At 40.2% G+C, this 143,287-nt stretch overlaps 10 protein-coding genes and 1 long non-coding RNA gene across 14 annotated transcripts in view; 5 read left to right on the top strand and 6 right to left on the bottom strand.

Annotated features, from left to right (window-relative positions):
* The window catches only part of LOC144716884 (beta-galactosidase 11-like), a 6,056-nt gene extending 4,222 nt beyond the window's left edge, over window positions 1-1,834 (top strand). Inside the window, exons 16-19 of the mRNA XM_078592150.1 lie at window positions 29-130; window positions 242-387; window positions 514-859; window positions 1,441-1,834. Coding sequence (XP_078448276.1) covers window positions 29-130; window positions 242-387; window positions 514-859; window positions 1,441-1,572 — 726 coding nt within the window. The 3' untranslated portion in view covers window positions 1,573-1,834. The remainder of the gene's footprint in view (window positions 1-28; window positions 131-241; window positions 388-513; window positions 860-1,440) is intronic.
* A 72-nt stretch (window positions 1,835-1,906) lies between these two features.
* KAK (HECT ubiquitin protein ligase family protein KAK) lies at window positions 1,907-9,516 on the bottom strand. The gene is made up of 18 exons (XM_078592149.1): window positions 9,362-9,516; window positions 8,284-9,210; window positions 8,089-8,199; window positions 7,872-7,988; window positions 7,628-7,798; window positions 7,391-7,534; window positions 7,038-7,286; window positions 6,844-6,965; window positions 5,489-6,758; window positions 5,132-5,236; window positions 3,511-5,007; window positions 3,193-3,426; window positions 3,009-3,113; window positions 2,848-2,928; window positions 2,668-2,736; window positions 2,471-2,599; window positions 2,273-2,392; window positions 1,907-2,183 (listed from the first exon to the last, which is right to left on the bottom strand). The coding sequence occupies exons 2-18, from the start codon at window positions 9,160-9,162 to the stop codon at window positions 2,118-2,120; spliced, it is 5,469 nt and encodes a 1,822-aa protein (XP_078448275.1). The 5' UTR covers window positions 9,163-9,210; window positions 9,362-9,516; the 3' UTR covers window positions 1,907-2,117.
* Window positions 9,517-37,648: 28,132 nt separating this feature from the next.
* LOC144716882 (protein kinase STUNTED-like) lies at window positions 37,649-40,248 on the top strand. Its single transcript, XM_078592148.1, has 7 exons — window positions 37,649-37,990; window positions 38,070-38,844; window positions 38,909-39,069; window positions 39,143-39,222; window positions 39,319-39,454; window positions 39,547-39,696; window positions 39,766-40,248. The coding sequence occupies exons 1-7, from the start codon at window positions 37,703-37,705 to the stop codon at window positions 40,006-40,008; spliced, it is 1,833 nt and encodes a 610-aa protein (XP_078448274.1). The 5' UTR covers window positions 37,649-37,702; the 3' UTR covers window positions 40,009-40,248.
* A 20,602-nt stretch (window positions 40,249-60,850) lies between these two features.
* On the bottom strand, window positions 60,851-64,974 carry LOC144716879 (cell number regulator 13-like). 2 transcript variants are annotated; one of them, XR_013585016.1, is made up of 9 exons: window positions 64,775-64,974; window positions 64,244-64,677; window positions 62,616-62,998; window positions 62,459-62,526; window positions 62,304-62,375; window positions 62,086-62,192; window positions 61,655-61,748; window positions 61,422-61,579; window positions 60,851-61,121 (listed from the first exon to the last, which is right to left on the bottom strand). XR_013585016.1 is itself a non-coding variant. In XM_078592145.1 (8 exons), the coding sequence occupies exons 2-8, from the start codon at window positions 64,652-64,654 to the stop codon at window positions 61,527-61,529; spliced, it is 1,188 nt and encodes a 395-aa protein (XP_078448271.1). In that variant the 5' UTR covers window positions 64,655-64,677; window positions 64,775-64,974; the 3' UTR covers window positions 61,239-61,526. The 2 variants fall into 2 exon arrangements, 1 of the variants encoding a protein (XP_078448271.1); XM_078592145.1 differs by lacking the exon at window positions 60,851-61,121 and having other exon boundaries at window positions 61,239-61,579.
* A 97-nt stretch (window positions 64,975-65,071) lies between these two features.
* LOC144716878 (RING/FYVE/PHD zinc finger superfamily protein) lies at window positions 65,072-68,762 on the bottom strand. Of its 2 annotated transcripts, none has more exons than XM_078592144.1 (10): window positions 67,937-68,762; window positions 66,803-66,889; window positions 66,579-66,710; window positions 66,344-66,493; window positions 66,203-66,268; window positions 65,878-65,988; window positions 65,634-65,729; window positions 65,480-65,516; window positions 65,349-65,413; window positions 65,072-65,263 (listed from the first exon to the last, which is right to left on the bottom strand). In XM_078592144.1, exons 1-10 carry the CDS (start codon window positions 68,741-68,743, stop codon window positions 65,186-65,188), a joined length of 1,629 nt encoding a protein of 542 aa, XP_078448270.1. In that variant the 5' UTR covers window positions 68,744-68,762; the 3' UTR covers window positions 65,072-65,185. The 2 variants fall into 2 exon arrangements, with proteins under 2 accessions (XP_078448270.1, XP_078448269.1); XM_078592143.1 differs by having other exon boundaries at window positions 65,493-65,516.
* A 467-nt stretch (window positions 68,763-69,229) lies between these two features.
* On the bottom strand, window positions 69,230-70,159 carry LOC144716880 (SBP (S-ribonuclease binding protein) family protein). The gene is made up of 2 exons (XM_078592146.1): window positions 69,856-70,159; window positions 69,230-69,762 (listed from the first exon to the last, which is right to left on the bottom strand). The coding sequence occupies exons 1-2, from the start codon at window positions 70,003-70,005 to the stop codon at window positions 69,274-69,276; spliced, it is 639 nt and encodes a 212-aa protein (XP_078448272.1). The 5' UTR covers window positions 70,006-70,159; the 3' UTR covers window positions 69,230-69,273.
* Window positions 70,160-70,563: 404 nt separating this feature from the next.
* LOC144716881 (heavy metal-associated isoprenylated plant protein 27-like) lies at window positions 70,564-73,012 on the top strand. Its single transcript, XM_078592147.1, has 2 exons — window positions 70,564-70,765; window positions 72,498-73,012. The coding sequence occupies exons 1-2, from the start codon at window positions 70,673-70,675 to the stop codon at window positions 72,885-72,887; spliced, it is 483 nt and encodes a 160-aa protein (XP_078448273.1). The 5' UTR covers window positions 70,564-70,672; the 3' UTR covers window positions 72,888-73,012.
* Window positions 73,013-90,037: 17,025 nt separating this feature from the next.
* Window positions 90,038-93,284, top strand: LOC144716877 (histone-binding protein MSI1-like). Its single transcript, XM_078592142.1, has 5 exons — window positions 90,038-90,655; window positions 91,036-91,188; window positions 91,311-91,435; window positions 91,506-91,601; window positions 92,972-93,284. The coding sequence occupies exons 1-5, from the start codon at window positions 90,062-90,064 to the stop codon at window positions 93,165-93,167; spliced, it is 1,164 nt and encodes a 387-aa protein (XP_078448268.1). The 5' UTR covers window positions 90,038-90,061; the 3' UTR covers window positions 93,168-93,284.
* A 4,395-nt stretch (window positions 93,285-97,679) lies between these two features.
* Window positions 97,680-100,898, bottom strand: LOC144716876 (Glutathione S-transferase family protein). The gene is made up of 6 exons (XM_078592141.1): window positions 100,420-100,898; window positions 98,902-99,036; window positions 98,723-98,801; window positions 98,283-98,377; window positions 98,022-98,189; window positions 97,680-97,938 (listed from the first exon to the last, which is right to left on the bottom strand). Exons 1-6 carry the CDS (start codon window positions 100,772-100,774, stop codon window positions 97,778-97,780), a joined length of 993 nt encoding a protein of 330 aa, XP_078448267.1. The 5' UTR covers window positions 100,775-100,898; the 3' UTR covers window positions 97,680-97,777.
* A 2,409-nt stretch (window positions 100,899-103,307) lies between these two features.
* On the bottom strand, window positions 103,308-105,754 carry LOC144716875 (uncharacterized). Its single transcript, XM_078592140.1, has 2 exons — window positions 105,493-105,754; window positions 103,308-105,397 (listed from the first exon to the last, which is right to left on the bottom strand). Exons 1-2 carry the CDS (start codon window positions 105,662-105,664, stop codon window positions 103,446-103,448), a joined length of 2,124 nt encoding a protein of 707 aa, XP_078448266.1. The 5' UTR covers window positions 105,665-105,754; the 3' UTR covers window positions 103,308-103,445.
* Window positions 105,755-107,715: 1,961 nt separating this feature from the next.
* Window positions 107,716-109,072, top strand: LOC144715288 (uncharacterized). Of its 2 annotated transcripts, XR_013584570.1 has the most exons (4): window positions 107,716-107,867; window positions 108,334-108,412; window positions 108,594-108,729; window positions 108,813-109,072. It is a non-coding gene; the product is annotated as an uncharacterized LOC144715288 (long non-coding RNA). The 2 variants fall into 2 exon arrangements; XR_013584569.1 differs by having other exon boundaries at window positions 108,334-108,729.
* The last annotated feature ends 34,215 nt before the right edge of the window (window positions 109,073-143,287 follow it).

Below are 143,287 nucleotides of genomic sequence, written 5' to 3'. Positions count from 1 at the left end.
TTTGCACCTGTTTTAACGTCCGCTGAAGGTCGGCATGGTGGGAGAGAAGCTGAGGGTGTACAACCAGCGTGGATCTCACCGGGTTCAGTGGACCAAGGCCAAGAAGAACTCTCCTGTCACATGGTATAAGGTGCGTCAAGAACAGAGTTTTATTTTTTGACGATCTGGGTTCCGTGAAAATTAATATATATTTCGAATGAAAGATGCTGTATTCATATTTTTCGCCCATTTTGATCTTCAGATGTACTTCGACGCGCCTCATGGAAATGACCCAGTGGCCATAGACATGGGAAGCATGGGTAAAGGAATGGTGTGGATCAATGGAGAGAGCATAGGCCGGTACTGGGTCTCTTATCTCTCCCCACTTGGAAAGTCATCCCAATCTATGTGAGAATCGACTTCTTGCTAGCTTCTTACTTCAGAACATAAAATCTAGAAATAAATGAAAGATAACAATAAAAGGCTTCTTCCTGAGACTACCTGAAGAACAAGCCCTGATATTTACTGCACCAGGTATCACGTTCCGCGAGCGTTTTTGAGGCCTAAAGGAAATTTGATGGTGGTATTTGAGGAGACAATGGGGAATCCAGAGGAGATAACTTTCGTCACTGTTAGGAGGGACAACAAGTGCTCGGTTGTCTCTGAGTTCCACCCCGCTCGGGTGACTTCTTGGGCAAGGGAGAACAGCCATGTTCACGCTGTCGTCGAAGATGTGAAGCCCAGGGCTCAGCTCAAGTGCGATGAAGGCAAGGTGGTGAACTCTGTCGTGTTTGCCAGCTTTGGGAACCCGGGTGGTGCTTGCGGAAACCTCACCGTCGGCTCTTGCCACGCTCCGGCCACCAGGAGCGTCGTCGAGAAGGTCCTCTCTCTCTCTCTCGCTCTCTCTCTCTCTCTCTCTCGCTCGCTCTCTCTCTCTCTCTCGCTCGCTCTCTCGCTATTTCGCTCGCTCCGTCGCTCTCTCACTCTCTCTCTCTCTCTTTCTCTCTCTATCTCTCTCTGGCTCGCTCGCTCTCTCGCTATTTCGCTCTCTCTCTCTCTCTCGCTCGCTCGCTCTATCTCTATCTCTCTCTCCCTCTCTCACTCTCGTTCTCTCTCGCGCGCGCTCTCCCTCTCTCTCTATCTCTATCTCTCTCTCCTTCTCTCGCTCTTTCTCCCTCTCTCTGTCTCGCTATCTGGCTCTCTCTCTCTCTCTATCTATCTATCTATCTATCTATCTATCTATCTATCTATCTATCTATCTGTCTATTTCTCTCTCTCTCTCTCTCTTTCTGTCTACGTAAATATCATATCAAAGCCGGAGTTATCTATTATCCATCTCCCAACCATCCATCCGTCTATAAACATCTATCTCTGTTGTCATCTACCTATAAACATCTACACATCTCTCTCGCTCGACGACTTCTCGACTGATTTGAGGTGCGCTGGTGCTGGTTTTGACAGGCGTGCCTGGGAAAGACAACATGCATGCTTCCGGTGAAGGGCGAGGCTTACGGGGCCGACCCAGACTGCCCGGGGACGACGAGCACTCTCGCAGTGCAAGTCAAATGTTCTCGAAGGAACTCCAAACAGTAGCCAATAAGAATAAGAAGAAGACGAAGAAGAAGAAGAAAGACCTATCAAATCCCGACCCCCCACCAAAAAGTTCCCTTTCTTTCGTTGCAAACTGTAACATTCGTCAATTGGAAGAGCCTCGATGCCAGATCGACTCATTTTTCAATTACTCTATTCATTTTTACGGGAATGAGAAGTCTCCATTATTTTACCGGCACCTAAGAAATATTCTGCGATTTATCCAAGTTCACGTTGCTTTTTTATCAATTTAGGATTGGGTTGAACAAACAGTACTGCTTTCTTTTGAAGTAAAACGTAGGACTGCATTTGATTGCATGGTTTGGGACTTTTGAAGTGGTATCAGAGCCTAATAAGTATTATTCAGAAAAAAAAAGGATAAAACATGACTCAAGAGTTGGAGATGGGATCTGCGGGGAAAGATGAAAAAGGAATTTACAGGATCGTCCGCACCGGCCAACAAATGACCCACCAAGAAATAAACGGCCTCCGCAGGCCAACCCACCAAGAAAAATGAACTTTTCAGGCAGGACCTCGCCTGTCCATGTTTAAGACAGATCGAAAGAGCCCTGACCTTCATTGATAGCATAAAGCAGCTTAACTAGCATAATTTCCTGCAGATGGAGGTCAAACACTTAAGAAAATTGATGACCCAGATGAATAATAAAAAAATTTCAAGAACTTTTACTCAAGATAATCGTACCTTAGATGAATAAGGAGGCAGCTTGAGATAGTTGGCGCACGTCATCACGCTGGGCAGGTCATCGTCGGCCGACTCAGAGGCATTGGCACCAGCTGATCCAGCGGCTCCAGAAGAAGGATGCTGGAGAATGGAAGAAAATTCAGAAAAAAAACGAAAATTATACAACTTCTGAGGGATATTGTTCAATCATTGATTTACCTTTCTCACGATAGTCAGCTTCGGGTTAAGCACGGCGAGGCCGCCGGGAGGGAGACGGGGAGCTCCGGTCACGAACTGGCAGAAGGCACGCTGCTGCTCTTGAGTGAACTCTCCCATGATCTCAAGCAGCTGCAGTGGAGAAAATAAGGAAATAAATACAGATAAAAGTCAAACTACAGATAAAACATACTAAGTACATTAAGGATGGGAGGGCTCTTTGCGGTGTAACCGTGATCAAATTTGATGTGATCATGGAGGGTGTCAGCCTGAAACGTTACAAATGAGATGAATTTTAGAAAGGTCTAGAATACTCTAGAATTTGAGCAAATTTAGATCCCAAGTGAGTGGTGAAAAACGTTCGAAGGTTCCTGTATCACCTCCCAGAGTTCCCTGTGACCACACAGCAGATAGTCCAGCTCCTCCGGGGAGAAAATTTGGAGTGATGATATATCAAACACCTGAAAAAATCAGTAGGTCAAATTTTGATCCGATGATATTTTGATGAAATTAGTCAAGGAAATAATTCGGTGCTAATTACTTGGTTGAATCCGGCTCTGAACGCTTCTATTTGGCGGGAGATCCCTGTCTTGACAGTCGCATCAACCACCAAAGAGATGTACTCTTCCAAATTATTAATATCAACCTAAATAATGCAGCAGAAAAAAATTAAGGACAAGTATTATCAGAGACACAATAAAAGGAAAATAATTAGTGTACCCTACCGTCGTATTCTCCTCTCCCTCTTTCAGAACGTAATCCGGATAACCAGGAAGTGTAAAACCAAGGCATAAATCTACAACAGAGGCCCCTCGAAATTTTATTTGTGTGGCCATTTCCTCCTCACTAAGCTGGGCTGAAGACTCCAGGTGCTGTTTCCGGCGGACCAGGAGCTGCATCTCTAGCAGAGTCTTTCCAAGCTCAGGATCAAACGACGATATGTTAAGCAAATCCAACTCCTGCACAAGGAAAGATGAATTTTTTTACCAATATCCTATTGAAACCAGGGTTTAGATTGAACGATTTAAAATCAAGGTTCATACCTGACCCAGAACAAGCTTATAGAAGGCCGTTGAGAGCGGGAGATCCAAGAGACGCCCATCCTGCAGAGCCTTCGCGACAACCCGGCCAATTAAGCGAAAGTAATCGACCACTTTTGAGAAGAGGCTGCCATCAGCACAGTCAACGGAGGATGCCCATGGACGGGGGAACAGACCAAGGGGGGCATCAACAAGATCTTCTGACCTAGCCTCAGAGGAATTCGATCTCCACAAGCCCAGCTTCTTCTTCTGCAGATCATGACTCAGCAGAGTGTAGAACTCGAGCGTGGGGCCCAGCCCAGTGCCGACTTCACCAAAATATTCAACCTCAAGAACAGTCTTTTGGCTCGCGTACATCTCCATGACCTTGGCAGCGGAATCCAGAATATGACTCCTCGAGACTCGAACCTTCTGCCGCTGCAGTCTGCCGATCCTCACCTCTCTCTCGTGGCCAGAGTTGTGCCCATCTGCCCCCCTTTGCTGCTGTAGACGATGAAGGGCACGAGAGAGCCCGAACGCCGTCGAATAGAAGAAGTCCCTCCTCGTCTCAAAGGGGAATAGGAAGGGGCAAGCCCTAGGAAGCTGGTAGCACCATGACGGAAGACTTCCGCTGCAGAGCGCAAGTGCGTCTTGGATCTGCCGAGCAAGCTTAGGGTACAACTTGTTGCTGATGAACTCTACGACAGGGACCTTCGGGCCTGTTACCATGCTGAGTTCACTGAAGTCTGAGATTTCTCCTTGGACAAAAGCATCTGATGCAGCAAGAATCCTTAGGCGCGGGGCAAGCTGGTTCAATCCTTCCAGCACACGAAGTAAAGCCAAGATGTTGTAGGTGCTGTTAGACTTATCCAGGTCACAAGGGAGATCCCCCTCCATAATGCTCTCCAGACTAGATCTGTGGTGTTGCAACTTCGAGTCTGAACTGGAATCCAAAGCTGGGTTATATCTGTTGCCGGAGGACTTTGCTGCCATCTGAGAACTCTGATCATTCTGCCCATCTGCCCTTTGATAGGTTATCGTATAGATGTCGCCCCAGAGCCTGCTGCCATCACCACTGGCAAAGTCAGCATTCATCGATCTCTCATCTTCGTCTTCCTCCAGCACCAGCTGCCGCTGGACGGCCTGGTAGATGGTCAGGTGGCGGTTAAGCGGCTTGCCATTGGACAAGAAAACTAGCTTTGGAGGATCATTGGAGGTGGAGTTAAAAGTAAAGCCTCTGCGATCTCGACCACTGCGAGTGCCTCTACCACTGCCCCCAGAGACAAGCCCCGCGATAGCAGCCGCAGCAAATGACATGGCTCCCCTCGTATTAGCTGAACCACTGCCCCGGAACTCAGCAGGTTCAACAGATTTGGTTGAACCGGATTGACAAGTGGTGCGGGATGAAGGCTCCTGGTTCTCAGATGTTGGGGTAGTCGTGCCATCACCCCCGTCTTCACCCAATTTAACATCGTGAACCTTTTCAGGAGTGCAGTTTGGAAGAGTGTCATCTCTCAGCACCTGGAGTGGCAAAAGAACTTTTGCTCAGGATATATAACAAAAATACATCACGGATGATCAAAATCTAGGGAAAACTGAGCAATTATACAAAGAATATATATTCTTTTTGGGGTGGCCTAGATACCTCTTCATCATCATCATCGTCATCATCAAACTCATCTTCTGACATATCATCGTCATCAAGAACCAAACTGTCATCAATTTCCACAGGGGATATGCCAAGCTCATCCTGCCAATCAAAATACCGTTTTAGAAGTAGATCATCAGAACAGAGTGCCAACACTGTACCAAAGACACAATTTGATGCAAAGATCAAAACAGGGGCAATAATTTGTCCTTTGATTTTAATGCATCAGACAAAATCAGTAGAAAAACACCGCAAAACGAAAAAATTGAAAATCAGAAAAGCGAGGAAAATGCTCAAACATGCCAATTGGGAATGGAAGAATAAAATGAGTAGTCATAGAGAAACAAATTAAACCTCTGAACTGTAATCAGATTCAAGGGGCTTCCTGTGGGCGACTTTCTCTGCAGATGGCTTCTCACGCAACGAGCCCCTGGTTCGAGGACCTTTTGTTCCCTCTGAAGCAGATCTCATAACAGCCTTACCCTTCGCTTTTGATGAACTTGCATTGACCTCTTGAGCACTTTTCTTAGTTGAACCACTTCCCGCCAAGGATCTAGATCGGGTTGAATAGCAAGGGCCAGTTGAAGCAGGCGGGGTTGAAAGCCCAGGAGCATCAGAGCCCCCAGAGGAATACTTATGTCCAGCATCACTTCGCTGGATCCTCGGCCAGAGAAACTCTTCAATGGCAGCTAAACTTGCCAGAGGATCGATGAGAACAACATTTGAAGAGTAATCGCGGACGCTCTTTTCGCCTGGCGCTCTACAGAGCCTTAGCTTGAAGGGCTGAGACAGGGCGCTTAGCCCATATGAAAGCCGCGGGCCTCCGCTAGAAGATCGTGAATGGCTGAGAACCACTGGGAAACGTTCCAGAGATGATAGAGCGCTCTGCAGCTTCTGAACCAATGGCGTCATCAGGAGTTCGCTGCCTACAGCAAGGTTCTGTGGGAGAGCAATGGCAATGAAGGATTTGAATCTTTCTTTGGCTAGCTGTTGAAGCCTCGACAAGTCCGTACCAGACTTCTTTTCTCTTGTAAAGCAGCCGCATAGGTAATTCAACAAGGCTTCAACAACTCCACTCCCGATGAACTCAAACGTTGATACACCATCTGATTTCTGTAGCTCGTTCAGCAGCTCAGTGATTATGGCATTCATTTCTTCCTCTTTGTCGTTAGATCTCACTTCTTCAATGGCAGCGTTCAACCTACCGCAAAGATCTTTCAAGAGAAGGAGCTCACTCGTTAACCCACTGCTAGGGTTTGCGGAGAAATACTTATCCCTGAAGGATTTTGCTTTTGCACTGACAGCTGACCGGAGGGTAGGATTGACTCCAGTAATTTCCGCTTGCCCATTCCCTGAATCTTCAACTGGATTCCCATCCAAACATGGCGCACGACGTCGAGCATGGGATGAAGCACCGTTGGAACCATCCTCGCTGGTGGCAGACTGCACTGGAACCGAGCCCGAAGAATCGGGCAAGATCAGTGAGCTAATGGCATGAACCACGCCTTCTCTCACAAACAATTTTGAGAACGTTTCCGGAAGTTTGTCCATGAGGATCTCCGCAATCTGAAGCGCAGGAATTAACACGTGCGGATCTTTCCACGCTAAGACTCCAGACAAGAAACTACACAAAAATAAACAAATAAATAGGTCAAACCAGATTTTGATATCTCCAGCATAATATGCGGACAAAAGAAAATTTAAGGCACCTGGACACGTTTGTGACGCTTATCAGAGATTGGATCATCTCTGCATCGCTGAAGTACATTAACTTTCCAATTACAGAGAGGCATTTGTGGCGCACTGGCCCGTTAACACTGGATCCATAAACCTGAGATCAACAACAATTAGAAAGTAAGTTCTTTTAAAATCCATTTGTGACAGGAAATTCATAATTGCAGACCTTAATAAGAAGGGGAAGCAAATCGACTCCAAACTGTTGCAATAGTTCTGGCTGATCCTGCAGCAGCTTCTCCCTGGCAGATATTTCAACAGGCGTAGAACTAGAACTATTTAGCTTAGAAGAACTGCTTGCTGATGATCTCCTCATCGTAGAACCTTTTGTAAATACATTGATCGACGAAGGAACTGTTATCATTCCATGAGGCAATGGAGGAAGTAGCGCATCTGCCAGATTCATGATTTCAAATATCTAAAACGCAGAAGATAAAAACAATATCAGTTAATAAAAACGGGAAACCCTAAAAAAGAGGAAAACAAATTGTCGAGAAAAAAATGGGAAAATCATTGCCATACCTGCTCTGGGGGTCTCGTAATGTTGGAAGCCAGACCATACCCTGCAAGAATATCCTTCAAAGTCCCACTAATACTGTGAAGAAGTAAAGTCTTAGCTCCTAATGGCGACCCACTAGCACATGTCGATAGGAGTCGGATCAAACCCTGAAGTAAAATCTCTGCGTTTAGCATCGTACCAAAAAAAACCATCTTTCCCAAAGAAAAAAATATTTCATAATTATTTGTTTTCCTTCTCACCGTGTAAGTTGCCGAACTGAGAGAGGCTTGACCCCCACCAGAATGGCTAGGCGAAATAACAGCGGCCGCTTGTGTAACCAACCCATGATTGCATAATTCGTCCAGTTTTTCTGGACACGAAGCAAATCCCTCTGCAATGCGAGTCAGGCACACAGATGCATGCTCAAGTACCTGCCAGGTTCAAAACACTTACTAATTAAATAAATAAAGCCGAGCTTAAAAGCACAAAAGAAATCATTTCCACCTTAGAATCATGATGGTAAAGGAGATTTGTGAGCAAAGGAACGGCTTCCATCACGTAGTCAGCAGCATCGTACGGTATCTTCTTGCACATATTTGCAGCAGTAGACAAGGCCACCCTCTGAAACGACCCAATCAAGTAATATATAAAAAAATGATTTTTCAACAGAGATAATTCGACATCAACAAAAACCCATTACAAGGATCAGCAATTTCAGCACCTGAACTCCAGTGGAGAAAAAATCAAGATAAGAAAGGACAGCCATCAGAGCCCCGGCACGCAGACACGCGGTCGGGTGTTCCTGAGATATCTTCTTCAGGGCTTGCAAGGACTGGAAACAAATCACCAACTCAGCTCAATCCAAAGAACAAAAGAACATCAAAACCAAGCACAATTCACCAAAAAATCAAGACACCTGTTCGGCTAAGTCCATGTACTCAATGGTGAGAAGTCTAGAGCAGAGGCAAGGAACAGCACCATAATGCACAACAGCAGCACAAGATGATGGCAGCACATCACAGAGATGAGTAATTGCCCTCGCAGCCAGCAGCATAATATCAGGATTAGACTCGTGATTAAGCAGCCCGACGAGCACGGGCACGAAGGTATCAACAGAGAAGGAACCCAAGGAATCCTCAGTTCCAATTGAGAGCATGTCACAGAGCTGGGTCAGAGCCTCCACCTGCCTCCCTTCCTCGCCCTCTGCCCTCAACCCAGACAAGATCTTCTTCAGCCGGCCGCTCTGATGCGAAGATGACGCGCCCGAGATCGCCGAAGACGGGAGGAGATCGTCGAGGCCGGCGCCGAGCTTCCGAAGGAGCCCCTGAAGGGCGCTGCTGGCCGAGGTGAAATTCTGGTGAAGTATCCCGGCGCCGCCGTCGCTGTCGTCATCGCCGCCGCCGTCTCCGTCTCCGTCTCCGCGCCCGCCGGCGTCGATGTTCAATCCTAGAATTCTCTCTGCAACTCTGTCCCTTTCCCTTGCCCTAGAGACATCCTGCTCCTTCTCCTTCCCCTTGTCCGCCGAATCCCTCTCGCGGTCGGCCTGGCGGCCCTTGCCGGAGCCCCGGCGCCGCCCCTCGATCTCTCTGCGACCCGCGGAAGACTCTGTACTGTCCATGGCCCTCACCGCCCCTGAAGAAGCCGAAGATTCCTGAGAGAGCGCGCTCTGCCTGGAACGGGTGATGATGGAGGAGACGAAGGCGGCGGTGCGTTGTCGCTTGGAAGCGCGCGTTAAAGGGGGTTGAGAAGCCGCGGACAAGGAGGCCTCCGCCCGCTTCCGGCCACGCGTTTCCATGCAATAAAGAGAACCCCTTTGCAAGCAACGATCAAGTCCCAAGCATCTCTGCGCGAACGCGACGGTAATCGCAAAGATCAAACAAATTTTCTTCAATCTCGAAACGAAATCGGTATATTTCAGAGAAAAAAAGACGAAATCGGACGGATTTCGAGAAGAGGGATCCAACGCTTCACCCTGAATCGACGGATGAACTCACCGAAGATCGAGAGGAGATCGAGAGGTGTTAGAGATGAGCGGCGCTGTCCGAGGGTTGAAAGGGGCACCGCCTCGCGATGGCGGCGATCATCGACAGAGAACTCCTCAGGAGCCGCTCCCACGTATCGGCGCAGAAGTAGACGAACGGCACGGAGGAATTTATAATCTCCGAAAATTGGTAAAAATAGAAGAAATTATTTAATCAATCGCGGGATTCGAACCGGCGACCTGTATAAAGGGGACGAGTTTGTCACGTGAGACCTCGGCTGGGCCGTTGGATGCGTGATGGACGGCGGGGATCCGTCGCTGAGGCGCTTTTCAAAAAAAATCGCGGGGTATACTGGGCCGTTCGATGCGCGATGGACGGTGGGGATTAGATTTTGGAGGGGGTGACCGATTCATAAGGTGCGTAGATGGTGGGGAGACTGTTTACACAGAAAGTGGAGATTTGGTTTTCTTCTTGAAGTAGAGTTTTTCTTGGAATTTAAATTGAGTCGCAGTTGCATGCAAAAACTTTCCAGAATGTAATTCCTTACTAAGTTGTCCTGGGATAAGTTGCCTTCCGGTTTCTTTTTTTTTTGTTTTAGCCCTTGAATTATAATTACAACAATATCTTGTTTTCGATTAAAGTGGATACTTTGATTGCTGGTTTTGATGTGTCATGATTTATCTTGAAGCAGTAACAAAATGTCAAAGTTGGTTTGGTAATTCATTCTCTACTTCAAATCCTTGTAATGAGCAGGGTGTTTTTCCTCAAAATCTTTTGTTTCTGATTGATATCAAAATGAACTACATTGTTAGATTTGGGTCTTGTGTATCCTTTGGATAATCCTTCATTTTCAGTGCATCTGTCCTAGACGAACAATTTCTGTCCAACGCACTGGTATAATTGTATGGCATACACATATACATGGTTGTTCTGTTCTGTTCGTTTTAAAAGAATAAAAAAATTGCACAAAAGAACTGCACAGGGCCTTGTTCTTTGTTTTGTTCTTTTCTTTTTCAAAAACGAACAAAATTTCATACATTCGCACAAATTTGCACATTCGCACAAAACTAGAACAAAATTCTCACAAAGCGAACAAAAGAACCGCACATGGGTCTGTGCGATGTTCTGTTCGAATTTGTTTTTGTTCTGTTCGGAAAACCGAACATAACAAACAATTCGCACAAATTCGCACAAAAAGAACAGAACAACCATGTCTATATAGATGCCAAGCTCACATTGCACATCTCATTCCAAATTTATGTATACAAGTCTTATTGATATTAACTGTGACAAGATTATACTATGGCAATTAATTATCTTTAAAAAAGTATCATAAATATTCCTATGTCTGGGATATTCGAGAAAGACATTGAAATAGCTAAATATGTATCATTTCTGTATTTCACATGGCTGAAACCACAAGGGCCAAAAGTTGCAGTATAGCCTTGATCTTGTGGTAAGAATCAAGGAGCCTTCACCAGCACATCAGAAGTCATTGGAGTATACTAGAAAAAAATAGTGGGGTTGATCAATGAGAGAGCACATTGTGTCATATTTTCAAAAAACTTTATACCAAGCTGATTTGCTGCCTCCTCATAGAGTATGATGTGTGTGACGTCAGTATCAATCATGCCCAATGAGGGGAAAATCATCGATGTGGATGGAGACATGGATGAGGCTGAGCCTATCTAAGGCTAGTGTGATGCCTCCTGAATCTACACCCAAGAATTGGAAGGGTTTCAATGTCATCATCTTGCTATCCCCTTGGATTTCGTACAAGACATCCATTGCATTGTCCATGCTCATCATTGCCCATGGGTAGACTGCCATGCAGTCGACTCCTACATTCACCAAGTAGTCCTACTTGGACCGATCACAATGGATTGTCGCTATTGACTTGGGGATCGACTTTCCCTTGTGATTATTTATGTTCTTCCAGTGGTTCTTATGGTCATTGACGCATGGGCCAAAATTCAAGGGGGCCAAGTGGCCCTCTCTACACACTAGCCCCTCCTTGCAATTTAACAGACCACTCTGCCCAATGATTCATCGAGCCCTCCATGACGGCATACGCTACCTAAAGGTCATTATAGTGACACTACTCTAGCACAACAAGTGCCTAGGGCTCGAGCCCCCCTATGAAGTGGCGGAGCATAATAATCGTTCGAATAATTATCATATTTACATCAACTCATATAATAGTTATTGATTGGCCCTAGACTTTAATCAACTCCATATAATAATTATGGATTAGGGTTACATATAATAAAACAATTGTCAATACCTTATAACTCACATCCTCAACTATTGTGGCTACAAGATCTCTATGATATGGTAATTGGACATAGAGAAGGGCTTCTCCGGTAATAGCGAGACCGATGCCGAGAAAGGGTGATACCAAGATATATATATATAGAAATATAGTGAGAGTGAGATACAGAGTGAATCATAGAGCAACAAAGAGAGCTAGAGAGTCCCAAAGAGAGAAATTAAAAAGAAGAGAGCAATTGACTAAGTGAAATAAATGATGGATATTATGTGGTCGTCAAACTATTCTGACTTCCACGTCATATCTAAGTTCATCAATCTTAATATTTATTCATGACTATTCTTAAATGATGTTTATAATGAAGTCATAGAATATATGTAATGAATTGGCAAATTATGATAATATCATAATGTAGTGAACAATTTTCATTCAACATGTATTCTATATTCCTATTTTAAACATACTCGAGATGGACATCATCTTATTCTGGAAGAATATCTCTATGTGATCCTACTGATATTATAAATATGAATGATTTGGTGGCCATTAGAGTTAAGACCAAATTGATGGATTGTACGAGCTACTTAAGGAAATATTTCATTGAATTGATACACATTAATCTTTAAATGATATTATACCTAAATTTTAATCAGGTTGATTCATGTTACAAACATACTAGTGGTCTTTATATGTGAGACACAAAAGACGTGTTGTGGATGGACAAATATGTTTTGACTATGAATTATAGTCCCCTAATCAAAGGGATTCAAATAATCCTTAGTTTGCATATATCAGGATGTGCACGAAGACTCTTGAGTGGTCAGGATGGGATCATTTGCACTCAATATAAGATTATATTCATTCAAAGAAGAAGATGCATTAAATTCCTGGCTAGTGTAGTGAAAATATTGGAGTCTCACATCGACAAAAGATTATACATTCATAATAACTGATGATGGCAATGGCTCCATGAAAGATTGTGTTTACTCTATAGCTTCTAGACCACGAGGTGTAACTGGGCACCCCATGGCAGGAAACTTAACCTATCAATTAGGCTAAATTGATCCTTGATTAATTAATTTACACTACAGTGTAGTAAATTTAAATACTTATAATTAAATATCAATAAGTCATTAAATTTATTAACTAGACTACTGAAGGGGCCAAGAGGGCCACACACACAAACTCTATGGATGTTATTGGATCTACTGAAGTTATAAGTACTTTTGTAAAAGTTAAAAATTAAGTATAAATTGAGGGATACCAATTTCTGGTGCCCATTTTGGCAAGATCTGGGCAGCCTTCCCATATCTTCTTCCCTTATATTTCTCCCCCTTCTAGTGGACTGGATGGTGAGAAGATCAACTTGATTTTTATGTATGATTGAAGAAGTTTAAGGGTAGATACATTGTTCAAGTGATCATTTGGATAGGTCTAAAAGATAGACATGTGAACAGCTTCAGGATACTCTATTATTGTGGAAAGTGATAGTAGAATCAGTTCCATCCGAGGTGATGTGATCATCTTTAGTTTTTTTCATTTAATATGATTCAAAATTGATGATTTATGCTTTGCAAATTATTATATCTTCAATCAAGCCCATAAAACCCAATGATGGGGGACCATCGCGCTGATGCCGACACTGACACTAGACGAGCCCCCACTTTGAGCTGCTCGTGCCGACGTACGCGACCCAGGATTCAAGTATTCGTCATGATCTCTCGTAAGTTTTCTTTGTTATTTTTACTTAATTGTAATTTTCAGGACAATTGGATGGGGCCGTCGTTTTGGGCCTCGTCCATATCTCCGTTTCCGTTTTTTGAAATACGTGTAGAGAGGAGGACCACGCGATGGTTTCCTCCTCTAAGGTTGGCCTCTTGGCACCCTTCCTCCCTATATAAGGCGAAGGTATGCCCAAGGGGGAGGTAGAGAGTTTTGAAAGAAATCCACTGTTTGTTTGTTTTTTTTCTTTTCCTGTCGTTTTCTTTCCTTAGAGAGAAACCTAGTGCAATTTCCCATCTAGCGCAACCGTCTCTTCCAGCGCCGCCCCTCCCCATCTCCAGATCAGATCTGGGAGAGGAGCATCGCCAAAGACACTCGTCGTCGCCGGCTGGTTGGCCCACAGATCGCCCTTCGCAAGAGCCCCACCGGCCGTCACTCGGCGGCGTCTCTTGTTCATCCTCACCGATGGCGGATCGCCTGGTCCAGCCGCGTCGGTGCGGAGTCTGTAGCGCGCATTGCCTTGGCTGTGGCTTCCTCATACACCCACGGTCGATCGGGCATTTCTCCGAGCTCGCCCCGACCAACGCGCACCGCGGGCCTTACGTTAAATTCGTAGCTCGCAGCTCTGCGCGACCGGGAACCCCCTTTAGGAGAGTTCATGCAGCTGAGTGCGTTCTCTCCACGACGCCCCGCGTGAGAACGGCTGCCCCACCGTGCCTGGTGCTGCTTGGCCGCGGCTCACGGCGCCTTCGCACACCGCCCACCGATTACTACGCGCGCGGCGCAGCACAACCCTGCAAGCCACTGCCTTCATACGTATTTGTCATACCCTGCAAGCCACTGCCTTCATACATGATAACTCCTATTGAGCAAGATTGCCATACGCTGGTGCTGCCTGCAGCCTCAACACTATCTGCCTAGGCGCCGTTGGTGTCTCTCCATCGGGCGCACTTCATCGCCCCCTGCTACGACACGGGGTTTGGGAATTCTCACGAACGATAGTTGCTACTGGGCGTCCCCTATGGCGTGCCAAAACTGGTTAGTTCCTGCTCTATCCCCTCCCTTTCATTCAGTATTATTGCTTCCTTCAGTACCGGCGCCCCCTATCGTATTCCTCTGCTGATTTTATCGATAAAGTTTGGATAGGATAACCACTGTTGTCGAGGGGTAGGCTTTTCTTTGCGATTGACGATTGGATTGCTGTCGTCGGGGGGAAACTCTGTCGGGCTGTAAAACGCCTCTCTCGTCGTAATAGATCGTGTAGGTTTTGAGGGTCATCTGGAGTCTGTCCTGATCTATTCATCTGTCGGCATTTACTGAATTCTCCACCTTCGTCGGACCGTACTTATAGCTCGGTAGAGTTCTTAAATTTGCATTCATTAGCATTAACAAGATCACCTATCACGCATAGTCGTGACATAATACGTGCCGTCGATCCCCGCTGACAACGTATTACATCACCCAAAAATAAAGAGAGAGAGAGAGAGTATATATGTAAATTTTCATAGAGATATTAAGAGTGCGACATAGAAAGGGAGAGATAAAGTTTGAAAGAGATAGTGGGAGAATGAAGTCAGCCAAGTGGGGGAATAGATAGGTGGCCATTTTTCAGTGCCTTAAGTTTTGACATAAAATAAAAATTCTAAATCAACCAAGTCACCACACAGAAAAGAGAAAATAAATCATGCTCTTACCTGATTGATGGGGACACTATCTGGATAAAAGAACAAAGATAAGATGTGACAATGCACGACTTGCAACAGAAATGTGACTGATCTTCTTATATCTTAGGGATGTGAGAAAACTGTACACCATAACTCGCTTGTCACTGATGATCATGAGTCTTGTCACATATCTGACGTCCTTTTTAGGACCTATTAACCTTGCTATTAAGCTCCTCCACCATTTCAAGGAGGTCGTGCTTGGAATTATGGATTTGATCGACTACATCTAAGATATTTTGTGTAGAATAATTTCATCAAATAAAAAATAGGTCTTAAAATTGAAAAATAGACTAGATCACATCTCATTTGCACAAATTGAATACACCAGTTCTTGGTTCCATAAATGAGCATCTTCAAACCATTAAACTGTCTAATCTCTAGGCACAAAAGTTATCTTTAAAGCATTATATCTCCTTTTCTATCCCTTAACTGTGATGTCAAAAATCTGATTTTCTTATCATGTGATCTCGCCAGAAGCAACACTTGGGAGGAATATGAGAAAAATATGAGGGTGCCAAAAATGGCTCAAATGGGTAATAAATGCGAGTACCCCATCACTTTATAAACCTCTAGACATTTTCACTGGGAATTTTTTGAAAATATTACCAAACATAAAACATATCCTTTAACATCCAAAATTCCTATGTGTGCAACCTTTTTGGCCCATGCATCAACTTAGTCAATAAGTCTTGTTTCCTAATGACCTTTGTTGGCAAAGCTTACTAGATACCTATATCAACTTATGGATCAATTAATAAATTATCTATTTGTTCCATGGGATCTGTAAAGTTAGATGCTTGTTGGATACTAAACTACACCTTGTGGTCTAGTATGTATAAAGAGTATGTTGCCTATCTCATATCACTTTTATTGTCATTGGTAACCTTGCACATATAATCCTTCGTTCGCACAAGACTCTTAAATGACTTAGGGTACAGTTAACCATCAAACCCTAAAATGGCATTCTAGTTGCTACCAATATATGTTGAAATTGATTGATATTATGTGGTCGTTAAGACAATTAAACCACCATGTTGATTTAAGTTCATAGAATAAAATATTACATTCATTATTATTCCAGTGTGATATTTATTATGAAGTCAATGAAAACATGTAATGACACAGTGAATCATGATGAGATCATAATACAGTGATCACTAGTCTTAAAACATGTATTCTAAATATTCCTATTGAAGTGATAGTTGAGATGGATGTTAAATTATTTGGATAGAATAGCACTAACTTATCCTACTTATTCCATAAGTATAGATGATCATGCGCCTATTAGTGCGGTGACACTAAGGACACATAGTGGGTGCTCTTTGTAGAAAGAATTCACTAAATTGTTCTGTATGTATTCCTGAATGGCATTATACCTAAACGTCAGTTAGGTTGATTCATGTCACGGTTGAATAAGTGATCCACTAACATGAGACACCAAGGACACCACGTGAATGGATGGTTACATTTTTATTACGACTTACAAGCCTCTAATCATGTGATTCAAATAAGTCATAGTTCAGGTGTTATAAGAAGCTCACAAAGATGATTGAGTGAACAAAAAAGAACATCCGCTCCTCAGTATTAGAGGAGATTGACTCAAGGAAGATGATGCAACAAATCCCTAGCCAAGGTAGTAAGGATATTGGAGGGGGCGTTCTCCAATGACCCCATGGGATTCAAACAAGTCATTGCTTGGACATAGTATGAAGCCCATGGAGATGATTGAGTGGTCAAGAAGGGATCATCTACCCAAGATCATCTGCCCCTCGGTATTAGAGGAGAGTGACTCAAGGAAGACAACGCAACAAATCCCTAGCCAAGGTAGTAAGGATATTGGAGGGGGAGTTCTCCAATGATCCCCATGGGATTCAAACAAGTCATAGCTTGGACGTAGTAAGAAGCTCACAGAGATGATTAAGTGGTCAAGAGGGGATTATCTGCCCCCCGTATAAGAGGAGATTGACTCAAGGAAGACAATGTAGAAAATCCCTAGTTAGGGTAGTGAGGATATTGGAGAAGACATTCTCCAATGGTCCCTGTTACGCATTAGTGCTAATCGAATGATGGATTAGGGTTTGACAGTAAACCATACCCTGAGTCATTCAAGAGTCTCTTACGGATGATAAATTATACATATACGGTAGCCGATGACTGTAAGATTCCGTGAGAGACTTCAAACACTACTAAGTATTTTCTAGGGCACGAGGAGTAGTTGGACACCTATTGATTGGTTTAAATCAATCCTTAGTCAATTAACCTATATGTTGATTCATAGAAATATATGTAGTCGGCACGCCAATCACACATGTTATATCTTGTTCCAGGTTCACTAATAAAACAAATTCATTATAATGCACTTGATGCTTATAATGAAGTCCATGAATACATGATCGCATTTAGTAAATTATGATCCACGTGTCTCTAATCATGTTGTTCTAAATAGTCTTAGTTATAGTGCACCAAGAAGTTCATGGGGATGATAGAGTGGTCAAGATGGGATTGTCCAACCATGGTATAAGAGGTGATAGCTCAAGAAAGACAATGCGATGAAGTCCTTGGCAAAGGCTATGAAATATCGAAGAAGAGTTCTCTGATGATTTTTGAACACATAAGTACTTACTCAGATGATTGATTTAGGTTTGACAGTTGACCATTCCCTATGTCGTCCATTAGTGTCAAGTGGACGAGAGACTATACGTACATGGTAACCGACAACAAACATGTTCTATGAGTGAGTCGATATACACTCCATTACTCCTTTGTATCTTCTAAAACACGAGGTGTAGCTTGGTACCCCGTGTGTAGACATGGTCGTTTTGTTCGCTTTGTGCGAATTGGAACAAATTGTGAGTTCTGTTCAGATTTTCGAACAGAAAAAAATCAAATTCACACAGCACATCACATAGACCCGTGTGCGGTTCGGTTTGTGCGCATTGTGCGAATTTTGAACACTGCGAATTTTTTTCAGATTGTGCAAATTTTGTTCGAATTGTGTGGATTTTTAACCATTGTACAAATTTTGTTCGACTTGTGCGAATTTGTGAAAATTTTGTTCAAACTGTGGGAATGTGCGAATTTGTGCAAATTGTGCGAATTTTGTTCGAATTGTGTGGATTGTTCGAACATCTGTTCTAATTTTTGCACAAAAAAGAAAAAAACAACGAACAGACCCCTGTGCGGTTCTTTTGTGCAAATTTTTTGTTCATTTGAAAAGAACAGAACAGAACGACCATGTCTACCCGTGTGTTGGAGACTTAATCTATCGATTGGGTTAAATCAGTGTGACATTAATTAATCTATTTTATGAAATAGTTAATTAAATTTGGAAGCCCAATAAAGGTTATTGGGCCATTGGAGTCGTTAATTGGATTGATACATGGGCCTAAAGGGTCACACGCAAATGGTCTTTGGACGTCGCAAGATATATACTTAAGTTTTAGAGTTTTTATGAAAAATACCTACGTAGTATAAATAGAGGAAGGCCCTGAATGAAATAGAGGAAGAGCAATGGTGAATATATTTTACTTAATGGGGTTTTGAGAATTTTTTTTGGAAAATATGAATAGGGAGGGGGCACTCATTTCAAGCATCTAGGCTAGCCGAAATTGAGAGCCCCCCATTCTCCACTCCGCTTTCTTCTCCGATTAGCCAAGTAGAGTGCCTTCATGGTGAGATGATCATCAAGATTTTCAAGGAGAGTTGAAGAAGAAGAGGTGAAGATACAAGGCCAATGTGATCGCGTGAATACTTCTAGAGGGCAGACACGTGAGCAGCTTCGAAACGATCTTAGAATGGGAAAGTCAAGGGTGGAACAACTTCACCAAAAGGTACATTTGATGTATTGTTTTATAGATCGATTGAGAATCTATTCACAGCTTCTGCATCATGGAAATCATGTTTCCATGATTGAACTAAGGCACATAACCCAATAAAAATCATCATAGAGCACCTTCTTTTAAATTACAACTACCCTAGAGAGGGATCTAAATATATCTTAATCCTTGAGTAAATATCCAACACCAAAGGCAGACGATCCCATCTTGACAAAATAATCACCTTTGTAGACTTGTTTCTTAGACAATTTGGAATATTGTGGTTGATATCATAGGTCACAGTCATCCATCCATCAAGCCAATATGGTGTTTCATATCTCAGAACCAATTAATCAATCATGACATGAATCAAGATTAGTTAGGTATAATATCATTGAGGAATTCATATGTTCAATTTAGTGAAATCTTTACACAACGAGCACCCACTATCCGTCCTTATTGATGACACATTGATGGGTGTATGATTGGACATATTCATCATCTAGCTTTCTTGGTGCTCTGGTATTTCCATTGGATAAATTCTAGAATTATTTCCTTCTTGAGAAAGACTAGATATTGTCATTATTTTTAGACATTTTGATGTCCTTCTTGAGTATTTTTAAAAAAATGAATATTTGGAGAATATGTTTAAGGACCAACGATCATTTTATTGTGATTTAATCATAATTCAACTTTTCATTGCTTGTAATTATGGACTTCAATTATAAGCATTGCATGAACATTAAAATAATTACATTTTATTGATTAACATTGGACGCCATGTGTTATGTGGATTAGCTAGTAAACCACATATTTCCATCAAGTCCATCACCTCCTCTTGTAGCTTCTTGTTGCACCCTGAAAACACGATAATTGTACCGATAAGTACGTGCATTTTATATGATTTTATGCATTCAAATATTGACACTATTAAGCCATTAACGTGAATGTTTGAAATATTTTTAAGTTTTATTTTTATACCACTTTATCCCTATGTTAGGCATTTTTAGGTTACCTTGCTTGATCTCTATGTCAAGTGGTTTTATTACTGATGAAAAATTTACAAAACTAAATTAGATGATGATCAATAGTATGCTGCAAGTGATTTCGAGAACTGTTTCTTAAAGAATTGAGCCAAATTGAAGCAAATTTTGTGTCAAACTTCAAAGGTAAAGTTAAAGTGGTGTGGTTTCATAGTAGATCCCTCCCATTTCGCTTTTAATGAGGAGCACAAAATTCAAATGTTGGGGCTTGAGGAATTCAAATTCAACCAATAAGAAAAGAGGAAATAATGATAAGGAGAGAAAATAAAAAATAATATAAGGGCATTTTATCATGGCATATGGATAAATATTATATTCCTCCCTATCCATACCTCATTCTAGATGTGAGCTATTCATGTCTATCTCGTAGGACAAGGCCTGGAATTGTCTTTGCATCATCCACTAGAAAGCTCAATTATTCTTATTTGTCACATAGCACCTAAATTTCCCTCACGGATCATACTATAGATTTTATCACAGCTCTCTTCTCAGATCCAAAATCTTGATTTATGTATCTGGTGATCACTAATGTTCGCTTTCACAAATCTGGTCTGATATCAAATTATTGCCTAGCAAAATTTGCAAGGGCCAAAGTTGTAGTTTAATTGTGTGTTGAATGTGATTTTTACACAAATTCAACAACTCTAACTAGTGTAGCGGAAGCCACTAGACTATGCTAGAAAGTAGTAGTGGGGTTGGGCTTTGAGAGATAACAATGTATCATATTCCTAAGAAAATTTTCAAATGTTGTTGTGCTTAGGAACATGTTGATGTTTCCTATGTATGGGCACATTTCATTACATCAGGTTTGGTGAGAAGGTGACATGTGTCATCTCTCTAGGTCACCTCCCTCAACCCTGCTCCTAGAGTATCAACTTGAATGTTGTTCTGTAGCACTTAATTCCCATTTGAAGTTGTTTCACTAGTGTATAATAAGGAATTCTTAGTACTGCTTCACTTGTGTTTCATAAGGAACTTGTTTCACTTGTGCCCCAGGCGCCCAACGTGCTAGCACTGCACCACTCCTGCATGCTAGTGTTCCCGCATGCACCCGCACACTGTCCCAAACCAATGCCAACATGCTCCCACGTAGGCTGCACGCCACCAGTCGTAGCCGCAATCGCCTGGCTGGCAGTAACCGCCGCCATGCAATTGTCGGCTGCCATGTTCTTGACCCGCGGGCGCTCCGTGTGTTCCACGCACCCTCTGATACTGTATTTGAAGTAGTAGCTAGAATTCCTTATGATACAAGTGAACAAGTTCTTGCTAAAGGCAAAAAAGGTGGTTTGAATGTGGGAGTTGTTTGTGTCTTGACCCCTATCCAATTTTTGGGCCAATTTCCCCCTTTGTACTACCCAAAAATGAGATTCTTGTCAAATCTGTGTTTAGACACAACATTCTTTTTATCTTTTGATGTCTCCGAATGATGAATCTCATTTTTAGGGGTTGGGTGGGTAGAGACTCAGAATTTGAAATTCCCAAAACAGACTATGTAACGTACTTTATGTTGGGTTATGTAGTTTGGTTCATCCATGAAAAACACATTCCATGGATGCGGAAGCATGGTCGATCGATTCTCAATCGATCTATAAAACAAAACGTTGTATTACCTTTTGGGGAACACGTTCCACCCTTGACTTTGTCGTTCCGAGATCGTTCTGAAGCCGTTCACGCGTCCAGCCTCTAGAAGTATCCACGCGATCACTCGGAGCTTGGATCTCCACCTCTTCTTCTTCAGTTCTTCTTGAGAACCTTGAAGATCTCCTCACCATGAAGACACTCTTCCTTGGAAGTGCAAAAGAGAGTGGAGAGGGGAGGGGCTTTCAAATTAAACTTGCATGGGTATCTAAAATGAGACCCCTTTCCCCCTTTATACTTCACTTAAGGTTTTTCTCAAAAATCCTCCAAAGAAAAATATATCCACCAATGTCCTTATGACCTTGTGCGTGTGACCCTCTAGGCCCATGTATCGTTCTAGTTAATAACTTAAATGGCCCAATAACATTTATTGACCAACCTTATTAATTAACTATATCAACATATAGTTTAACTAAATAAGGATCGATTTAACCCAATCGACAAGTTAAGTTTCCAGCCCATGGGGTGGCAAGCTACACCTCGTGCTCTAGAAGATACCGAGTAGTCTCGAACTCTCTCATGGAACCTTTATCGTCATCGGTTTCCGTATATGTATAATCTATCATCTGCGCGAGACTCTCGAACGACTTAGAGCATGGTTTATCGTCAAACTCTAATCCGTCATTCGATTAGTACTGATGCGTAACGGGGATCATTGGAGAACGCCTTCTCCAATATCCTCACTACCCTGGCCAGGGATTTTTTCATGCATCGTCTTCCTCGAGTCAATCTCCTCTTATACCAAGGGTGGATGATCCCGTCTTGACCACTCAATCATCTCCGTAAGCTTCTTACTACATCCAATATGTAACTTATTTGAATCCCATGATTAGAGACTCATATATCATAGTCAAAATGTAGTCATCCGCTTACGAGATGTCCTTGGTGTCTCAGGTCAGTGGATCACTTATACAACCGTGACTTGAATCAACCTAACTGATGTTTAGGTATAATACCATTCAGGGATTCATACGGATCAATTCAGTGAACTCTTTCTCTAAAGAGCACCCACTATCTGTCCTTAGTGTCTCCACACTAATAGCCACAGGATCAGCTATACTTATCGAATAAGTAGGATCAGCTAGTGCTATTCTACCCGGATAATTCGATGTCCATCTCGACTATCCTCGAATAGGAATATTTAGAATACATGTTTAAAGACTAGTGATCACTGTATCATGACCTCATCATAATTCACTTTGTCATTGCATGTATTCATGGACTTCATTATAAACATCACATAGAATAATAATGAATGCAAATAATTTATTCAATGAACTTAAATAATCATGGTAGTGTGATTGGCTTGACGGCCACATAATATCCATCACTTTATCTGTTGGGTTACAGGTGGGGATTTTACCATAGGTTTCTATGAATCTACCCATGTGTGATTACTATTGAATCATACTTCTATTGTGGTGCACCATGCATATGGGGTATTTGGTTCAAGATGCAGTCCTACGCCTTACGGTTCTATTGTTGGGTTCTAGAGGCCTAGATCTAGATGAAGACAAAGATTCCATGCAGCAGAAGACTCATAATGTAATCAGACGGCATTATTAAAACGAAGTACCTTTGCACAGATTACATCTGTGATTTCTTAGATCCATGAGCAAGACGAGTCAAGCTGATCAAGTGTGCATCCTCTAAATGTATCCACGTGGTCCTCGCCACGTTAGATCTCCTCCTTCTCTTGACGAGCCTCGTTCTACCTCCATCATAGTCATTATGTCATCTCGATTACATCGAGAGTGGAGAGGGGGTATGGGGAGAAGGGAGATTAAGGGGAAGGCCCCTGAACAATTTCGGTCTGGGTGAATTTCTTTCAAGGCTTTCCTCTATTTATACTAAGTGGGTATTTTTTACAAAACCTCAAAACTTAAGTGTATCTTCTGACGGCCAAAAGACTATTTGCATTTGACCCATGTACCAGTCTAGTTAATGACTCCAAGGGCCCAATAACCGTTATTGGCCTTCCACATTAATTAACTCTATCATCATATAAATTAATTTACATCAGATCAACTTTACCCAATCGATGGTGGAGTTCTCCAACACGTACGGTGCCATGCTACACCACGTGCTCTAGAAGATACAAAGGAGTGCGTATCAACTCACTCATGGAACATGTTCGTCAGTGGTTACCATGTACGTACAATCCCTCATCCACTTGAGGGATAGTCAATCGTTCGTTAGGGTATGGTCAATTGTCAAACCCTAATTGGTCATCCGAATTAGTACTGATGCATTCAAAAATCATCGGAGAACTCTTCTGTGATATTTCTGATAACATGCATATTTAGTATTTTAATATGATCATATTAAAAAAAATTGCATTAAATTGCTCATATTTGTACGTTATCAAGTTTAAAATGATTAAATCTATCTTTAGAATGATTTTCTAATTTTTTGCATTTTTATGCATTTTTTGAGATTTTTCTAATAATAGATTTTAAAATAATATAATTTTTGGGACGGAATATGATTTTTCTGGAATTTTGCGACATTAAATTTTGAAGGATATGATTTTTATAGGTCAAAATAAATATATTTATATGTATTTTTGGGCTGCACTTTTATAGATTTTAGCCTTTATTATCTCGCGTCGCCACATGTCATTGTTCGATTCATCAAACAATGACAAATCATAGTGATCGCTGATGATTGGCGACAGCCAATAATTTAGCCAGGCAATCCTCGCTTCACGAATTGTGAAGCAATGATTGCATTTAATTCTGACACCTCAAATTTCAAATTTCTCTGGCACAAGGCGATGTGGACCAATAAAAAAGGGATGCATTTTTTTCAGTAAATACTCGTGCAGACCAATGCACAAAATGACAAAAAAAGCTTTTCTCTTTTTTTTCTTTTGCTTCTAATGGAGAGCGATGTGGTCACACGATGGGGTGACACGGGTAGACGTGGTTCGCACGTGTACACATGGCGCGCTTGTATTTGCCCTTAATAAATAAAAACAAAAAAAATTAGAAGAGTGGGACGTGGCATGTGCTGACATGCCGCCAAGTCAGCCTCGAGAATGAATACCTTTTTTGTTGTTTTCTTTTTTTGTCTTTTTGTCCTTTTATAGGTACACCTAGTGACTCCAAAAAGCGCACACGCAGAAGGCCAGGAGACTAGGAATATCAAGTGATGTGACATTTTAACAAAAACAAAGAATAAGGAAGCATCAGGGATGCTCATGAGGAGAGAGAAGGAAATCAAGGGCTAGGATTTTCTCAACTTCAAACGGCCATAACTTTTGATCTACAACTCCGATTGAGCTGAAATTTTCACCAATGCTTCGTCTTCCCCTACTCTTTCTACCCATACTCTGATCTATAAATATAGGCTTAGATCACTATGAAATTAATCTTGAACTTGCTTCCTACTTGTGCGGCCTGATTGAAAGATAGTGAGTTTGAGATCCATCAAGTGTGTTCTTGGTGTCCTGGGTGTGTGGGTAGGGAATGCATGTCCGAGACGTGATGCCCTGGATGTGACGGAATGGATGAAGGAACGTGATGGACAGTGACATGACAAAAGATCCATCACGTCACTGTCTTGTCACGCTTCCCAACATATACAAAAAAATTGCCATGCTTCCCAGCATATACAAATAAACCGTCATGTTTCGTCACGCATTCCTCCTTAGGGTGTCCCATCATGTCCACGTCAGTGTAAGGCCGTCACTGTCACCGGTGAAGTGAAAGAAACCATACATTAAAAAAATCCGCAAGCTGCGAGCTTGCAACGAGCGTTTTTTTGGAAGTTTCACCCTTGTAGAATCTCATTGGCTACTGCACGGTTTGGCTCATTGTCATCGGGAGGGCGTCCCAGCTTCCTCTTTGAGCTGTAAGTTTCAAGATTTCTTCTTGTTTTCTGTCGAGATCTCCTTTGATTCCTCGTCAATTTATCTTGTGATTTTGTTTTTGACGCAATCAGTCGCAAGATTAGGTTCTTGAATAGTATTCCACTGAATAGTGAATCCGAATTTTGCGATTGATTGGTCAGAATAGTGTGTGCTTTCCTTTTTATTCGCATTCGCATCAAGAGTAGCTCCCAAATAGTATTTTGATGAGAACCGAAACTTAATTTTTCCGTATGATTTGGGGTTTTCACTTGTAACTTCTTCATTTCATCTCAGATTGATCTGAAACCTATTTCATTGGATTCAGAAGGCCAAAATCTTTGAAAAAAACCCTAGATCGCAACATATCAATATAACCTATGTTGTAAGGCAAGTTTTTTTAGTCTTCATCTAGTGTTCAAACCAAATGACTCTATGAATTGGTGTTGATGCTTCAGATATAATGGATAAATGTAGGACACATATTTATTTTTCCCAAATAATTATTATTGTGTAATTTATTTATGATTTATAACTTTCAATTTTCTATAGATCTATGACACATAATTGAGTTATATGGCTTGATTTATCTGGTTTTTCGTCATTCCATATTCATGTTTCTTATTGTAGTAAACCATAACTTAGATATTTTTGGAATTGAGTTCAAATTTATTAGTTTTGCTAACATTAGAGTCAATAGATTCTTTTAGTACATTTGATGTACTTTATCTACTTTTTGTGTAAAACCTTATTTCGTTGCTCCTTTCGGTCATACCATAGCAGCTGGTGTCGTATTCTATTTATGCCTTAATTGTAGGATCATTATATGTTGTATTCTATTTGTGCTAATGGATGGCAGATGTTTTAACTGAGGCATATCATTTAGGGCATTGAGGGAAAGGATATTCATGTATTGAATTTTGAATCTCATTATTTGTGTGAGATACTCGACTAAGTATTATAATACTTCATTTGATTAGACATCTCTCTTTAAAGATGTTATCCCATTATATCATTTTTAGTGCACAATATTAACTGATTAACGACATAATAGCGTCATCATCATCTACATGCATTCATCAATTACTTGAATATCATAAGACCACTTGTGGTCAGAGCATATTATTTTTGATTTTTATATTCCAATGATGTTGAGCATCTGGCACCGATCTTCATAATTCACTGCGGATTACTTTACATTCAACTCATAATTTCTTGTTTCCATTCACCTAAAGGATAGTTAGTGCATTATCATTAGAGACATGAAAAGAAAATGCGCTCGTAACAACTGCAATGGAGAATATGATTACTGGAATCATCAAGGCTTTCGCACATCATTACCGCAGTTTGCTTACCTCACGGCTCATGAGAATCAATATCAATTTAATATTGCACAAGGCCCCATCATTAGAGTTATTTTCTTGCAAATGAACTTCCCAATGGGATATTTAATGTGTTAGCTACAGTACTGCATGGTTTGAATAGGGATGACTCTATCTAGGTGTTATTCGCATGCAGGATATAATTTCTGGGTTCTTCATTGAATGAATTTTTTTCGTTGATGGTTGTTTATTTTTCTTATTATGTGATTGTCCATCAACTTTATGTGGCATGACGACACTTTGTAGGTTTTTTGTATATCATCGTGCGGTGCATAATATATGGGTTCTTGATTGAATGAATTTTTGGGTTATCAAAGAACCATCTTCTGTATGTTTGTTGTAGGTTCTAAGCTCATCTTTTGATTACTGAAAGCTCTCTTAAGTTGGACGTACGGAGTCGAGTATAGCCCCCTGTATTCTTACTAGTTGTCATTGTCATTTTTGAGATATCGTCATCGTCATTGATGACGGAGTATCAATCGAGTAATTTCAGTTAGTGTTTCCTTGTTTGATTAAAGTGAATGATTGATCGTCTCATATCCTCACTGTTTTTAAGTTCCAAGAAAATTAATATTTCTTACCTTTTCAATATTTATCATGCTCGAGAAGAGAAATGATTGGCTTGAATCCTCATAATAGTCTGAACATAGTAGAAATGATGAAATCGAGTAGTGCCACCGAGTGGAGAAGAGAGAAGGTGATATCCATAGTAGGTGATATCATGTGCAGAAGTTGTAAATCATTCACCTGGACTTAAGCTTTCTTGGAAAAAGTTTATTATTTTTTCAAAAGGTAGTGTGTTCATAATCCATGAAAAGGTGCCAAGGTTTATCTTATCAGTTCTTTCATGGAGACTTATTCAATGTTTACTTTATGATGTGTCATAGGAACATTTGAATGTAGGTAAATGATATAATTTTTGAATTTGACTAAATTAGCATTTTTATAATGACGCTCAATGCACTGTTATGTACATCTGGCTAAATGTTAATCTTTGAAAATGTGAATGTCATTTATTTAATTCTTTCTTTAGTCAATTTATTCATTTCTACTATTAGTGGAGTGATTAACCGTTTAACTTACATTCCTTGCTATTTTCCTAATGACCTTTTTTAGATGTTGTGGTTTTACTTTCTAGCTAACTGTTTCTAATTTTAGTATGTTTTTAAAATTCAATACCTTATGTTTTTTTTCTTTTTCCAGTCTCTTACTTCATCTTCAGGATGGAAATATTGTGTCATGTAACCATAATAACTACTATTTCTCAACTATTTTAGTTACATGGTGCACTAAAATAATTGTTGATTGTAGTCTTGTTGTCTTAAAAAGTTTTAGGCTGGAATCGGGTATAATTTTCCTCAGGAACGTATTACTCGTGTATGTTTTTCATGGTCGTTACTGCAACTATTTTTTTCACTTTTATTGTTTACGTGACTTTCCAGTAACCCAATTAGTAACTTACTTTTTTCAGTTTTCTAGAGTTGTCATCCTTGCAGATGGGTGGATAGCATTTTCATAGCTTTTCTCCCAATGCATTTCCTGATAAGTGAACATAGCATTTGAAGCAGTTTGGAAGAATACTGGTGCTCCGGGCTGAAGTTCGTTGAGGAAAGTCTTTGGAGAAATGGCTAAAACTACTAAAATCCACTACAAAAATTAGTGAAATTTTAATTATATGGTGCGCTCCATTTTGGCATATGTTTAGTGAAATTCTTTAAAAAAATTCTACCAATCCGGCATATGTTTTGATGTGAACATGCCACGTCGTAATTTTAAATATATACTTAACAAAATTGGCAATATAACCAGGTAAATACCAAATTTAAACTTATATTAATACATAACCGATCCATTGTTCACCCAAGTTTCAAAATTATTTTAATGTTAATTAATGTCGAGATGGGTCCCTGAATTTGTGATAATTTTTCTGGAAATTAATTGATTTTTTTGGAATTTTTCCTCAAAGAAAATAAATTTTAGTGTAAAATGGATATACTTATCAATAAAATAGGATATTACTGTAATTTCTATACTTAGTTGTATAATTGTTAACATTTCGTATGGTTTTTACTAGGGAAAATTTAGAAGACAGAAAATTTGAGGGATATATATCCAATTATTTTTATGCGGCATCAATATTCACTCGCAAAAAAAACCAGGGACTTCTATGCAAATGCCAGAAAATCAAAATATTTCACAATAAAGATTTTTAAATGTATTTTATGACCATTAAAACTATTCAGAAATCACGTCACGGCCGTCATCCGTGACGGCCATTCCATCGCGTCACACGTCCTGGGCACCTCGTGACCGTCACGTCCTCGTCATGCTGACTTTGTCATCTGTCACAGTCACCGTCACGTCACATCATCCGTCACATTTCCGTCACGGTAGTGTGACGTGATGGATGATGCTTGCCGATCCCTAGTGTGGGGAAAGCATTGGAGAAGAGGGGGAGCTTACCGGCACTCGTAAATCAATGTGATCCTGGCAGAACGTAAGGATCTAAGGTAAGTGTCATCACCTTATGTTGGTTCTTTTCCCGACATCGTAGTTCGCTTAATTAAGCTCCTTTGTCATGTTTTCACTCATATTTTACTTCTTTATACTATCTCATCTTGTCTCTCCAAGCTCTCCATCATTCCGTTTTTATTGAATAATCTCAACTACCAACCGCGACATTAAAACTCCTAAAATTGAGATTATCAATTTCACTACCTTGGCCAGGGACTTCATCGCATCGTCTTCCTTGAGTTGTCACCTCTTATATCGAGGGCAGACAATCTTATCTTGACCACTCACTCGTCTTCGTGAATTTCTTGATGTACCCAAACTAAGACTATTTAGAATCCCATGATTAGGAATGTGTAGGTCATAGTCAAAGTACAATTGTTCATCCATAAGACGTCTTTGGTGTCTCAGGTCTAAGGACCACTTACACAACCATGACATGAATCAACCTGATTCATAGTTTGGTATAGTACTATTCAGGGATTTGTACAGATCAATTCAGTGAACTCTTTCTACTAAATAGCACCCACTATCTATCTGTAGTGTCTCCACATTAATGGCTACGGGAATGGCCATGCTCATCATATGAGTGAGGCTAGATAGTGCTATTATATCCAGATACTTCGATGTCCTTCTCACTTATCCGTCAAATAGGAATATTTTGAACACATGCTTAAAGACTAGTGATCTCCGTAGTGTGATCTCATCACTTAGTTCGATCATGTATTCATGGACTTCATTGTAAGCATCTGATACATCCAAATATGGGCGTATGTGTCGTTGTTACTATTTGGATTTAAACAATAAAAGTTATATTCCCTTAACTACTCTATATGAAAAAATATAGCAGGAGTGAGGAGTCGATCCATAGGGAGCAGGAATTAACTAAGTAGAAATTTCAGTTCATTGACTTTTTTTAGGATTTTCAAATAGGTTGTAATATTTATTCTTTAATATTCTAAGCACAAAATAACTATAGCTGAGAAGAACTAACCTAAATAGTTATAATATATCTATAATGGGGAAAATAATATTCAGTGGTTTCTAAGGATTAAATGATAGAAGTTCTAAATTAGAGAAATAGTAAAAACAAGTACATGTACCTCCGTTGGAGTAGTGACGGTGTCCAGCGGCGCAACGACAGCAGATGGGAGCAGGCGCGCGCTTGTCAAGCATGGGCAAACAGCGGTCTACGAGGGGCACTGGGTTGCTCCAAGACTTGCCAAAATTTGGCTAAACCCGGAGCTAAAGGTGAAGGCCGCTCCCGTTGGGCGCTCAGGTGGTAGCGACTATTGAGTGGCAGAGGATGCCTCACTCAAGTCAAGCTGTAGAGCTCCGATTGGGGCGACTTTAGCGTCGTTGGAAAGAAGAGAGACAGACCTCTCCGATTATACTGGTCTCAATCAGAGAATATTTGGGGAGAGAAAAGACAGCTGGAAAAAAGGGTATTTGTTCACTCTCTTGGGATCACACCTAACCAGGGATTATTGAGCTCCAAGGGTGGCTTTCTCACTTTCTGGCTATCTCCGTCCCTCTAGGGGATTCTTCCTCACTAAGCTTTGGGTCAGGATCTTCATAAAAACCTCCAAAAAAACTTTCATAAAAATCAAGACAGTCTTACAAGAGAAGAAGAAAGATATAAGTAGAGGAAGTTAGGTTGATCTTGGCCATTGTATCCTCAAATGGAATGGATGGCCAAATTTACTTTTGGGGCCTTGAATCTAGGTGATCAAGCCCTCCTCCAATCAGCTTTCAGATTCCAAAATAAAAAATAGAAGGGACATCCATCCATTTAATTATTTTGGGCTTCTCTTATTTTCTCCTCTTTCCTTCTATTTTTAGAGCCCAGAACCTTGAATGGGCTTCTTATAGCTCTTGAATGGGCTCCTGTTCTGAGTATGGGCCCATAGTCTTGGGCTTAGGATGGGCCTCTTTTACTGCCCAGAACCTTGCTCCAACTCCACTCCAGCTCCTCATGCTTTCCAGTTGCTATGCATATTCCTAAATCCTACTATACATAAACACTTGAGACATAATTAGATACTTCACCACTTGACTTAGAAATCCAAGTGGGATTAGTTCTAATATTCAATAATTCACTCAAAAGGAGGATTCAGGAATGAATATTGGAGAATCATGATTATTCAGTAATTATGGCATTTCATTCATTTATCTAGCGATATTAGGATAATTAAGCATTCAAATGCTCTTAATTAGATGTGATAACTTAGAATTATCAGCATCACAAGTGCACTATAATGAATATGTTCTATTAATGAACATGGAACGAGATATGAAATGTGTGATTGGCTTGCCGGCCACATATATTTCCATCATCTACCACCGTATGTGTAGGACACAATTAAGGAGCCTAATAACACAAATCATTAGGTTAATAGTGTCAAAATTTACATTTTTTCTTCATTCAAATAATTCATGTGTTATCAATCTTACAATGATTAAATTTATTTTTAAAATTATCTTTTTTTGGATTTATTGTTGTTTTAAAGTATTTTTCGACATTTATGCTTAAAGAATTTATTTTTATGAGTCAAAATATATTGTGTGTGACTTTGTAACATTATATTTAGGAATATATTACCTAGAGAGGCCAAGATCTGTATTTTATACATTTTATGGATTTTATTTTAGTTAAATTGAATTTCCTAAATATTTTCAGTCTTAAGTTATCACTTCACCATGTGTCCCAAATTAAATTTATTGTGATGCCACAATGGCCTATGATAAGCTGACATTTTTCTTATTTTTTATTCCACAGGGTGACATAGGACAATAGAAAAAGTGATTAAAATCACAATATGATTGGTGGGAAAAGGGAGAAATAGATTGACGTGGAATCACAGCCTGCAATGCCAGATCACACAATGACTGCAATATTTTTTATATTTTATTAAGAGAATGATGCATCATCCTGTCCTTTAATAAAAAGGGAAAAAGTTTTTTATTGTGGCCCACAATAACACGTCACCACATCACATGTTATTCAATGCATTGATGCACCTTTATGATTTTCTTTTTTGTGGACTCATGACACTATTAGAGCTGTCGATCACAAAAGCCTAGAAGATTATGCTACTATTAAATAGGAAATAGTAGGTATGTATCAATTGTGAACGGAAAATGTGAAAGTGACAGCGGCCATGATGAGGAGAGAGAAAGATTAATCAAACAGCTAACCATTATTTCTCCAAGTTTAGAACTTAATATCTAACAATCTAGAACGTCGATTGAGCTGAAATTTTGAGGGTAGCTTCATATTTATCCCCTCTATCAAACCATGCCCTCTGATCCATAAATTAAGAATAAATATTTGTAAAAGTCATCCCAAAACTTGCTTCCTACATTTTTGGGTTGACTGAAAGAGAACGTGCTTCTTAGATCCATCAGTCTTATTCTTGGTGTCTCAGGTGTTTGAGAAGAGGCAATAGAGAAGAGGGAAACTTAGATGACTTATCAACAATGTTATGATCCATGCAGAATGTAAGGATCTAGAGTAAGTGTCTTCCCCTTCTACAAGTTACTTTGAACATCATTATTAGCTTATATACATCTCATCATCATGTCTTACCATCACATCACATCTACACACCTTTCTGTCATCTCTCACTCCTTCACATCACCATATCTATTCACTCTACAGGCATCCCACTTACGTGAATCATTATTATCACCAAATCTCTATTTGCATAATTACCATCATTATCATCACGCCCTAATTTATCTAATTTGTTCTTGTACCATCATTCATATATCCATCTCCTATTGGCTATATTCATCTTAATCTGATTGTTAATTATAATATCTTAGCATCACATTTTCCTCACCTCTATACCTTGTATTTTATCATCTTCCCTCATCTCACTCATCACTATTTAAAGACTACAAAATTCTTAATTAAAATTAACTATGGGAACAATGTGTAATCAATATTAGCTAGAGCATCCATGTGAGTATAGGGTATATTTTTATTGATCTAACTCTAAAAATCCAACAACAAATTAAATGACTGGTGTTAGTTTATTAGATGCTCTCTTGGTAACCAATAAATCATGGGTATGATTGGTGCAAAGGTAATAGTTCTTATTTTTACGTATTCTTAGTTTTTCAATCCGGCTATGATAGGGAATTCCATCAAGCAATCGAGTTTGGATCATGTCAATTGAGGCCCTAAAATCTCAGAAATCTGAAGGTTGGAAAGTTGTGTATTCACCATGACCTATGAGTATATAATCATGGGGCTAATAAAAGTCCTTAGTGAGATACAATAAGAACTCCATAAAGAGGGTTATATTATTAAGATGAGATCATATACCATGACCTATGAGTATATAATCATGGGGCTAATAAAAGTCCATAGTGAGATACAATAACATGTCCATATCGAGGGTTATATTATTAAGATGAGATCATATACCATTAATATTAGATGAGACTGTCTGGAGGAAGAAAATATAACGAAGTCATTCCAAGCGATATTTGAAATATATGAACATCGAGTTTTGGATGATTTTCCAAGGTGTCAGTCTTGATTTGGATGATTGATTAGTAATGATATACATGGTAACTAGCTATTGAGAGGTTCCATGAAACCTTTTATATACTTTATAATGAGAGGTGTAGCTTAGCATTTCTTATGTTAGAAGCTTGACCAATCAGTTATGTTGAGTCGATACATGGATAATCTATACATAAGTTAAACTTGAGTAAATAAGTGGGTCAGCTACAAAAGATTTATTTGGTTAATACAACTATTGACAAGACTGGCACATTTTCCTGGAGTATAACACACATAAGGTTCATTAGACATTTGAGGATGTACTTGATGTGGAAGAGTTTTTCATGAAAAAAAATACTAAGTATAGAAGGATATTAAGTCTAAGTGAAATACATCCATGAAAGTTCTCCTTAGATGCATATTCTCTCTCATGATGTGGTTATAATGGTGTGAAAAACCTCATATCTCTAGAAACACAAATCAATTAGAGGACAATCAGATCTAATGTGCAAAGGACCACGTTGATAAGTCTAGAGACCAAGAATGTGTAGCTTGAAGTGATTCATTTGAGTGATCACATCATTTTGGATTCAACACAACACTGTGATAAGATTTTCAAATATTTTATTTTTGTGTTTTCAAAAGTGTGATTTGTTTGAATTACCTTTTTCTGCATGAACCCCATTTTTTAATTTAATTGTGATAGAACCCCAAAACCTCCTATGACCTTCCTGGGTTTGTTCCTAAATTTTAAAGAGTTATGACTACTATGTTGAGTATCTTCTCTTGTACTTTTCTATTCAAATGTAAAAATATTTTCATTGAGGATAGTAATTTATTTTACTAGTTTTTTAATTTACTTTCAAAATTTTGTTACTTTGTAGGAAAACTTAATTGCAAATGTCATTGCGAATTAGTAAATATAAACATAGTGCTTTATGTACTTGACTCTCACAGAGATTTCTACATGCATCAAGCCAGGAAGATTATGACAGGTTAAGATCATTAGGTTGATTGTGGGGCTGAATTTCCTCTCAAAATATTCTCTCACATTATTTATGCTAGCTATGGGCATGTTTCTCAGAAGGTTGAGTGGTGCCACACCACCTTTGATGTAGAAAACCCATGCTATTACATGCCATCATCATCAATCCCAGATACGTGATCCAAAATTATTTTTTTATTAGGATTTGATTTCTGGCTGTTTCTAAATTTACAATATTCTCCTCTAACACCTATAAATAGATCATTCATGTAATGGATCAATTGGTGACTTCCAGAATTGAGTTTTTCTTCTCAAGAATTGCCCTAGCTTCCTCTCTATTACCACCACTGCGAGGGGACCTCCTGTTCACACAATTCATCATTGTCCCAACTACTACATCACATCATGCCAGCCACCATCCTAAAGTTCCATGCCAATAGACCACCCTAGACCATTTGGGGCCGATGCTCCATCCTACTCAGCCTAGTGATGCATCCCCTCTCTCTGCCCTCTAGCACTGACACACCAATATGAGTCAACCCCCCCCCCCATGCCAACCCTTGCCACCTCACTGTCATGTGCTGATCCTCACTGCCACACCATCCTACGCAGATCCTCACTACAGCGCCATACTATGCAACGCCAACACTACACATTACCCTACAGCACAATGCCACCTCTAGGCCATTATGTGCCTCAATTCACTGCGCACTACTGCTGCACCAAACCTCAAAAGGGGAAGACTTCCCCCTTAACCACTCACCAACTGCAAAGTTGGACCCATGTCCAGCCCGTCAAAGCACACATCAGCCATCCCTACCATTGAATTCTTCTTCAGCTCTCCACATCAACCTACCATGTTATGTCAGCGCAGCATGTCCATGGTTCCCTCTTTGGTGATCCTATTATTTCATCAACTGTTTTCCAATATATCTTTGTAATAGATTTTTGAAATAGGTTTCCATATTTACACAGTCAGATGTTCAATAGTTTGGATTTGGAGCTTTGTTTTTACTGTGGTGGTTGTAAGAAAGTACTTCCACCCCTTGACTAAGGAAAGGGGCTGCACCATCTTTATTTTCTCAAGATTTTATATTCTAATCAACTTTGTTGATTTGTGATCTGTTTTATCCAACCCTAGGTTTCCCTTTAGTTTTCCCTGCCCACATCAGTCCTAGTTATCCTGCATCATGGTGAAGAAGTCTCTCAACGGTTTTGTTCCATCTAGGAATAAAGTTTTTTTTGTGATTGATCTCTGACTTGAGTCATTATAAACCATAATTTCAGATACTCCTTGTTGGAAGAAAGCTCTATAATCACCTCACATAGGTTTTTTGTCATCTAATTTTTTTTGTTCCATGACAGCGCCTTTCAATTTTGAGTTCTCTTTTTTTTATCATATAATTTTGTTTCGTTCCGTGACAGCACTTTTCAATTTTGAGTTCTCTCAATTGCATTTACCACTTCAGAGGTCTATCTTATCTTGCTCATTAGTGTGGTTTTTTATGGTTTTCCTTGTTGTCTATAGGAAACAAATAGTTTAAATTTTTAATAGAGTTAAAACCATTTTTATTGTTAAATCATGTGGTGACAGAATAACCTTGGAAAAGTAATGGATTTGTGTACACAATTTCTAATCATATATGTTTTTTTTAGTCTATATAATATTACCTGGCGAAGATGCATTCTGATTTCTTTATACGCCCTAAATTGACATCTTTGTATTGATATTCTAGTCTTAGACCTTGCCTTATGTGAATAACCCATTCTTTTTACACCGTCACATCTCAATTTAGTATCAGACTTATCTGGTCAAAAGAGATACTGACTTCTCCCTCTTGCATTATTAATTAGATCTCAGAAAGATTTTATGGTCTATTTATTTAAACTAGATAGATGGAGCGCCGTTTGAGGAACCTTCAAGAGTCCCACACTTTTCAGGCTCTCAAATAAATTACTTGAAAAGCCAAATAACCCTCAGCAGTCTACCATTCATCTTTATTCCCCTTGTCCTTTCTCATCAGACTCTAACCCTACTGGATGCTCCTCTTGAGGACCTACCCTTTGATAACAGTTCACACCCCCAATTGTACCCTTGTTACCGAACCCGTTCGACTAATATCCAACAAAAGCGCATTCCTTTAAAAGAGAGCACCCCTTTCGGATAGGCCCAGAGAACAATGAAAAACTTAGGAGTTTTATCGGTTTCTCTCTCTTATACGGTTGGTGCTTCTCTTTCATCCTCTTCCTCTCGGGATTCCCTGATCTTCTGATGGTATCTCGCGGGCCCCTATCACCCTTTAATCTTCATACGCTTTTCCTGTTGTCTTTCCGGCAGCCGGGGTTTTACCTTCTGCAAAATTCCTCCCTCATTGACCAAAATTATTTCCTGAGAACTCCTTAGAGAGACCACAGCCGGGGTTTCTCTAGATGGGTATCAATCATTTTCCTAAAGTTATTTTTCAAATCGTGTGGCTGTTCTAAGAAGAAGACTACTGTTTTGAAACTTCAGTTTGCGCCGGCCCATGGATTACACAAGAAAATGAATTTTCTTAGGGACAGGGACCCCATAGCATATGGCACTTACCCAACCACCGGCCCCTCCTGTGACAAGCCTGACCAGCAACCGTGGTTAGTTTAACCGCCCCTCACTCCACAAGAATTAGGACACGTGCAATACGACGAGAGAGAGAAGGGAGGTGTCGATGTGGCGATATCCGACCGGTCCGATAATGCATGCATGATGCATCCCGATGGAGAAATGAACCTAGCGACGGGTTATTAAATTGCCGCCCGTAGAATAAAGTTTTATCGTCAACTGTTTTTTTCTTGCGAGTTGCAGGGGGGATAAATCGGGACGGCGGGTAGACCGGAACGTGGAAGGGTCGGCGATCATGTATGGTGGGGTATACGTTAGATTCCCGAACAAGAGAAAAGTATACCAGATCGGAGGAAGAAAGGGGGAAGATTGAAGGGAGAATGACGGCCGCGGAGGGCGGGAGGACGGTGGTTGTGGGATTGCATATCGGTGGCGATGCCGGCGAGGTACTTGTCTGGGCGCTCAGCGGGACGCTGGTCCGGCCGGGAGACTCCATTCTCGCCGTCCACGTTTCCCGCTACGGCGACGGCGCCGCCCAGCTCTACCGCTTCCTCGCCGATTTCCAGGATCTCGCCAGGCTTTTACGAGTAATCGCCTCAGCCTTCTTCTTCTTCTTCTTCCTCTTCTTCTTCTTATATGCGTTAATGGGTCGCGGCGGTTTTTCAGGTGGATTTAGTAGGACGGGTCGCGAAAGGGAGCTCCATAAGGAAGGCGCTGGCCAAGGAGGCGAAGATCTCCGCCGCCGCCGCCGTGGTTGTCGGTGTCAACGCCATTACTTCCTTCGGCACGGTGTCGGTGGCCAAGTACTTGGCCAAGAAACTTCCACAGGAGACGTCGGTGGTGGCGGTCCGTAATGGGAAGGTATTCTTTGAGAGAGAGACCCCGAAACAGGGCGTCCGGCCAAGGCCGACGGAGCCCAGCCATGGGCCGACCACGGCTCTCGCGAGGTCGCCGGCGGAGAACTCAACCCCCGGCTGGCCTCTACTCGGCAAGGCGTCGTCTATGGCGAATTGCAGGTCTCCCCGGGAGATGACGGTGGTTCAGTGGGTCATGCAACTCCCCGACCGGTCTGGCTCGAGCCCATTGAGCCTCCGTTCCGAGCTCACCTCCGTCCTCGGCAAGAATTCCTCTTCTTGCCGCTGGTTCTCCGACGCCGAGCTCCAAACCTGCACCGACCACTTCTCCTCGGAGAACTTGATCGGGAGGGGAGGCTCCGGAAAGGTCTACAGAGGCTGCCTTCCCGGCGGCGATCGGGTGGCTGTCAAGGTCCCAAACTCCTCGGCAGAGGCGGCGGCGGCGGACTTAGTCGCTGAAGTCGACATCGTCACCTCTTTAAAGCACCCGAATATCGTCTCCATGGTCGGAATCGGCATTAAGGACGACGCCCTCGTCTCCGTCTACAAGCATTTCTCCAGAGGCAGCTTAGAGGAAAACCTCCACGGTGAGAAGAGCCCTTAACTAACAACTTGCCCTCGCAAAAGTCCGTTACTAAAGAGCTGCCGCAGGGAAGAAGAGCGAGCCGCTGCTAACGTGGGAGAGGAGATTCGAGATCGCCGTCGCCGTCGCCGGCGCGCTGCATCACCTCCACAACTCGTCTCCTCGTCCCGTCATCCACAGAGACGTCAAGTCTTCAAATATCCTTCTCTCCGAGGATTTCCATGTCGAGGTAGGTAGTCTTGGGCATAATCTACCCGCCATGGCCGGGCCTTAACCGAGCTCTGGCTCCGCCATTTCTGCAGCTGTCGGACTTCGGGTTGGCTCTGTGGGCACCGACGGGCTCGTCGCAGGCGGTTCAGAACGACGTCGTAGGCACCTTCGGGTTCGTCCCCGGCTCTTCCATTCCTTCTTCTTCCTTCTTCCGTCATATTCCGTCGTCCATTGGCCGTAACCGAGCCTTGCTTGCTTCTTTGGTCAGATATCTTGCGCCGGAGTACTTCATGTACGGGAGGGTGAGCAAGAAGATCGACGTGTACGCGTTCGGAGTCGTCCTTCTCGAGCTGGTGACGGGAAGGAAGCCGATCGGCAGCGATCGGGGCAGTCTCGTCATCTGGGTGAGTTCTGCCGGCCAAAGAGAACGGGTTTTCCGTTTTTTCACCGTCATCGGTCATCCGTTCTGACCTTGGATAGCCATCGTCTTGCTCAGGCGAGCCAGGTGATGCAGGAGGGCGAGCCAGCGGCGCTTCTAGACCCGGCATTGGAGGGGCTTTACGACGAGGACCAGCTTCAAAGAGTGGTCTCGGCGGCAGCGCGCTGCCTGAGGAGATCAGCCCGTCTTCGCCCCCCTATGAGCGAGGTGAGAGAACCGATGAAGAAGCCTTCCTCGTTAACCGCTGTGGAGCTAAGTCTAACTTTCTCGTTGCAGGTTCTGAGGCTGTTGAAAGGAGAGGAAGGCGACGTGGAGACGTGGGAAGGCAGCGCCGGAGAAGAAGCGGAGGAACAAGACGAAGAGGTTTATCCTCCGTCTAGCGTGGCGTCTCACCTTGGGCTGGCGCTGCTCGACGTCGACGACGGCGAGTCCGTCGGCAGCGCCGCCGCTAGCTGCTTCCAAGCGTCGCTAGAGGATTATCTCAAGGGAAGGTGGAGCAGGTCCTCTAGTTTTGACTAGCAACCCCACCCAAGCCTCGCTGGAAGAGCTCTTGTTTGTATTTTTTTCTTCTTTTTTCCAGCTCCCCAGAAGCTCCCCTTGTCCGGGGGTTGCATTCTCGAGGGAGTGCAATAGTGCATCGCCAATCAACTTGATTTGGCGGTTATATGATTTGCTGATAGGGTTGGAGGCCCCCCTAAAAAATTGGGTTGGTTATCTTCATGGAATGGCATTGAGGAATCGTATGGCATTATTGTTACAGACAGAATGTCCTCGCATACGAGTGTATTAGAAAAGACCCATGTTGGTACTTTTTTATTACTCTTCAGTTGTGCGTTATCCGATTCTTGGTTTCCAAGATGACCCGTCTGTGTTTAGTTTCATGTGCTTTATTAGTATTACAATGACAAGTTGCCAAGTGGTTAATTAAGAATCTCACATTCAGTCTTTAAGACAAAAAAGTTAAAAACTATTGGCCGCTGCTTGGATGGTTTTTTTGTATGACAGGAAGCTTGATTTATATGTTGTTGTACTGATGGCCCATAATTGCCAAGATGGATGCATTATTAACGGTGGCCTCCACCAGAAGGTCGGCATATGCACATCTATTGTTAAATCATTATGATCATTTGTCTGTGCATGAATACTAGCCCTGCAATTCTTGCAATGATGTCATCTTCCTCCGAAACAGCCTTTGACTCTCATATCAAATGGATATTTCTATCCCACAGGGGAGGAAAGGGACTTTAGACTTTAGAAGCAAACTCAGGATATTTCAATCCCACAGGTGTTACCAAGTGAGTTTGGATTAAGACTCAGGCGTGAGTTTACAAGTGGAGTAAAAATTGTAGATGTGTTTTGATAAAAGAATCACATCTAGATCTTTGATATTGAATAACCACAATTATAACTTTCAGAGGTGTAACCATTGGCCTGATACAATGACTAATTCACCAACAGGGGTTGGTGCACTAAGAAAAATTTGACCACAGAGTATCATTCAATTTGTCACATTACCATGATGTGATTTTCCATACTTCAGGCTAATATGTGTTAGCAACCATATGGATGGCACATGATAACGTGCACTCATATCATGAATATCTATCATACTTAATGACTATTAATGCAATAAGTACAAATCAATTTTGTGTTATAATTACGTAGTTTATGCACAAACAGAATGTTTGACACTTTCATCTTATTCGAGGTACCTAAGTTAAATGGAACATTTATAAAAACTCTTGAATTTTTCTATAAACTATGAAATATTATTTTTTTAAGCTACATTAGAAATTTTCCATATTCCTTAATCAGAATTTTTTTGATGAAAAGAGGGAATATAAAGGAAAATAGTCAGGAAGGGAGCTCTGTGAATCACTCATGACAAATTGTCTGTTTTAAAATAAATTCATATAACAATTTAAAATAGTCTGAAAAAATTCATATATTACCCTATAATGATCATTTCATAAATTTACATTAAAAATAAAGAAAAAAAAATGATTTCATTCTATAAATATTTTAAATCATTTTATTTTTCTTAAGATGCATATATGATCATTATAACGTAAGGAAAAATATAAATTTAATATTTGATGGAAATATGTCTGATCAGCAAGTCACACACACATTCCATATTCATTCAATATTTATGTGTAGAATATATTTATTCTATTATATTATACTTGGCATGGTCTTGTTGAATTTCTTGAATGCATAATATAATTTTGTGAATTATGATCGTACATACTCATCACATGAGTAGGACTAGTTAGTGATATCGTGTACAGATATTTTAATGTCCTTCTCAAGTACCGTTCAAATAGGAATATTTAGATTACATGATTTAAGAGTACTGTGTGTAATGGGTCTAAGGACTTGTTACACAACTCTGTCACAAATGAACTTGGCTGACATTTTTGGTGAGCACTTGCTGCTAAAGTGTACAGGAATTTTTTTCTTGAGTGTTCTGCTTAAATTTTATTTCACATTGAAACAAAAAAAAGACATGTGAGTGAAGTGTTAAAAATGTTCATCAGATGTTTAGCGTAACACACCGTTTGACAATTTAAACACTTGCCTTTTTAGGACTGAATGGAATGGCTCCTCTTGGAAAGAGATGTGGTCATGGGGAGTGAATCCTACTTCTCGTTGGGTATGATACTATAACCTTAGAATTTTATCACTTCACATGTTGAAGTGGTGGACCTCATACTTCAAGTGAGTAAGGTCACTCTCTTACAGATGGCGACTAAGTGTGTGGGGTCCCCACTCAATTTCTTCCTATCTTAAAATAGGAACTATGCATTATTGCACTCCTATATAAGCACATAATATCAAATGTGTAACAATGAAACGTGAGGGAAGAGGCTCCTATCCGTGGATGAAGAAATAAGATAATTTTGGACAGATCAATGGAAATTGTTAGGGCTGGTAAAGGAGAATGGATAGATAAATAAAACTTAGACAGCTTAGTCCAAGGAATAGAATAAGCATAATACACCAGAAGGATTGAGAACAAATCTCTTGGTAAACTCATTCTACGCTAGTGAGAAAGAGAAAAACATTGAGAAGATGCATACAAAAATCCAAAAGGGGGGTAAGAAGGAATAACTATCAAGAAATACTAATATCACAAGGGGGAATAAAATAAATAACTTTGGAGTAAAGCATGTCATATGTAGTTAGAGATGATGGGGAAGAGATGAATTCATGTAGTAATAAACAAAATGTTGGTGAAATTGTGTAAGGCAAGCTAGGGAAAATGGGTGAAGATGATATATAGGTTTCAAATATATTCTTAGGAAGCGCAAATAACAGTAATTCTATGATTTAGGACTTGAAATGGATACACCTATCCCAAAATAAGATTCAGCTAGTGGGTAACCAAGACACAAAAGCATGGTCAGTTTATAAAATGTGATGATGAAGTGGGGTTCACACATGTCTATTTTTTTTCACCCTACCATATACCCCTGACATTTGGGAATCATTCACACATTATCTAAAAAAATCATAGGTTTTACCATCTAAAGGATGTTCATGATCCGGTCAAAGCCTAATTTATCTACATGTATTCCTATGTTCAAAGGTAAACAGGTTTCCTAAGGTGGGGCTATAATATTACTCAGGCTCATGATAACAAAATTCCCTACCAATAGATTGATGCATGAAATTTGAAGAAAAACTCTGACAATATATATAATAACTCTCCCCATACTATTTTATGCATGGACCTCAATCAATAAAAAAATGAATGAATTCAATAGCTTTTTTAGCAGCCTTATCTGCATAAACTCGTGTGAACCAGATGGCCATCATGGTACTTCGATATGCGGCTCATCGAGGTGTAGGTTTAGGTTCCTCGAGGTGTAGGAAATTATTTATTTTCTTTGTCTTTTTTAGAGAGCTTGATCTGGCCAAGATTTTGAGGTCACATTATGAAGCAAATGAACAACGAGTGTAGAAGAATGACAAAATATTGTAGCCAGAAGTGTTATACACAAATATATAATTGTGTAAAAGGGTATTTATTATTCTACATGCATCATGCCCATTTTATTGTACCTTAACTTCCTAGTGATTTTTTATTTTTTAAAAATGTACATTCCTGCAAAAAATGACACCAATAAAAGCAAGGGAAAAAATCAGAAAAGAACAAGAAATTTTACTACTAGTTTTATTGAAAGGAAAATATCAAACAAAAGAATACTCGTGGCTTCAAAAATATATGTAAGAGATATTCAATACCCATATCAACAAATTTAAGTTCAAAGTTGTTCTAGAGACTATCCTTATCCAAGATTTTGAAATAGATTAATTCAGATTGGAGAAAGAAACATAAAATGAAACAATATTACTTAGAGGCACAACACCAACTTTGAAGATATTTTTTCATAGGGAAATGATTCCATGCTATGATATTTGTCTTTTTTGTTTAAGCATATTGCTTATATTTTTCCATAATCATATGTGTGATTTCATAAAATGATTGAACCAAGGAGTAAAAAGAATATGGTTTTCTTTGAATATTCCATCAATTTCTCATGTTTACCAAATAAATGATCATGCCAATGCATGAAAATAGCTTAATTAAAGAATAATTTAACAGAATATGGTTCAATTAATACCCTTTTGATCTTAAATGGTAGCCCTATTGCAATTTTGTGATCCTTTTTTTCTTCAAGAAATTATTCCCCTCACTACTATTCATGTGCCTATGAAAATTATCGTTTATGTTTACTGAAATATCACCTGAAAATAACAAATGAATATCAGAAGTAATTTCCTGTTAATGTATGTCCAAGTAAATGAATAAAATTACTCATATTCTTATGTAATTATTCATTATAATCTATCAAGCTATCATTTTCATCACGCATAAACAGCATATGAATATCAGAATAATTTCTTCAATTGAAAATATGGAATATGAAGCATGTGACTCAATATTAGAAAACAATTTAGGGTCAATGGAAGGGAGATTGCAGGACTGACCTGTGGTGTAGTCCATCTTTTCATCTTCATACTAAATGCAGTTTTTTGCTTCTCCAAATAATATATTGTGTTGACAATCTGATTCATAATCTCCATGGCTTTCCTTTAAAAAATAAAGTTGGATATTCTTCATCTGCATGATCATAACTAAAACACAAATTTTATTTTTTCACAGCACTATTTTGCATTTCATTGATCATGTTTTTTTATCAGAATTCATGCTATAATTTTATAACTTTTCAAGTCTTTTCATAAGGTCCTGCATGATCTTATGTTGCTCCTGAATCATCCACAAAATCAAATCATTTGAATTAGGAGAGTGTGCTTCTTGAAAATTACTAGAAGACAAATCTTGGTGTGGTTGGTTTTTGAAGACAGGATGTTGATGTCTCTATCAAAATTATAGTCAAGAAATATATCTACAATTTGTGTTTCCTTAATGCCCTCTCATATTCTGCGTATGACATTATCCCCATCCTTGATGGAAATAGATGTGGCCGGCAAGCCAATCACACATTTGATATCTTGTTCCATGTTCATATATAGTATATTGTCATTATAGTGCATGTCTGATGTTTATAATGAAGTCCATGAATGCATGATCGAACTTGGTGAGTTATGATGAGATCATAATATCGAGATCACCAGTCTTTAAGCATGTATTCTAAATATTCTTATTTAAAGGATACTTGAGAATGACATCGAATAGCAGTATCTGGATAGAATAGCAATATGTAGTCTCACTCATTTGATGACTATGGCCGATCATGTAGCCATAGTGTGGAGACACTAAGGACAAATAGTTAGTGATCTTTAGTAGGATGTTCATTGAACTAATGTGTACAAATCTATGAATGGTATCATACGAGAATGTCAATCAGGTTAGTTCATGTCATAGTTGTAGAAGTTCCTTAGACCTGAGACACCAAAGACATCTTATGGAGAGACATTTGTATTTTGAATATGATATATTAGTCTCTAATCATGGGATCCTAAATAGTCTTAGTAAGTGTGCATCAAAAAGGGCACGAAGATGATTGACTAATCAAGATGGGATCGTCCACCCTCTATGTAAGTGAGGAGACAACTCAAGGAAGATGATGCAATGAAGTCCTTGGCCAAGGCAATCAAATATCAGAGATGAGTTCTCCAATGATTTCTGAACGCATTAATACTAACTCGGATGACTAAATATGGGTTGACAGTTGACTGTACCTAAATCATATTAGGAGCATCAAGTGGATGATGACAAATAGGTTCCATGAGTGAGTTGGTTCACACTCCTTTGTATCTTCTAGAGCACGAGGTATAGCTTGGCACTCAAACGTGTTCAAGACTTAACCTATCAATTGGGTTAAATTGATTCCACAATAATTAATATATATGATGATAGAGCCAATTACCTTGGAAGATAAATAAAGGTTACTGGGCCTTTAGATTTTCTAACTAGACTGATACATGGGCCTAGAGGGTGACACACAAATAGTCTTTGGACGTCGGAAGATATACTCGAGTTTGGGGGACTTTTATGAAAATACCCACTTAATATACATAAGTAAGGCCTTGAACGAAATTTACCCAAGCCAGAATTTTTCAAGGGCCTTCCCCTTCTCCATTCTCCAATGGCTCCTCTCCATTCTCATTGTAATCAGGACAATGTAACGAGTAATCAAATGATGGATTAGGGTTTGACGATGATAACATGATAAACACATGGATATTTAGATATATTAGTTTTGGTGGCCAAGGAATAGCCTAAGGGGGGTGAAGTAGGTTCTCTATTTATATTATATTTTTATTTTTAATTAACCACAGATTTTTTTTCCTAAGAAATGAGGTAGGGAAAATGGGAGACAAAGTTATTTTTTTTAGACAGCTTAGGCTAATCCTTAATGTTGTTCGGGGTTATCAATCTAGAGGTGATGATGTGCCCTAACCAATCTTGTGTGAATGCCCCCCAAGGAAATCACTTGGAAATAGGGCTCAACAAGGATACCAAGAAAAAGAAAAAGTCAATGAAGCTTTATGGCCCTCAACCCTCAAAGGCTTCCATGGAATGACGTTGCTTGATCTATTTCAACTTGGCCCCCAAAGCCTTAACCTGAGTGATCACAAAGATCTAGCAATAAGATTTTATTTTTGAATAATGTATTCTCCTCAACAACACTTCGTATTGATGCTATTTAAAATAGTATTCAGACAATGACCAATTTTAAGTATTTCACCAAGAATACTTTTATGCCAAATTTTTATTAATTCAGAGATAAAGATTCATAAATATAACAATGACTTCCCTTCATTAATACCTCATTGTTTGTGGTCGTTTTTTCTTCAGTCCTCTTCTCCTCCACATTTTTCTTTGGATGAAATTTTTGATTCGTGCTTGACGTTTGATGCTTAAAACTGTAGTATCTTTTTCAAGCCTACACCAAATTCAATGATTCCACCTGGAATTGTTTTTTGACACAATTTTGCACAACTATTATCACTCACAAAGTTTTCATAAACAAATTAGATAAATCGCCAGAGATCAATCTTTCAACATTCTTTGTTTACCACTCGATTCCTCCATGTCCAACTTTAAACCCCTATAACTCTTTCCAAACTCAACCCAATGATGTGATTCAAATTTATTTTGTTTTAAACAAAAGCTCAAAATCAGTATAAAAAAATATGCTAAAAATTATAAACTTATCAGAGGGTTGACGATGTGCGAAGTTCGAATCCCAACCTTCTTTTCTTTGAATCTTGAAATACCCTACATCAAAAATCACAATTACAAGTTCTATGGAATTAGATTGATGTAAGAAAAGATCTCTTCAAATAATGTTCAAAAACTTCTTGAAATTTGCTCCAGCAATTGAGAAATCGCTCTAACATTTGGACTATGATTTTCAAAGGGCAAGGCAAAGGGAGTTTGAAATTAGGGCTCAAAACTGCATATATGGACTTGAAAAATCTGAAAGGGCATAATGATACTATTTCAAGAGTCCAATAGTCATATTCATTGATTATGATTTAGAAATATCAAATAATAATCATTTATTTCAATTTTTTATATTTATAAGTTTGCCATCAATTCAATATCTTGCAAGAGTTAAGAGCAAAAACTAGCCATTATGCCAAGGACTTGAGATTTAAAATAATATTAAATTTTTAGATATGTTTACCACATCATTTAAATAAAGATATCTCCATTTGATAATAATATCCACATGTAAGTAATTATTATTAAATCATCAATAAATTTAACCTTAAATACTCAAAGGTAGCCATTCAACAAGTCAAATGAAGACAAATTCAAACAAATACTTGAATAGTGTTAAAAATATTTTTGTCTTCATGTCATAAAAATTACAAGTCCTAAATACATAATTTCACTTTTTCAGCGTATAGTCAAACTAAGTAGCTTTTTAACCGCCCAGAATATGCCAGAAATTTGACTTGGCACATTCATACGTCTTGACAAATATGTACATGTGTTTAACTGCCCAAGATATGCTAGGGTATGTGTAGAGATAGATCTACTCGATCCCATTCATCATATGATACTCGTTCATAATGGCGGTGAGTTGATCTGCTAGCCCATTGTGTACGAGAACCTCCCACTATTCTGTACACATTGTACCCTTTTGGGTCACACTCTCCATATGTGTCACCATAAGGCGCCGCAGGCCCTCTTGCCCTCCTCGGAGGAGTACCTTCCCCCCTTGCCCTACGATGAATACAATTTATCAGCAAAGTCCACGCCCAAGGGCGTCGCCCCAACCAAAAACCGCCTCTACCTACAATGCCCATCCCCACACCAAAGGATGCGACTAGTGAACCACCTCCCCTACCTCGGGATTCTATGTTGGCTAAACATCCTGGCCAAGCCTACACCAACCACTTCATAGTGGGTGAAGAAGAGACTGATAAGCCCCCTCTGATAAGCCTAAAAAATGCACGTAAAATATGTCGTTGTTTGGGGTTTTAGACTTATGCAATAAAATTTCTAATTTCCCTTAATCACTAAATATGCATATAGAGCAAGTAAGGGGTCAAACCACAGGGAGGCAAAAAATGAGAATTTTTATCCAATTTGAATAAATTAATTCAAGAATGAATTAATTTTGTAATTAATAAATCTTAATTATCCTTAATAATATTCTTTAATTAATCAAAATTAAGTAAAACTTAATTTTGATTTTAATATTTCGGTCAGAAAAATTCAAGATAGGAATGTTATAATTTTAAGCTCAGATTAATTCAGATGATTAATTTCCCAATTATTATAAATTTTCAAACAATTTTATGAATTAAAATTGGGAATTAAATAATCAAGAAAGGAATTTTTATATTGGAGTTCAAGATAGATAAATTTTCGATTCAAATTTTATTTTTAGGTTTTTTATATATTAAATTAAATTCCTAAACAATAAAAATCGAAATCTAGAGAGAGAAACTAAACAAATCAACCTAGAGAGAGAAAGTGAAGAAATTGGGGAAAGGATGAAATCCGACCCTAAATCAAAAATCTAATGAAGCAAAAATGTTTTAAATTGATCTAGAATTAAGGATAAAAAATCATATCTTGGATCAGAATCAAAACAAAGTGCTAATTTTATTCAAAACACACTTCTAGGGCATGTACATTCCGCCCATGCCTCGGCGTTTTAGAATCGTTCAAGAAGATTGTTGAAATATAATTCAGAAACTTATAGTTTTTAGTGCAGAAACAAGATCTGTCGACTTCAAGAACCCCTCCTATGTCCTTCCTGACCAATTGCTTGGGGAGAGCATCCAAAAGTGATCTTCGCCCTTTTCCAGACCTCCATTTAAAGATCCAACCGTCTGGATTGTAGAGGGGGAAAAGACGAACCTACCCTCCAAATTTCAGCCCAATCAGATATCTAGATCTCAAGATATCAAGGTTTTAGTGATGATAAATCTAGGCCGTCGGATCGTTTTATCTCTCCTCCAAGAAGCTTGGAAAAAATGCCTTTTGATTGGCCCGCATAATCATTTCTCATTTTACGCTTCCTCGGATCACGTCCTGACACATCGTTGTGCGCATCAAAAGTGCGCAATCATTGGCGTGTGATTCCGAAATTCGAAGGGCTCAAAACGCTCCACGTCAGCCAACCTTTAGCCAGGTATTTAATGCCCTATAAAAAATATTTCTTCACTAAAATGATGTTAAATTCCATGTAAAAAATGATAAAAAATCTGAAATAATAGTAAAATGAGAGTTTAAGTGATTCATCTTTATTTTAACATGATAACATGCAAATAAAAGCATTAAAACACATAAATACAATGTAAAATTCATTAATTAATCGTATTAATTTTCAGGTTATCACCCTCATACACTGCCCTAGGCTAAGGATGTTCCTTCTATTAACATCCAGTCGAGCATGGGTAAAGAGGTTAGGGCACACATCGTCACCTCAAATAAATTTGCCCTTTTGGACGTACTAGAAGGACCTGATTTGTGGGATTGCACGGAGGTCAGGTGCCCCTCTAGATCTACTCCACCCATCCCTCTCCATCCCCTCGGCCTACATCCCCCCGCCCCTCATCATCCCCTCAGCCTACATCCTCCCACCACTCACCATCTTCCCATGTTCTTCTATCACCTCGATCATCATCCCTTATCTCTGATGAAAATATATGTGGTCAGCAAGCCAATCACACATTCCACATCTCGTTCTGTGTTCATTAATACAACATATCCATTATAGTGCATGTGTGATGCGTATAATGAAGTCCATGAATACATGATCGGACTTAATGAATTATGATGAGATTGTAATATAGACATCACTAGTCTTTCAGCATGTGTTCTAAACAGTCCTATTCAAAGGATACGCGAGAAGGACATCTAAGTATCTGGATAGAATAACACTCATATGATGAGTATGGTCATTCTCGTAGCCATTAGTGTTGAGACACTAAGGATAGATAGTGGGTGCTCTTTAGTGGAAAGAGTTCACTGAATTGATCCGTACGAATCCCTGAATGGTATTATACCGAACTGTCAATCAGGTTGTTTCACGTCACGGTTGTGTAAGTGGTTCATAGACTTGAGACACCAAAGACGTCTTGTGGAAAGACGATTGTACATTGACTATGGCCAACAAGTCTCTAATCATTAGATTCTAAACGGTCTTAGTTCGAGTACATCATGAAGTCTAGGAAGATGATTGAGTGGTCAAGATGGGATCGTCCACCCTCGGTAAAAGAGGTGACAGCTCAAGGAAAATGATGCGATGAAGTCCTTGGCCAAGGTAGTGAAATATCAGAGAAAAGTTCTCCAATGATTTCCGAATGTATCAGTACTAACTCGAATGACCGATTAGGGTTTGACAGTTGACCATACCCTAAGTCGTCCAAGGAGCGTTAATGACTTCATCACACTCCTTCGTGAAGTGACTATACATACACGGTAACCGATGACGAACAAGTTACATGAAGTGAGTGGATACACACTCCTTCGTATCTTCTAGAATAGGAGGTGTAGCTTGGCACCCCACGTGTCGGAGACTCGACCGATTGATTGGGTTAAATCGATCTGACGTTAATTAATCTATATGATGATATAGTTAATTAATTTGGAAGACCAATAAAGGTTATTGGGCCGATGGAGTCGTTAACTAGACTGATACATGGGCCTAGAGGGTCACACGCAAATGGTCTTTTGGACGTCGGAAGATATACTTAAGTTTAGGGGGGGTTTATGAAAAATACCCACTTAGTATAAATAGGGGAAGGCCCTGAACGAAATTCACCAAGGCCAGAATTGTTCAGGGGCCTTCCCCTTCTTCTCCACTCTCTCCACACCCCCTTTCCATCTCTGATATGATCGGGACGACGTAACGATGCCGACGAAGAAAGAACGGGGCTTGTCAACGGGAAGGAGGAGATCCGAAGTGCCGAGGACCGCATGGATGGATATGTCTAGAGGCTGCACACTTGAGCAGCTCGACTCGTCTCGCTCCGGGATCGAAGAAATCACGAATGAGATTCGTGCAAAGGTATATCATTTCAATGTTTTGTTAATGCCATTCGATTCGTTCAAATCTCCGCTTTGGATCATTTTTATTAATTCATCCATGTCAAGGCCTCTAGAACCCAACAAAATATGCGTGAAAGACTAGGAATTTGGATGAATCTTATACAGAAATTGTGGAGAAATTTGAGGAAAAGAGTATTTACTGGTTCTCTTGGGAAATATGTTGGCCTTGAAGAAACCATCATGGGCTTTAAACTTATTCTCTCAAGAGAATTAGATAGTTTTCCTGAACTGGCTTTTATTAAAGAAATGGCTAACATTCCTGATGATGTGGGTAGAGTGAGGTGATTGAGAGAATGTTATGAGCCAGCTACGAGTAACATTCCCCCTAGGTTCCATGGCACCATAGATGTGAATGTGAATTTTAAAATAGACCCTCATCTTCATCAAATTTTTCCATCAGTTTATGAAAATTGAATGAAGATACTTATGAGTATTTACATGAATTTGTGAAGAAATGTGATTCCTATAACGTTGCAGTAGTGACTTCAGATCCTTTGAAATTGAAATTTTCCCTCATACTCTTAAGGATAAGGCAATTCTCTAATTTTCAGAATTGGAGTGAGATGGAGATATATTTTTTGCAAATTTTTATTCAGTTGGAAGGAAAAATGCCTATTGAAAAGACATTAGAGATTTTACCCAATGTACTGATTCTTTTGATGAGTCATGGGAAAAATTGAAAGATAGTGCAATTTTTTTCTCAGGGGTTGAATGACCATGAGAGAGGTAGTGTGGATAGTGCTACTGATGGTAATTTTATAGATAAAACAATTGATGAGGGCACCAGTGTTATTGAAAATTTTTTAGATATTTGTGCATATCATCAAATGCTTGAGTCATAATGGGAGAATTTCAGTACCGAAACGCGAAGACTGATTCATGTGAGTGCAATAGAACTTGATTTGTGGAAAGATAAGGTGTAGAGGGACCTAGGCAAGGTGGGTTAAGGCTATTGAGGGGCTTGCCCAAAACAAAAAGAAGATGATGAGCTCCTCTCCAACCTTTAATTCCCATTCTATTATCTCTAAACATCCTTCTCTACTTTGTTCCATTTGTGAGATTTTGGATCACACTAATGACATTTTTCCCACTCATGAACAGGTGAGGGAAAAAACCATATTCAAGGAGCTTGGAATCAGAACTACTTCAAGCCATGTCCATATCATCTGCAGAACAATCTAAATTATTATAATTTGCTCCTAACCCTCGTCCCAATTTTGTTTCAAATTCTCAAGATTCATCTTTTAACTCCCAGATGGATATGTTGAAGCAGATGATGCTGAAGAAAGAAGAATTATTGGAGAATCAAAAAAGAATGGAAGCTAGAATGGAGAATCTAGAGACGGAGAATGTTGGACAAGGAGGCCAAAATTCTCAGGGGAACTTTAGAGGTGATAATAAAAAGGTAAAATGGCAGACTTTGGCACCACTAGCCAAAACTCAGGTCAACTTTCAACCCAACGCAATCTTAATATTAGAAATATTTATTGCATTGATCATGATTTTGATGATTCAGAATATGCTCCATTTAGTGAAAATTTTGAATCTCATGAATCCTATCATGAACATGTGCATCCAAATGGAATTTCTAGATTAAGGAATGGGAAGGAATTAGCTGATCCATTTGAGAGAAAACCTTGTAATGAACCTGATATAGAGGAAGAAAATAGATGTGTTGATGATGTGAGAGAAGATCTTGAGCAACCCCTAGAGAAAAGGACAACACTATAACCCAATCCAAAAGATTATGTACCACCCATTCCATTTCCCCAGGTTTTAAAACCTTCAAAAGCACCCCCTAGTGATAGTCACTTGCTTAATTTTTTTGAGGAAACGGCTATCAATATTCCTTTGGTAGATGCAATTCAGAATATTCCTGCATACTCAAAGTTTTTGAAAAATCTTTGCACTCCATCTAAGAAGCAAAAGAGGATTCAGTTATCTGAAAGTGTAAGTTTCTTACACTTTTGGTGAACTTAATTGTGGGATTGGGGAAATGGTATCTATTCTATTAAAGCAGATTCTTAGGAAGAAATGGGACCGAGGAGCTCCATTCATTAATTGTGGGATTGGGGAAATGGTATCTAGTAGGTCACTTTTGGATACAAGTCAATGTATATACTTCATCTCTTAGTGCTGAACTTTTCATAGCTCTCCTCTCCTTAACTTAATTTCAACCCTGCATTTTTTTCATTTTTTTCATTTTTTTCATTTTTTTCATTTTTTTCATTTTTTTCATTTTTTTCAACAATTAAGGCCATGGTGGGCCATTTTTTTCTCTTCTTGTTTTTTTATTTTCCTTTTTAGCTTTTTCATTAAGCAGGATGAAAATTTAGGAGCAATCAACTAGTCCAATGGCATCCAACTTCCATGGGATGATCAACACCTACTCAATTTCAGTTTGCATTTTTTTTGTTTCCCTTTCCTTGTTTTACTATTATTTGCATTAGGTCAATGCATATAACATTTTGGGAGGGGGGCTAATTTCGGTGTGCAACCGAAAATGCAATAGGTATATATGCATGATTGGATAATGTTTTTTATTTTTTCTAATGTTTTTATTGTCATTATTCTTGAATGTATACATCCCATATAATCAACCCACCTTGAGAAGTTGTCCAAACCATGATCCCAAAGGCATGAGTAGATAAGTTGGGCTCTTGTAGCAAATCAAAGGCATATCTTGATGGTATAACACATGAATCTAGACACTCTTGGTCAGTTCCTAAGTGGTTAGGATATCTAGTAGGGTGAGAGAAGACATGAAAATCAACGGGTAAAAGTATTATCATTATGGAAAGGAGTGATGAGTGAATTAATTGGATCCCATTCTTTGGTCAAGTATATTCATCATGAAGAGTCTCATCTGGAAGGGGAGATAGTCATTTCTTTAAGTCTTAAGCACAGAATCACCTGCCCCTGAACCACCTAAAGCCACTTTGAAAACCATGCGCACTACTTTCCCCACCTATGTATTTGTGAAATTAGATTCCACCCTTTTATTAATCTTCCATGTTACTTAGAAGATGCCCAACTCCAAATTTTTCATCTCATCTTCCCCTTTGTGATATCATCTATTGATGATATATTTTCATTGTTATCTTCCTCTTTGTTTCTTCTACATCTTCTCATCTTATTTCCTCTCATTCTCACTAGCAAAGGATGACTTCCTTTCCTTTAAATTTCAAGAAATTCATCCTTAGTTAATTCTCACTAGCATGGGATGACTAACTTATCGATTGGGTTAAATCGATCCTTAGTTAATTAATCTATATGTCGATATAGTTAATTAATAAGGTTAGGTAAAAATTGTTATCGGGCCACTAAAGTTATTAACTAGAATAAGGTCATAAGGGCCTAGAGGGTCACATGCATAAGGTCATAAGGGCATTGGTGGATATATTTTACTTTGTAAATTTTGATAAAATAAATAAAATATAAACAAGGAAGGGGCACTCATTTCAAGCACCCAGGCAAGCCACAATTGAGAGCCCCTCCCTTTCTCCACTCAACAAAGGAGAGTGTCTTCATGGTGAGAAGATCTTCAAGACTTTCAAGAAGAGTTGAAGAAGAAGACATGTAGATCTAAGCGCTGAGTGATCATGTGGATACTTCTAGAAGCCGGACGTGTGAATGGCTTCAGAACAATCTCAGAGTGGCAAAGTCAAGGGTGGAACAAGTTCCCCACAAGGTACATTCGATGTTTGATTTTAAAGATCAATTATGAATTGATTACCACGCTTTTGCATCCATGGACAAAGCAAGGCACCAAACCCAACAACGATCTGTGCACAAGTTCTTTTATTTCATGGGTTTGTCGATGTCTTTACGATTTGTTAACTTCTTTCATTACGGATCGTTTTGAATTCTGTATCTAGATCTAGGCCTCTAGAACCCAACACTCCTGACATTCACCATATTAAACAATTGGTAAGAAATTATATTTTTCATATCATCCTATAGTCTTGAAAGGCATTGACCTTTTGTACCTTTCTTAAAAAATTGAAATGATTGAACTAGCAAAAGACATTCATACTTAATTTTATCATGATCCTTCAAAAAATAATTTCTTACTTATCATTCACTATCAGAATAATCATCAAGCTGAGAAATTCTAATTTGAAATAAATTATACTGAGATGAAAAAATCTGATCATAATGATTTTCATAAAAAATTCTGGTGGAATAAAAAAAATTATAGGATGAAAATTAAAATGAGTTTGCGACATGACTCTTGAATTACATGATAAGGATCACAATTTCCATATTCTCATTTATTAAGTAGATATCTACACCAATAGAGTTAGGCACCAACATCTGACTAAATGGGAGTATAAAATGTATACTGCCTAAATTTATACTTATTTAGGTACTTTTCAAAAAGGTGCATCTAACTTTAATTAAATCTACCAACATCATAGATCATATGTTTGTGACCTTCTAGTCCCATCTATCAGTTTAGATAATAACTTTAAAGGCTCAATAACAGTTATTGGCAAACCTTATTAATTAACTATTAACAACATATAGATTAATCAACAAATGATTAATTTAATCCAATCGATATGTTTAGTTTCCAGTCCTTTGGATGCCAAGCTACTCATTTTACCCAAGAAGATAGATGGTATTAATGAAATTCTATCATGGAATCTTTATCATCATATATTTATGGAACCTATACCACAACTCAACAAGATACATAGTATTAAATCGTTTCTTAACACAAGACTCGTAAATGACTTAAGGTATGGTTAAATGTCAAACCCCAATCACTCATTCTAGTTAGCATTAATGCGTACACATATCATTTAATAAAATATTCTCCAATACCTTTCTTACTTGGCCTCGGATTTTATGCATCTTCTTTCTTGATTCAATCTCCTCATTTACCAAGAACAAATGATCCCACCTTGACCACTCAATCACATTCATGTAATTCTTGTTGTATTTGAGCTAAGTCTTATTCAAATCATGTAATTAGGGGATCATAATTCATAGTCAACAAATAACCATCCATACACAATATGTTTAGGTATAATACCATTTGGGATTAATAAGGACCAGTTTAATGATCTCTCTCTCTTAACAGCACACAAGTTTTATATTTAGTGTCTCCACACTAATGGTTATGGGATCAGCCATATTTATCGTACAAGTTCTATAATAATGTGATATTCTCTCATGGATAGTCTTATGTCCAGCTCAAGAATCCTTCAAATAGAAATATTTAGAATATATGTTTTAATACAAATGATCAATATATTATGATCTCATCATAATTAAATAAGTCACTATACATATTCAAGGACTTCATTATAAGCATAGCATGAGAATAATAATGAATAAATCTTTATTTAAATGATTTTAAAATGAAATGTAGTTGTGATTAGCTTGCTGGCCGCAAAATATCCATTAATGAGCTATTCAGACACATGTAAGTGTCTATCAAGGCCATTTTTACACATTACTTTAGGTCAAATAAGGCCACACTCTTATGAACCACCGACACATAAGAATTGTATATTTCATTTAAAACTTCAGTTGGTTTATATTTTTTACATATGTATATCCTGTTATGTTTTGATATGGTACTATAGAGCTTTCCTTCAGACATGTGAAGTGGGCCAAAATAATATGAGCGGGTGGTAAGCTTAGCTAAAAAATAAGCTCAAAGTCTTCTTAGCGTATGAGATTTTTTATGTCTTGTATAAATGCAATCCCTTTTCAATAAGGATAATTTTAAAACATGAGAATATATGTATAAATGATTATAACTTATATTTTTAATTAAAGGAATAATGCATCCAAAACTAGTACGATAATCCGGATTTTCATATGAAAATTGAAGGATGTGAATCCTTAATTGACAATAAGGGTTATCTTCGCACGTATCACCAACATTATTAACTTGTCTAATCTAGACACATAATCTGAGTTCACATAAAAAATTATGAGATCCAGGTATCTTGTTCAGCGGGAGAGGGTGTATATGTTAGAGAACTTGTCTCTGTAATTTGTGGATTGATTTATATCACAAGTTATGTATATAGGTTGATCACCTAGACTGACATATCAAAGGGAGATTCATATTTTTGGCCAGAAAGTGGTCCACCTATGGCCCTGAATTTCCCATACCATTTTACTGTAACAGTGCAATTTTGATTAATTTTTAATACAAACATTGTCTTTTATTATAATGTTTTATCAAAATGTAACAAAATTTCATGGGATAATAGTTAAAAAATAATGTAAAATTTTAGATGTTAATTTTAATTTATCTACATTACAGGATACCATCCAGAATCACTAAATTTAGTTATAGATATAACTCAATAAGTAAATAAAGAATAAATCAGTTTTAAAATGTCATAAATAAAACTCAATAGGTAAATAAATAATAATTCAGATTTAAATTATCTTTAATATAGCTCCATAGATAAATTTAGATATATATTTGATTTAAAATGTATTCTTTAAATCCCAATTTTTTATTTAAAAAATATATAATATATTTTGGTTTATGAAAACTGACTGCAAAGCCTATTAATGACGGATTAAATCTATTTAAAATGATTGTTTTTCCTAGAGAGGTGCAAAATGATGTATTAATGTTTACTATATTTCCTCATTTTAAGAATAGAATCAAGAAAACATAAAAAATAAAAAATATGAAGAGATCGGATTAAAATTACTATTTTTGTTGTTTTGAAACTTCAATATGATTCAAAATTTATCATCAGTGAGTTAGAAATTGAAGCTCGACCTCATCTTAAATAGAAATTGAAATTTTAATGAACTACTCTTGGTATTCTCTCTTGCAAGTCCAATTGATAATACATAGTAATACAATCCATGAATCACATTTTATCAACAATCAAGTTTACCATCATTACTGCTAACCAATAACAATATAAATGGGTCTGGTGATAAAATATCAGACCACAAGCTCACCCAATAATCAGTGTTTCCAAAAAAATATGTCTCATTTCAGGGGTCTTAGTCAATTACTTCATATTTTCGTTTTAGTTTTTCTTTGTATGATTCATGTAATGATGTTTTAAACGGCACCAGAAATAGTGCCAGAAGTAATGTTTGAGGCGGGGGAACCACTTCATGAAGACTATTAACAGCATGGGAAGTTCCTTGGCCTTCCCATCATTAATTCTAACTCTTCACATTTTTCTAGGAAAGGACAACCTTTATTACCCAACCACCTTATTTTAAGCTCAAGATGTCGATACATTCCCTCCATGATCAGAATTTCCTCCTCAGTTTCCAAAATCATGTGTACATAAGTGTATATACATCAATCTCCCTTGGTACGCATTTGATTATTTAATATAGTTTCACAATAAGAACTCCAGATCCAAGGGCTTTGCTCCACCATTTTTAGAAAATGAAAAGCATTGAAATATATCTGAGACTTTACCTGATCAAGTTTTCTACAGATCCAGGAAGATAACTTGATGGCTCTATGAATATCAGATGTCAATACTAGATTTTTCACAAAAGTATTGATTATATAAAATTTGATCATCCCTTTTCAATGTGATTAAGTCAGCATGACTTTCCAATATTATATAAATATATATCATTTATTTTTGTTTTTTTTAGTTTCTCTCAATGTAGAGAATACTCTAGGGTAAAACTTCACCCAATTTATCATCAATAAGTCTTCTGTTACTTTTTATTTTTACTCTTTTTAATGTGTTTTTTGTCTAATAATAACCAAACTTTGTTCTGAATTTGAATTTAATAATGATATGTAGCTCCATCAGAATATGTCTATCGTTACATACCTGATTGAAAACAAAAAATATAAATTTTGAATAATATAAATATCACAATAACATAAGTTTCTTTTAATGCATTGATCAATGAAAATATTAATCCAATGGTTGTGATTCTTGCTAATAAAAATATATGAACATTATGGAATTGAGATATTATGGATTAAAAATTAAGGGGATAGGGGGAAAATAAATAATTATAATTATAATTTATAGGATGATAGACATAGAAAAGGAGAAAATAATAGAAACGTAGAGCTTCCAAGGTTTAATTGTTGGAGGAGAGATGAGAAAGAAAGACAATTTTGCATGAAAGTGTATCGGTTATATATTTCATAGAATTTTCTCTACATTCGAGTTAAGACTTTTCAGAATACCATGATATGTAGTGAAAACACACCCATCCATCCATAATATGTATGTAATGCCTCAAATATAAGGTCCACTTGCACAACCTTTATATGAATTTAGATGGTTACCCTAAGGTATAAAATCATTTAGAGAGCTATGTAGATGAATTTAGTTTAATCTTTCCCTAAAGAGCTCTAACTATCTTTCTTTAGTGTCTCCACATTAATTGTATAGGAGATAAACAATAATCATATGGGAAGGAGTATATAATGTTACTATATCCATAGTTTTTATGTCCCTATCGTATTCCCCATGAACAGATGTATTTAGAGCACAATGTTTAAAGATAAATGATCCGTCATAATTCACTTAACATTCAACAAGTCGATGGCCCATATTATAAAAATTTCTCATGAATAATAATGAATATGAGAACTAGATGTGTGAATGACTTGCAAACCATATCACTCCTGCATATGGGTGTCGTTCAGACTGTGAATTCTGTGATTTTCTCTAGAAAATTACAAAGAAAGTATTTCTTATTGCAATATAACAATAAAATTTAATATCTCCTCACTTGTTGGGCTCTTCTAAACTCTTCCCGCAATGAAACTAGAGATATCGTATTTGAAAAAATACATTCATACTAGTAACGATATAGTATGAGTTTGTATCGAAGTGAACAAAACTTTAATAAGATATCTCCCTTTTAAGCCTCACCTGGTAGAGGATTTCCTGAACTCACCCCATTTTCAATATTTTAGGTTAAATTTGTTTCGTTACTCTTTATGCCTGATATCCTTCAAGAGATGCAACTTCAAGAGATTGAGCAAACTTCATTACAAAGACATCTACCAGATTTGTTTATGGTTTGTAAAAATTAATGCCGAGAAAGATATGAATAGAGAATTTCAGGGACACATAAATGCAATAACTCTATTTCCACTTGCATTCTTTGTTCAACCAACTGTTTTCTACACTATTCAAAATCCTGCTCGTGTATGAACTTGATCTACTTATCTCAATAGAAAAAAATTGTAACCTTTTGAATTGTGTTATTAAACTTGGTTGCACCAGAAGACTCTTACACATGAAGAACCAAAAGGACTTCATCTCTAGCATGGAGAGAAAGCACATATTAGCATCAACTAACAGCAAAATTCAAGGGTCTGCAAATGATGATAGCAATCTAGAGTAATCCCTATCCTTGAATAATTTGTTTTTCACGCGTTGAAAATCTTGTTCACGAGTGAAATAAGAGTTTTTTTTTAATTAAAAGAGGGAAGACCACCCGGAACTCGATAGTCAACCCAATAAGTGTAAAGAGTTATATTACTTCTTTTGAGAATTTTTGGCTCATCATTTTTTCCTTTTAGTGCACCAAAGGACTGCAAATGCATGTTAAGGGCCAAAGAATCTTTGTTCATACCTAGTACCTGGACAACAAATGAATAAATAAGTATATCATTGTTCATGAAGACTAATGTACGATTCCAACTTTGCACGGTTGGCAAATCTTATGGGTTAAAAATCAAGAACTTGGACAATACCCCTTCTATTTGAAAGCTATCATTCATTTATAGTCAAAGCATAGTAAAGTGGGAAATCACTTCATTAAATATCACATTAAAAACTGTGAAGTTGATCTTAAATATGGTTAGACTACTTGGCAGTTTGATGTGACGTACTCACTAAAGCTACAACTGAACATAAATTTATATTTTTTTATGTGATACCTTCATCTTATCCTCTATGCGTGGACTATTGTCAGAAATACACCCAGGGCCAACGATAAAGGCCCTCCAGGGTGAACTGACAAAAACGCCATTGTAAACTGAGAGTTAGTCCTCCATATACTGTGGTAGAGGCGGGCTGGTCTTCGTCTTCTCCGGCACTGCATCAAACGCCAACCTGATTAGCAGCCTGACTACTAAATAAAAAGGCTGAGATTTCTTCATAGAAAACTGACAGTGGATGCCGCGTCGCTCAATCTCTCGCCACTCTTGGACAAGTGCACAGCAGCAGCACATCAGATGAGAGAGGAAGTCGTCCAATAACCCACCCTGCAGAGAGAGAGGTAAGTGGAGATGCTCTAAAGTGGTGTTTGGAGGCAACCTCATCATCATCATCATCCTGGCGAGGATGTAAATAATGATAATGATGATTCCGTCGATATCCTCATCATCTGAGCCGATGAAGGGCCTGTGAAGTTTCAGTCATTGTCATCCAGGGCGAAAGACAAAAACAATGACAAGTAGACTATGTCATTCTGGAGAGGACAGATGAAAAAACAAAAACAAAAGGCGAAAGAAGTTTTTGCTATCGTCAACGATGACATCAAACACAACTCTGAAGAAAATGATGAAGACGAAGGTGAGATTGCAAGGAAGAGGAGACTACTTCAATCATTAGCAACTGGCGTACGCGCCGCCGTATGAAGCAGCTATAGCAGCAGCAGGAGAGCACCAACGAGTACGTCATGACATCATTACAGACCTCTGAAGAAGCTGACATGGTCATCACAAACACCAGGGCGGGAGTAAGCAGAATCCATCAGTCTAAGTAAGATTTAATATATATAAATATATAAGTCAAAGTAAGAAAGCCATTGCTCTTACAAATTTGCCTGCCCTTGGCTATGGACGCGATCCTAGAGAGCGTTCCACAGGGGAAGAAGCATGTTCTTAGACCTTCGCCATACCAGGAAAAATATAATGAATAATACAAGAAATATCATTTTCTCCGTCATCCCAGATATCTGATCATCGCTTACAGAGGTTTGGTTCTGCACAGCAACCAAGTAGATCTGATAACCACTCTTCGCCTTTGTCCGACACCTCCCTGTTCAATTTAAAAGGGTTAGCACATCTGTGGAGATGAAGCATAAGAGAATTATGATGCATGTAAAGATCAAGGAGGAAGAAAACTACCGTTTTTGGTTGCTGGGCCATTTAATATCTTCCTTCCCCGCTTGATGTTCTTCCTTATTTAAATAAGAGTTGTCGTGGGAAGAACTCTTGTCGGGAAGAGAGCAGGCGACTGTCTCTGCCACGCCTATCAGGTGATGGATGACCTGGCATTCTGCCATATCCAGATTGGTCTGAGATCTCTGCAACTCCAGCTGAAGCTTCTCGCTCTCTTTTCGAAGAACCTTCTCCAATGGCAAGTCCGGATAGGAGCGAGAGAGGGATTTCTTCAGCACCAGCGTGTCGTTCTGGGAAGGTTCCCGCCTAAGAATGACGTCCTGCACCTTCTTCTCCTCCTCAGTCAGAGTGTACTCCCTTTGATCCTTTTCGATGTCTTCCAACCTCTCCTGTAAACATTATAAAGATCTTAGAATTAACCTCCGGATGATGATAATCTGTGATAATGATGATGTCTAATGATTTGAATTCCGTCAAGGTCAATGATGAGAACGAAAAATCAGCGACAATCAACCATCCTAACTATCCTAACTATACATCGTCAGCATAAACTCGGTCAATGATTATGATCTAAAATTTAAATGATGGGTTACATTGACGGAAGCATCAACGGTTCGCAGTACCCGTTATAGTTCCGGATCGTCCCGGAAGTGGACGAAGGACGGGACAGGACGAATTTCGTCCCATCCTACGTCCGATGTTAGCTCAGGGACGAAGGACGGGACGGTTTTTCTTCCACCGACAAAAAAAGCGTACAGTCCAATAATCTCGGGATGGTTTTTCGTCCCATCCAGTCCTCCCGGGATGAATTTGCCTCCCGAAATTCGTCCTGGACGAAAAAAGCTATTTTATATTTTTAATATATTAATATAGATTTTTCTAAGTATATTAAGGGAAATATGGAGCAGAGAGAAAGCAATGGACATATGTACAATTAATTCTGAGAGGCAATAGTTTGCACGCGCAAAAAAGACAAGGACCTTAATGCAAATTGTCATAGTGAGACCACATGGCGAGATCTCAACCTTCGGATGTGAATCCGGCGGTTTTTCGCCCACATCCATCCGTCCATCGTCCTAAACCTTGGGACGGACGGTTTTTTCGTCCCATGGGATGAAAACCGTCCCGTCCAGTGGCCCTGGGACAAATTTTCGTCCCGAAATTCGTCTGTATCCTCGGACAGGACAATTTTTCCATCCCAGGACGGAAAAATCGTCCCGTCCGCATCCCTGAACTATAGTACCCGTTACGGTGAACCGTCAAAAAAGATCCCTTAAAAGGATGACAGCGCAGACTCGATAGATAATCATGAACCTTTTTTATTCGGAAATAAAATATTCCAAAAAAATTTGACATATTTCACTTTATCATCATTATGCAAATAAATTCAGAAATCATATGTAAGAACAAAAATTCATCGAAAACCTTCGAGTCTTTGGATAAGTCGGTTATAAACACGAATTCAACTACAGACTCTGCGATGGGTGACAGAACAAACGCGGTTTTGCTAATCCAATCACTGTTTAACGATGAAACCGATCAAAGACAATCAACAGTAATCCCTTCAAACTCATCAAAAAAACACCAACCTCGACGATCAACGGTAGACGAAGGTGAGCGAAGAAGGAACGTACTCTGATTCTGGCGTTGGAGACGAGGGTGATGAGGGGGATGAGGCGGAGGTAGCGGTCGATCTCAGACTGGGCTTTCTTGAACTGGTAGACGACGTTCCAGCCCATGGCGAGGAGGTACAGGAAGCTGCGGTCCTGGCAGCTGTTCACCAGAACGTAGGACCTCCTCAGAGCGTCCTCCAGCTCTTCCAGCGGTTCCCTGGTCTCGGGGTACTTTTTAAGCTCCGAGATCTTAAGCTGCTCCAACAGGTTCCCGATCAGCTTCAGGTGCTGCGCGAACTGCCGGCAGTTGTTCTTGTGCATCCGCGCGGTGTTCGCCGCCTGGACGATCATTCCGATCAGCCGGACCGCGTCGACTCCGACGAGCTGCCCGACGGTGCCGAGCTCTCCCAGATGCTCCCATGACAACGACATCTCCGCAAACCAAGCGTCGATCTCTGCCAGAACAAATAATGCAATCGATAATGTAGCAAAATCGAGCGAGGCAATTTCTCCTGAAATTAATTTAGGGCTTAGAAGCAGAAATCGATGAACCTGTCGATTATGGAAGCGGATCTGCGGCAGATTGCTTCAAAATCGTCGGATTGAACGGCGGATGAACATCTTCATGCTCGATTTCTTCCCGCTTTCTGGAATCTCGATCTTCTTCCGCGGGATTCACGCCTTGATCTTCCAGGCCGTCGCTTACGGCGACGATCTCTGCCACGAATCACGACTGAGACAGAGAAACTCCTTCCCTGACTCCGCAGTCTGCAGCTTGTCAGACTAGATAAATCCCGCCAAATGACTCTTTCACCCTCTCTCTCTCTGATAATAAATTATATGTATAAATTAAAAAAACAAAACAGAACCATCTACATAACAGAATCATATATGCACAATCCTTTATTCGTAGAAACCAAATTAAAATAGTAACAAAGACGATAATCATCGTATAATGCATAATCAGCTGGCGTTGACCAAGAACGGGTGCTGGCAGACCCCGCACTCCACCGTCGTTGACCCCGAACTTGGAACCTGAACCTGTCGAAGTCAATGGTCAACGCGGTCAACGGTTATGAATTTTATTTAACTTAAATGAGACTTAAAAATAAGGCTGGGCCTCGACCTGGAGATGAACGGTGCAAGTAGGGCAAGCGACTTCTCTCGTCCGCTTCCCGGAAGGCTTCGAGCCTGACAAATCAATAAATTAGTGAATAAATTAGGAGAAATCTTCGTCAACCAGGGATTTTATCTTACTGCCAGATGATACCCTCTTATTTTTCTCCATTTCTTCCTGCACATTGAAAACCCGCATTTAAACATGTAAATTATTACTGTTCTTGGTTTTTTTTATTTTTTGAACTGTTCTTGGTATATTATTCTTTTTAGGGTTTGCTGATGAAATCTATACCTGCAGTTTTCTTGCCAGATCTTCGTGGCTTTGGGTTGAGGCGGCGGGTCTGTTGGCAGTCTCCTTTGCATTGCTCAACCTTTGAGTAACTTCTGCCTGTTCCACGGAAAAATTGAAATTAGAACATCCTGTTTAAAGATGAAAAACTTGAATCCAACAAGATCAAATATAATGATGTACGCAAATATACTATTTTTTTATAATACTAAAGTGTTCATCATCTGTTAAGAGAAGAACTCAGTACCAAACATCTGTCACAAACTCGGACAGGCTGAGCTTGTTCATCCGCAGTCAACGCGATCCTACCACTTGTGCATTTATCGCAGAAAATATCGCCACAGTTGCGGCAGTGGTGCTGCGAATCCGAGGAAAAGTTAGCGCTAAAGAAATCCAAATGGTATGAGAACAGCTAATTCATAAGAAATAAGTAATTATCAGCTGAGCCAAATCCCAGAATCTGGTTTCACAAAAAAAATTAGACATTCATCAAAATGTAGCAAGTTTAAAGAATAGAGCTATTATACTTGATCAATGTAGCAACTTTGAAAGAAAGTACAATTGTATCCTACCCTGCGGACAAAAGCTCCGAAATCAGTTCCACAAGATGTACATTTCGTTACTGCTTCATCTGGTACCTAAAGACAACAGAAAATTATGAAGAGTGAAAAATATAAGAATGGTACAAAATCCCAATTGCTTGGAATACTCACCCAGTGATCTTTCTCCTCATTAATTGGCTTAATTCTGTTGATCCAGTCCGCAAAGCCTTTCTTCTTTTCAGCTGCTTGTTCAGCTTGTCTCGCCGCCTCGGAAGCTGCTGTCCCTCTGCTGATCGCGTCCTTACCGCCCATCTCCTTGAACTGAACCGAAAGATAATCAAGAACATCAGTTGATTTATGAACTGTTTATATACAAACAGATCGGAGCAGGAAAAAAAAAGCTTACTTGAATCGTAGCGGCAGTTACAATATCAAGAAGAGTGCTGGTAGTGTAACTGCTCGATTGTAGCCTAATACGTTTTGGTTCAAAGTCGACAGAGCTCTTCGACCAGAAGGCAAACGTGGAGGAATCTGTAACCTGCGGAGAAAATAAAAAAAACTGTTATTTGGAGTGCACTACGGCCAAGAAAATTCAACTAGTAAGTCAACAAGAAATGTTCAAATACTTACTTCTGTCCTCGTCACCGTTTCAAGAGGGTAAATTCTCAATGTCCTATTTGAGCTAGGATCAAGCATACGAATCCCATCCAACCCAATCTGAAGAAGAATGGAAAAAAAGAAAAAATCAACACTGAATACACGACTAATGGTAGTGTGGAAGTTAATCTACTCGAGCATATAATGAACTATGTTTTCCTGCATAATACCACTGTAAATCGGTTTGAAGAGATATTTTGAGTCTATAAAATCGATAGCGAGGGAAAATGGTAAAGAAAAGTATCAACAGCGGTTAGAAAATTACTCAAAGTGGAAAAAATACTTTCCCTCACACCGTACAAGAGTTATAAGAATTTCAAGATAGATATAAACTATGGAGCTGATAAGGATTCCAGAGATTGGGTTGAAGTTCGATTTGAGCTCGGATTGAGAATAAGAATCCCATCCAACCCAATCTGAAGATGAATTGAAAAAGGAAAAACTAAACACAGATCAGGCATTAAATACACGACCAATGGTAATGTGGAAGTTCATTTCCTCGCGCATCAATATTTTTTTTGTTTTCAGCATAACACCACTGTGCATGGGTTTTCAGTGATAATTTGAGTCTATAAAATCGATGGCAAGGGCAAATGATAAAGAAACGTTTCAAAAGGGGTTATAAAATTACTCAAAGTGAATAAAAATGCTTTCTCTCACACAGTTCAAGTGCTTTAATAATTTCAAGCTAGATTTAAACTATGGAGCAGACAAGGATTCCCGGGATTAGGTTGAAGTTTAAGAAAATTCGACGACAAAGAAAACTTGTCGTCTTTGCAATCTTGACGGATACTCAAGCCTAAGATAAATGGCTTTGAAACAAAAGCCATTAGAATAAATTTCAAGATGGAAAAACAATAGGCAGCCAAAGGATTCTAGTGAAGAAATTGAAGTTTACGAGAAAAAGCTTGTTGAGATGATATGTTGTCTTTATAAAAAAAGAATGGTGTCTCAACAAGCAATTCAGCTGCTTGGCTTTCGAATGAAAATCAAGAGACGAATGACAAAATTAGAAAACCTAGAACAGTTGACAGCGGAAATATTTTTCCTCTTTTTGTGAAAGGAGCAAAGATTCTTCAAGAATATTCTTCAAGCAAAGATTCTAACCTGGCAGAGAACATCCATAGAACTCTGGCCCGATCCCTCTGACAACAGCTTCACCCGAAACTTTTGCACCCCGTGTTTGACATCCTGCTGGGTCTCAACCGTAGGAACTGCCTTCACAACCTTCAACTGCTCCTTCCCAGGCGAAGACGAGAACCCAAGAGATCGCCCATAATCATCAAAAAGCAAGCGCGAAGAAGAAGACGAAGATCTCGCAGGAGCAGTGCCCCTCGCGCCATACGGCTCCGATCGACCCCCATCATAAGCATAAACCCCCTCCCCAAGAAGATCATCATAGGGCTTATTCCGCTCATAAACCGACGAATTATCGGCCTTCCTCTCTTGGGTCTGCCGATCGAAATTACCATAACCGCGACCGTAGATCGGATCAGGGATCGCGCCATACCTCGGCGAATTTTCCGCAAAGGACCCCCCAATTCCATGATCGAAAGATTGATGATACGGGAGCGGCTGATCATACGAGAAATAAGGGCCGGCGGGAGGCTGATGAACGAGAGAAGAGGGCGATTCCGCCGGCGGGATCGAGTATCCAGATGGATTATACGATTGAAACGCGGGATTCTGAGCCTGCGCCGGCGAGTAAACCGGCGGATTCGTCGGCCCAGATTCATGGCTCGCGGGGGAGAAATTGAAGGAATGGAAATCCGACGGCGAGAATTGCGAGTACGGCGGCGCCGAGGCGAAGCTCTGCGGCGGCGCGCCGCCGGCGAACTCTCCGGCGACTCCCGGCGGCGCCGCCGCCCGCGACGGCGCGTAGTAGGGCACCGCGTAATCCCCTCCCGGCTGCATCCTCGCAAATCAACAAAATCGACGAAATCCCCAGCCCCTTCTTCCCCCTTCTTATACGCGTCTCCCTCCGCCCAACAACCTCGCTATTGGGCCGGCCCACTAACGGGCCTCGAAACCAACCGTTGGGAAGGCCAAAGTCAAACTTCCAGACATAGAGAGAGAAAGCACGCGAGTCGAGGTGACTTTGAAAGCTTTTTAAACGTGGGCTGTATCGCCCGTTTTTTTAACCGACCCGATCCTCATCCTCCAATAAAAATTGGCCACGTGTCCAAACCGATCGGATCGGATCGGATCGAAGTATGGGAAGAAGAACGCCTATTGAATCGAAGCGAGTTCTCTGATCCCCTGCCACGTCTGTCTGTCCCGAGTCGAGGCGACTTCGAAAGCTTTTTAAACGTGGGCTGTAAGGCCTTTTCAACCGATCCGATCCTCATCCTCCAAACTGATCGGATCGGATCGGATCGGATCTGATCGATGGAAGGAGAGGGGGAAGAACGATGGTTTGAACTGATCGAGCAAGAAAACTTGGTCTAGGAGAAGAACACTTGAATGCTACCTTGCTTGGCGGATGAACAGACGGGGCAGGAATCGAAGAGCAGATCGCAGAGCTCGCACGAGCAGAGATGCATACACGGCACGAACAGCACGCACGAATCGCGGCAGCCGCAGCCCCTGCAACGCCCCGGAACCGCCTTACCTTTTATCAAATCTCCGCCGTTGGAATCGCAGCAGGACGCCGCGTCGCCGTCGTCGTCCGGCGCCGCGATCGCCGTCATCCGGACCTGGTTCTGGAGCGCGGCGGCCATGGCCTCGTTCTCCTCCGCGATCCGCCTCCACGCGTGTCCCTCTTCCTCCGCGCGCTTCAGGCACGCTTCGAGCTCCATCGTCTTCTTGTTCGCGCTCGCCAGGTCGTCGTCCTTCTGCTTCAGCAGCGCGGCCGCCTTCAAATCCATCCGCCTCGCCAGCAACAGCACCTGCTCTCGCATCTGCCTCTGCAACGCCGATCTCAATCGAAGGCTCTGCGATCAACAAAACGGAGTAAGCAAGAAGAACCGATTCGAGATCGAGATTTGAGATTTGAGATTTGTGATTTGAGATTCGAGACGGCGTACGTGCAATCGGAGGAGTTGATCGATCTCTTGCCTGTGTCTGTCCATCTGCGAAGCCAATCGGTGAGCCAGATCTTGGTGATGGCGATGCAGATGGCCGTTGCAGAGCGACGGAGCGGTCTCTAGAAACGGCTGTCGCGCTTCAACCGCCATGATCACGACCTCCGCAACCTTCCACCGCTGCGGTTGGAGCAGAGGAGGTGCATGATATAAGGGGGAAGACGATGAGAGAGATAGAGAGAGTTAGAGAGAGGTTATCTCTGGGCTGGCCACGCGCGTCGACAATGCCGGCGCGTCTGAACGGAAAGGCTCTACCAAAAATAATTTTTGGAAATTCAGGGGGTGCGCCATAAAAGTGCCACCGAACGACGCCGACGCGCGCACACAAAACCAATACCCGCGGATTATTTACGCCTGACCCCTTCCGCTCCTTTGTGTTTACTTTTCTACCCGATTTACCGGCGGCGTTGACTGTTACTGTTGGTTTTACGGAACCGTTTGGGCCGTGTTTGGGCCGGCCCACCGGGGGCGCCACGTGTCGGCCATCCGATGGCTGGAGATATTTCTCATGGATAATCGCCACGTGGATGATTCTTGCCACGTGTCGATAAAGCAGGCAGCCGGACAAACCGACCTGGACCGCCTTCCCTAATCTTATATCGCCGGTCGGTTTGTCGGCGTCCGCGGGAACCTCCTTATAAAAGAGTCTCCCTCTCAAGCGTAACGTTCATCGGTGAAGGAGAACCAGAGAGAGACATAGAAAGAGACATAGAGAGAGAGATAGAGAGAGACATAGAGAGAGAGATAGAGTGAGGAAAAGATGGGGATTTTGGACGGCGCTCTAGACGCGGTCTCCGACGCGATCTCCACGAGGAAGAACAAGAAGAGGATGAAGAGGCGGCGGCAGCTTCAGGTGAGCCCGAAGTTCTCTGTCTGTCTCTCTTTATCTATCTTAATCTATGCATCTATCTCTCTTAACATCAGTTTATGTATCTCTCTCTCAACCTCACTCTTTGTGTCAATCTAAATATTGTGCCTATCTACGTATGTATATATCTATACTAGCATCTATCTCAACCTATCTCTCAGTCTCTTCTCTGTATATGTATCTGTCTATCTTAACCTCTCTTTCTCTCTACCTCCACATCAACCACATCTATGTTAACCTATGTACCCGTCTACCCCTCTCAACATCTCTTTCTCTCTCTGTCTCTATATCTACATCTATCTTCACGTATCTCTCTCTACCTATCTACCTAGTATCAGTCTTATGTCTCTCTCTCTCTCTCTCTCTCTCTCTCTCTCTCTCTCTCTCTCTCTCTCTCTCTCTCTCTCTCTCCTCTCTCTTCTCTCTCTGGCTCTCGTTCTCGCTCTCTCTCTCTCTCTCTCTCTCTCTCCCTCTCTCTCTCTCTCTCTCTCTCTCTCTCTCTCTCTCTCTCTCTCTCTCTCTCTCTCTCTCTCTCTCTCTCTCTCTCTCTCTCTCAAAATGTATCTATCTATCAATCTCAACCTATTTTAACCTACCTGTCGTAAGCCATGTATATCTCTATATCCCCCCTCTCTCTCCTCTTATTAACCAACGTATCTATTTACCCAGTACCCACGTATCTACCTATCAATTTTAACCTATTCAAACCTATCAATCTGTCTTAACCCATATTTCTCTCTCTCCTCTCTCTCGAAATGTTAGTATGTATCTTTTATCTTAACCTTTCTCCCTCTGCGTCTCTCTCTCTCTCTCTCTCTATCTATCTATCTTAACACCCTCTCTCTCTCTTGTCATCTTAACCAATATATCTATCTATCTTAATTAAAATATCTCTCTTTATTTCTCTATATTTCTCTATATCTCTCTATCTTTCTCTATATATCTCTCTATCTATCTCTCTCAATTTATCTCTCTATATCTCTCTCTATCTATTTCTCTATCTCTCTCTATATATATCTCTTTATATATCTCTCTCTATCTATTTATCTATCTCTCTTTATTTCTCTCTATCTCTTTCTATCTCTCTCTATATATATCTCCATATATATCTCTCTATCTCTTTCTATCTCTCTCTATATATCTCTCCATATATATCTCTCTATCTCTTTCTATCTCTCTCTATATATATCTCTATACATCTCTCTATCTCTATCAATATATCTCTCTCTATCTCTCTGTATATCTCTCTCTATCTCTTTCTATCTCTATCTATAAATCTCTCTATATCTATATATCTCTCTATACATCTCTCTATCTCTATCAATATATCTCTCTCTATCTCTATCTATCAATCTATCTCTCTCTTTATCAATCTATCTATCAATCTATCTCTCTCTTTATCAATCTATCTATCAATCTCTCTCTCTCTTTATCAATCTATCAATATATCTATCTCTCTTTATCAATCTATCTATCTATCAATCTATCAATCTATCTCTCTCTTTATCAATCTATCTATCTATCCATCTCTCTCTTTATCTATCTATCAATATATCTATCTCTCTTTATCAATCAATCTATCTCTTTTCTCTCTCTCTTTATGAATATAACCTATGAATATATGTATGTACGTACGTATATATCTCTCTCTCCCTTTGGTGGGTCTCGTTTCCGGGTTTGTTGACTCTGTGATGTCGTCCTGCGAGGGGTTGCACAGACGGTGGAGGTGAAGGTGAGGATGGACTGCGAGGGGTGCGAGAAGAAGGTGAGGGAGTCGGTGAAGGGGATGAAGGGGGTGACGGAGGTGAGGGTGGAGCCGAAGATGAACAAGCTGGCGGTGACGGGGTTCGTGGAGCCGGCCAAGGTGGTCAAGAGGGTGGCCAGGAAGACGGGCAAGAAGGCCGAGCTATGGCCCTACGTGCCCTACGCCCTCGTCGACCACCCCTACGTGCCCGGCGCCTACGACCGCAAGGCACCGCCCGGCCACGTCCGCAGCGCCGCCGTCCTCAAGCCCGACGTCGCCGCCCTCGCCCGCGCCGGCTCCGACGAGAACCGCTTCGTCTCCGCCTTCAGCGACGAGAACCCCAACGCCTGCGCCGTTATGTGAACTTCTGTTTTTTTTCCGTTCTTCTTTCTTTCTACCGGAAACCATGTGTATTAGTGAAATAAACGAATCCCAACTAATGTAAATGGTGTGAATTTTTTATATCAGTTAGCTTGTTATTTATTTGATATCAGTTTTTCGACCTGAAACAGCGCGCTGCTTCGTTTTTTTTTTTTCATCCCAGCGTAAATGGTGGGAATACTTGTTGTTCTTGATGATAAAGGAGTTGAAAAACTCGGCGCCCTGTCAGCATTGGGCGCCGGATCAAGCTCCAGCTGAAGCAGTTGCATAGGACTAATAAGATTAGTTAGTAAGAAGAGGATATACATACACTCGTTATGAGATCTTAGATGATAGGATTCAATATAAGAAAATCTAGAGTTTAGGATCAAAGATAGATAGGGTACATCTAGCGGCTAGGATTCAATATAGTTAGGATACATCTAACGGTCAGAATTAAATTTAATATAGCCGTTATATTTAGTTATAACGGCTATAACTTGTTTTAGTAGTTACTATAATTAACTATTAGTAAATCATTATAAATATTCAACCAATTGTAAGTTCACATTTTGCGGATAATACGATCTCCAATCTCTCCACTCTTTTCTTCTCATCTCCTTTCCCTCTCTCTTCTTCCTTCTCTCTTCTTGTTCGCATTCTTGTTCTTGTTACGTGGAAAGATCCACGTTCTTTCACTTGATAACCCCAGCGTCTGCGATGTTGTATGAACTTATTTTTCTTCTTTTTTTCAACCAGAAATCATGTGGATAAGTGAAATAAACAACTCGTTGTTTCTTCTTTTTATTCCCAACTAATGTAAATGGTGTGAATATTTGATATCAGTTATCTTGTTGTTCTTGATGACCCCGGCGTCTGCGCCGTTATGCGAACTCCACTCTTTTCTTCCTTTTTTCTTATCGGAAATCATGTGGATTAATGAAACAACTTGGTATTTTTTTGTTAATCCGTAATAATGTAAATAGTGTGAATATTTGATATTTGTTCTTGATAACCCCACCGCATGCGCCGTTCTGTGAACTCCACGGCTTCTTCTCTTTTTCTTCCTTTTTTTCTACCGAAAATCATGTGGATAAGTGAAATGAACAGCTTGCTGTCTCTTCTTTTAATGCCAACTAATGTGAATGCTGTGAATATTTGATGTCCGTTATCTTGTTGTTCTTGATGACCCCAGCGCCTGCGCTGTTATGTAAACTCCGCCCTTTTTTTCTTCTTCTTTTTTATCGGAAATCATGTGGATAAGTGAAATAAACAGCTCGTTGATTCTTCTTTTTAATCCCAAGGAATGTACGTGATGTGAATACTTAATATCAGTTATCTTGTTCTTCTTGATGACCCCAGCGCCTGCCCTGTTATTATAGTGCCAGATCGTCCCGGGCGTGGACAGGACAAATTTTGTATCGTCCGACGTCCGGATCCAGCGCAGGGACGAAGGACAGGATGAATTTTTCATCCTACAGTACAAAGACAGTCCCATCCAGTCCTCCGGGGATGAATTTTAGCCCCATCCGGGCAAAAAACCCTCCTGTCCAGTCCTCCGGAGACAAATTTTTGTCCCGTCCGGGGAAAAAACCGTCCCGTCCCTCATCCCGGACGAAAAAAAACTTTTAATTTTTCAATTTAATTAAAGGTTTGTGAGCATGAAAAGTTTGTTTGTTGAGTTATTTTGTGCCCTAGTTGCTATAGAAGGAAGAAAAAAGGCCGACTGCCCCTCCCCCTCCTCCACCCCCTCTGATAGTGTTGGGTTCCAGAGGCCTTGACATGGATGAAGATGATGATTCCACGTAACGAAAGACACGTAACGGAATCAAAATGACATCGATAAAATCATTAAATGAAGTACCTTTGTATGGATTGCATCGGTTATTTGTTGGATCCCTGAGTGAGACGAGTTGAGCTGCTCAAGTGTGCCGCCTTTAGACTTATCCACGTGATTTTCGGCATGTCGATCTCTTCTTTCTCGTTGATGAGCTTCGTTCAATCTCCATCGTCGTCGTTACATCGTTCCGATCGCATCGGGAGTGGAGAGGGGTTGTGGGGAGGGGGAAGAAGAAGGGAAAGGCCCTTGAACAATTCTAGCCTAGGTGAATTTCGTTTAGGGCCCTCCCCTATTTATACTGTGTTTTTTTCCATAAAATCCCTAAAACTTAAGTATATTTTCTGACATCCAAAAGTCCATTTGCGTGTGACCCTCTAGGTCCATGTATCAGTCTAGTTAATGACTCTAGTGGCCCAATAACTTTTATATTAACCTTCCAAATTAATCAATTATATCAACATATAGATTAACTAATGTCATATGAATTTAACCCAATTGATATGTCTAGTCTCCAACACGTGGACTGTCAAGCTACACTTGTGGTCTAGAAGATACGGAGTGTTTATCGACTCATTCGTGGTCTAGAATATGATACCGTGCGCGTATAATCCCTCATCCACTTGACGCTCCTTGGACGACTTAGGGTATAGTCAATTGTCAAACCCTAATCGCTCATCCAAGTTAGTACTGATGCATTCTAAAATCATCGGAGAACTCTTCTCCGATATTTCACTACCTTGGCCAAGGACTTCATCGCATCCTATTCCTTGAGTTGTCACCTCTTATACGAAGGATGGACGATCTCATTTTGACTACTCAATCATCTTCGTGAACTCCTTGATGCACCCGAACTAAGACCGTTTAGAATCCCATGATTAGAGACTCGTTAGCCATAGTCAAAGTACAAGCGTCCATCTACAAGACGTCTTTGGTGTCTCTGGTCTAAGGACCACTTACACAACCTTAACGTGAATCAACCTGATTGACAGTTTGGTGTAATATTCAACAATTCAAACGGATCAATTCAGTGAACTCTTTTCACTAAAGAGCACCCACTATCTATCTTTAGTGTCTCCACCGGTCATACTCATTATATAAGTGAGGCTAGATAGTGTTATTATATCTGGAAACTTGGACGTCCTTCTCGCGCATCCTTCAAATAGGAATATTTAGAACACATGCTTAAAGACTAGTGATCTCCGTATTACGATCTCATCATAATTTTCTAAGTCCGATCATGTATTCATGGACTTCATTATAAACATCACACTTGCACTATAATGAATATGTTCTATTAATGAACATGGAATGAGATATGGAATGTGTAATTGGCTTGTCAGCCACATATATTTCTATCAGGTGCTACCTCTCCTGTCCTCATCGTCGGCATTCGCTTCCCTGACGTCTTCCACGCTTGTCCTCATCGTCGGAGATCGCTTCCCCAACGGGCGCCTCGAAGATGATCAAGGTATATATGAGTCTGTTGTGATTCTCATTTTCTGACACTCTAGATCTCTTATCATTTCTATCATTCTCACTCAATAGCTCTCTCAGTCTGTCAATATCTCATTCTCTCACTCTATATCTCTCTGAATCTTACATTTGCTGCTTATATGATTCCCTAATCTTTCTCAATAACGCATCCTCTCATTATCTCTCTCTTTGTTTTTTTTAATCTCTCGATTCTCATTATCTCTCACTCCATATCTCTCCACGTCTCACAATCTTTTGTTCTCTCACTCTCAATCTCTCTCAATCTCCCCTTTGTTCTTCCATTCTCACTCTCTCATTTACGCATCCTTTCCCTAATCCATTACCATTCTCTTAGTCTGCATTGAAATACATAGTAAGAGAATGTATGGATTAAACTTATCAATTGGCCAAAGACATAAATGGAAATTAAGATCGCAGAGACATTCCTTCTCACGCATCATCTGTCTCTCACCATCTCCCCTTTTTCTAACTCTTCCTCCTCCCATCTGTGTACTCTTGCTTCATTCCCCCTCCCCACCTCGTTTACTATTCTCTTGCATTCTCATTCATCAGAGCAAGGGAGATTCAATATGTTGATCTCTGCTTATTTGATTCTTTAATCTTTCTCTATATCTCATATTCTCGTTATCTCACTCTTTGTTTCTCTTAATCTCTCAATCTCTCCTTTTCTCATTAGCTCACACTCTATCTCTCTCAACATCTTAGAATCTTTTGTTCTCTCACGCTCTCTGTCTCAGTCTTCCCTTTGTTCTTCCATAGAAATTGATAAATTTAATCCATATTTTAATAGAGATTGAAATATCCAAAGGATGGACACTTGAATATCTGTACATGACTTCCTTAAGGAACACATTTTTTAATTTATTAAGAACTGCAAATATACCCACTACCAATTTTGAACTTCTTTTTGCATTTTCCATATCTCGATATTCCTGTCATATTTTCTTACACATATGGTGGGACTTTTTTCACATAGACTCATGACTAGAATTGTGCATATCTCTAATTTTTTTCTTCTCTTACCTTAACTTTCTTGGATTCTATAGAAACTTTCTTGGATTCTTGGATTCTACCCACGAAACTGACTATTTCAATACGCCCTTATGTTTGAATTTTAATGATTCAAATAATATTCAAGGTGTTGGGTTCGGGCGTTGGTTCGGCCATGGAAAACACAATCCATGGATGCAGAAGTGTGTTGATCGATTCACAATCAATCTTTAAATGAAATATTGATCCACCCTTGACATGCTCACTTTGAGATCGTTCCGAAGCCGTTCATGCGTCTGGCCTCTAGAAGTATCCACACGATCACTTGGCACTCGGATCTTGATAACTTGCAAATTAACATGATTAATTGATGAATTTTACATTATATTTATGTGTTTTAATGACCATATTTGCATGTTATCATATAAAAATTAAGATAAATGACTTACATTTTGATTTTACTATTATTTCTAATTTTTATCATTTTTTACATGGTATTTAACATCATTTCATTGAAGAAATATTTTTGACAGTGCCTTAAATACTTGGCTAAAGGTTGGTAAGGGTTTTCCTAATTTTTATGGAATTTTTCCACTTTTTTATAATTTTATGACCATTATCTAGTCAATAAATGATTTTAGAATTAAAAGAATTGTTATTTATTAATTTATTTAATATTTGGATTTTTGTATTAAATAGGTGGCGTCCACGTCATTCGCCCAAAAATTCGGGCGAATTATTGGAAGCGCCAACAATTAAACAATTATTGGCTCATTATGACATTGCGCATCGCGATGCCATAATGAACCAATCATGATACAATGACAAGGTGCAGTCAACGATGGGAGAGGTACGTTTTTATTATTTTGATTCTTTTTGTGCATTAAATGCATGTGGAGAATCGATATCTGCGTGCATTTATTAAAACAAGAATATTCCATCCTCGTTAGCCGCTTGCATTGAGTGCACGCGGGCATCCGACGGCCGCATTTTGTTTAAGTTAATAAAGACACGCTTTATTTAATATATGGGCGTCGGTTAGCCGCGTGCATTGATTGCATGCGTCAACTGACAGCCGCATTTTGAATTATTAAAGACGCCATTTTATTTAATATATGCGGCGTCCATTTGGTGCGTGTATTAAATGCACGCAGAAATCAAGGCTGTGTATATTAAATAAAATAACGGTAAGCTCACCTCCTTTTTATTTTTTTATTTTTTTAGGTGCTTTAGGTGCTGACGAGGTGACGTGGAGCACTTTTGGCCACTTAAACGTTGTGATCATCATCCAATGATTGCGCGTCTTGGACGCGGACAATGAAGCGTCAGAATGCAATCTGAGAAAGTGGAAAACGAGAAAGAATGTGGCAACCAATCAGAAAATGACATTTTTCCTGGCCTCTTGGAGGAGAGATAAAATAATCCAACGGCTAGGATTAATCCTCAGTAAAACGATGCTATCTTGAGATCTAGATGTCCGATTGGGCTGAAATTTTGAGGGCATGTTTGTCTTTCCCCCCTCTACATTCCTTACGATTGGATCTTTAAATAGATGTCAAAAAAGGGCAAAATTCACTTTTTGAAGCTCTCCCCCAGGATTTGGCCACGAAGGACATAGGAGTTGCTTTGGAATTCGACAAATCTTGATCCTGCATTCAAAGTTGTAAGTTTCTGATTTGTATTTTGAACTTCTTCTTGAACGATTCTAAAAGGCTGAGGCACGCGGGAAATGTACATGCCCTAGAAGTTGTTTTGAATGAAATTATCATTGCATTTTGAGTCTGATTTGAGGTCTAATTGTTACTCTTTAGTTTTAAATAGATTTGGAACAATTCTGCATTTTTAGATTTCAATTTAGGGTCGGATTTCACATTTTCCCCAAATTCTTCACTTTCTCTCTCTAGGCTACTTCGTCTAGTTTCTCTCTCCAGATTTCAAATGTTGTTATTTGGAAATTTAATTCAATATCTAAAAACCCTAAATATAAAATTTCATCCATAAATTCGTCCATCTTGAACTCCAATTTCAAAATCCCTTTCTTGATTATTAAATTCCCAATTTTATAATAATTGCAAAATTAGTAATCCAAATTGATCTGATCTTATAATTGAAATCATTCTATCTTGAGATTTTTGACTGAAATATTTAAAATCAAAATTAAGTTTTTACTTGATTTTGATTAATTAAAAATATTATTAAGTATAATTAAGGTTTAATAATTACAAAATTAATTCATCCTTGAATTAATTCATTAAAAATCGGATAAAAATTCTTGCTTGCTGCCTCCCTGTGGTTCGACCCCTTGCTTGCTCTATATTCTATATTTTGTATAAATTTTATTGTATAAGTCTAAACATCAAATCAACGACATATTTTACACGCACTTTTAGGCTTAGCAGATCTCCACCTCTTCCTCTTCAACTCTTCTTGGAGACTCTCACTTTGGTTGATGTAGAGAATGAAGAAAGGGAGGGGCTCTCAAATCAGGCTTGCATGGGTGCTTAAAATGAGACCCCTTTCCTCAAAAACCCTACAAAGTAAAATATATCCTCCAATGCCCTTATAACCTTGTGCGTGTGAACCTCCAGGCCCATGCATAATTCTAGTTAATAACTTTAGTGTCCCAATAACATTTATTAGACAACCTTATTAATTAAATATATCAACATATAAATTAATTAAATAAGGATCAATTTAACCCAATCAATAGGTTAAATTTCCAGCACGTGGGGTGCCAAGCTACACCTCGTGCTCTAGAAGATACAAGTAGTCTCAAACTCTCTCATGGAACCTTTATTGTTTCTTTTTTTAATCCTAACTAATGTATGTGGTGTCAATACTTGATATTTATTCTTGATAACCCATGCGCTTGCACCGTTTTAGTGTAATTCTTGATAAGCCCACCACCTACGCAGTTATGGGAACTCTACCCCTTATAACTTCTTCTTTTCTTATAAAAAATTATGTGGATAAGTGAAATAAACAACTAGTTGTTTATTTTTTTAATCCCACATAATGTAAATGGTGTGAATACTTGGTATTATTGTTCTCGTTGTCTCCAGTATCTGTTATATTGTTGTTCTTTATTTTTAATCCCAAGTAATGTAAATGGTGTGGATACTTGATGTGGTTTTTCTTGGTGTCTCCAGTGTCAGTTATATTGTGGTGTTTTAATGTTTAATCTCAAGTAATGTAAATGGTGTGAATACTTGATATTTTTTCATGATAACCCCAACGCTTGCCCCTTTATAGTGTTATTCTTGATAACCCCACTACCTGCGCAGTTTTGGGAACTCCAGCCCTTTATCTTCTTCTTTTGTTATCATAAATCATGTGGATAAGTGAAATTAAAAAAAACTTGCTATTGTTTTAATTCTAGTAATGTAAATAGTGTGAATACTGATAAGTCCAAATTTAGGGATTTTATGTCGGTGTTTTAATCCAGACTTAACAAAAAAAATTATGAAAATTTCTACTTAAATTTTCTATAATTTATATAGGGAAAGGAAGAAACTAATTAAATTTATACTAGTATAATTTATATAGAGAAATTTAATTTCAGGGATTTTTTCTATAATTTAAGGTAATTTATATAATTGGCCATGATTTAAATTGAAGCATAAATACAAAGAAAAACACTAGAAATATTTTACACTAATTTCCTAATTTTTGTTAACACCAAAAATTGAAAAAAATACTTTAGAATTTTCTAGAATTTAATTTACCCCAAAAAGCCACTAGAAATATTAAACATGAGAGTTAGAGAACTTTTTAGAATTTATTTAGATGTTAAAATCACATGAATTTGATTTTTTAGGGAATTTTAGGGATTTTTCCTGATTTTTTCAGAATTTTTAAATCTATAAAATAAGTTTCCTCATTCTTTTTGTTTTTTTCTAAGTTCTCTGATTTTTAATAAATTTTAAATGCTAAAAAGATAGAGAAATTACTTGCCCCGGTGATCGCCAACGGCGGCAGCAGTGGAGCGGCGGGGTGAGGTGGCATCTACGGTAGAGCGGTGTTAGCAGTGGTAGAGCGGCGGCTGGGCAGCGGAGCGGTGGCGGACCAAGATGGCGGCTCAGGTCGACCTATTGGGCTTGGCCCAACAGTGTCAGCCCAATAAAAAATTTTCTTTCTTTCTTTAAAGGGCTGGTTCGATCCGATCGAACCCCTCTTGGACTTCGCCGATTTTGGCTAAGTCCCCAGAAAGGGCACGCCCCTCTGTTCGTTGGGTGCGCGACCGGGGAGCAAAGGGCAGAGCTGGTGCATAAGCGCTGCAATGTAGCGCGCACAAGCGGCGGAGATGGGAGAAAATCAAGATTTTTAAGGCAAAACTGATTTTTAATGCAATTTTTTTGTAAATTGAAATGGGAACTTATGGGGGAATCTAGAGAGATAGGGAGATATTTTAGAGAGAGAAATAAACAGATTTAGAGAGAGAAAATGTCAAAATGATGGATATCCGGGGCCGTCGGCGATGGCGGACTTGGCAGAAACACTGGCTCGAGATAGCCCATGTCACACGTTGGCAGGTTGGCCGGTTGGCAGGGGTGCAATTAGCGTCTAGTTTGACACTTGGCAAGGTGACGAACCCTTAGCTCGACATCCATACTTTTTACCTCATCGACTAAGACTAACACTGGCCCAACTGCTCATGGACAACACGGGACACCTATGGGAGCAACATGGCCTCCCTTCAGACACACTCTCCCAAGTACAGAGTACCCATATAGGGATCATTCCCGACCATGCGATTTGGACCTTCACACTCGATGGAACCTTCTCCAGTAGATCTTCTTGGGAGCATTTTCGTGAAAATCCCCCAACTAGCATTGGGGTCGCCGCATCTAGCATCCAGCGATCCTCACACGTGTCTCCTTTTTCCTCTAGAGACTCTTACATCGTGGCCTTTCAACTGATGATCGGGTGATTTGTATAGGTCACTGCCTTAGTTCGCGTTGTCATTACTGCCTCGCATCACCACAGGCTGAGACTATGGAACATCTATTCTTCCATAGTGAGACAACCCTAGACTATTGGCGTCACATCACACACCCTTGGCGTCCACTCCTTCCCATCCCACTGACCCCGTTTGAGTGTTTTGGCATGATGTTTCTCTCGCCAACACGCTCTAAACGGAGCCCCACCCTACACATCACCATAGCTTACTTACTATGGGAGATATGAGAAGGGCAAAATTCTTCTCATTATGCAGGAACTCCCATGTGCGCCGTAGATACGGTGTACCCACCATCTCATCTCACCTCGCGACCGTATCTCAACCCTCACGTGCGACTTCCTTCGCTCTTGGGGCATTTCGGTGACCCTTGCCCCTGTCCGCATTCAGCTACAGGTCGTCCATTGGCTTCCACCACCACTCGACATCCTCAAACTGAATGTAGATGGTGCGACCAAAGGGAACCCGGGGCCAGTAGGGGGAGGTGATATCCTCCGTGATCATACAGGGAGTATTCTCTTCACTTTTTCCTCTTTTTATGGCATACAAACTAATACAATAGCCGAAGATATGGCGATACGTGATAGTTTACTCCTCTGCGAGGAACGAACCCTTCACCACGTCGTCGTAGAATCGGACTCACAGGTGTTGGTTGACATGCTTCGTCTAGGTACATGCTCCCTGTGGAGCCTACATCGCGTATGGAAGGACATCATGTGGTGTCATCCTCACACAACTAGTATACGTCGCCAGCTGCGAGAAGGCAATCAGACAGCAGATGCCCTGGTCAACCATGCGGTACACACACGACAACCCTCGTCTCTTTTTCTTTCTTGGCAGGCCCTCCCTCCCTTAGCTCGAGGATGTTATCGCATGGAACGCCTCGGCTTGCCAACTCTCCATACGCATCGCATACTACCGAAGGAGGGCATGCGGGAGTGTTGGATTGTGTGGAACACTCCAGGTGGGCACGCACAACCTCTCGCCTGATTGGACGAATATCACAACGACGGGTTGGACTGCACATTCTTCCATCATCGTAGCTTCTCCGCGGCAACCCCACTCTCCGCCCCCACTTTCACTCGGAGGGAGCATGGACGGGTGAGGTCGGCACACGCAAACTTCTCCAAGCTTCTGCTAGGTATCATTCATGTATCTTTTCCTTTCATGCACATTGGCATGGACGAGTGGGATTCGAGTGTAATTGGGATATATATGCTCGCTCCACGCCTATAAACAATGATAAACACTCCACTTTATATATAAAATCCCCCTGGGTGGCATCCAGGGCACGGATGGATCGGACTACGGGCACAACCACAGGGTTGGGTGTACCCAGCACTGTGTTTTTCGCTCAAAAAAAAAAGAGAGATAGAGAGAGAAAATGAAGAAGGGGGTAGAGGGAGTTTGAGATGGAATTTGAAGGTGCAAATGAAGGAGAGTTTTTATGAAATTTTGAAGGGATGAACTAGGGATATGTATGAATTTCTAGAGAGAGAATGATTCAATTATAGAGAGAGAAAGTTAGGAACAATGAGTGTTTAGAGTGAGAAAGTGATGATTCTAAAGGGGAAATGGATGGATAATGATGGGAAAATGTAAAGCTAGATTCTTAAAACCTCAATGAAATTTTACTTAGCCCTTAATGCTTCCTATCAAGTCTGTGTCGTTATATTTTTCTAGGATTAGTGATTTTTCAATGCAAACAAGAGATGGGATTAAGAGAAAACTTCAATAAACTTACATTAAGCAGGTTGAACAACCTGGATTCTGAACTATGCCTTGTCCTACTGGCCAGCCACTTGCTAGAGCACATCCAGAATGAGGGTAAATGAGGGAGAAAAGGTGTATTTATGCATTGGAATTTTTTAAAAAAATACCCCTTTCAGCATTTTCTACTCTTTTCTTGCCATTTTGCCTCTTTTTCTCCATTGGTTGAGAGTTTCTCCTCGTAATCTTTAGCTTCTTTCTTTATAAGGCTTTTGAGAGCCCAATGGGCATGCCAGGTTGTGGTCCATCTCCCTCAGACCTCTCTTTTTAAGGCCCACAAGACCTTTTGCTCCTTTCAAGCTCCTTTTGAGAATCATTAACTCTAAAAATTCTCCAACTCTTTAAGAATTACCATTTTCTCATTCTTGTAAATTTCAGCACATGTGAAACCATAATTTGCAAAAATTAGAATTTGTAGCTAGTTCATAAATATTTAGTTAATTCAAGTGATAACATGATAAATTCTAAATTAATAATACCAAAAACATCTAAAATGGATAAATGTATTTATCATGTTATCAAATACTCGGTATTCTTGTTCTTGGTGGATCCAGTATCATTTATATTGTTAATTTTTATTTTTAATCCCAAGTAAATGGTGTCAATAATTGATATCAATTATACTGTTTTTCTTGATAACCCCACTGCCTGCGCCATTATGGGAACTCCGTCCTTCTTTCTTCTTATTTTTTCTTATCGAAATCATCTGGATAAGTGAAATAACAAAGTTGATTCTTTTTTATCTGTAAAAATGTGAATGGTGTGAGTACTTGGTATTTTTTCTTGATAACTCCAATGCCTGCGCCCTTATGTGAAAGCCACTCTTTTTTCTTCTTCTTTTTTAATCCAAAATCATGTGGATAGGTGAAATAAACAACACGCAGTTTTTTTTCAGATCCAAAATAATGTAAATGGTGTGCATGCTTGATATTGTTGTTTTTGCTGATTCCAGTACCAGTTATTTGGAAATAAATGTTTGTAAATATAAAATAGAGAAGAAAGTTTGATTTTCTGAATAAAGACAAGCTCTTTTAACAGCGTGGAAGTTACGTAAATGCTTAAAATTAAATAAATAACTGTGAAATATGGGCATGATGTCAGGAAAAATTTGGAATTATTTCAAATTAATTTTAGAATTTAACATTTTCAGTTTTCATAAATTTAAGTTGTATTAAATTTCTTTAGGTATAACTTTAAGACGATAATAATAAAATAATAAACGATAAAGATATGTCAAGAAGATAGATAGTCATAATTTCTAATTTGGAAATTAGCAATGTATGGTTTCCCATAATAACTTTAATCATTTAATTACGAATTTACACATTCAAAACATGAAAACTGATGAATCATTAAATTATCATTAATCATGTCTACCGTAGAGGTATTCCAGTTATTATAATATCAACAGTATCCTCACATGAACCCTCACATGAATAATCATGATAATGGTTTCAAAGTAAGTTTAGAATTTAAATTTTCTAGTTTTGATAAATTTAGAATATAATGCATAGCTTAAGTAATAAATTAAAAATGTTAAACCATAAAATTAGGAATGATAAAAGTGGCTTGAGGAAAGAAATGATAGTAATTTGTAATTTTCAAAATGCCGATGTGTGGTTTGCCATATTAAAGTTTTACATATGTCTTTAGATTGTCGATTCTCAAAACAGAAAACAGATTAGTCACTAAATTTTCATTAATCATTTTTAGTTTCTGATTTATGGGTTGTATCAATAACTTTTGAGTCAAAAAAGTCTACACTCAAAATGTGATATGATTATTCATTATAATATGATTAATCCTGCATTACGATATGTTTAGGTTAGCCTTACATGGTTTTAAAATGAAGTTTTAATTAATTTTAGATATAGATATTTGTAAAATTTATTTTATGAAAAAATTAAAAAGTCAAAATAAGGTCCATTCATGCTGAACCAAATGTTCAGCATCTGAAAGAAGCATATAGCTATTAATTCGAATATGGGACACCAACTGTGAAGGAAGGTTAAAATTTTTTAATTGCTTAAGTTAATAACACTTCGCGTTACCTTCTCTATGATGACTGGGGAAGCCTCTCAATTTGCAACCTGACTTTGCTCTGTTCAGCATCTTCAAGAGAGTTTTGCGTGTGCTTTAATTGATAATTGACTTCTTGCAGAACCTTCAGCAATTCAGCTTGAGGTCTCGGTTCTGGTGCTGGCTCAAGTACTGGTGAAAGTGCCTGAACCTAAGCCTATCACAAGGGTGTGAGTTCCTATATTCTTTAGGCTTTAAAGATTTAGCTTTAACAACTTTCACTAGCGCTTTGCTTCGAAAGCTAACAAGATTCTCTGCACTTGTGCTTAAAGGCTCTGAAAGAGTTAAAAGTGAACACCTAATAAGGTAATCAACTTTTTTATATATATTACCATCAAAGGGGGTGGGAAAGCTGCAGTAATTTTTTGGAAAAGCCCAGTTCTCTCTGTCTTTGAGCTTTCGTTCCTCAATCCACTTATTCGTTCTTTAATATACCTCCCCCCCAATAGATAGAGACAAATAGGAATAGCCAAACCACATGTACAAAATGTCAGTACCATGCTGCTACTTCAAAGCCAGTGTGATGCTCCTTGGTCAGATAACCAAGATATTGACGAATACCTAGAATCACATGAAAACCATGAAAGCCAATTGCTTTTGAATCATACTTTTGATTGATCCAAGCACCTGGGATCCTATGGATGAGAATGTGGTCTCGATAGAACCCAATGAATTTCATTCAGAGGAAGAACCGTATAGATATCGTATTGATTCTTATGAAAAAAAAGACAGGTTTAACTGACGTCGTTCTAACAGGCATAGGTCAACTAAATTATTAACTCATAAATATAGTGATCTATGAATGATTTGGAAAGTAGGCCTCTCGGATTTCTCTTATTTTAAATTTGATACTCAAGCTGCAGGAATTTGTTACAAATTTAATTAATCGGTATTTTAAATTATTAAAACATTAAATAATAAAATCCATAAAAAATATTTCAATAAGAAATAGCAAGAACTATATAAAGTATCCTAATATGTTTAAATTCATAATAAAGGTGTGGTATACAATTTAAATTTGAATTTCTTTAGTAGTGAAAATAAATATTTTAAATTAATTTATGAGGTCATAAAAAATAATAACCAGCTCATTAAATTATAAAGAAAGTCAAATTTTCAATTATAATATATAAAATTATATAATTTTTAAAGAAGGTTTTAATGATTTATTCTAATGCAAGTAACTTACCGTACTATAATTTGTGTTTATCTAAAATTTCTCCATGGTTTCTATGCCTATAAATATGACAAAGCTCTTTACTTTTGTGCAGAATTTAATATTCAAGAGATATATTATAATCTATATTATGTGGTTGTTGATAACACTCATCATTGATAGGACAATATGATGATATTAACATATTTATTTGCATTAAAAAAGTTAAATATATGTGCTATCAAGCCTAAAATGATTCAATCCATTTTTTAAATGATGTTTCAAATTTCATGCATTTTAAAGTATTTTAGGGATTTTTTCTAACAACATATTATGAGATAAATATTTTGGTCCCAATATTTTTTCCCTGATTTTTGCAACATTATATTCACAAATATATGATTTTTCTAAGTCAAAATACATATTTATTTATTTTTCCGTGTTTATATTTAATTTTATATGTTTTTTGGATTTTTATTCCAGCCATGCCATATTTTGCCCTTCAATTAATTGAACGATGACCAACCAGCAAACATGGTAAATAATCGGCAAGATCTAATTATTAAATGCAAATCGCTATGGCACTGGTTATAACGACGTTGGTTTTTATTTCTAACATAATCTCTCTCTTAATTTTTTAATCGCAGGGACGACGTGGCCCCAAAAAACCATTTTTTTTCACTAAATGTGATGCTGAGACCGAGGCTTGAAAACCTAAAATAATATATTTTCTTTCTTTCTCTACTCTAGCATTGCAGCGCGCAACATGTCGTGAGACACATGGCGCCACATGTGTCACTCTCCTTCCTTTTTAAAGAAGCATGTCGATGTGATGCGCGTTAACGTGCCACCACATCATCCTCTTCCTATTTAAATAATATTAATATAAATATATTGTTAAAGCTCACCTTTTGTCTTTTATAGCTCGAGACAAGTGGCGCAACAAGAGCCATTAATCGCAAATGACGAGGATGAATATGGGCCATGATTGCATCAATTGCCATAATTTAAAGACAGAAACCCTAGACAAAAGTGAGAGAGAAATGAGAGAGAGAAATATTCAATGAGAGAGAAATATTATTCTTAAACCGATATTTGAGAAAAATTCCAACTTTCAGGCTTAATATCTGAAGATATAGGGTTTCAATTTAGCTGAAAATTTAAGGGTAGGTTCTTATTTGTGTCCTCTATTCATTCATGTGGTTGGATCTATAAATAGAGCTCCTGACACAAGTAAAATATATATTTAAACTCGCTTCCTCCTAGAGAGGCAGATTGAAGTTTTGAAGGTCCGTCAAGGGTGTCTTGGTCTATTGAGTGCTTGAAGAAGGTCAACAGATACGCGGGGAGGCTGATCTGCATTCGAAATATGCCTCGATCTCAGTGGAACATAGGAATCTGAGCTTAGTCTCTTGCCTTACATTGATCATTCTTCAACACCTTAATTTTGATAGATGATATCCATCATCATCTACTATCTACCTCACGCATCACCTACGTCGTCAAGATCTTGTTATGTGTCCCCTCTCTATTTATCTAAGAAACCTTAAACCACTATCTTCGTCCATTTCACTCATCGCTCTACTCCTACTTCCACTACCTTCATCACTGCATCTCGTACCGTCATCTTCATCACATATCATCTTTAAACCCTCCTATATAATAATAAACTCAAATTCTAATATTAAATCCTAAAACATATTCTTATTATAGTTGCCCCTCAATTCTCGTATGGAACAACTGTCATTTTGTCACAACAGCCTTCATCCTTCTCTCTCATTTTCATTCGCTTCGATCACAATCCACTACTCGTATAATACTCATCTTGTTCTTCCTAAATAAATGTTATCCTTATCTTATATCAGTATCTTCATCCTACCACTATCTCTAAGGCTTTGCATACCCCTTCTCACCCTCTGGATTTCACCATAAAAGAGAAAGTTATCTCCTAAGATCCATTCCTCGTGGAGAGGACACTCATTGTAAACTAGCAAAATTATTTGTAAAGGCTTATAAAATTTGTTGATTAAATTCAGATACACAATGATGTAGTTTTACCCTAATTTTGAGTTTATCAATAAACACTCTAGCGGATATCCTATATAACAAGCTTTGTAACGCATCAAATCACACTAAAATTCCTCATGTAGCAAAAGTTGCATCATTTTTTTGTCCACTACGTGTAGTTACACCATTTTACCAACTGGTAGTGCTCTACCGCCAGCAAATTGTGTGTCGGCCAGCAGCTTTGCTCTTTAATTTAGTCACAGGAATGGCAGCCAAAGGTAGCTAGTTGTTTCTTATTTCATTTCCTGCTCTAAAAAAATCCAAAAAAGTCTTCAAAAGAAAAATAAATTTGTAGGCTATATTAAAATAAAATAAATATTTACTTCATGTATTTAAAATAGTTTGCCTAGTTTTCCTTAGTTTTAGTGATTTCGCAACCTACAAAAATCAAAAATTGTAAAATCACCTAAAAATTTTTTAACCACAATTTACTCTCTCATCAATGCTTCAGAAAACAAATCTTTATTTACGTCTTTTGATGCTTAGTGGTCAAGAAGCAAAGCTAGTATCTTATCCCAAAACATCACAATTAAAAGCCTACTGAAGCGTCATTAAAATCCAAAATTTCAAATCAGGACCATCTTTTCATACGTCATTAGTTACTTATCTTGGCGGGACACTTGATGAAAATGTAGAGAGTTTTATTGCATGTATATACCTGGGTGAATAAAACATGCACGTATAAATCATAAAATGGGGGAGCTAATAAAAAATCATAATTAGGTCGAATACGATGTACCTGCGGAACAGCAGACCGCTGTTTGGCTTTGGACGGGCAGCTATAAATCAACTGCGTTGGCGGGAAAGAACAAGCTTCGAGAGAAATGGCGGCAATGGAGGAGGACGAGCAAGGCGCAATGGCGGAAGAGTACAGCGTGTGGAAGAAGAATTCTCCATTTCTGTACGATTTGCTCATCTCCCACCCCTTAGAATGGCCTTCTCTCACGGCGCAATGGCTGCCGCGCGATTCAACCTCGTCCGCTATCGTTTTGGGCACGCACACATCGGGAGATGCCCCAAATTTTCTGATCATCGCAGATGTTCATCTTCTTCCCTCTTCCGACGGATCTTCGGCCATTCCGACGGTCCAAATCGCTCAATTGATTCCCCACGAAGGTGAAGTGAACAGAGCGAGATACATGCCTCAGAACCCTTCGTTGATCGCCACCAAGACTTGTGGCTCCGAGGTGCACGTATTTGATTGCAGCGGACGGCCTTCCCAGCCCGAGGGATCGGCTGTGGCTCCTAGCCCTGATATTGTTCTTCGCGGTCACAGTAAAGAAGGCTATGGTTTGTCCTGGAGTCCGTTCAAGGAGGGTTTTCTTTTGAGTGGCTCGTACGATTCCAGGATTTGCCTTTGGGATTTGGGCTCGAGGCCGAAGCCTGGGGGCGTATTTGACGCGAAGAACGTCTTTGAGGTGACCTTGAATCCTTCCATTTGTTTTTTGGGGCTCAATTTGGGATAAACAATCTCTTGTTCTTTTAAACTGATTGATCATTCAACCGCAACGACGAGTCCAGTTTTTGTTTCATTTCCTTTTGGGTTGATGTCTGTTTCATGGGTTTTCTTCCCTAACCCAGTTCTTAGTTATTCACTTTTGCTGAGTGATCTTTTCTTGGCTGTCGAAATCCCTTCTTTCTGCTACCGGCTGAGCGGAGTTGGAGATTAAATTGAGATTCAACCACAATTTGGCGGGCTACTAATTATGAAATTTTGCTCTCTCAATTTTTTTATTTACTGACGCGATGATGGTACATATTCCTCCTCATTTTCTTAATCTAATGTTCGTTTTGCCAGGCCCATGAGGACTTGGTCGAAGACGTAGCCTGGCATCTGAAGAATGAAAACTTATTTGGCTCGGTAGGGGACGATCGCAAGCTAATGATCTGGGACATGCGATCAACCTCATCCAATCAGCCACAGCAATCAGCCGTCGCCCATCAAGACGACGTGAGAAATCATTCGTGCAAAAAATTTCTCCCAGTTTTTCTTCAAAATTTCTACATCGAGATTGATAATTATCAAGGCCCAAAGAGTAAAATTAGTCTCATAAGACTGGCATCTTCCCCCAGGTAAACAGCATATCATTTAGTCCATGGAACGAATGGATCTTGGCCACGGCATCAGCTGACACCACAGTCAATCTTTTCGACATGCGCAAGCTGACTAGAGCTCTGCACACTTTCTCCAGCCACACGTTGTCTCTCTTCTTTCTCTCCCTTCTTCCCTTGTTTTTGAGGTAAACCCGTTTCTCTCTTCTTCTTCAGAGACGCAGTGGTTCAAGTCGAATGGAGCCCAACGCAGGAAACGATTCTGGCATCAAGCGGGGGAGATAGAAGAGTTATGGTCTGGGATCTCGCCAGGTATCACTTTAACTTGTATTCAGCGTTAAAGTCCACCGATGGTTATCTTGTCCATGGACGAAAAAATCGTCCCATCTGGGGGATCAGACGACTGATGAGACATAGACAACTGTGCCATCCGTCCGGACAGGATGATATTTTGGCACTGGACGAAAAAACCATCCCATCGGGGGGCCATGGATGGTGGATGGGACGGTGTCTTCATCCTGTGGGAGTCAAGTAGTAGCCGAGAGGGAAAACCAAGCGGGAGCCTTCTAGTGAGCCGAGCGGGAGATGAGAGCCTGAGAGGGAAAATTGAGGGGGAGTCTAGAGCGCTTAAGGGAAATTGGAGGGGGAATGTAGGGCACTCAAGGGAAAGCCAAGCTGAGTGGGAGCTTTATTTTGGTCCCCGACATAGTATGGGACAGTTTCCAGATGGGCCAGGATGAGATGGGGATGAAAATATTTGGGAGGGCGGAGCTGACGAGCCTCTAAACTGGGACTAGTGAATGTCTGTCCGATATCCGGTATCGGACATCTGATATCTGGAAAAAATCGGGACGGTGTCTGATATAGGATATCGTATATTGGACCGATTTCGTCTGGTAGGTGTAAAGGGATATTGGAATGGATATCTGGAATGGGTAAGGACGAGGCAGATCTTGGATACCCGATGTCGGATTTCAATATCCGGATATCGGAACCGGTATCCGGATATCGATAAACGGTATCAAGGGAAAAAATCAATATTGATCATGATTTCAGATGATTTACGTTAACAATTGGCAAATGTTTTAAATGAATTAATATGTCATTTAATATGTACACCTCGAACTCCGAATCCTATTATCCCATATGGAAGGAAACCAAAATTTTGAGGTATATATATTAAATGAAGTATTTAAATACTTAGAAAGCTCTCTGCTTACCTGCTGGACGATGGATTTCCTCTACACCATTGCATGTTTACAGATACAATCGGAAAAATATATTTTTACAACCATTCTATGTTGGATATCAAACTCCTATATCCGATATCCTCATCCTTCCTGACAAACAGAGGCGGATGACGACATCAAGACGGATAATGATATCGGATATCAGAACTGTAGCAACCGATATCCGATATCGCTATCTGATATATTGGGATATCTGTAAAAACAGATACGGAAATGTGACTTCCGACATCCGATACATCATCCATCCCGATACCGTATTCTGATGTCGGTATCGGGACGGGCGAACACTAACTGGGACATAGGATAGGACGACTATTGTCCTGACCTATCCTGCTTCCCTGTTCCGTACGATCGTGCAGTATATTCTGTTTAGCCTATGTTATAGGATTCTGGTTCCATAATTTGCTTAACGGGTTGGCTGGTATCCGCCAGAATCGGGGATGAGCAATCGGCGGAGGATGCCGATGATGGGCCCCCGGAGCTCGTCTTCTCACATGGTGGGCACACAGCCAAGATCTCAGAGTTTGCGTGGAACCCGCATGTGCCGTGGCTCATCTCCAGCGTGGCCGAAGACAACATACTCCACGTTTGGCAGGCGGCGGAGAGCATCTACACCGATGACCTGTAAAACCAGCAAATCATGCACAGTATTATGAGAGTATCTCAATTTGGTGATTTTTTTAATGTCGACTGTTTCTCTGAATATCATTTAGATATGCAGAAAAAAAAAGTTGGATTATCTGAATTTTGGGTGTTTTGTAGTGTCGATAATGTCTCGATTTTTCGCTCATGAACATGCAGGTAGAATTCATGGCCGGATTCTGGTGCACTCGTTGATGACTAATAAATAACATTTTGATGTGCAGGCAAAACTCATAAGAGTGTTTGAATTTCGTGCGTTTTTTTAAAGCGATGACGTTTTAATTTCTGTTTATAAAAGATTCCAGATCAAGTTCAGGGTCATATTCTGGTGGACTTGCCAGCGATTGGAGCTGGAGGACGGAAACGAACGATGAAATTGAACGGAGGGATCGTATTGGAACGAAATTCTGTTTCGATATCCGTTTATCACAAAATTTTTTGTCATTTTCATCATTCGTCACCGTTCCCTCATCTGCAGGTTTCCATCATTCGTCCATTCCATCATTCATCGATTGACGTAAACGGAGCGGAACAGACATTTCGGTGATGGAAAACGAAAAACACCCCCCCTCCCAGTTACTCATGAACCCCTTCTCCGAATTCTACGGCGCTCTTCAGTTCCCCCCCCCCACCCCTCTTTCTCCAAACCCTTCAGCGCTCTTCCCCCTCTTCTCTGAACCCGCCCCCCTTCGGACGTCTGTCGCTGCTCTCAGTTCTCTTCTTTGCCGCTGTTGCCTTGCTCCCTCTTCAATCGGACACTCTCTCCCCCTCTGTATCTTGTCCCTCTCCCTCTCTCCATCTGTCCCTTCTCTCCCCGAAGCATCTCTCCCCCTCTCCGCTGTCGTCGCATCTCTCGCCTTGTCTCTCAGCTCTCTTACTCTTCCTGGGCCTGCGGATCTTGCTGTGTTGAAAGCCACACTCTCGCAATGCCGGATGAATCCATGAAGAATCCGTGAATCAAGATGAATCAGGTTGCAGATTTTGTGGTGCATCTTCTTCTGTCGGCATTGAGTCCAAACTCTATATTTGTTTTTTTTTATTTTCTTCCCTTCATTTTGTTCCAACAAGATGAAGATCTTGACCCCGGAAAGGTGTTTGGGCTGCCTCAATATCCTTCTGTATTGCAGTCATTTTTGTGTCACTTAACTCCGCATCAATTTCCTGGATCAAAACACAAAAAACAACATATATCCTTCCATCAATTATGTATTCTTTAAGGTCCTCAATCACAGCAGCAAAGAAATAGAAAAATGGATAATTGAAGAAAAAAATGTATGTTTAAACTCGATTTTTAAAATAGAAAAAATAGAACTGTTTCAACTGTGGCCATTACAGCCAAAGATTTAACCTTCTTGCCCAATATTTAAGGTGGAATATTATCATTAACAAAGAAAAGAACCATGATGAAAATACAGGAAAAAATCAAACTCTAAGTATCACGAGACTTAAGGAAAAAATATTGCACAACTTAGTTTTTTTTAATTAAAAAATAGAACCATGCGATCACTTCTCTCAACGATCAAAATATTAAGTTGAAGACAAGAAAGATGGCCAATATAGAATTAGATATATTTTTATGTTCTGTAATCAATATCTCACCCTAAAAAATTTGACACATTTTTATGTAAAAATTAAGGTAAAAATTATACATTAATATTTTTGTCAACCGATATTGTCATCCGTTGTTTCCATCATTCATCCGTAATTTTCTTCATCCGTCATTCGTCATGAACGAAGACTGATGACGAAAATGAAATGACGGATGACAGAACCCTCATCCGTCCTCCAGCGCCGGCGGCGACTCATAAAACCATTTTCAACGTGCAGAAATACTCAGAATGTCTGAATTTTGTGTGTTTTTTAATACCCGCAACATCCCAATTTCTGTTTATAAAAAACTCGGACCAATTTCAGGGACGGATTTTGGTGGGCCCGATTCTTGAAATCATTTAAATGTAGACATTCTAAGAATGTCTGAATTTAGTGCGTCTTTTAAAAAATCAAAAATTCCTCAATCTTTGTTTATAAAAAAACTCAGACCAAGTATTGTGCATTTTTTTATAATCGACAATGTCTCAGTTTCTAAAAGATTCAGACCAAATTCAGGGCCAGGTTCTGGTGGACTCGCCGACAACTCATGAGACCATTTAAATGTCCATAAATACTCATAATATCTGATTTCATGCATTTTTTACAGTGGAAAGTGTCTCAATTTATGTTCATAGGAAATTCAGGCAAAATTCAGGGCTGGATTCTGGCGGACTGCATGATTAGATAAGGTGTAACATGTGTTGCTGTTGGTCGTGGCTACTACCCAAAACTTATTTTATGATCTACTAAGCCCACTAGGGACATTATCATTTTTTCGTACTTCGTGTTTCCCTTTAAATTTGTAGCCCTCCTCGTGGAGCACAGGACATAAGTCGTAAAGTTGTTATTTCCTTTCGACAGTCTCTCTCTCCCAACGACGTCCACTCAGTCGAGCCACGTTCTGTGTGGCAATGCCCACCCAGCCACTTTTCCGCTGCTCTTGTCCCTTCGGTGTCGTCCACTCCCCCAGGGCCAACCCGTTCTCGATATGATCCCGTTTGGGATCCTATCGAGTTAGCATGAAATTTCATATTTGATGGAGGACCATCCAGTCGATCGCGGCCCGACCTGTCATCAGCCACGTCGCGAAGCCCGAGTCGACGTGAAGAATCTACAGTTCCATTATCAGGTTTGAGAAGTGGCGTCGTCATCTCGGGTTGTGTCAAGTGTCTTTGGTTTTTCGTCGTTGTTGGGCCCTCCTGCATGAGTACCGGCCTCCTGTATGTTTTCTTTTATTTAATTCTACTTAGTTGTCCTCTTTAGGGGGAGAAAATCAAGATGGGCTTCTTCTTCCCCTAAAGAGTCCTTTTAAGGGAAGCCCAATAGGCTTTCCCTTAAAAAGGGGCCCAATAGGGCCACCCCACAACTACCACTTTCCCTCTATAAGAGGGGAGTGGACGTGGGATAGTATACTTGATTGTCTTGAATCCAGATCACATTTTGTTCTTTTGAAAGTCATTTTTTTCTGAAGAAAAGGATTTCTTAGAGAAAGAAGTCTACTTCTTGTTGTGTTGGAAATTCATTGCTTCTTTCCTGGAAGAAGAAGATCGTTTCTCGTTTGATATCAGGTCTATTTTGAAGATTGCATCACTGGGATCCTATCCCTGCCGAAGATGCCACCATGAGCTAACGCAAAGATTCGCGTCCTTCTCCTCTTCTGAAGATCCAAAGATAGAACGCCTCAACGATCATCCACTCCACCGTGGAACTGATTACCTGGAGGGAACCACTCGACAAAATAGCTTTGAAGACTGTATCAACAGGTCAATATCTTTGCCGTAGATCTCCATCACCGACCGACGCACAACATCGTGTTTCTTCCATTCTCCGAAGACCCAAAGTGTTAACATTACCGTTCTCCAACATCATCGCCGAGATTCTACATCTCTGCTACGAATCAACGACCTTCCCACCGGTCTATCCTTCGATCGAGTCTCAGATCATCCTACAAAATCAGTGGCAGTTATTTTCTCTGCGTGATCTCGTCGACTGAATAACCTCGTCGAAGAATCAAATACACTCTCCTCAGCAGCGATCCGCTAACTTGGGCGTGGGATTACACTGCAGACGTGGATCCTTCCTGGTCGTCATTCCGTTGATTCTTCTCACGAACTGGACGATATTCCTTGACCAGTCCGTTCGAGTAATTCTTGGTATTCAAGCTCTCTTTCGATTTGGAGACCATCCTGCTACGCCAAGAAAGTCACTACCTTCCTTGGGGATTCTGTACCGGAGCCAGCAGATCGAACAAGCTTCTTCGATCATTCCTTGACGGTCGTTTCTTGATTCGTGAGAGTTTTTCCAGAATTTGCACCAACAATTCCCAAACCCGTCTGTCAGTATTCCTAACTTCTCCTAAAGCTTAATTACATCTTCCAGTGCTGATTCTATTCGACTGCTCCATTGCCACTAGAGAAATCTATTGATGATAGGACTGGCCACCAATTATCGAAGTAGTTAATTTCTTGACGGTGTTGGATCTACTCGATTACGTTGACACTGCGGGCGCTTGGACGAAACCGTTCTCCACTCGTCGGCTGTCGAGTTGCTCACCCGTATTAGTGGGAGCTTGATCATGACTGAATTCATCATTTGTGGGCTGCTAAATTAAGTCTTGTATCATCCGACGATTGACGTATTTCTCATTATTATTTTTCTCAAATCATATACATTACTTCACGTCATTTCATCACATTTAGAGACTAAACTCCGGACGAAATACGAGGTGTCAATTCCGACTGTCGTGTTACATAAATATTTCACATGAAACCATTTAGTTATACAAACACGCTCACGACGCCTCAATTTCGCACATTTTGTAATTTTGAGAATGTCTTAATTTATGCTCATAGAAATTCAGGCAAAATTCAGGGCTGGGTTCCCGTAGGACCCACCGACGACTCAGAAAGACTGGATCAATACAGAAACAGCCAGAATGTCTCAATTTCGTGCGTTTCTTATTTTGACAATGTCTCAATTTCTATTTATAAAAATTTCAGACAAAATTCAGGGCTGGATTCTGGTGGGCTCACCTACGGCGGAGTCCATCCGCTGAAGCCATGCGCCGATGGTGGTGTGCTGCACCATGTCTTTGCCAGCAGAGAGGTGTCGTATTGGCCGCAAGACCCCAAACACCGCCAGGTCAGCCAGGTTGGGCTTTGACCCTCCTTCACAAGATGACAAAAAGTCAAACACAGCATAAACAGACATAGTCAATTGAGGGTCAACGATGGAGGGGTTAGAGATGCACCAAGAAACTCTCGGCCATCGAGGGCATTGACCCATGTGTCGGCGGCCTCGTACAGCGCACCGCGTTCGTCTGTGATGTTGTATTTCTTCTTCAGCTTCATCGAGACGAAGTACATGATGGCCGCGCCTGCGTACTTGCTGCTGCACCTCTCCAGCCAAGTGAAATTCCCTAACAAAAGAAATTACCGTTTATTTTTCAAAAATAATCGTTGATAAAAATATTTTCTTCTGTTTTGTTTATCATGAGTTTCATGCAGCTTACCGGCCTTGGTGATGTAGTCAAATGACTCCAGTGCTTCGGAAGGGCTGCGGTAGATGTTTGGTGACAAGACGTGGACTAAGTGATCATCGACCCAGCTGTAATATAAGATTTTTCGTTTTATTTCTGTTCTTTCGATAATTCTGTTTCACTTTCTCAAATTTGCAATATCTAGCAGCTTGTCATTGGTCAATCCTTATAACACAGCACAAAACATAAATGAAGCATGCAAGCATCATTTTCTCTGTCCTAGTGTGATTTGGAAGTCAATCCGAACTTTTGAAGACGAACTAGACAGTTGTGGTGAAGAAACCGAAATGCAAATTTTTTTTGGAGAAAATACTGAAATACAAAAAATGCAAAAGAAAAAGAAAAGATGGTCCCTGGTAAAGGAAAAAGATTGGGGATACATCAGATGAAACAATGTTAACGACTAAACATACCTAAACCACTTTGCTTCCTCCTCAGATGTAAGAACAGGAGACTCAGGATGAATTCGACGGCTCAAATCTTTCATAATATCTATCGGAGATTAAAAAAGAGGAAAATATCATTCCAAGGAAAAAACGATAAAATGAAAAAGTTATTATCCATTAGCGGGCATTACAATAACGACCCTGACCTGAAGAATTGTTCAACTGCTCTCCGTCTACCATCAGAATGGGAACTTTTTGGTATTCTGACCATTTGACTTCTTTTTTGCTCAAAGGATTGACCTCCACGACTTTGTATGGTATGTCGTGGTAGTCCAAAAAAGCTGGTGAAAATTTTAAGGAAGGTTAGCCAGTATAGTGGAATTTGCCTGGGAGGGCCACCGACTTGTCGTTTGATCATCCGTTGTAATGTTCAAAACAAAAGAAATATATATACTGGAATTTGTCGTTAATCAAAGTCAATTTTCCTATTTAGCCAAGAAATGAAATCTTGTTCGACATCTAATGTTCGAACAGGAATATGAAAGAGAAAGCCATTTTCCAATTAATATAACACCAGTTTCCCATAAAACTTTTGCTTCACTTCACTAGTCCTATTCGTGGACTAAATGTATACTGTGCCCTAATCTCGTTTAAAAATGTTAGTAAGCAAGTAAATGGTGAGCGAGAAGTGAATTAGATTATCAAATCCAGACTTCTTTGAGGTCTGCATAAGTCTCTCTGATATATTTCATGATCATCATTTCAGGCTGTCATAACTTGCAAATAAATCAGTAATCTATCACAGGGAATTCACTTTCAGTCGGCAGCATTAAACAAGAAGCACCTTTTTGTCAGATCACTAAATCTTCCCTGCTTAAACATTCTGTCAAAAAAGTATAAAGTCAATGCATCGACTAAATATTGAATTGGTAACAAAAAGATCGCCTTCCACTCCGAGTTTTCTACGATAATAAATTCCCTAAACGGCTAATCGAAAAAGATAAGAATATGCAGGAGTTACTTGACAGGAAGAGTGTAAATTGTGTGGAAAGAATAACCTTATTATCCCTGAGAATAAAATCGAAAAGGTATAGAATTTTACCCAAACTAAGTTATCACCCCAGGCATCGGAAACAACAACACAGAAAAGGAAAGTTTCACAAAGTAACACAAACACCGAAAGAAAGTTGCAATTATTTTAAAAAGAAGTTATCAATTTCTACGAGATCCTTCGTGGCGAACGAAACCGACGGAACATGTTTTCGCAATAAAAACGAGTCGACCTAAACAGATATTTATAACATTAACAAAATGTTATAAAAAAATTGAAACTAGAAAATCCTGAAGACTGAAGAAACTGCTCGAGAAAAATATCTGAGAAAAAGAAAGCATAATTGTTTATAATGAAGTTAAGAACACTGAAAAGTTATCATCAATACCCTAGGACGAGAAATATCATACACAATAAATTTTAGTGAAGTTCAAATACCCCAAACAAATGGTATATCGAGACAGATCAGATGCGCTACATAAGAAACAATAAAACAGATTTTGAATTCAATATAGTGACAATAAAGAATGAAATTCGGAAACTGTGGATCCTAACAGAACATGTGCGCATACATGATTTCCGTATTCATAACGGATCAGAAAGTACCAATTTCATCCTACGACTTAAATTACATACAACAATAAGATTAGATATTAAAAAAAAAAGAGCGTACCTTTCACTTTATTGCAGAAAGGGCAAGCTTCGTACTGATACAAGACGACCTCTTTGGGGAGGAATTCGGGGGAAGGAGGCTCCTTAGATTCGGCCACGGTTACCAACGCCATGGAGAAGGACAACGACCCAGCAAGACCAAAACTTGTCGACCTTGACGACGCGACGGCCACGTCGGCAGGAGGGTCGCAAAGAAACGATCGGAAATGAGCCCTCGACGAGGAAGAGACGACGGATCCATTGAAGGCCGCCGGCGAAGAGGCCTTATTCGCACAATCGATTGATCCTATAAGCGCTCTGGAAATCGGGCGAGAAGAGGATAGAACGGTAGAAGATCTTCTCATCATCATCATCATCTTCGATGATTGCGATTCTACCGTCGGAATACCTCGATCTTGCGCCTTCTCTTCGACCCAAGTAGCTCAGGGACGATCTTCTTCTTCTTCCTCTTCTCTCGTTAAACGTTTGTCTATTTATCGACGGCGTCGAGCGAGTCGAAGGTTTAAGGGCGAGAGGGAAACGTTCTGCTACTTCGCGTTCCTGTTAAATCTTAATCTGAGCCCAGATTCCCACAGAAACTAGGGAGTAGGGAACGCCTAAGTCCCGGGCCTGACGGAACGGATAACGAAACGTGACGGACGGTGACGTCACGCGTCCCAGCAGATGCAAAAAAAACGTCACATTTCCGTCACCGTCCCTCCATAGGGTGTCCCGTCATGTCCCCGTCACCCTGACGGTGTCACAGTTACGGGTGACGTGACTAAAACCCTACTTGAATGGAGGGGTCTATTTCCGATTATTTATAGATGGGCAAAAAAACAGGGACTTCTGTGCAAAATGCCAAGAAATCAAAATGGCCAGATCACGTGGCGAAATCTCAGCCGTTAGAAAGATTAAAAATAGAGATTTTTATATGTATTATCTGTCTGTTTTTTGACTTTTTAAAAAATTCTGACACGGCCGTCATCTGTGACGGCCGTTCTATCACGTCAAGCATCCTGGGCACCCCATCACCGTCACTTCCCCATCACGACCACTTCGTCATCCATCACTGTCACTGTCGCAGACTCCTAAAACCGTCACCGTCACATCATCCATCACGTTCCCATCACGGCGACGAGTGATGTGACAGATGACGGGTGCCTATCCCTAACAGAAACAAAGGGGGCCTTTACAATTGTGCGCTGGATAAGATTCTTGTGCGGATCAGTGCAAACTGTATTTTATAATCTTTTGGTTATGCATAAGTAAATGTATCATTAGTAACTAACTGCCTGTTTTGACAAGCCCCAATAAACTATCAAGACTCTCTCTCTCTCTCTCTCTGTTTTTTTAGTTAGAGACTAATAGTAAGGTTTACAAATTTCTGAAAGTTTTTTATTCCATTTAGTTAATGGAATGTAGGAGAGAGACCCGACATAACAGAAATCTAAGTTAAACATTTTCACACTCGAGACATGCAACATAGGAAAGATGGACTGACACAATAAGCGCGTTATTGCCTAAAACATGGCGAAGACGGAAGATGTTCAGCGCGTTTACACCTCATGAAGGGAAAGAAACTAGTATGGCCCTGGTGGCTTCTCGTAACTTGGTGGCGATGTGGGTGGAGGAGAAGCATGTGTTGGTGGCGAGTAGACTGGAGCTGGAGGGGGTGACTTGGGTGTCGGTGGTGGTGAGTAGACCGGAGCTGGAGGTGGAGAATTCAGGGTTTGTGGTGGCGAGTAAACAGGAGTCGGTGGCGGCGACTTTGGAGTCGGTGGTGGTGAGTACACTGGTGGTGGAGTCACTGGAGGTGGCGTCTTCGGCGTGGGTGGGGGCGGGTGGACTGGGGCTGGAGGTGGAGACTTAGGGGTCGGTGGTGGCGAGTAGACGGGGGTGGGGGGAGGCGACTTGGGGGTCAGTGGCGGCGAGTAGACGGGAGCTGGAGGTGGAGACTTGGGGGTCGGAGGTGGCGAGTAGACGGGGGGGGGGGGGGGGGACTTGGGGATTGGTGGCGGCGAGTAGACTGGGGCTGGAGGTGGAGACTTAGGGGTCGGTGGTGGCGAGTAGACGTGGGTGGGGGGAGGCGACTTGGGGGTCGGTGGCGGCGAGTAGATTGGGGGTGGAGGTGGAGACTTAGGGGTTGGTGGTGGCGAGTAGACGGGGGGGGGGGGGGGGGACTTGGGGGTCGATGGTGGCGAGTAGACGGGAGCTGGAGGTGGTGACTTGGGACTTGGAGGTGGAGAGTACACCGGAGCTGGTGGGGGGGACTTAGGTGTTGGTGGAACCCAATATACTGGTGGGGGTTGAGGAGTAGGTGGCACCCAATACACTGGAGGAGGCTTCGGTGTGGGTGGTATCCAGTACACTGGACTCGGAGGTGGAGACTTAGACGTTGGTTGTGGCGAGTAAACAGGAGTCACTAGGGGTGACTTTGGAGTCGATGGTGGTGAGTATACTGGTGGTGGAGTCACTGGAGGCGGAGTCTTTGGCGTGGGTGGCGGCGAGTAGACTGGAGTTGGGGGTGGAGACTTTGGCGTGGGTGGGGGGGAGTAGACTGGTGTTGGAGGTGGAGACTTCAGTGTTGGTGGTGGGGAGTAGACCGGGGTGTGGGGAGGCGACTCGGGGCTTGGTGGCGGCGAGTAGACTGGGGTTGGGGGTGGAGACTTAGGGGTCGGTGGGGGGGAGGAGACTGGGGGGGGGGTCGGTGGAGGTGGCGTCTTTGGCGTGGGTGGGGGGGAGTAGACTGGTGTTGGAGGTGGAGACTTCGGTGTCGGTGGTGGGGAGTACACCGGGGTGGGGGGAGGCGACTTGGGGGCTGGTGGCGGGGAGTAGACTGGAGTTGGGGGTGGAGATTTAGGGATAGGCGGGGGGGAGTACACTGGAGGGGGACTCACTGGAGGTGGCGTCTTCGGCGTGGGTGGGGGAGAGTAGACTGGTGTTGGAGGTTGAGACTTATGGGTCGGTGGTGGGGAGTAGACCGGGGTGGGGGGAGGCAATTTTGGGGTCGGTGGCGGGGAGTACACCGGAGCTGGAGGTGGAGACTTAGGGGTTGGTGGTGGCGAATAGGCGGGGGTGGGGGGCGGTGACTTCGGGGTCGGTGGTGGGGAATAGACTGGGGTGGGTGGCGGCGTCTTTGGAGTTGGTGGTGGTGAGTACACTGGTGGTGGAGTCACGGGTGGTGGCGTCTCTGGCGTGGGTGGTGGCAAGTAGACTGGAGTTGGGGGTGGAGACTTTGGCGTGGGTGGGGGGGAGGAGATCGGGGGAGGGAGGCAACTTGGGGGTTGGTGGTGGCGAGTAGACTGGAGTTGGGGGTGGAGACTTAGGGGTCAGTGGTGGCGAGTAGACGGGAGGTGGCGTCTTTGGCGTGGGTGGGGAGTAGACTGGTGTTGGAGGTGGAGACTTCGGTGTTGGTGGTGGGGAGTAAACCGGGGTAGGGGGAGGCGACATGGGGGTTGGTGGCGGCGAGTAGACTGGAATTGGGGGTGGAGACTTAGGGGTCGGTGGTGGGGAGTACACTGGAGGGGGAGTCACTGGAGGTGGTGTCTTTGGCGTGGGTGGTGGCGAGTAGACTGGAGTTGGGGGTGGAGACTTTGGGGTTGGTGGTGGGGAGTAGACTGGGTTGGGAGGAGGCGACTTGGGGGTTGGTGGAGGCAAGTAGACTGGAGTTGGGGGTGGAGACTTAGGGGTCGGTGGTGGGGAGTACACCGGAGGGGGAGTCACTGGAGGTGGCATCTTTGGCGTGGGTGGGGGGGAGTAGACTGGTGTTGGCGGTGGAGACTTTGGTGTTGGTGGCGGGGAGTAGACTGGGGCGGGGGGAGGTGACTTTGGGGTTGGCGGTGGGGAGTAAACTGGTGTTGGAGGTGGAGACTTAGGGGTTCGTGGTGGGGAGTAAACTGGGGCTGGAGGTGGAGACTTAGGGGTTGGTGGCGGCGAGTAGATTGGGGCTGGAGGTGGAGACTTAGGGGTTGGTGGCGGCGAGTAGACTGGAGCTGGAGGTGGAGCCTTAGGCGTTGGTGGTGGGGAGTAGACAGGGGATGGAGGTGGAGACTTAGGGGTCGGTGGTGGGGAGTAGATGGGGGTGGGGGGAGGTGACTTGAGCGTGGGTGGGGGGGAGTATCCCGGAACTGGTGGTGGTGACTTGGGAGTTGGAGGTGGAGAGTAGACTGGAGTTGGAGGGGGGGACTTTGGGGTTGGAGGAACCCAGTACTCTGGTGGGGGTTTTGGTGTTGGTGGCACCCAGTACTCTGGAGGGGGTTTTGGTGTTGGTGGCACCCAGTACTCTGGAGGGGGTTTTGGTGTTGGTGGCACCCAGTACTCTGGAGGGGGTTTTGGTGTTGGTGGCACCCAGTACTCTGGAGGGGGTTTTGGTGTTGGTGGCACCCAGTACTCTGGAGGGGGTTTTGGTGTTGGTGGCACCCAGTACTCTGGAGGGGGTTTTGGTGTTGGTGGCACCCAGTGGACTGGACCTGGCGGCGGAGATTTGGGGGTTGCTGGTGGTGAGTACACTGGAGCTGGAGGCGGTGACTCAGGGGTTTGTGGCGGGGAGTACACTGGTGCTGGTGGAGGGGATGTTGGAGTTGGGGGCGGGGAGTACACAGGAGGAGGAGTTAGGGGAGGGGGTGAATAGACTTGTGGTGGAGTCGACGGCGGGGAGTAGCTCGGGTACTGGGATAGCTCCTCATGCAAGGATTTAGAAGCCAGAGTGCAAGTGGCTGAGGAGAAGGTCAGCTTCCCTGTGGGAGAGAAGGTGTGAGTTTGATCCTTAACAGAGACAAGAGCGAGCTTCGCCGCGTCTAAGCTTCCGGCGCTAGAACACGGCGCGTTTCTCGGGCCGCCATGCAGCTGCGCAAAGCACTCGTCTTTAAGGTCCCCCCCTTCCTTGACCACGTCGCCGGGGAGCTTAACCGTGAAGCTGCCGTCTTCGGACAACTTTCCCACTCCTTTGACATGGAACTCGCCTTTTTCGCCCTTGCAGTAAACCGCCACGTTCAGCCCTGCGAGAGCAAGAATGGCCCAAAACGAGGAGTCAGTAAGAAATTGTTTCAGACAAAAAATAGTTCGTTGCGGGGACTGTTTGAGAGTGCAGTACTGTTAAATGCAACTGAGTCGTGAACGTTTTTGGAAGCACAGTCCGAACACTGGCCAGCGCCGATCACAGTGACGAGCTTATCAGATGCAGCGACATTGTAAAACCGAGAGAGAAGAATACTCGCGAACAGTGTCAGCGCGAGTTTCCTCCAACGGGGTGGAGGACGCGCCATGTTGGCTGGCCAACCCTAGAATGAGGGCAGACGAGACGAGAAGGAAGCTTCTGCCGCAGCGATAGCGGTGCTGGTGCTTTGGGTTTTCGGGGTTTATATAGTGCTGCCAGGCCTCCTAGTAAACGTTTCCCATCGCGTGTGGATCCCAGATCATTAGAGCTCCCCACGAAATATTGCCAATGGGTCCTATTTTGGTCGCTACGATAAGTTTTTTTATTGGCGCATTGAATCCCTGATCTGTTCTCATTTTCTCACTCTTTTCTCTCTCTCCCTCTTTTTTTTTTCTTTTGCTATTAAGATCGCAGTAAATGCAATTTCCCTTCTGACTTTCACTATTTATCTCCAATATTTCATCGTACTCCAACAGTGAAAAGCTTTATCAGTCACTCTGGGCGAGAATGCGTAACTCTGAAGGTTTACCGCAACGAAGGCGTTGACTGTTCACATCTACTTCGTGCGCGAGTAAATGATCGTTGGGCCCTCGCCGTTAAATTAAGCTCCAAGACGTCACCCGACTTGTTTCCTAGTTAACCGGCCACTGCTCCCCACGATATGGAGTCGGCAACTCGGCCGCGTCCAGATGCATTGTTAACTCTCTGTCACGTAACATCCAGAGCATCAATTATATGTTCTGTGTTTGGTGAGGTAGCCGCCTGAGCTCGTGGGTCCTGTACATAGAAATGGGAACAAGTGCCCTTGAGACTGAAAAAATCGACCGTGCTCGCCCAAGAATAAGAACAGAAGAATGAGAGAGGGAGCGAGAGAGGGAGAGCTATAGAGAGAGAAAGGGAGATAGATAGATACAGAGAGATAGATATAGAGCGAGATAGCGACATAGATATAGATAGATATAGATCTAGAGAGAGGTAGAAAGATAGATAGAGAGAGATAAATATATAGAGAGAGATCTAGAGATAGATAGAGAGATATAGATATATATAGAGAGATAGACTGAGAGATATGTGATATGCATATGATATAAATAGAGAGAGGGAGGGAGAGAGAGAAAGCGGAAGAGAGAGTGGGGGGGGGGAGAGACAGAAGGACAGTAACAAGTATGTTTGTACTTATACTAAAATAGCCATTGTAAAGGGAATCTTGCTTGTTATTCCTAGCCGTTTAAATGTTTATAGCGGCCACTTATGACTGAACCCTTACCTTCTACGTGTTTCCGATCTAGGTTGAATCCTGGCCTTCTATATTTAATCCGAACTATCTTTTCCTCCTAGCGTGACTCATAAGTCATAACCGCTGGTTCTCTTAAGGCAGTAAAGAAAAGGTATAAAAAATGACGCATCAAAACCTATAAAAATGACGCAGCAGAAAAATTGTCCTTACCAGTCCTACATTAATGTAGACTGTAGAGGGTCTGAGAGAGAGAGAGGGAGAGAGATATTAGGATAAATATTTTTTGTGAGAGAGATATACAGAGCGATATTTTGATAGAAATATGTGATTAGGACATAGATAGATAGATAGCGAAATTGATAGATAGATAGAGAGGGAGTGAGATCGATAGATAGAGAGTGAGTGAGATAGATAAATAGAGATATAACTAGAGATAGATAGAGAGGTAGTGAGATAGATAGATAGAGATAGTTAGAAAGATGTTGGAGAGGGAAAGAGAGAGCGAGAGAGTGAGAAAGACTGAGAGAGAGGGAGAGAGAATGAGAAAGACTGAGAGAGAGGGATAGAGAGAGCGAGAAAGATAGGCCTGAGAGAGTGAGAGAGAAAGGGAGAGAGATAGGGTGAGAGATAGGGATAGAGAGGGGGAGAGAGGGGGAGAGAGTGGCTGAGTGGGGGAGAGAGAGAGGAGAGAGGGGAGAGGAGAGAGGGGGGAGAGACAGAGGGGAGAGAGAGAGGGGGGAGAGACAGAGGGGAGGGACAGAGATAGAGGAGAGAGAGAGAGAGAGAGAGAGAGAGAGAGAGAGAGAGAGAGAGAGAGAGAGAGAGAGAGAGAGAGAGAGAGAGAGAGAGAGAGAGAGATCTTCACCAAAGTAAATCGAAAAATTAAAAAAATTCTGATTTTGTCCATCCCCACGATCCATCAATCCCCTCTATTGCCCCCCCCGGTATGTTTGGTGTGTCCGAGAGTTACCTACATTTTTTCCTTCGTCTTTCTACTGCTCAATTATTACAGCATAGTTGGACCTGTGAAGCTGGGTGCAAAGAAGTTGGAAAGTTTGTGGCCGGCTCACTCAGAGTGAGCCTGGTTTACTTTCATGCTTCATCCTTCTCTTATTCTTACCATTATGTCTCTTCCATCGGATCAGTTTCTGTTCATCTATTACCTCATTAATCTTTTTTCTTTCTTTAGATGCATCGTTCGATAATATATTCTGGGGAGTATGCAAATCTTTTCCCAATTTGGAGAATTTCTCAATCTTTGATTCGAAATGCAGGCGAACTATTCTCTACCATTCTCTCATATATTTTTAAGCTTGGATTTGAGACTTTGAGGATTATTTAATACATTTATGGCTGTGTCCATTTAATTGAACTCATTTAGGGAAACGGGAAGTTGTTTTGAGTTACAATGTACTCCGACCGAAATAATATGGGCAATTCCACCAGAAGTTCCGTTGCTCTTCCAGTTACTATTTGTTATTTTTACGGGAGCCAAAGCAAACACTAGTTTTTAAATTTTTTTTTTATTTTAAAAATTTCAGGCTTGTGACAGCTGCGTGATTGAGGAGCTTGAAACCAAAACTTCAGAGATGTGCCTTGACTTTTATCTGGAGACCGGAGGTTTGTTTCTTTTATCAACCCGCAATTTTATTTTTTTTCGCCTGCATTTCAGCTCTTAGTTTTTTTTTTTTCTGAGTCGTTTGTGTTCGGTTCAATTGTACTGTTGTCTTATGATTCTTTGGAATTCATGTGTCAAAGTTTTGAATTATGGTATTGTCTCTTAATATACAAAATTTATTAGGGTTTCCATTTAAGGGCGGCTGTATCTTTTGTATTTTGCCACGTACCGCACTCCTCTCAGCAATGAGAAGTTCAGAATGCAGAACACAGACGGAGCGAGAAAATATGTGAAAGAAAGAAGCGTGCAAAAGAGAGAGGTTAACTCTAAATTTCGTTCATTATATACATATTTTGTTGATTACTTGAAATATTTGATCTAATCCGATTCAATCCGACTCAGAACGCACGGTTCGAATCAAATTGGTTCTGGTTATTCGACCCAAACTTTGGGCCACATAATGCCCGAATTGACTTTAAGACCCGGGTCGAGGATCGGATTCATCGTGATCCCTATACCATTGTAACTTTATGATATAGCTTTTAAATAGGTGTGACTCATGGTTTGTACCACATGGATTAAATTGTTTGTTGATTACCTGTAGTTTCTTATCAAAAACTGCCAGCGTTCTAATTACAAGAGGCATCAATACTTGTCTGACACTGACACGTACGGAACTTGAAAATTAAAAAGGATTTCCCAACAAAATAGAGGGGCCAGGTCACATCATTGACCTTTGACCACATACTACACTGATAAGATCTAATAAGGACGTCATTCTAGAAACTCCTCTTTATATATAGATCAATTAGTTGAGAAAAACTCTAAATGCCTCTGGTAATCAAAATAGACAAATGCATCGATCAAAACTCTCAGAAAAACAATAGGGAAAGGGAAAGAATAAGGACGCTGGATAGGTCTTTCCTCTCCTTCGGATTGGGACCGTGATCCTGCACTCCAACCTGCTTCTGTCGTAATGACTTCTCTTCATTTCTTGACTCCGACTTCTCTCCTTTATAAGAGGTCTAAAGCTAGTTGGTCAATGAAGTTTGACTTTGCATGTGTCATTGCACGCTTACTCTTAGGATAGGTCATGTGGTTCGGTCCAAAAATTTGCTCACCTATGTGGATTTTTGGGCCGCAAGAGAAGCCTTGTGTGGTGTCTAGTGCAAATTTATACTTGATAGGTTAAGTTTATTAATTAACTAATGATCCATTTAACCCAATCGATAGGTTATGTTTCCAGTTCGTGGGAGCCAATCCATAGTTCGTGCTCTAGGAGATACCAAGTAGTTCAAACTCTCTCATAGTACCTTTACCGTCATTGGTTACCATTTATATACAATCCATAATTTGCGTGATACTCTCAAATAATTTAGGTTATGATTCATCACAAAATCCTAATTTTGTCATTTGATTAGTACTGATGCGTGATGGGACCATTGGAGAACACCTTCTCCAATATCCCCACTACCCTGGCTACGGATTTATCTACATCATCTTCTTTGAGTCAAAATCCTCTTATATTGAGGCATATGATCTCATCTTTATCACTCAAACGTCTCTATGGGCTTCTTCCTATATCCGAGCTATGATTTGTTCAATCCCATGGTTGGATACTCATAATTTTAGTCAAAACATCGTTGACGATCCATGAGATGGCCTTGATGTCTCAGGTCAACGGATCACTTATACAACTGTAACGTGAATCAACCTACCAGACATAATACCCTTTAGGGATTCATTTTGATCAATTTAGTGAACTCTCTCTATAGAGCATGTACTATTTGTCCTTAGTGTCGCCACAATAAAAACCACAAGATCAACCATGCTTATTGTATAACTAGGATTTGATAGTACTATCCTATCTAGATAATTCAATGTCCATCTTGACTATCCACCAAATAGAAATTGACTATCCACCAAATATAAATATTTGGAATACATGTTTAAAGACTAGTGATCACTGTATTATGATCTCATCATAATTCACTAAGTCATTGTACGTATCCATACACTTCATTATATAATCACACTGGAATAATAATAAACTAATATTTCATTCAGTGGAGTTAAATAAAATCCATCAGCTTGATGCTCTCCATCGGCAACTTGGATTTCTTGTAGTTGATGATGATATGATTGAAGAAAAAACTCTCTCTAAGGCACACTTGTTGCTGATAGTGACACAAATTCCTTCACAACTACTGCAAACCCTGGATATGAGTGTTCACTTGTGACCTTCTACCAATGCAATGGTTAGGTTCGCTTGATAGGAGGTGAGCTAATGTAGACATCTGGCTCATGCATGGGATTAACGATGAGTGCATGCTCATTTTTGTCAACAACTCGTCGAGTACTTCACTATAAAAAAGTTGTAGTTGTCCAAGCCACATGCAAACATCTAGAAGAAAATACACGAACCATGATCTGATTACTAAAGAAAAGATATGACTTTGTCTTGATATTCATGGTCAACCAAACATAGCTTCATGGATGGATCAATCAATGCAACTACAATGAAGGCTTGCCTTTAAGTGAGAATTATTGCATATTTAGTCATCTTGGTCTTCGTTGCCAAACAAGCATAATAGACAGATTTTTGTTGGCGTGATGATATGACACTATTTATTTAAAACATGTTGCATATCTAATATTGTGCATGACATCATCAAGATGTCTCATTATAGCTCTAATGATAACAATTGCTCCATTTGATGTTGGCAACTTTGATTGGCAAGCGAGGGCAGTAGCCATCACAAAGGGCTGCAATATACCAACACAATTCTTGACATTTTCCACTCCTTATCAACCAACACATGTTTCTTTAAGACATTCAATTTCATAATATCAAGAATGTTCCTCTCTTATACAATAGGAACCAATATCTCAAACATTGAATTCCACACTATCAGTCAATCTAAGATAATCTGTCTCTGGTTTGGAAGGCCAAACTGCTTGCATAATGATACATAGTGCTTGTCACATTGCGTCGACGCACATAATGTAGTGACTATCCCTGAGCTGAAGTACAACATCATCCATTGTAGACGAACCAAAGTCATCGTATACATTTAATTATTTAGTGTTGTTCGTCCCAAAGATAACGTTAGCATCTATAATGGCTTACTCTGATGGTGCCGACTCACACGTAAGGAGCTTAGTCTGGCCTAGACGATAAGGTTTAAATTTTGCACCATACGTAACATGTGTTTGCTTGCACTAAAATGAGGATTTATCCACTTTAGTTCCTCTTCTAGAATACTAATCATTTTCTTGATATTTGGTGGATTTTCGGTAGTCACTGCACACACTTGCATAATGATAACATAATGATAAAAATGATTCAAGAAGAAACTTTTTATTCATCAGAATGTGATGTATAACTTCATTTTCAACTTGAACTCTTACAAAATTTGGAGGATGCTTGCACTCATGTTTTCCCCCGTGTGGGGGCCTTTCTATATCTTTCTCAATGCCCAGGTGCAGTCCATGGGCTTTCCTCTGATAGACCCATGGTGGGGTCATAACACATTCCTATTTCTAGGATACACTGCTGAATGTTCCATGTGTCAAGCAAGGGAGGACGAAGAGAGCGAGCAGAGAATGGTGGTGGCTGTGACGTTTGGAGATGGATGGGTAGAATGTATCAGTGTTTGTGTGACGGCTGGAGGGCCAACAAAGAGGCCAAGAGGGAGACGACAACAGATGGTGTGATGGGAGAGGGTCTTGATCGCTACAGGCTAGTGATGACTGGAGGATGTGGGGTGACACACTTGTTACAAGAGAGCTACGTATGCGTACACATGGAGTGACATACTCACTACTGATCAGCACGTGCCGGACATACATGAGCGAGCTACATGTAGACATTATGGGGGCAGTTGGCTACACGCTACGGCGATATCAGCGGCTACAGGGGGGGGGGACACATGAAGCCAAGGCCTCTTCTAGTCTGTTCTATGTCATGAAGCCAACCATTATGTAAGCATTTTGCTTTGCTTCATTGTGCTTCCCAACTGTTTCCCAGCACCAAGTCACCCCCTTGATCCCATAACATAGGCCTGAGGGTTCGACATTTTCAACAGAGGGATTGAATACAAAATAATGAGTGAATTGGATTGGCTTATCTATACATCGATGTCAATGTTGAATGGAGTTCCAAGTCAAAGAATCTCCACACTTTCTGAAATTGTAGAAACAAACTTCTTGATCCCAAATAGTAGCTCTCCCCTTCATAGAGCTGCCTTTTCTTACCTTTGAAGCTGCATGTGTACCTTGGCCCACATATGCTTGGTGTGGCTTGTTAAGGCTTTGAAGGAGCCTATGACACAGAATGGAAATTTTTATACATTAACACACACCAGAAGAAAGTTGAAATTTTAAAATAAAGTTATAGATTTCTTTGCGATCATTGGCAACAAAAGAACTCAAAGGAATATGGATATTAACCTTCACAATAAAAACTACTAACCTTGTCGAGTAAGCCAAACATTTAGAACATTTATAAGATGAGAAAATATGTGTCAAACATAATCAAAAATTTGAAAGACTAAAAAACTGCTCAAATAAAAACTCTCAGAAAAAGGAATCATACTTATTTATTAGGTAGTTTAGGATATGAAAAATATTTTACTAAGATCATGAATCTGTGCATCTAAACATTTGTAGAGAGAAAGACCACGAGAAGAAAGAGAAAAAAATAGAGGCTGCATTCTATCAGAGCACATACAAGTGAGAGAGGATCAAGAAACAAAGCAAGGAAATGCCCACTATTTATTACATTTAGCTGAAGTATATGTATAAAAATTATAGTACAACTGCTAGTTTTGTCCAACGTAATCAAACCCCACCTACAAGATTAAGAATGGACTTTTTGGGTCCCCTCCTACACGTAGTCTCACTCTGTTGGGTCTCTTTTTGTCCGACAACACCCACTCAACTGCTTCCCCACTACCCTTGTCCCTCTCAATGTTGCCCCATCCATCTTGATATTTTTCGCATGGGGGATCATACTAATGGTATCCACGCCATAGCGTGTCACCGCTGTTGCACCAATGGGACCATCCATGCTCGTATGTAATCACCCTCCATGTAAACTCTTGCACTGTTGAGCCCTAGCGCATCCCCATTGCTTACCCTTGAAGATCTGGAGGCCAAGGTAGCTATCCTCAAGATACCTCAGGCCACCACTGTGCAAGCCCTTGAGGAGGGACTCAAGAAACACTATGAAGCCTCTTTTGATTAGATGAAGACGCTAGAGGCCGTTGTCTCGACCCAACTGGTTGCCGTCATCTCAACCCAACAGAGGTTGGCTGCGATCGCGCACCCACCATCGCTATTGGTTAAGCCAGCTCTACAGACACCCCCTCCACCCTCAAAGGCCTTCCTTATCAAGAGCTGCCACCATCCCCCACCGTCACGCCAACAATTGCCGTTGCCACGATTTCAACCGTCATCAACGAGCTATCCATCATACTCGTTGAGCCCTATGTTGATCCATCATACTCTTTCGCCATTGCACAGTTGAGTGCCACCTTTGGCTACCCTTGGGAAGATCTCAACTAGGGCGTCTATTCTAGGGAGAGACATGCCCAGGCGGAGGGGCACCCTAGCCCACATAGTCATGAGAAGGCCATCAACATGAATCTTATAGGCCAAATCAAGGAGGGACCAGACTAGATCTGTCCTCCCAACCCCTACCTAGCCCAAACCATTTCCTTAGAGGCCTGTTTCGGGTGGGCGAGCCAGACAATGGGCCATATATGGGCTTTTATCCATGGTTGACCCCATGGGCCATGTCAGATTTGCCCTAATGGATATTATGTGGCCGTCAAACCAATCACACCATCATGTTTATTTAAGTTTATTGAATAATATTATGTTAATTATTATTCCAGTTTGATGTTTATAATGAAGTTCATAAATACTGCAATGAGATAGTGAATTATGATGAGTTCATAATACACATGTCACTAGTCTTTAAACATGTATTCTAAATATTTCTATTCGATGGAGAGTTGAGATGGACCTCAAATTATCTAGATAGAATATCACTAATTGATCCTACTTATACATTAAGTATAGCAGATCATGTGGTTATTAGTGTGGTGACACTAAGGACAGATAGTGGGTGCTCTTTGAAGAATGAATTTACTGAATTGATCCGCATGAATCCCTGATTGGTATTACACCTAAACGCCAATCACATTGATTCATGTCACAACTGCATAAGTGATCCACTGACCTTAGACACTAGGGAAATCTCGTGAGTAGACAACTATATTTTGACTACGATTTACGAGCCTCTAATCATGGGATTCAAACAAGTCATACCTCAGATGTAGTAATACGCTCATGGAGATGATTGAATGGCCAAGACATGATCATTCGCCCTCGGTATAAGAGGAAATTAACTCAAGGAAGATGGTGGAGAAAATCCCTGGCCAGGGTAGTGAGGATATTGGAGAAGCCATTCTCCAATGATCCCCCTTACGCACTAGTACTAATCAAATGACAGATTAGGGTTTCACGATAAACCATACCCTAACTCATTTGAGAGTCTCCTATGGATGATGAATTATACATATACGATAACCAATGACGGTAAGTTATGTGAAGGGGGCTACTCCAAGATCGTACGATTATTCTACAAAGACAACATACACTTTCAATAGCTAGGCGTCACTCTCTTTTTGAGTCATTCCAGCTTCTTCATTCTTTTGTGCCACGATGAATGAATAAAAAAGATGGACGTCTTAGCTATAGGTAGTGAAACTACGGCAGTGATTAACATCACCTCTTCTTGTTCCTTTAATTCTGTAATGAGTCTGGGAAGCCCAGAATCATTGATCTGAGATGCAACTTTAGGAGCGAAGAAGCGACGAAGCGGCAAGGTTATGTTAAATATATATAAATGTATTATACGTATAAAGGTTCCATGATAGAGTTCAAACACTACTCGGTATCGTCTAGAGCACAAGGTGTAGATTGGCACCCCACAGGCTGGAAACTTAACCTATCGATTAGGTTAAATCGATCCTTAGCTAATTATATGTTGATATAGTTAATTGATTAATAAGGTTTTCCAATAATTGCTATTAGTCCTCTAATGTTATTATGCAAAATGATACATGAGCCTAGAGGGTCGCACGCATAAGGTCATAAAGGCATTAGTGGATATATTTTACTTTGTAGGGTTTTTCATAAAAAAAATTAATATAAATAGGGAAGGGGCACCATTTTAATCACCCAGGCCAGCCAGATTTGAGAGCCCCCGTTTCTCCACTCTCTTCTCTACTCAACCAAGGAGAGTGTCTTCATGGTGAGAAGATCTTTAAGATTTTCTAGAAGAGTTGAAGAAGATGAGGTAGAGATCCAAGTGCCAAATGATATTTTGGATACTTCTAGAGGCCGGACACGTGGACGACTTCCGAACGATCTCAGAGCGACAAAGTCAAGGGTGAAACAAGTTCCCCACAAGGTACATTTGATGTATATTTCAAAGATAGATTACAAATGGATTAACACGTTTCCGCATCCATGGAATCAAGTTTTCCATGGATGAACCCAACATGCCCATAGTTGACGACCTAGTAAACAAGCCAATAAAGGGCTTTCCTTTTGAGTTTGGCCCAACCAAGTCCCTAATGGGCTAACTTCAGGAGAGCACGCTCATGTGTGCTCGTCTCAGCCTGGGGATCTATTATCTGAGCCACCCATGAGATTTCTCCCCAATCGGTCTAATATGGTCTCTCCCTAGGCTATCTTAGTAGGGTGCACTATCATGGGCTCTTGTGGGCCCAGGTCAGAAGGGCGACGATGTCCACACCTTTACACCCCAGCCGATAGGCCCAATAATCCAAGAGAGCCAAGCTAGTGCTGATCCATGGGTGCATGCAATTTAGGCACGCCAATGACCGCCCTCACTGATCGACCACCCACCATAGCTTCCACTATTTAAATGGAACATCGTCCATGCTTCCCAGCCCTATAGTGCCCATGTCAACAGCGTGAACTGGATGAAGACCACATATGTCCTCGCCCAAGCCTCCTTGTAGAGCTACTCATAATGCGGCCCGTGTCACCATGTTGGAAGACATGTCAGCCTGAACTCCACGCATATATCCTATACCCATGTTGGGCTGCCTTCATCTATGACCGGCTCCATCATTTTGTCCCCCATCAGTTGACTCTACTCCCGTTGATCATGCCTTGCCATGATCGTGGGCCAGTGCAACCCATCGATGATGTTATAGGGGACGACGACAATGAGATCTTCTATCATTCCTAAAGACAAAACAAGTAATGGTCATTACAGACGTAACAATCATCCACCCTTGGAACCTTTTCATCATATGGCCAACCCTCCAATCATGGAGCAATACTTCCCTGCGTGCCCAACAGACAATGCCTAATATATTTGCTTGATATCATCCTATTTGGATGTCACCGTATCCTCCTGGTTCTGCTACATCGATGAATGGATGGGCTTAAAACGTTTTGTTAATTTCAAGCGACAGCCCAATCAGCACTTTGGTCTCAAGCCACTTGTTCAACTGCGCCAAGCCAGAACGGTGGACAAGCTAGTTGGTAACATCAAACTAGATCAATAAAATTATGCTTTCATACTTTTTTAACCACTTATTTTTAGTTTTGAACTAGCATTATTCATCATTTAAGGATAAAATGAGAAAAATATGATTTATTTTCCTGATCTGTATTTTAATATATTTTATTGATTTTGGAGACTAACCACACTTTACTCTTTAGAGTCAAGTGATTTCTCACATCTTCTTGGAGTTTATTTGATAAACAAGACTTAGGTAAATACAATGGTGAATTTGAGATACAAATATGTGGAAAGTAGAAATCTAATAGATAATAAGAGGATGCCTAATACACAAGAGGCCCATTCAAACATCCTTAAATAACGGGTCGACTAGAGGCATGATTTGTGGAACTAACACACAATTTGAATTTAAAAGGTCAAACTTAAAATTTGAGAAGAAGGGCACTTGTGTTCAGGTTAAAAATCAAGAAATCCTAGCCCTCCAATCACTTGGAATTTGATCCAATCTCTGGGAGAGTTAGGACAGTTCTATTTATGCTCTTATCCCCTCTCTTTGAATCTCATCTTGGATTTCCACTAAACTTGTTGTCGGAGGCCTAGTGCATCAGATTTATTTGATCTATTCTTGTTATACAAGAGTGTGGGAGAGAGAGTTCAAGGGTGATCAAGATTCTTGAAGAAGGAGCACCACTTGGCCCTTGGGGGGAGTAAAAACAAGGTTCATGTGATTTTTTGAATATTTGATTTTAATTTTATCACCATTTTGTCTAAGTAGACATTCCAGATGGTAGCCTAAAATTCAAGATTTTCAACACATTAAACAACAGTGAAAAATTCCTATTGTCGCAAAAGTTGCAACATTTTCAGTCTACTACCCGCTCAACATAACACCGTTGCCCACATTGGCGGCCAAATGTTTTCTTCAACTTTAAATCTTAGTTATTGCCCAAAAAATTCTCCAAAAAATCACATTTTACTATTATAACTTATTAAAAACAAAATAAACACATCTTTCATTTATTTAAAATATTATTGACGAGTTTTCATATATTTCATTGATATTCCTATTTTGAAAAAATACTTAAAATTATGGAAAAAATATAAATCACCTAACATAATTATTCTAAAATATATTTGAAATGAAAATTTCTCTTTCATTACCTTCTCCTGGTGGATTTCAACCCGTACATACCCTATTCTAGTTAAGGAATATTTGATAAATATTGTTGCATAATATAGAGCCTTAAAATGACTTTTTAACCCAAATTCTGGTTTATCATTAGAGTTTGAGTTTATGGAGCTTGCTGACTACCTCCTGTGCCTCGTTGAAGAAATGGCTCAACATCTGAAGTGAAGTCAACTATGTGACCTGTAGATCACAAACAACCTCATCGACTACGCCTTCGAAGCGGAAACCATCCGACAGAAAATTGAGGACCTATTGGCTTGTCTCCAACGCCCTTGCACGCTCAAGGGATCTAAAGGTTCCTGCACTCCCAATGAAGAATAGCAAATGCATCACCACCACCATCTGCTCTCGTTGGCTCAATCTGACTGAAGAGGAATTCCTGGCTCGTAAAGCTCAAAGTCTCTGCTATAAGTACAAAGAGCGGTTTTTGCCAAGGCATTAGAGTCATAAAACCCTCAATATTCATATTATAATGCCTAAAAGAAAGCCATAAGCTGAAGATGTCCCTGCCTCCTTGACAATCGACAATGACATACCAGTTTGAGGGCACTCTGTGCTTGAAGGGAGGAGTGGCGTTATGATCCATTCCCTCTAGTAAGCCTACCAGGGGAATTTTTGTCTTGGATTCCTCTTTAAATATGTAACCCTCCTCTTCATAGGGAGGACATGAAGTTACAAATTACTGTTTTCCCCTTAGTAGCTTCTCTCCCACTCGATTATGTCTACCACGTTGGGTTTCTTTTCGTCTGGCAATGCCCACTCCGTCGCTTCCCTGTTGCCCTCAGCCCTCTCATCATTGCCCATCCTGCCAGGGTCACCTCTTTACCCCATCCATCTCAATACATTCCCCGATGGGGATCATATCAGTTCACTGCTCCAAAAGATGCTTCATGAAGTGGGATGTCCATTTGTTTCGTGTAAACATGTTGAATGGGGACCTGAACAAGATTACAGGCATATTAATGAACCCAAAATTTACGTATTTTAATGTTGTTTCGTGATTTGAGTGTCAAACAATAAATTTATAAACCTCACTTAGTATACCAATTTAGCAAGGGTCCATCCTCAAGGACCCTAGGTAAGAAGTTTAGGTCTGATTTCAATAGTGAGAGAGATGTATTTATGATTTTAAGTAGGTGATTTTAGATGAGAAGTAGAGAATTATAGAAATTGAGAGGATGACAAATAAGATGAAAATTGTAATACTATATAATTAGGTGTAAGATGGGGTGTTAATTAATGTTTTTGGAAAGAAATTGATGATAGGAATTAGAAGTGAAACATAGAAAGGAGATATGATGATTCTTATGGGATTTTGTGATCCAATGACAAAATCAAACTAAACTAAAAATCAAATATAAACTAGGGTACAAATTGGAAGGACTTATGAGGAAGAGAACAAAACATCGAAACCTGCACACAAACCCCGGTTGCTAGGAGTGGGCCTTGAACTTCCTCTCTGCATTCTGGTAGCCTGCTGCTAAGAAAATGAGCCAAAAAATTAAAAGAGAGCGAGAAAATATAAGCTTTTATAGGGCCTATTTAGGGTTTAGACGGGTATTTTGGTCAATATATTTTATGTATAATAATTATAACTCAAAACCAAGATCAAACTGTACCAAATGAAAGAAAACAATGTAGGGGAGTTTCCATAAAAATTTCATTTCAACCCGAGTTACAAATCAAAAGATATTAACATTTCCTTTTGGGTTAATGTGGGCAGTTTGATTGGTGGATCTGATGTTCCATCGACAATGAAACGTGTTGTGCCCCGATTGGGTGTGATAGCATCCCTTTTCTTTAAAGTATACAAGGGCTCATATTTGGACCATCTGATTGCGATGATCTCGATTGGATTGTCCAAGAAGACGACCAGATGGTTCAATGGACCCTTGGTCCACCAAATCCAAGGTCGTTGATCGGCGCCTACCGATTGGAGCCAGAAATTGTCCCACGTGCCCACGTGATCTCATGTACAACTTTATTCCCATATGGAAAAATTATGGGACTTTTTAATGTTTTTAATAAGAAAGCTTCCTCAAGTATTTGAAAACATGTGTAAAGTGCTCCTCTCATTCTCTCGCATGACCATAGGTGCGCATGTACACCTGTGCACCATAGGTGCGCATGTAAGCATGCCACGACACCATGAGTCCATGTGGACTTGTTTCACCTGCATGACAGACCACACACCTTCGTGGTACGCAGGTGCCACATCGTGTACATGTGGCACCCATTTTGGCAAAAAATACGGTAAACTTACAGAAAACCCTCTAGTCACCAATCTATTTATATGACCCTCATTTTAATGCCAAATTATCTCCATTGGATCCAGAGTTTTATTCTCTCTCTTTCTAAACCCACAAACCCCGGTTATCATGCTTATAATTAGGGTTTACTTCATAATGAACCTCACTCTAAGTACAGGGTGGACTCGGTCCCCAGGTCAATTCACTACTAATAGGAAATTGTCCGATTGAATTTGTTTGGATCATCCTAAACGGAGTTGGATGATCCTTAAAATGTTTGCAAACCTGATTTGCTCTGTTCTGAAGTCAACGTCGTGTCTAGTCCTCCCTTAGTGTCGTCGTTGCATCCAGTCACATTCAATTTCCTATCCCTTGCATCCAAATTGTCATTGAAGGTGTGAGAATAAACCATGTGACTTTAAATAAGTCAAATGGGGTTAGGTTTATCCAAATAAACATACAAATATGCATAAAATGATGCATGTAGGGATTAAATCCTTAATTCACATATATGCGGTATTTCATGTTAAGATTGGCATAAATGCATGAATTCATGATAACTTATCATATCAAAATAGCATTTTAATGCATGTATACAATGAAAATTTCAGGCTTATCACATATTTATTTTCATACCAGTCTACTGCTCCATAAGTTACTTGATGAAGTGGGAGGTCTATGTTTGGTTGAAACATGTTGAACGGGGTCAAGCACAAGACTAATAGGTACATTTATTTTCATAGAGGAATGTATCAGGTTGTTTGAGAGGCAACTACAATTCTTGGATAGGATTCCAAAGCCAAATGATCTCACATATACCTTTGACTAAGGCACAAAGCTCTGCTTCAATGTTGGAGGGGGAGATAAAATTTGTAATTTCTGCGCCATGAAACTAACTTTCCACATAGGAAAGGACAATAATTAGTAGTGTATTTATGGTTGAATTGTGAAGAAGAAAACTCAGCGTCACTAAATTATTCATGAAGATGAGGCTTACCTTTTCATAAGGTCAGACCAAGGATAATTGTGGCCCTTAGGTACCGAAGCAAACATTGGGACATCTTGAAATGACATACTTCATGCTGGGTCATAAAGTGATTTAAAACATTAACGGTGTAATAAATATAAGCCATGTGTGTGTTAAATGTATAAGATTTCTTGAAAATCAATATGAAGCTAGAATGTAAATCTCCGGTTCTTCACTATTGTGAGTGAGCTTTAAATTGACCTTTATATAAATTTCAAGGTGCACACTTTTTTTCAGCAGATCATAAATCGATTTATGTTGGGATAAAATGATTCGGCTTGGATACAGGGGTACCTTAACACCTAAGAAATAAGTTGAGAATCTGAAGCTCTTAATGTCAAAGTTCAGTTAAGATGCTTGCTTAAAATAGAAATTTTTTATAATTTTTTTAATAATTATATCATCAACATAGCCAATCAGTAGAACAATCTTTCAAGAAGATTATTGTTGATACAATCGAGTATGCTCACCATCACTTTTATGCCAGTTGATATCTATCATATCCTTCATGAATTTTTCAAACCAGGGCTGGGAAAACTGTTTTCAGTCCATACAATACCTTCTAAAAATGGAAATCTTGTTCAGATGGTTGGTCATATCTACATATATATTTGTTTTCATTCGCCATGTAAATGTGCAATTTTTATGTCATACTGGAATAGTTCCCGATTGTGACATGCTTCCAGGGAAATGAGAATATGTATAGTATTAATTTTTGCCACTATGGGAAAGGGTTTCAGTTGACACCATAATGTTCAGTACTTCCTTGAGTAACTAGCCTTGATTTTTACCATTCAAGTTGACCATCAGCTTTGTACTTCAGAGTATAGACCCATTTGCAGCCTATAGCATGTTTCACGCTGGTAAAGGAGTGAGTTCCCAATTCTGACTCGAATGAAGAGTCTCCATCTCAATGCCCATGGCAGTTTGCTATTGAGTGTGGGGGATAGATTCATGAACAGACTTGGGGATAATAAATTATTGGAAGCACTTATGAGCTGGTATGACATTCTAATAAGTTCAAATATCACTCAAAGGGAAGGGCATAGTGTGGCAGAGCTGTGTACTATCCTGAACTGTCAAATTCATTTCTGGGACAATGGCTGGTCCTTTTGACAAAGATGGAGGACTTTGGGAACTCTGTTGTTGTTCAATAGGAATGTGCCTGGTATTGTGGTTAGTATAATGATAGAGAGGTTCTTACCCGAGTAGTTGGGGCATGCCCTGAACTAAGGATTGGGATGTATGTTCAACATGGTTATGATCTCCACCCAATGGGCCACCATCAGTGGTGGTTCATGGGTCGGCTGTGCACAAGACAACTGTTTATCATTCGGTTTGTCGAAGGAGATAAATAAGTATGTGAGGATGATAATTTATTTGGAGGGGTGGATTTGACATATTCCGGAACTTGTGTAGATTAATAAAATTTGTATTATTAAAAAGTGACATATTTGAATATTAGTGTACGTCTTGTAAGCGTATGATTCCAGCACGCACAGGTTATGGCCCTTGGAACAAACTTGTTGGTCCGATGTGTTGTAGATGTACATAACACTCACATCTAAAGAGAAATGACTTCAAGTTGGGTTGGATCGAGGGTGAGGATAAGAGGTTGAGAATATATACAAAAGTGTTATACCTTGGAAAAAAGGGCTAGGCAAGGAGTTGATCAAATGGAAGGAGAGCATAGCAGCTTCTCCCAAAATTTTTTTATAACATCACTCTGAATCGTGAGGGCCCTTGTCTTCTCCAGAATAAGTCATAATTTTTCCAGTCTCTCCATTTTTTGAGGGGCGGAGGGACATGAAGTTTCATGCTTGATGCCTTTATCTCTAAAGATGTTCTCAGTGTTACAGTTTATAAACTCACTTCCATTATCAATGTGAAATCTCTTGATATTTACCTCAAAATAACTATAATTCATACTCCAAAAACCATGAACAATATTATTAACTTATGATATATACTTCATATGGTGGATCCAGAGAATATCATTCACGTTGTCTGTAAGAACTAAGAACCATATGAAGGCATGCATATCAGAAACGAGGCTGGTCCCACACGTTAGAGTGCACAAGTGCAAACACATGTTGCTCCATTTGAGGAAAGAGGATGAGTAATATGTTAATGTTTAGGTGATCTGGAAACATATCTTTCAAAACAGAAAATGATGGACGTCCTATTTGCTAATGGAGCCAAATGTTTGTTCCTTGAAATTGCTATAGCTGAAGCTTGAAGTTCCACTTCCCTGCTCCCTTGTGGTAGTCACAGATAGTAGAGACCCTCAGAGATCTTAGCTACCCTATGCTTTAGGCCACCACCTTGTCAGATAAGGAATGTGCCAATTCCATAAAAAATCAACTTATAAGATGAGAATTGTGCAATATGTTGGACGTATAATAAACTGACATAATTTTGGGACATGAAGGATATAAGTAATTAGCCCTAAAAGAGTAACCTTGATGCTCCCAATGCCAACCACAAAAATTAGAGTACCATCTATAGTCTAAACATTTTGATCACTAGAGTTCATATGTAAAATGGTCTCTCTATGGATTCATTCGATTGATTTGTGGCTCCAAGCCAAGGATCCATATGTTTGACTGATGAGAGAGTGCTCTAGAAATGGAATACCAGAGTGGGTTACCTCAGTGAGCAAGAGAAATGGACACAATGATGTTAATTGTAGACTCTAGTAGATTCTTTCATCAGAAAAGTTACTTCATGCTGAGTTTAAAACTTTTTTGAAGTCCAGTGTTGCTCGATTCAACAACTTTAGACCCTTCATCGGTCAAGCTGACTTTGCATCCTTTGTAACTTTAATTCATGGCCCAAGAAGAATGATAATGTTTCTTCTAACATGTATTGGTGTGGTGTGAATGACCATAGTGACTGCACTAGTGGTGATTCTTCTTGGCCCTTCTTGGGGGTTTTGGCCTCTGAGCAACATTGATAGTATATGATGCTCTCTTGGTTAAGTTTGTAAGGGAACCTTTTGTTTCTTAAAGAGAAACATCCAGCCTCGTCCTCGTCCACTGGGCCGCTCGACGCCCAGATTCATCCAATCGCACCACGATCAGAATTTCCAGCTCCCTCTTCACGCACTACGGTGCAGAGGTACGCCTGAACCCTCTGGTGTCGAAGTGTTCTCCATCCAGTGTTTTCTCGGGAAGTTTCCATCGCCGTCGGAATCTGAATTGGTTTTGAGTTTCTGCTTCTTCTACCTCCCTCTCGAGTGTTTCCTCGCGACGTGAATCCGACGTATTGATTTCCGTGCTTAGGCATCATCGCAGTGGGGGAAGACAGTACTCCCGCCCTCGGTAAGGGTCGGAGCTGCACCACCAGATTTTTCATCGATTTTAATGTCCAGATCCGACCGTGTGGATTTCTGTGGATTGTTTTATCCCTCCTTATAAACCCAATTCCCTTCGTCAACCTGTCCGTCGTTCTTTCCCTTTTGTCACCCCTCACACATCCATCCTACCCTTACCCATATACCCAGTCGTTCCGCCCTTTCTCGTCTACCCCGTAGTCATCCTACGTCAAACATTATTGGCCTTAGAGTGGTGGAGAAGAAAGAGGTTTAACACTCATACACCCAACATAATGGCGGAAACTAATATGGCACTGGGGGCTTCGCATAACTTGGTGGCGTGGTCGGTGGAGAAGAACCTAGCTTGGTGGTGAGTAAATTGGAGCCGGTGGAGGTGACTTGGGGATCGCTGGTGGCGAATAGACTGGAGCTGGTGGGGGTGATTTAGGTGTTGGTGGTGGGGTGTACACAAGCGGGGGACTCACTGGAGGTGGTAGTTCGGGGGTAGCTGGTGGGGAGTAGACGGGGTTGGAGGGAGGCCGCTTGGGGGTTGCGGGGGGGAAGTAGACGGGGCTGGGGGTAGGAGGCTTAGGGGTAGCTGGTGGGGTGCATGGCGGCGATGGACTCACTGGCGGTGGCAGTTTGGGGGTAGCTGGTGGGGAGTAGACGGGGCTAGGGGGAGGCGGCTTGGGGGTAGAGGGTGGGGAGTAGACGGGGAGTGGGGGAGGTGGCTTGGGGGTAGCTGGTGGTATGTACTCTGGTGGGGGACTCACTAGAGATGGCGGTTTGGGGGTAGCTGGTGGGGTGTACTCTGGTGGGGGACTCACTGGAGGTGGCGGCTTGGGGTAGAGGGTGGGAGTAGGCGGGGTTGGGGTCGGCGGCTTAGGGGTAGTTGGTGGGGTGTATGCCGGCGGGGGACTCACTGGAGGTTGCAGTTCGGGTGTAGCTGGCGGGGAGTAGATGGGGCTAGGGGGAGGCGGCTTAGGGGTAGAGGGTGGGGAGTAGACGGGGGTGGGGGTAGGCGGCTTAGGAGTAGTGGGTGGGGTGTACTATGGGGGGGGACTCTCTGGAGGTGGCAGTTTGGGGGTAGCTAGTGGGGTAGATGGGGCTAGGGGGAGGCGGCTTGGGGGTAGAGGGTGGGGAGTAGACGGGGCTGGGGGTAGGCGGCTTGGGGGTAGCTGGTGGGGTGTACTCTGGCGGGGGACTCTCTGGAGGTGGCAGTTTGGGGGTAGCTGGTGGGGAGTAGATGGGGATAGGGGGGTGCGGGGTAGGAGTGTAGGGTGGGGAGTAGGCGGGGGCTGTGGTAGATGGCTTAGGAGTAGTTGGTGGGGTGTATGCCGCGGGGGGACTCACTGGAGGTGGCAGTTCGGGGGTAGCTGGTGGGGAGTAGATGGGGCTAGGGGGAGGCGGCTTGGGGGTAGAGGGTGGGGAGTAGACGGGGGTTGGGGTAAGCGGCTTAGGAGTAGTAGGTGGGGTGTATGCCGGCGGGGGACTCACTGGAGGTGGTAGTTCGGGGGTAGCTGGTGGGGTGTAGACGGGGCTGGGGGTAGGCGGCTTAGGGGTAGGTGGTGGGGTGCACGCTGGTGTGGGACTCTCTGGAGGTGGTAGTTTGGGGGTAGCTGGTGGGGTGCACGCTGGTGTGGGACTCTCTGGAGGTGGTAGTTTGGGGGTAGCTGGTGGGGAGTAGACGGGGCTAGGGGGAGGCGGCTTGGGGGTAGAGGGTGGGGAGTAGACGGGGGTGGGGGTAGGCGGTTTGGGGGTAATTGGTGGGGAGTAGACTGGGGTGGGGGGAGGGGGCTTAGGGGTAGCTGGTGGGTAGTATATGGGGTTGGAGGGAGGCGGCTTGGGGGTAGCTGGTGGGGCGTACACTAGCGAGGGACTCTCTGGAGGTGGCGGCTTGGGGGAAGCTGGTGGGGAGTAGACGGGGCTGGGGGGAGGGAGCTTAGGTGTAGCTGGTGGGGTGTACACTGGCGGAGGACTCACTGGAGGTTGCCGCTTGGGGGTGTCTGGTGGTGAGTAGACTGGAGCTGATGGTGGGGATGTTGGAGTTGGGGGCACGGAGTACACTGGAGGCGGAGTTACAGGAGGCGGAGTTAGTTTTGGTGGAGTCGATGGTGGGGAGTAGCTTGGGTACTGAGACAGCTCCTCATGCAGGGATTTAGAAGCCGGAACGCATGTGCTGGAGGAGAAGGTCAGCTTCCCTATAGGAGAGAAGGTGTGAGTTTGATCCTTAACCGAGACAAGAACGAGCTTTGCCGCGTTGAAGGTTCCGGGGCTGGAACACGGTGTGTTTTTTGGCCCTCCACGCAGCTGAGCAAAGCACTCGTCTTCAAGTACCCCCACCTCCTTGACGACGTCACTAGGGAGCTTGACCGAGAAGCTGCCGTCTTCGGTCAACTTTCCCACTCCTTTGATACGGAACTCGCCCTTTTCGCCTTTGCAGTAAACCGCAACGTTCAGTCCTGCAAGAAAAAGGACAGCCCATAATGACGGATAATTAAGAAATATTTCAAAAGAAAAATATAGTTTCGTTGCTGGGACTTTTGACTGCAGTACCATTAAATGCAACTGAGTCTTTAATGTTTTCAGAAGCACAGACCGAACACTCGCTAGCGCCGATCACAGTGACGAGCTTATCAGATGCAGCGACATTGTAAAACCGAGCGAGAAGAACACTCGCGAACAGTGTCAGCGCGAGTTTCCTCCAACGGGGCGGAGGACGCGCCATGTTGGTTGGCCAACCCTAGAATTAGGGCAGACAAGAAGAGTAGGAACGAGAAGGAAGCTTTTGCCGCTGCGATGGCGGTACTGGTGCTTTGTATTTTTGGGGTTTATATAGACCCGCCAGGCCTCCTAGTAAATGTTTCCCCTTAGAGTGTGGATGCAACATTATTAGAGCTCCTTATCGACTAAATATGGCCAATGGGTCCTAGTTTGGTCGAGCCGATCAGGTTTTTTTGTGCGCTTTGAATCCCTGAGCTGTTCTTACTCTTTTCTTTCTCTCTCTCTCCCTCTTATTTCATCTTTTGGTAGTAAAATCGCAGTGAATGCTCTTCCTCTTCTCATTTTTACTCGTTATCCTAAGTATTGCATCGGACTCCAACAATGCAAAGCTTGATCAGTCACTCTAGGCGAAAATACGTAACTCTCGAGATTTACGGCAACGAAGGCATTGATCATTCACTTCTACTTTGTCCGCGAATAAATAGTCGTCGGGCCCTCGCAGTTAAATTACTTCTCGCCATGAACTCGACTTTGACGGTAGTGGATCTGATCTCCAAGAAGCAACCCAGCCTGTCATCTATGGTAAGTCGCGACTACTTTTTACGATATGGATTCGGCAACTCAATGGCGTCCAGATTCATCATTTATTTTCTATCTCCAAACATTAAGAAGATTAAAAAAAGCTTAGATTTTCGGTGAGATAGCCTCCTGCAATCGTGGGTCTTGTACATTAAATCACGTAGGAAGCAAGGCCAGTGGGCCTCGAGATGTGGAAAGCAAACGATAGGATTAGGATTAAATCTAGTTAGAGTTATAACCGACAGGATTGCAACGGGTCCACGGCACCGATCGATGGCCACGATCGGTGCACCCGTCTAGTTATAACGGCCCAGACTTGATCTGCCTAAGACTGTAACAGAATGGGACCACTGCACCGATCGACGGCCCCGATCGATGCACCCGCTGCATTATAACGGCTCAGATTAAATACAGGTTTAAACGAATATATCCGTTGTAGTTTGTTACAACGGATACATTCGATAATGGCTACCTACTATTTCTATCACCGTATACTCTTATAAAAACAAACTAAATGTAAGATCTACAGTATGGAGAATACAACGATCCTTTAATCCTAGCTCTCGGCGTCTTCTCCTTCTCTCTCACTGATCTCGATCTCCATTTCTTCTCCTCTCTTCCTTCAACCTCTGCAAAGGCTTTCTTCACACAATGAACATGGGAGATGCGGACCGGACACACTGCGATTTACAACGATAAAACGCGGCACAAAAGTCGTCATTACCTCTTCGTCAAAAAATTATGGCGACTGACGGACTGAGAGATAAAGAGAGAGCGAGATTTGGATGTATATTTTGTGTTTGAGTGTGTGCGTGAGAGAGCTCTATTCCGATGTAAATTTTGTCCATGTGGGTGGAAGATATACACACATGCATATGTATATATGTATGTATAGATAGATAGATAGATATAAAGTGAGGTATATATATATATATATATATATATATATATATATATATATATATATATATATATATATATATATATATATATATATAGAGAAGAAAAGAGAGATAGAGAGAGATAGAGAGAGAGAGATAGATAGAGAGAGAGATAGAGAGGGAGAGAGAGAGAGAGAGAGATAGAGAGAAAGAGATAGAGAGAGAAAGAGAGTGAGAAAGAGAGAGAGAGAGAGAGAGAGAGAGAGTGAGAGAGAGAGAGAGAGAGAGAGAGAGAGAGAGAGAGAGAGAGAGAGAGGGAGAGAGAGAGAGAGAGAGAGAGAGAGAGAGATAGGGAGAGCGAGAGAGTGAAGGGGGAGGGTGAGCTAGGGGAGAGAGGAGAGAGAGAGTGAAAGGGAGAGGGAGATATAGAGGGAGAGAGGGGAGAGAGAGTGAAAGGGAGAAGGAGATATAGAGGGAGAGAGAGAGAGAGAGGGAAAGGGAGAGAGGGGAGAGAGAGAGAGGCAGAGAGGGGGAGAGAGACGCAGCGCTGGGAGAGAAAGGGAGAGCGGCGAGAGAGGTAGAGAGGGGGAGAGAGAGGTAGTGCTGGGAGAGAAATGGAGAGAGGCGAGAGAGAGAGGCAGAGAGGGGAGAGAGAGAAAGGGAGAGAGGGATGAGAGAGGGAGAGAGGGGAGAGAGATATTCGGAGAGAGAGAGGACAGAGATATATGGAGGGAGGGAGAGAGGGGAGAGAGATATTTGGAGAGAGATATATGGAGGGAGGGAGAGAGCGGAGAGAGAGATGGTGCGAGGGATGAGAGAGAGAGAAGGGGGAGAGATAGAGGGAGAGAGGAGAGAGAGATGGAGAAAGGGCAGCGAGAGAGAGAGAGGGGAGAGTGAGTGAGAGATAGTGAGGGAGGGAGAGAGGGGGTGAGAGAGAGTTAGAGAGAGTGAGGTAGGGAGAGAGGGGATGAGAGAGAGGGAGAGAGGGAATAGAGAGATGGAGAGAAGGGAGATAGAGAGAGAGGGATAGAGGGGAGGTAGGAGAGATAGAGAGAGAGAGAGAGGGATAGAGGGGAAGAGAGAGATATCACAGCGGACGGATTCAGATGGGTCAGACATCAGTAAGTGAATGGTTGTGGTGCTCCCATGAATGACCAAAGGTTCATGGTAACATTTGATCACGTGTTGCCACAATTATTATCATATATGCAGCTGACATGAAATTTATGAAAGGATGACAAGTTCTGTTTCACTTCTTTAAATTTAATCTGACGGCTTGACCAATAATGCATTCAAGTTATGTTTGGATGCATAATTGGTGAGGCCAACATATTTAATTTAATGAAGTCAAATAAATGTTTTGTTCAGATTCCATTATGGCCATTCTGTATACATTTAATAGGTTTGTATCTTCCGTCTCTTTTCATAAGACATTTGAAATAAATCACTTATTTTTACGCACAGTAAAAGGCATTCAAAAGAGCTTTGTTGTGAAAGAATCATAATAGAGCTCGCACCTTATGCGCTGCACCTTGTGTTTAAGGAAAATTTTAGCTGCCGTCATCTTTGGCCATCTTGCCATTGAATCACAAACGATCCCTATAATAAAGCGACAATCATTTTTTTAATTCATATAAAATATGAGAAGAACCATGTATAGGGACTTACACACTATTTCAAAAAATCTACAATAATTAATATTAACATTACCTACACTCCTTTTATATTAGCATCATATATAATAATAAACATTTTAGATAATTGTCTAAACAATATGATAATCCCATAGGTATGCATATATGCTTCAATGAAAAAATCCTTCCAATATGGAGAAATAATTCCTAACTCTATTACAAAATATAGTCAGGGGACGAGAATGCTTATCAGGTCCAAGGTATTAAACATGGTCTAGCACCATATGATCAAAGTGAAGCCCAATCTAATCATCTACTACCCTATATTTTCTGTCGCGATCATTTACTGAAAAATTGTTTTTATTTAATATTATACTACCCAACTGATTAGCTATGAAACAACCTTACGTTATGCACTTTAAACAAATATAGTCTATTTGACAAAAATTGAGTTTATTTAATAAACTTGGGAAGAATTATCCTAAACCTTTAGCAAGAGGCTTAGAATGCAGGAATGTCTCATTAAAAGAAATAAGATTATTTCATTGAATCTGGGAAGTAATTTTGAAAGCTTAAACTAATTATATGTCAAATTTTCACTTGAGGAAGCTTGACCAGCCATAGACTTTAATCTACACTTTTTCCCTTTCATGAAGATACATACATTATTTTTTTCTACCATATTTTTTATTATAGATGTCACTCGATCTTTAAAATAAAATGATTACAATTATGATGTACTTGATAACATATTTAATGAATGAACTTTCCAAATTCTAGTCTTCTAGTTCATATTGTTCAGTGTTTATACAATCGTGCAGAAGAAGAATGCCTAGTTTTGCAGTTTCAAAGGGAAAAATGTGGAGATCTTGAAATTGCATGTCAACAGACTCTATGCCATCAACGGCCTAAACAAGCACAAGAAGACTTCTAATATGAAGAAGATAAGACAGATTAAAATACTGGTCAATACTGTGAAGCCCCTTTCATTTATCCTAACACTTCACCTAGTATATAGTCACATGCATCATCTTCCATATTTTCAATTGAAGAGATTATTCCTGATATTCATATATTTTTTATGAATGATGAGAATGCTCAATTTATAGAGTCTCATGAAGAATTATGTGTGCATATGAATAATTGGGAAGACAATTCTTTATGATGTTCCTTTAGTATTTTTATATGATATTTCAGCAAATAAACATGAGGATTTTTATAGGCAGATAAATAACATTGATGCAATAATTTCGATTGAAGAGATTATTCCTGATATTCATATATTTTTTATGTGTGCATATGAATAATTGGTAAGACAATTCTTTATGATGTTCCTTTAGTATTTTTATATGATATTTCAGCAAATAAACATGATGATTTTCATAGGCAGATAAATAACATTGAGGGAATAATTTCTTTGAGAAAATGAAGGATCACAAACTTGAAATAGGGCTACCATTGACGATCAAAAGGAAATTTATTGCTGCATATTTTTGTACAATAATTTTTTTAATAAAATTCTTGTCTTTGATTGGGATGACCGTTTATTTGGTCCAATTATTTGGTGAAATTATGTATGGTTTGGGATGAATATATATACCATGCTTAAAAAGAAACAATAGATGAATATCATAGCATGACATCACTTCAATACTAAAAAATTATCTTCACAGTTAGTTTTGTGCGTAAAAGTAATATTATTTCATTTTATGTCTCTTTATACAAGTCTGAATTTATGCATATAAGAATCCTGTACCAGGATGGTACTTAGAACAACTTTAAAATATTTTTTTTTTCATATGGCTATTGATGCTCTATTCCATATGTTTTTTAATACCATTGTATCCTTTATTTTTAGGATTTATTTGTTATGTTCTAAATTTTCGTTATTTTTATTTTGCATTTTTCCTTGTTTCGTTTGGTTGTTTTGTTTTTATCTGCAGGACTTTAAAAATTTTTAAATAAGAGAAAATCGCCTTGATGCTAAGAAACAATCAAACAAAAGGGCATGATGCATTGAAAATAAGAAATACCCCTTTGGTTTGAAAATATTTTATTTCTTTCATTTTTTCATTTCTTATGCATTGAGGTGCATTCATGAAATAGTAGCGGGAGTAACTATATAAAATGTCAATTTTTTTAATTTCATGCATCAATATAAGTTGGGGGATCAAGTTTTTCATGAGCTTGCACAATATTAAAACCTCACCTTAGGAAGTCAATTTTCCTTTGAACATATGAGTATGTGTAGATAAGTTATGTCCCCATAGTGGATCATGAACATGTTTTAGATGGTAAAAACTATGATTTTAGAAAATGTGTGGACAATTGCCAAATGGCGAGGGTATATGGTAGGGTGATGTAACATACATGAAAATCAAAGGATTTAAGTAAAATAGTCATATATGGAGTGATGAGTGACTTGTGTGAGCCACCACTTTACCACCACCATTTATAAGACAATCCGACTTATGTTTCATGGTTACCCACTAGCTGAATCTTATTTTGGGACTCATATATGCATTTCTTCATGTCCTAAAGCCCAAAATCACCGTTCCTTTAGCCACCTAAAAATATATTTCAAATCTATAAATCATCTTCACCCATTTTCTGTAGCTTATCGATAACATGCAAATAAGAGCTAATAAGATGCTAAAATTATCATATTCGTGGGCTTTTAATGTTTTAAAAAATCAAATTCTAGCGCGTGTTATCATGACTTTATGTTAAAACAACAATTTTCTTAATTTTCAATAGAAGCAATATTTTTGAAAAATAATTAGGTTAATTAACACATTTTCAATGTTTTTAATATTGAAATTGATAAGGAATTAAATGTGTTTAATTGACCTAGTTTCATAAACAAAAATAAATTAACACTAAAATTGAGGTTAGTAAGTGGTGCAGGGCGTACGAAAATCGCGGACCACACGCAGCGCCGCACAGACTAATCAGAAGGCGCGTTCGTACCTTCGGTGCGCGACACACACATATGCAATTCCGTGCGTGTCGTGCACTACATGGAGCCACAAAAACAAAAAAAACACCAATCAGGATGCTCCCTGCGACCTGCATACAAAGTGAATTATACAAAAGGGGGGAAATTAAAATTGAGCTCCCACTCTTGATTTTAAGCTCAAGAAAAGAACGCCTAGCTCCCTTGAAGACTCAAGAATCAATCAGGAGTAATTTGGAGCTATTTGGACAGGAATTGTGCAGATCCGTTGCTGCATTTCTTCACCAAACTCAAGCCAAAATTCATGGAAAATTGTGTGTTCATTGCATGGGATTCGCCCAGATTGATTCTCTGATAATCTCTGGTACTTCTAGGCTTATTTGGCGTTCAATTTTTGCAATTTTGCAGTTTCTTTCCTGTTCTCTGTTTTTAATAAACTCCAATTTTAATCATCTTAATTCTGAAATTTACCTTGTTTTCGAATCTTTTAAGCTTTAGTAGACCTAGTTAAATAGTTTTGAATTGAATTTGACCATTTATCCATTTGTATTTGATCTCAATTACCTTAATTGGCAAATTGTGTTCATGATTTGCCAATATACAGTAGCTCGTCATTTCAAAAAAAAATTGAGTTAAAAATTTCTCAGCGTGGAATTTTACAATTAGGATTTACCTTGTTAAAAATCACTCAGCATGGAATTTTACAATTGAGTTAGCTCGATTCGTCCACCACCCTGTCAGCTAGATCATCACCCCGAATCAACAAATCGTAGCCACGATTTGTGAGCTAGGGGCATGTGTGCAAATTCAAAATAACTTTGGGCAAAACTGCAAAACACCATAAATAATGTTTTTTAGGATTATTAATACGTGAAAACATTGACTAGATTTTGCAAAATAATTTCAATAAATCAATTGGAATTTACTAAAATTGCCTCAACCACTCGCAATTCACTAGTTAACCCGAGAACTTAAGTCATCTGAATTAAGTTTTGGGTAAAATAATTGGATAAAAGTTCTGAGAATCTAAGATCCAATCATCACATAGTCAATCTAATTAGGAGATTATTTAGCAACTCTTACTAAGAAATTGAGTCTCTGTTAATTGATATGTTTTGAGTTAAAAAGTTTAAGGTTGAATACATCTTATAAGAATGGTTTTAATTTGGGTAAAAAGGATGTCATCTTAACCAAAATTAGAATTCTAAACCCTAAATCGATAAAAATTGAATTTCCCTACTGCCTCCCTAGGGTTTGATCCCTTAAACACTAAGGGATAAATACATATTATTGATTAAGTTTGGAAAACCCTTAAATAACGACATATATACTTGTACTTTTTGAACTTATGACTTAACATACACCATTTCACCGACTTGTCGCTTATCCCTACCGGAACCTATCACTCCCCCATCATCTCTACTAATGATATGATTTAGTCCCGAGTTCTTTCTTTCTTATCCTCTGTGATATTGTGATATCAGTCTTTCATGATATTCTATTCGTTCACATCTTCTCAATCTGTTTCTTCTATTCTCCCAATAGCATGGGATGATTTGTACTACGAGGTTTCTATTTTATCAAAATTTAATTATTTTTTGAAGCTTCCATTTTTCTATTGTCTATCCCTTAATAAATAACATTTGTAAAAAGAAGAAAGTATAAAAAATTAGAAAGAATAAAAATTAATAAAAAAGAGGAATATAAAAATTATAAATAATATAAAAAATAAAAATGGGGTTTCTTGTTTTGATAACAAGTTTCTTCAAGGATGTATTGATCATTGTTTCTATCATCCTATGCTTAGAAGAACATAAACCTATATTGTCCACGATCCTCATCTTTCTCTACACCCTTCTGATGTATTATGCTCATTCATTTGTTATTGGGAGTAAGATATATAAGTGTCCATTACCTATTTATTATCATTTACTTATCCTAACACCATCATTAAACCATTTATCATTCTCTTCCTTATTAACCTATAATTAGATAGGAGCCTCATCACCCATGTTTCATTGGTACACATTTCATATTCTGTGCTTGTACAAGAGGAGAAGAAAGTTAGTGGGAATCCCAAACACTAGGTAGCCACCGCCGTTGCGAGAGTGAACTTGCTGGGGAGAAGTGTGAGCCCCACCATTTAATGTGTGAAGTGAGACAATTTCAGAGTTTTAGTGTTATACATGGTGAGGATATGCTTCACTCCTCATGACCACCAGCTCTTGCCAAACCAAGAGAGGCCTTTACACACATTCTTGAAAAAGGCTTGTGTTTGAATTGTCATTCAGAGTATTCGTGATAAATATGTTATTGATATGTTTAACACGTTATATACGTGTCTTCATTTTTTTCAAGGTGAATGGACAACCTAATCAGAACATAATGAGCATTGCTAAGTAGGGAACGCCAAACCTCATCCGTCACATCATTTGACACGGTGACAGATTCATGACAAATGACATCACAGTGATGGGTGATATTTTCAGCTCTGGTGTGGTGATGGATGACGCGATGGTGTTGGAAGGTCTTGGACGAGTGACATGACTGGTCAGCAATCAGAGATGATGACCATGGCCAAATTTTTAATGATGAAAAATGGAGAAAATTGAAAAAATAAAAATTATATTATATTTTATAATAAAAGGAAAGATATTGGCATAGAGAGAGTGACTGAGAGAAGGAAAGAGATTGACCGGGAGAGAGAAACAGAGAGGGAGAGGTAGAGAAACAGAGAGAGGGTGTGACTGAGAGGGGACGACAGATTCACTGAGTGAGAGACAAAGATAAAGAGAGAGTGACTGAGAGAAGGAGAGATTAACCAAAAGAGAGAGGGAGGGAGAAGAGAGAGAGAGAGAGAGAGAGAGAGAGAGAGAGAGAGGACGATGAACAGAGAGTGGGAGTATTAAAAAGGGAGAGGGAGGTGGAGAGAGGAGTTCGAGAGAGAGAGAGAGAAAGTCAGGCAGAGCGAATGAGTGCAAGAGAGGGAGAGGGAGACCGAGATAGAGGGATGGAGATTAACAAAGAGAGCGATTGTCCCAAAGAGAGGGGGGGAGATAGAGAGAGAGAAACTAAAAAAATCTAAATAGCAAACAATTAAGCTATTTAATTTTTCATTTTGCCACTAGTGAAAGGAATGTTGTCTGTTGACAAAACAAGGAGCAGTATGACAGCTTTCTTAATGGGTGACAAAAATGTGACTGAATTTATGAAAATCCTGGGACGCATGATGGGATTTATAGTGCAGGATCGCTCTGGACGGGGACGATGGATGGGACGGGATGAATATAGTCCCGTCCTGCATCCATATATTTCAGAATCATCCAAACTATCCCGTCCAGGAATTCGTCGGCGTACTGAGTATGCCAGATTCGTCCCATCCTGAGAAAAAATTGTCCAGTCCTTCATCCCAGATGAAAAAAAATTAACATTTTTTTAATTTAGGGCATTACTCGGGCTCTGTGTCCCTCCCCCTCCTCCACCCCCTCCTATTCACCATCGCCTACTCCCTCTCACTTCCCCCTCTCCCTCCTTTAATCTCTCCCTTTCGTTTTCTCCCTCTCTCTCTCTCACCCTCTCTCCCTGCTCTCACTCTCTTCTCTCCCTCTCATTCTCTCACTCTCCTCTCTCCATCTCATTCTCTACCTCTCTCTCTCTTACGATCTCCCTCTCTTCTACCCCCACTCCCATCCTCTCTCCCATTCTCCCACCTTTATTCTCTTCTTATCACATTCTCCCTCTCACCCATTCTCACCCTCATGGCCTTTCCCTCTCTTATTTTCTTCCTCACTCCCTCCCTCTCTCTCTCTTGCCTTCTCTCCATCTCATTCTATCCCTCTCTCCCTCTCAAACTCTCTCTTCTCACGTGCTCCCTCTCCGTCTATCTCTCTCTCCTATCACCTGCTCCCTCTTTCCCTCTTGCAGTCCCGTGCCACGTGGAAAGGTCTCAACTGTCAGAAGCGAATCAGAAGGATTTTTTCCATCCATTACCGTCCATCGTCGTAGACCTCAGGATGTGACAATTTTTTTGTCCGATGATAGGAAAACCGTCCCATCTATTCGTTCAGGGAAGAATTTTTGTCTGGGCGTTTGTCCAGTCTCACAAGCAGGACGCTTTTTTCATGTTGGAACAAAAAAACTGATGGATTAATATCCTATGAATGGTCTAAGAGGGGGGGGGGGTGAATTAGACTATTCCCTTTCTAATATCTTCTTCTTGAATTCTATACTCCTAATATCTCTACCTATTTTCTAATGATAAAGAAAGAAGAAGAGGACACCCAAGATTTTTATACAGGTTAGGGCTAGTCCCTTACTCCTGTTCTAGGATATCCAACCGAAGTTTTAATATGTCCCTAACCAAGTTTTATAGCCCCCCAAGCTAAAACAGCCTGGTAATAGGGATACACGGATATCTCCTATCTAGAATTTGAAAATAGTAAATGACCTAGAGCCCCCTAGCTTCAGAAGGTATCCATGCTTTCACTTCTTCTTCCAATGGACCACCCAAATCCCTCTTAGCTGCTCAAAATGCCTTTGCTCAATGTAGTATCTCTATTTTCACAAGAGCCGAAAGACTTGGGAAAATATTAAAAAGAAACTTGTCTGCAATCTTCTTGAAATATTAGCTCAAGAGTAAAAATATTTCAATAAAATATTTTCACTTCAATATGAATATTTGAAATCACAACAATTAATTTGAAGATCAATTTCTTGTTTTAAGATATGAGTCAAGATAAATTTCAAACTATTTCAGATCTTAAACCTTTAAGTAAGATTTCTCAGCCTTTCGATGATACAACTACAGTAACAATTACAGAAAAAGAGTTTATTTCAGATTTCAAACCCTGCTATTAGAAAAGAAAAAATAGAAATATAAATATCTTTCTCTTTTACTAGCAATGTCAGCAGGTAATTACCTATTCTTCAGATTTTCAACCCTGATCGAAGAAGATAATCGAAAATCCGATTTCTCTCTTTCTATTTTCAATGTTATCAGGTAATCAACATTTTTCTCAGATTTAAAATTCAGTTAAGAATAAGATTGATAATGCACGACTAATATTTTCTTTAGATATCAAACTCAGAAAAGAGGAGAATCAAAAATCTGATCTCTCTCTCTCTCTATTATCAGTGTCATCAGGTAAACAAGTTTTTCTTTTAGATTTAAAAATTCTTTAATAAAAAAGAAATTAGAAACCCAATTCTCTTTTTCTTTCAATTAACGATTTCAGCACGTAATTATTTCCTTCAATTCTAAATTCTGCAATTGAAAATAAAATCAACCCAGATCTCTTTGTATCTTGATCAACAATTTCAAAAGGAAAGAGACATACAAAAGAACATGCAATATTGATAGAGATGTAATAAAATCACATGCGAGAGAGAAAAAAAACATAAATCACCAATCAGAGAAAGATTTTCAAAATTGCAAACCTAATTGTGATTTTCAAGATTTCAAATAGCCAATCTCATCAAAATCTCGAATCGTCAATGATTTCAAATTGCTATTCTTACCAAGACTGCTGAGGTCATTTAAAACCGTAACACTTACCAAGGTTGCCAATGTCGTTTAGAATTTTCACCCAAGATCTTCCGGATTTCCAAGATTGATCAGAGTCTAGGATTACCAAGATTGGTCTGAGTCGTGGCACATGGATTGCCAAGGTTGATCAGATTCGAGGTTTTCCAAGATTGATCTAAGTCGCCGCACAGGATTGCCAAGTTTGCCCAAGAATCACCAATCTTTACCAACAAACAAAATCCCCCAACTTCCAAATCATTCTCTGTCTCTCGCTACTCACCACCTTTTTATTATTATTTTATATATTTCTATTTCGTGCCTACTTCTATATTTTACCAAAATATCCCTGCAACTCTTACCAGAACAGTAATTTCTCATTGATGGTAAACTATACATAAAATATGAAACTTATGCATTTTTAAAACGAAACTGTATTTTTATTTCTCTTTTAACCTACACCTACATCTTGACTCTTCACTATGTTTGAAATTCATAAAAATTCATAATAAAAAATCTTCAAAAAAAATTCCATCTGCATCCCTGCACTATAATGGGATTGGATACATAATGAATTTCATCCACCACCATTTGTCAGCCATCCTGTCACGTGTGAGTTGTTAGGTCACGGACGTGGCATTGCCTATTGCCAAGGGGATTTGCAATTATTAAGTTGGAGGGTGTTTGATATAAGCAAATAGCATACTAATTTTCTCCATAGTTTCATCTGTTTTATGTGTTTATTCTCATCACAATTATGATAAATCCATGTTATTAAGGCTTAAAATGATTTATTACACTTTAGAGTATGAAGTTCAAATTTGTTTGTTTATTCTGGTATTTTATCATAATTTTATCACATAAATATCATAACGAAAATATTTTTATAAGTCAGAAAATATAAATTTTGATTTACTTTAAACTTTCCAAGTGTTTGTTATATTTTTATATTGATATTCTCATTTTTTGGCGTTGTAATTTTTTATGTTACAAAACTTTTCTAAGGTTCAATTCGTAGAGAACATAATTTATAAGTCAAAATTCACAATAGTGAATTTATTTAAATATTTTAAATGAATTTGTTGACTTTTTAATTCCTAAAGTTGCATGTTACGCTGACAGAAATAAAAGGAGAGAGAAAATTAGCGGAGAGAAAAAAGCAGATGGCTTAGATCGCTGCAAATTATAACGATGATATCTAATGATGGGCATTTAAATGGCAGTTCTATCTTTCCCTTCTCTGTGTACCAACCATCTTGAATCTGTCAATATGGCCCCACATCATTGTAAAAAAGGGGACCCCTGGATTTTTTTCTTAATTTACGATAATCAAAATTATTCTTGGTCATTCAAAATCTTGTTTGGGTGAAAGATTGAAGGATTGAAGGAAGTGACGTTAAGATCAAGACATGTGAAGAAAGATCACCACTCGACCCATTGGGAACATGACACTGAGGTTACTGCGATCTTTATCTTTTTCTAACTCGCATCTGCCTCTTTTTCATAGGTTACCATCATCGATAGCCTAGTTTCCCATGGACTGCTCGTTGGCATGTATGTGCCTTCATCTCCATTACATCAGTAATGATAGAATAATCATCACTCACCCCCTCTCTACTGCTCTTCGATGTGTATCCAACATCATCTCTGTCACAATCCGCACTACATCTCATTCATGCCCATCTCTGTCTATGGCCACCAGGCTAAGGTATTTCAAATTAGAACTAATTAGTTTTTTCTACAAAAATGTTATATTAAGATTCTTAAAATTTTTCTAAGAATCTGAATAAATTAGGTCTCTTAATATTCGTATTTTCTGACCTTCCTATAACTATTTTGAATTACTTTAGATTAAATTTAATTCTTAAAATAAATATAAAATCCAAAAAATATATATTAAAAATAAAATTTGCTTTTTCAATACTTGCTTCTTGTGGATTCAATCCCTAAGCCCTCTATGCTCTTAAGGAAATTATAAATATTTTTGTATAAACGAAGCCTTAGACGACATTTGTTAATTTTGGGTTCATCAAGAGTCCAGGTGGGGAAGACCTACTTAGGAGAGTGTCAGACTAAGATTCGAGAAGTATGATATTCAGAGGTATGTTAAAAACCTGAGGAATGGGGCAGTTAAAGTTGCTTATATTGATGGCTTCAAGGAAAGAGTAGAAGACATGTCCATTCTAGAGATCTTCAGATAATACTGTGAGATCAAAATGCATAGAGTACCAATTGAATATGCAAATTAAGGGATCTATTGTCTTTTTGGTATAGATGTTGAAGAGTGTTAATGAACCTTTTTGGGTAGATTATGGAACCATGTTGGTTAGTTGCTGAACCAGGAAAAAAAGTTGTCTAAAAGTGACAAGAGTGGTGAGTGTTAATTCACGAATCTAAAAAAATAATTCAGAAAATTTATAAGAGGTGATATTTTTAAAAACCAAATCAATCTCCATTATTAGTGTTTTCACTAGCACCTGTTCAAATACCTAAATTTGTTCCAAGTCCCCTATTTTTTCTGTAGGTGCTGCTCCAAATACCAATATGATAAGCTTGCGATCTCAATCCTAAATGGTAAAGTGTTAAGTCTATCACAGTTAACTGTAGACCAGCTTATTACCTTTGTGCCCAAAGATGACAACACTGATCTTTCTTCTCCTTCCTTTGGCGGTTAGTCAACTAAGTGTGCAAACTGTCATTTTCTGTTTCAGTTGTTTGATATATAATGTGTGACGTGTGGTTATCATGATGGGTAACTACATATTGCTTCTATAAATGAAAGTGGATGTATTAATGCAAATTTCAATAATGTGGTATTCACAATGTATGCGATCACAAAGGAGATTTATACTTTCAATAGGTTACAGATATATTTATGTTGAAGAGGCATTTGGGCTTATGTGATAATACAAAATCACATATCATACCTCTCTAGCTGATTTTATATTTCATCTTGATGTGAATATACTGGATGTCGGGCACAGCTTTTGACATGTTGGCATGCGTGACAACATAATGTTTTAATATCTTATCATCTTACATTAAACCGCCGCTGTCCCACCTTGTCGCATGGCTTATCTTTCATTCTATGGTACAAATCTTGATTGTCTCTGAAGGGTAATCCCCAGCTTTTCCATTTGATAGATTCCTCTAGGATCTATGGGGAGCTAATATACCTTGCAAAAAAACCATCTTTTTCCAGCACAACTACATGGTTAGCTAAAGCATCTGCAAACATATTTCCTTCTCCAAAAATACGCATAATACTGGCTATTTAAAGTATATAATCATCATTTTTTCCCACCAATACTAGAGTTTCCACATATAACAAGATATAATGCTTATTATATGGCATAATTGTACATACCCCATAATGCTCATGAGCAAGTTTATACCACTATCTTCACTCAGTGTAGTCTCCCACATGGCACAAAATGATATGAAAAGGCTTGACATTCATATTACATATTAAACATTTGATGATACAAAGTGGATCATTTATTATATTGTGGTTAGCATCATGTATAATAATTATTGGTGCTGGTTTTTCAGGGTTATCTTTTGCTCAAACATCCGCATTTGAGTTCAGGATATTATTATTGGTGGCGGGTACCAACATATGAATTTTTTAGTAACCATATAGTTCATGGGCCCAACACCTAAATTTCAATATTGATGACCTTGAATATCATTATGGGATGAAACTCTTGTAGATTTTATTAATTTATCAAATGACTTTACCTAATTTGAGATCTTATATATACTAACGCTATAATGGCATTCTAGGGTTCCCATTTTTTTTATTTTGTTCACGAAAGCATATAAATAAATATTCAAGGATTTTATAAGTATTTTTGGGAAAAAATTGACTCTCCTGTATGGAAGGAAGTGTACCTACACATATGTTCCATTTGCGATGAAATAAATTCCACACATATTGGATGAATAAATGATCAACTGATTCTACGTATGGCTTCCTGCGGCAGCATACATATTTTGATGCTGTGTGAATCCCTTGGTGTTTTATGTTTGATCTGATAGGATAGTTTGTTCATTAATATCAGCATGATAAATTTGATTTTTGTAGGTATTTGGCATCCCAAAGAGGACACAAAATCCCATTTTTGCATCTAAAAAGTACCCTTTGTGGTAAGCTGGCGATGGGGTATGAATGCTCATATTTCTGTATCAAAAAACTAAAATATTGTAAATAGAAGTTGAGATTCGGG

Source organism: Wolffia australiana, chromosome 2, assembly GCF_029677425.1.
Source record: "Wolffia australiana isolate 7733 chromosome 2, ASM2967742v1".
Classification (NCBI taxonomy): Eukaryota; Viridiplantae; Streptophyta; class Magnoliopsida; order Alismatales; family Araceae; genus Wolffia; species Wolffia australiana.
Note: the sequence above shows the minus strand (reverse complement) of the source record. Positions and strands in the feature narration are given on the sequence as shown.

What these genes read in the sequence shown, in the direction of transcription:
- KAK (XM_078592149.1), bottom strand. Translation starts at nt 9,162, where the DNA reads ATGGAAACGCGTGGCCGGAAGCGGGCGGAGGCCTCCTTGTCCGCGGCT. An exon ending in ACGATGATGATGATGAAGAG is followed by an intron (nt 5,008 to 5,131) that starts GTATCTAGGCCA and finishes TTGCCACTCCAG; the next exon opens with GTGCTGAGAGATGACACTCT. An exon ending in AGAGCCCTCCCATCCTTAAT is followed by an intron (nt 2,600 to 2,667) that starts GTACTTAGTATG and finishes TCTCCACTGCAG; the next exon opens with CTGCTTGAGATCATGGGAGA.
- LOC144716882 (XM_078592148.1), top strand. Translation starts at nt 37,703, where the DNA reads ATGGTGGGGTATACGTTAGATTCCCGAACAAGAGAAAAGTATACCAGA. An exon ending in ATCTCGCCAGGCTTTTACGA is followed by an intron (nt 37,991 to 38,069) that starts GTAATCGCCTCA and finishes GCGGTTTTTCAG; the next exon opens with GTGGATTTAGTAGGACGGGT. An exon ending in CTTAGAGGAAAACCTCCACG is followed by an intron (nt 38,845 to 38,908) that starts GTGAGAAGAGCC and finishes GAGCTGCCGCAG; the next exon opens with GGAAGAAGAGCGAGCCGCTG.
- LOC144716879 (XM_078592145.1), bottom strand. Translation starts at nt 64,654, where the DNA reads ATGTCGTTGTCATGGGAGCATCTGGGAGAGCTCGGCACCGTCGGGCAG. An exon ending in TGGCCCAGCAACCAAAAACG is followed by an intron (nt 62,527 to 62,615) that starts GTAGTTTTCTTC and finishes TAAATTGAACAG; the next exon opens with GGAGGTGTCGGACAAAGGCG. An exon ending in CTGTGCAGAACCAAACCTCT is followed by an intron (nt 62,376 to 62,458) that starts GTAAGCGATGAT and finishes GGTATGGCGAAG; the next exon opens with GTCTAAGAACATGCTTCTTC.
- LOC144716878 (XM_078592143.1), bottom strand. Translation starts at nt 68,743, where the DNA reads ATGCAGCCGGGAGGGGATTACGCGGTGCCCTACTACGCGCCGTCGCGG. An exon ending in ATGAGGAGAAAGATCACTGG is followed by an intron (nt 66,269 to 66,343) that starts GTGAGTATTCCA and finishes TGTTGTCTTTAG; the next exon opens with GTACCAGATGAAGCAGTAAC. An exon ending in AAATGGAGAAAAATAAGAGG is followed by an intron (nt 65,414 to 65,492) that starts GTATCATCTGGC and finishes TTGATTTGTCAG; the next exon opens with GCTCGAAGCCTTCCGGGAAG.
- LOC144716880 (XM_078592146.1), bottom strand. Translation starts at nt 70,005, where the DNA reads ATGGCGGTTGAAGCGCGACAGCCGTTTCTAGAGACCGCTCCGTCGCTC. An exon ending in ATCAACTCCTCCGATTGCAC is followed by an intron (nt 69,763 to 69,855) that starts GTACGCCGTCTC and finishes TGTTGATCGCAG; the next exon opens with AGCCTTCGATTGAGATCGGC.
- LOC144716881 (XM_078592147.1), top strand. Translation starts at nt 70,673, where the DNA reads ATGGGGATTTTGGACGGCGCTCTAGACGCGGTCTCCGACGCGATCTCC. An exon ending in AGAGGCGGCGGCAGCTTCAG is followed by an intron (nt 70,766 to 72,497) that starts GTGAGCCCGAAG and finishes GGGGTTGCACAG; the next exon opens with ACGGTGGAGGTGAAGGTGAG.
- LOC144716877 (XM_078592142.1), top strand. Translation starts at nt 90,062, where the DNA reads ATGGCGGCAATGGAGGAGGACGAGCAAGGCGCAATGGCGGAAGAGTAC. An exon ending in CCGTCGCCCATCAAGACGAC is followed by an intron (nt 91,189 to 91,310) that starts GTGAGAAATCAT and finishes ATCTTCCCCCAG; the next exon opens with GTAAACAGCATATCATTTAG. An exon ending in ATGGTCTGGGATCTCGCCAG is followed by an intron (nt 91,602 to 92,971) that starts GTATCACTTTAA and finishes GGTATCCGCCAG; the next exon opens with AATCGGGGATGAGCAATCGG.
- LOC144716876 (XM_078592141.1), bottom strand. Translation starts at nt 100,774, where the DNA reads ATGATGATGATGATGAGAAGATCTTCTACCGTTCTATCCTCTTCTCGC. An exon ending in GCAGTTGAACAATTCTTCAG is followed by an intron (nt 98,802 to 98,901) that starts GTCAGGGTCGTT and finishes AATCTCCGATAG; the next exon opens with ATATTATGAAAGATTTGAGC. An exon ending in TGACTACATCACCAAGGCCG is followed by an intron (nt 98,190 to 98,282) that starts GTAAGCTGCATG and finishes TTCTTTTGTTAG; the next exon opens with GGAATTTCACTTGGCTGGAG.
- LOC144716875 (XM_078592140.1), bottom strand. Translation starts at nt 105,664, where the DNA reads ATGGCGCGTCCTCCACCCCGTTGGAGGAAACTCGCGCTGACACTGTTC. An exon ending in CGACTCAGTTGCATTTAACA is followed by an intron (nt 105,398 to 105,492) that starts GTACTGCACTCT and finishes TTGCTCTCGCAG; the next exon opens with GGCTGAACGTGGCGGTTTAC.